The sequence below is a fragment of the Amblyomma maculatum genome, chromosome 1, assembly GCF_055883805.1.
Source record: "Amblyomma maculatum isolate TAMU_Amacu chromosome 1, ASM5588380v1, whole genome shotgun sequence".
In the NCBI taxonomy this organism is placed as follows: Eukaryota; Metazoa; Arthropoda; class Arachnida; order Ixodida; family Ixodidae; genus Amblyomma; species Amblyomma maculatum.
In genome coordinates, this window is record NC_139344.1 from 322,274,037 (window position 1) to 322,416,629 (window position 142,593).

Consider the following 142,593-nt stretch of genomic DNA (forward strand, 5'->3'; position numbering starts at 1 on the left):
CCGGCAACGCGAGCGGTCGTCTCCCGCCGCCTTTCCCGGCAAATGCCGGGGGATAGCGGGCACGGAGTACGCTGCGCACACGGGAGGACCCGTCGTGCACGGTTTTGGAATTTGACGGATCTAGTAGGTGGTCTCCATGGAGTGCCGCGCGTGACGTTATGCCATGCCTCACTCCGCATGCGCGGTGCTCTTCAGCTGCTGCGCTGAAGCGGGGGATAAAGCCGTGGAGCAGCCGCTCGCTTGTGCCATGCCAAGGATGAGGCTACAACGCTTAGTGCAAGCGCTTGCTACGCTCACCTGTAAGCCGAATCCACTCATCGAAACAGAGAGCTAAACGAGCAATAGAAACTCCCAAAGAGCGAGACTGCAAGAGCGAGAAAGCGACAATGCAAGACGGCGGAGTGCCCACCTGGGTGGCGCAGTGGTTAGGGCGCTCGATTACTGCACCCAAGGATGCGGGATCGGATCCCGGCCACTACTGCCGCTTTTCGATGGAGGCGAAAAGCAAGGCGCCTGTGTGTATTTGTGCAATGTCAGTGCACGTTAAAGAACCACTCGTGGGCAAAACTTCCGGAGTTCTCCACTACGGCGTCACTCATATCCTGAGTCGCTTTGGGACGTTAAACCCCACAAACCAGCAAGGCGGCGGAGAAGAAGGTGAGACAACAACAGAGAAACGATTCAGTCTCATCCACAACTACTGCTGCTTCCACTTAGTATATCCTGGCTTAGCTGAGTTAAGCCACTGCCATTTTTTTTCCTGCACCCGAGCGGGGTTCGATCTCGCGGCCACGGTGGCTGCATTTCGATGGAGGTAAAATTCTCGTATGCTTAATTGAACCACGTCTCTCTTTGTTCGCATTGGCGCAGTGTTTAGGACACTCGACTGTTGTACCGAAGAATGCGGGACCGAATTCCGGCCGCAAAGCAAGGCGCCCTGCGATGTCAATGTTAAAGAGTCTCAGGTGGTCGAAATTTCCAGAGCCCTCCACTAGAGCTTGGGACGTTAAACGTCATAAACCAAACCATCAATCCTTTGTTGCCGCTCTTTACAAAGCCACTGAGCTGCTTAGCGTGAGTCATCATCAAGATTCGCTTCAAGGTGCAAGATCTTGTACTCTCACGCAGGCCAGTCGCGTGTGGCGCTGACAAGTCACGTGCGAAGGTCTTGACTCTCTCGTGTTTGCATCGAAGCGCTCTTCGGCTGTTGTTTTGAGGATGTCGAATCATTGTCGTTATGTCACTGCAAGCCTGGATTTGTGTATCTTCTGCCGCTCCGTCGGGTGACCCGCATAGCTGGGAGGGCGGCGCGAACGTTATCTCGGTTCTGCCATTGTCTGCGGTGATAAGCCCGCGGTTCGTTGCTTGGCGCCCGGTTCCTGTCGGTGCTTTGGAAACGCAGCTGTCTCTCGCCGCGCTGCTCGAGATTCGCGCGCTTAACTGCGCAGTTGTGCGTACATAGGCGGTTTGAATGGACTTAGAGATGCTGGAGATTAGAGGCCGCCAATATTTCAGGACACGACATGCCCATAGCAGCCTTGCGACAGTTAAACGTGGTTTCACGCTATAGTGAATTCCATTGGTGTGCATATTCTCTAGTACGATTCATTAGGGAACGGCGGCCTTTGATAGCCTGCAATGAAAATTCAACTGTAAAGCATGTTCCCCACTTTCGTATGCAATTGGTTCAAATTCCAACCCATTGTGCAGTGAATTGCACTGCTTATTATTTTTTCTTTAAATGTCGCATTCTGCAGAAAATCTCAATAGGCGTTGTAAGCAAGAAATCACGAGCGTGGCAGATGACATGGCCGAACACTGATTAGGCGATGGCTTATGTGACGTCACTGTATCACGTATGCACGTACTACATATATTACCGAGTTGGCACAAGTTGCTGACTCAAGTAGCTCATTTGAAATGGGAAGGTAAGATAAGGAATCAAGCCACCGGATCTGCAGTCATACGATGGCCTACATGTATGCACGTTACAAAATCGGAAGAGGTTTGGATTGGAAAACATTTATTGTCAGTAGTTCAGATATGGGGGCACTACACTTAGATGGCCTCGAGTCCGTAGCTCTCAGTGGCCCGAACTTGCGTCAACGAGTACCGCTCTAGAGAAGGGACTGGTAGTAGGCCCGCCGGGTGTGGCGGCGCTCTTTTGCAGCTCCATATTATGTGATCTAAAAAGTTACGAGGGACTTTAGCGACTGAAGTATTGAAAGGCGAAAGCCTGAGAAGCCTCATCTTGTCTAGCGTTCCATGCCGTCTGCAATCCCACACTTGAACGCACCTCAAGGAACGCCACGCGACAGAAGCGATGGCGCACCATCCAAACGTACACTTGTCAGAGAAAGTGTGACAGGTACTGCGGCATATTTTTTTTCCTCCAGAATTCTCACCTTGTCTAGCGTTCCTGCCATCTGCAATCCCACACTTGAACGCGCACCAAGGAACGTCACGCGACAGCAGCCGCAAAAGCGGGACACACTTTGTCCACGACAGTATGAGCCGGCTTTCGCTTTAAAATTATATATGGTCTCTGAAAGCGTACCCTGCTTATCCTATAATTTGCCTCCCATCGTTAGCCTCTTGTCGGCATTCGTTGCAGTGCTACATATAATGATAATTGGTTTACAGGAAAGGAAAGGCGCAGTATCTATCACACTTTCTCCGGCAAGTGTGAATTTGGACAGTACACTATAGGTCTATTCACACTTGCGACTAGATGAAGTCGCGCGACTGGTAGTCGCGCGACCAGAGGAGAGGAGCTATGTTCACACTTGCGACTGTCGCCTTCTCGAAAAACGAGTTGGAAGTAGGAAAGCTGCAGGGCGATGACAGCGAACGTCGGTAGCAGCCGCTTGCCAGACACTTCAGCTTTTTCAGACGAGAACGCCGACGACGAATAGACGGTGTCAATATAAAATGTTGCGCCTGCGTGAAAAACCCATTTCTCAAAAGTTCATAGTGCTTACCGGATAGTCCGAATATCTTTCCAATCTCCTCCCAGGCCATATCCTTCTCCCTGCCTTTGAATTCCGGATGCCGTTTGTTGAAAAGGTAGGGGTATTCTTTAATTGCATTGAGAAGGTGCTCGATCTAGTACTCCGGGACCTCGCTGATTGGAGAAATGGTTTGCGACTAGTAGTCGCGCGACTAGAAATTCGAGCAGTGACCGATCGGCCCGCGGCAGTCGCTTTTCGACCGATGCGACCATTTGCGACTGTCGCTTTTCGACCAAAACGGTCGCGCGACCGCTGCTAGTCGCAAGTGTGAACGGGCCTTATCGCTCCTGTCGGGTGGCGTTCCTTGGCGCGCGTTCAAGTGGGGCATTGCAGATGGCAGGGACGCATCCCGCCTCGGCCAATCAGAACGCCGCAAAAGCGGCACACTTTGTCCACGACAGCATGAGCCATTAAAGGCTTTCGCCTTAATAAGGGAGTAATTACTCATTGACATCCACCCAATTGCGCAGCCATACGGCTACAAAGGAAAGCTATACAGCTTTCTCAGAAGAAAAATTCGTCCTGATCCGGGGATTGAACCCGGCACCACCGCCTTTCCGATGCAGTCGCTCTACCGACTGAGCTAACCAGGACGGTTAGCAGATCAAATAGGGCGAAAGCGAATTGGTCTCTAACTCGAAGTGGAAATGGTGTTGGTCAAATATTTAGGGGAATCCTCTATGCGCTTGGGTGGTTGTCAATGAGTAATTACTCCCTTATTAGAAATCTACTCCACCTTGAGGGATTCCCCTAAATATTTGACCATATTATGGTATCGTGTCCGGCTATCTCGCCGCATTCTTTATGGGATTGTATTGTGTGGGGTACATGTGTGCTAATTTAGACGAGCTAATGGAGGCTGGCGTCTGGAGCCGACGCTGCAGATTACGTCCTGCCTTTTGTCAAGTTTCTTGTCTGGTGGAGGATATATCCGCCTTTCTAGCTTAAAGTGATAGTATAGTCGTGAACTGATATGATTGCATCTCTCGAGAAATTGGGGGAATCAATCTGGCTCACTGCTCGGCTGACGTAGCCTCGAGCTATACTGTGAGCCAACTCATTTCCTCTGTTCCCGAATGTGCCGGCACCCATATTATTTCCATCTCTTTTTGGTTCCAGTCTTGATATCTTAAAATTCGCTGTCTCCTTGGAGGTCATGCCCCTCGCAAAATTGTTTATAGCGGCTTTGGAGTCGCTAAGTATGGTAACAGCTTTGGTGCTAACCATCGCCATGGCGATAGCCGCCTCCTCCGCCGTCACTGACCCCTCCCGCGCGACCCCCTGCCCCTTTTGCGATTGCACTCTGCGCCGTGGGGGAAGGCAGGCCTCCCCACGCTCTGCTGAACAACTTGAGCAGGAGGAAAAAGCGCGCTTGTCTCAGCTCTTGAACGAGTACGACGCAGTATTCACTGAGCGGACTGGCTGTACTACACTAGTAAGGCACAAAATTGAGACAGGCGACGCCGTTCCGTGGAAGTGCAATCCCCGGCCAGTCAGCTTGGCTAAGAGGAAACCGTTTAATGACGCTCTGGATGAACTTGTCGATACAGGTGTCGTGGAACGTTCAAACAGCCCCTGGGGTTTTGCAGTGCCCAAAAAAGGACGGAACTACCCGCCTTTGTGTGGACTATCGCCGCCTGAACGAGGTGACACGGAATGATACCTATCTACTTCCGAGTATTACCTCGATCGTGTCCAATGTTGACGGAGTGAAGTACTTTACTACGCTCGATGCCAGTAGAGGATACTTTCAGGTGGAGATGGATCCCAGTGACAGAGAGAAGACCGCATTCACCTGTCACGTGCGGTCTTTTCCAGTTTACCCGAATGCCATTTGGCCTGGTAGGAGCTCCGGAGACGTACCAGCGTCTTATGGACCGTGTCCTAGCTGTTGCAAGGTGGCACTACGCTCTTGCCTACCTAGATGACATTGTGGTGCATTCTGCAACCTTTGATGAGCACTTACGCCATCTCAGGGACGTACTCACTTAGGTCTGCGGGAATCACTCTGAACCCGAATAATACTCAGATAGCGGCGACCTGAATAACCTTGTTAGGGTTCACGCTAGACAATGGACGCCTTCTGCCGTGCGAGGAAAAGCTCCGGGCGATTCGGAAGTTCCCCTCGTCGGCAGATGTAGGCGGACTGAGACACTTTCTGTGGATGGTGAACTTGTATCGCCAGTTTATCCCAGATTGCGCAGCTCTGCAAGACCCCTTAACGACGTTGTCAAGGAAAGGTGTTAAGTGGCATTGGGGTCCCGAGCAAGAGGCTGCACTGCGAGGCCTCACTAATGCGCTCGCGGAAACCACTGAGCTGAGGCTGTCTGGCCTGAACAGGGAATTTGTGATCCACACGGATGCATGTGACCTGGGCTTAGGAACAGTTCTGCTTCAATAGCACGAAGGTAGCCTGAGGCCGGTGGCGTTCGCCAGCCGCTCATTAACTCCCGCAGAGAATTACTCCGTGACAGAGAAAGAATGTTACGACTTTACCGTGCGCCAGGAGAAGTAAATAACAACGTGGTGGCGGACGCACTTTCGCGCGTGCCCGTTGGCGGCGGGGGCCATCAAGGTGGTGATTCCACGTACGCTGAGAAAGGCGTTGTTACGCTTCTTTCATGACACGTGCATCGCTAGACATGCGAGCGGCCCTAAGACTTTTCTTAAGTTTTGTCGCTTCGCTACCTGGACTGGCATGAAGCGGGAGGTGATTCGCTACACTCGCTCGTGCGACATGTGCCAAAGGGTCAAGCCACGTGGTGGACGCACACCTGGGCATATGCAGACGATCAGTAGCCAGGCTCCCTGGCAGATTGCGGCTTGTGGTGTCATGGGACCCTATCCCAGGACCCCAAGCGGGAACCACTTTCTGCTCGTTGTCGCAGACCATTTCAGCAAATGGGTGGAGCTTTTCCCACTGCGAAAGCTGACGGCATGCGTAATCATGGGGAAGCTGATTGAGGTGTTTACACGATTTGGCTACCCCGAGCAGTTGATAACGGAAAATGCGTCGCGCTTCACTGCTAAGCTCTTCGTGGACTACTGTGTTGCCCTCGGCATTAAGCACAAGAGAACAACATCCCACGGAACGCGTGAACCGCAACATCAAGCACATGCTATAGTTGCATTTGCGGAGACGCACAGTGACTGGGATACCCGTCTCCCCGAGATTGGGTTTGCTCTCAGATCAACCGTGAATCGCTCAACTGGGTACACACCTGCCGCCCTCAACCTCGGCAGGGAGCTGTCGAATCCCGTGACAGTATTTACAGGTTCGTAGCAACAACCCGAATGCTCGATCGGTACGCGCCGACTAATCGCTCAACTGGGTACACACCTGCCGCCCTCAACCTCGGCAGGGAGCTGTCGAATCCCGTGACAGTATTTACAGGTTCGTAGCAACAACCCGAATGCTCGATCGGTACGCGCCGACTACGCGACCAGGCTGCGCGCGAAGATGACGGAGGCTTTGGACAAAGCACGACGGAATCTGAGCACTGCTCGTGCCGAGCAGAAAGCGCAGTATGACCGCTCTCACCAAGAAATTCACTACAAACCAGGTGATCTCGTGTTGAGGCGCAGTCATGTACTGAGCGACACCAGTAAGAAGTTATCCGCTTCTCTGGCGCCAAAATAGTCAGGACCGTACCGAGTTTGGCAGAAGGTCTCTTCGCTCGTGTACAAGCTGGCGGACTTGAAGTTGAGACCGACCAGCGGACCGGTGCATGTCTGTGATCTCAAACCATATATGTTGACAGAGGGAATGAGTGGCCCGAGGAGGACACACTCCCCCGCCAGCAGGCAACTGTAACGGAAGGCCGTGCTCGTCGTTCGGGCATCGCGCCTCGTTACAACTTGCGCCCACGGCAGACGTAACTCTGACCAATGCGCAGGGAGCAATTTCTCGTGCTGGCTGAATGCGGACGGGACGCCCTGTCGATATTCAGTACATTTTGCTTCCAGAGCAAGCACGCGCTTTCTCTTTGGAAAAGACCGAGTGGGGGTAGATTAAAAAAATGGCAAAAAAAAATGTAACTAGGGAAAATACAGCATTGCAGCCAGCCAGGAGGGGAGCCGGCGGAGGCCACGACGACCGTTGCAGCATCGAGGGGCAAGCCGTCCAAGGAGTGGCCACGTTCCTGCACCCAGAGCCTGTTGTCACCGTCAACCAGGCCAAGACAAACGGTTTCCGATCGGCTACGGAGCGAGCGAGCCAGAGTTCGTGGAACGGGCCCCACGTCTACCACGGCGAAAACTGCAGCAAAGGGGCCGCCTTGGCGCCGTTCGGTGCTTGCGGCCGTGGCTTCACCAGCGGGAGCAGCTTGGCATCCCGCTGCGCTCGCCATCGGCGGTGTGGACGGACGAAGGGAAAAGAGGCAGGCCAGGAGCGAGCTGTCGGCCCGCTGAGGGGGGCCTGCAACCCGCTACACAACGCGAAGACGCAGTTCCTGCCCGTCCCCTGGCAAGCTCCCCTGGCTGACCGACGATTAATGCAGTAGCGCCTGCGGCCATCGAAACGTCCACGTCTGGCCGACTGAGGGTGAAGGAGCGGGATCTGCGGTTGCTGCGGCCGCCGCACGTGCGCCCCCAGCTCCAAAGTCGTCTCCTGTGGTCGTCGGCCTTGCCTCCCCCTCCGACACCTGTGGCTGCGAGCTGTCTGCAACTTTTTATATTTTGGCACTTTGAGTTTAAAAACGGCATCTAGCCGGCCCCACTCGGTATCTTCCTCGGTGAACGCGGCTACTTTTAGCCGTACGGCGGTTTTAAGGAGGGGGAGATGTGGGGATTCACAATCCCCTGCCTCCATTATAACGGCCGCGCGTAGTTAACGCGTAATTACGCGCGCTAGTAGAGAGGTCGGCGGAGGAGAGGGCACGCTGGCCGCCCCCCGCCGCTTCCCGGTGTCCCGGTCTCCTGGCGGCGACGCTGCCGCGGGCCTCCCTCTTTCCTCGCGGCGTAACCCAGAGACCTCCTCTCCCTTTCCGTGTCGAGGAGCGCGAATGTAGCAACTCGCTCGAGGGTCTTTCGGCGGTTGAGCGCGCATGGTACAGCATTTTCCCTCGGGGAGGCCACCGCCTTCACCCTCTGCTCCCGATTCACTTACCGCCGCAGGCCGCGAGCACGAAGCCGCGCAGGTGGCCGCTGTGACTACCTCTCACTCCTTGCGCGTGCTTCCTTTAGGTGGTTTGATTTCACCCCCGTATGCGGCGTTCGCTCGCTACAGGGTGGTTGTACTTGAGTGCATTTTCCCTGCCGTTACTCGAGCATAATAAACTGTTCGAGTACGTAACTCGGTGTCTGTCTTCTCTGGCTCGAACCCGCCGCAGTAGCGACTTCTCGCACCGCGGGTTGGGGGTCACAGCTCTGTCTGTTAAGGCTGCACGTCGGAGCTAGACAGCGACTGTAGCCTCTCGGGTTACTGACATTCTAGTGGAAATCAAGAAGAAGAAATGGGCATGGGCAGGACATGTAGTGCGTAGAGAGGATAACCGATGGTCGCTTAGAGTAACAAACTGGATTCCAAGGGAAGGAAAGCGTAGCCGGGGGCGACGGAAAGTTCGATGGGCGGATGAGGTTAAGAAGTTTGCAGGGGTCAAGTGGATGCAGCTAGCACAGAACCGGGTTAATTGGAGAAATATGGGAGAGGCCTTCGCTGGGCAGTGGGTATAGTCAGGCTGATGATGATGATGAACGACGAAGTGTCACTTGCGCGTTTGCGTCTGTGCTGCTCGCTGCCGTTGTGTCTGGGCTAACCCCTTGCTATCCTGAGTATCCTGAGTCAGCGTGTAAGTGACAATATTGTCAACGTCTTTCTTTAGATCAAGACCCGGTACAGTTTTTGTTCCCCCTTTATTTGGTGGGTCGATGATATCTGCTTTAAGTTGAATCAGTACGTCGTGCATGGACAACTTGCTCCTGAAACCTAGCATTGTTTCGGAAAATACCTCGCTTTCCTCTGCGGTTAATATTACATGCTCCATCAGCTTCCCCAGGCACTACGTAGCGATATCGGCCTGAGCTTGTCTAGGTACTTCAAGTTTCTTCCCGTGGAGGTTTTGGAATGGAGATCGCTTTAGCATGTTCCCACTCCATATCCCATTTAGGGAGTCTGTGAGTGCCGACTGATACTAAATATATGTTCCTCAGCATTTTATTGGTGACCCCATCTGCTCCCGCCGCCGATGTGGTTCTTAGCTGACTCATTGCTCTCCATACCTCCGCTATTGAGATGTCCCTATCAAGCTCTGTGTTCTTTGGTCCTTGATATGCTGTAGATGAACCCCCTTTGTCCGTGTTAAGGTATCTGTTCTTCAGTTCCTGTATGAGATCTTCAGCCGTGCCTTGGTATTTGTGAACCAATCTTTTCAGTTGTCATTGTGTTGCCGTCTTAGTTTGTCCTGGATCTAGCAAGTGACGAAGAAGTTGCCACCAAAGCTTAATTCCCATTAATTTTATCGCAAATCTGCCCTCAGTGCTGACTCTGAAGTTTGTTCGCATCTGTAGTTCAAGCGTCGATACCCTTTTCTTTTTAGCCCTCTCGTGGGCTTCTCACATGTGAGTCAACCTCGAATCTGTAACATCATCATTTCCGGTGGTTGGGGGTCTTTGTGTGCGTGTTTGCATCACTTTTGAGTCTTTTAACCCATTGATTTGGATTAAAGATCTCCCTCAGAGCCTCTTCGTCGTATGCTTTGTGCCTTTATGAAACGTGCTTTGTCAACTCCGTTGCAGGTCGTGCATAAGAAATCCATCTTTCTGAAATTCGGCCCTCGTTCGATCAAAGTAGCCGGAGTAGACAATTTAACAACTCCCTGCGCAAGCGTGTTTGAGCAGCATAGTCCCGGCTCGCGAGTCGGCGTCGCGCATGTGGCCGTCTAATCTTCGCTGAGCCGGCGTGCTGCGTCGTTCACTTCTGACTGGTCAGGGCATAGCCGGGGCCCACTGTTGCGGAGGTTATGACTCAACTTCATGCTCCTCAGCTACAGCCGACAACGACAGTATACGCTCTCGGAATGTATCGCCACGATCTACGTTCATCCATTTTCTCTGCCATTTGTGTCCACGGTTTTCGCTCTGCTCGTTGTTTTTGGCCAGGCTTCACTCAAATGTTGGATCGCGCCTCTAGTGTCTGAAAACATTTGCCGGAAGCGGGTGATGACGTCACTGCCACTAACCTTCTGAACCAGCCGTCCTTTTCTGCTGGTTTTATGAAGCGGCAAGCACCCGAACGTAGATACTTGAAAGGATATTCGGGCAAGCGTAAAATAAGAATTAATGGAAAAATCGTCGGATAAAATAGCGTTCAGCTTATTAAGATTCGCCGAAGGCTGTCACTGCAGGTCACAAATCGTGTGCGTATATGATTACGAAAAGCCTCCAGTGACACCTGGCGCATCGGGGCCCTGAATTTGGGTCCCGTACGTATGACGGGTACGTCCATTCCCTAGAGTGTCTGTGGTGTACTTTCAGTTGAGAGGGTCTCAAACTAGGGGACTGACCTATCCCTGCGCACAACGGATTTGTTGGCGCCATTTGCGCACATGGCGTTATAGCGCTGCTCTCCGCGTGAAATGAACTCTTATTCAAGCTCTTGTGTTATTATTTTCCCAGAGCATCACTTGTTGTGAAGGCCGTCCATTCATCGCAAGCTGCGCACTGTCACTATCTTTCCTTCTTAGCTTTCTTTTCTTTTTTTTTTGGTTACAGGCGCAATGGGTAACATTTATTGTATTGAACTTGTTGGCAAGGCGACTAAATTGGAGCTGCAAAGGCGCAGTTTCTTCAGTCGTCTGCATGTAAGAACGCGGTGCTCTTGACAACGTTTTTTCCGGTCCGCCCGCGTGTTACTTTTATAGCAGCTGGCTGTATCTCCTCTGCAAATGCGCAATAACTACTTATCAGCTGCCGGCAAAGAAAATGAAGAAAAAAAGAGCAGTAGCGCACGTGTTTGGGGGATCGCCCTCTTGACAATGGGCATGTCAGAACGTCTGGTTTTCTGCTGGAATACATTCAGACGCGTCGTTATCGTTGTCAAGTGCCTCTCCTTCGGGGAACAAAAATAAAGCGTAGGCCCCGTCTAATCTAGCCGGCGCGCGCGCGCGTCTGGCTGCCCTCGTGTCCAAATAGGGACAGCCAGCGACCTCCGCTCATGAATGACTTCTGCAAACTCGCGCACACACACACACACACGCACGCACACACGCTAGCGCGCGCGCGCGCGATCCATGATTGGGGCGGCAGCTGTGAATACGCACTTAGCAGCCACGCAACAGATCGCCTCAGAAACGTCAGACAACATGCATGCTTTGTTTTTGCCACAACATATGCTGCGGCAGCCACTCCGAGCTCCGCCCCTCGCACCGCAATACGTGCGAGAAGGAGGCTGCCAGCTGAAGAAGCGCACCCAAGGCTCGAAAACGAGCCACGCGCGAACTAACGGTCGAGGAGCTAACGGCGGCGGCTGGCTACAGCCCTCCGCGGTGGTGCAGAGGTGGCTCCACCTGTCGCTGCAGTGCGAGCGAAGGGCGGACGGGCGCGCGCGCACGCACGCACGCAGGCCGCCGAGGCAGGTGCACGCGACCGCACTTCATGCTTCTGCCGCCGCTGAGAGGGAGAAGGCGGTCGCGCCGCTGTTTCCGTTCGCCGGCGCACGCAGCGGGTCGCGTGAGGCGTTGACGTCAGCGCTGGCACGTGAGCGGCGGCGTGACGCGCCGCGTGACCGGCGCCGCAGCAGACCTCGTCGCCTCGGCAGAGCGCAGGTTAGCTATCGTGGCACACGGTGCGGCGCAAGCAGCGCAGCAGCTATGGACGCCGGCTGGGAGCAAGCACTGCGGCTCAAAATGGAACAGCGGTGAGACTCGCGCTGCGGCTCGTGTCGCCAGCGGCCTATTTGAGTGGCGACGATCGCGCAGGAGCCTCAACTTCTGCGCTCTGGAGCGACGGAGAGGGCCCCCGGTGGCGGCGGCAGCGGCGGCGGCAGGCGACCTGCTCGAGGACGCCGAGGAGCTGGGCCGCAAGAAGGCCGCCCGGGTGAGTGTGCCCAGCAGGAGGGCCTGGACAAGCCTCTGCGGGAGACGTGGTGCCCGGGATTGCAGTCCAAGCTGCGGACGCCCCCGCCCAGGAGCCCGCCGCTTGGACTGGGATCGAGGGCACCACCGCTTCGGCAGAGTGAGTGCTGCGACCACAGCCGCGCCCTGCTGCTGGGCATTCTCTTTTATCACTTCCTCCACTTGTTTACCGCCCGGTCGCGCCAAGGACGTCGCGCCGAAGGCCGTCGCACTTGACTCTGCCGCCGTCACGTGGCGGCTCGCGCGAGAGCCATCGGCGCCCGCGACCGGCTCTCCTTGGCGCTTCTTCCGGGACGGTCAGACGAATCGATCCTGCGCGGACCGCCCAAGGTCGCGCGCTGCCGCTCACGTGGCCGAAACCCGACACCGCGGCTCGGAATGGGCGCGCCCCGAAAATAGGGGCACCTTATTCTGGGTCGCACGTGCGTGCCGGGCGGCCACTGTTAACGCTGCTGCGGCTGCTCAACGCAGGACCCCATGTCTCACCGGATCATCGAAAAGCGCCGCCGCGACCGCATGAACAACTGCCTGGCCGACCTGAGCCGCCTCATTCCAGCCGTCTACCTCAAGAAGGTAGAGCCTGCCGCTCTCGCGCACCCACGGGCTACCCCGCCACAGGCCCACATGGAGCGCCCCCTCGCGCATTGGCCGCCGCTTGTCGCTTCGTGTGTGTCTCGCTCAGTGCAGTCCGGCAGCTGTGTGCTGTCACAGTATTCGTGTGAAACAGGTGCGGCGGGAGAGGAGCAGCCCTTCTTGCAGCGCTCCCCGTAGGCCGCCGCCAAACGTAAATGTCCGTCCCGTCACTATAACCTTTTGTCCGGATAACAGCTGTCCGCCAAAGCACCGAGAGAGCGCCGCATGTGGGCCGTCCCTAGCCGCCATCGAGCCTTCTTCACCCGCGCTGCTGTCCCCGTTTGCAGGGCAGAGGCCGCATTGAGAAGACAGAGATCATAGAGATGGCCATCAAACACCTGAGGCACCTACAGGCGCACTCCTGCAAGGACCCCAGTAAGTGCGCTCGTGTGGTTGTGTCCAACCCCTTTCCCTTCTGCAGCGTCGGCTTTCCCCCTCACCGCAGCCACCTGCGAGGTCGTCCAGAGGGTCGACACCGACCACAGGCTGCAGTACCGGCTGGGCTTCCAGGAGTGCCTCTCAGAGACCGCGCGCTTCCTCGTGGACCGGGACGGTGCGGGGGACGACATCTGCCTACGGCTCATTGCCCACCTCCAGAAGCACTTCGACAAGATCTCCGGAACTGGTGAGCATCTGGACAAAACAGAAAAAAAAAAAAAATGGTGCTGTTCTAACAAGCAATCGCTTCCATCAGGTGCTGCACAACACTAGACAGAACTTAGATTTCACATCTGGCATTCATAGTTTACTGGCAAAAAACATCTCTCTATATATATATATATATCTGTTAGCTGTGTTTGTAACACGAGGTCAATCATACATATCAGAACCACACAAAGAGCTCGAGACAGTGAATTTTGTCAACAAATATATTTGTCTGGTGTGCTATTTCAAATCTGTTTGCACTCAAAATGCTGTTTGATGCTGCATTGATCCTTAGTTTAGCTCTTTCAGTGCTGAAATGAGTTGCATGTAGTGCTGACAGAGAGGAGTGTCTTTTGAACAATTCAATTGCAAAGAGTGCAGTTAACTGACTTGCTTGACTTTGCACAGGGCCTTGCTTCCAGTCTGGCCTGATGCTTTCTGATGAGGATACACACACAGAGCCAGAGCCCCTCCTGGAAAGGCTAAGAAACAACCCAGACTGTCAACCCAAGCAAGAACCATCTGCTCCGCACCCAGACAATTCGTGTTCATCATCATCGTCCTGCTCTTCTGTTAGCCAGTTGAGGGAAATGCTGCAGAATCCGGGTCTCAGCGTACAAGAGGTCATGCGGCGCTCAGACTACCTCCTCGCAAAGCCCATGCCTGTGACTCCAGCTCCCAGCGAGGAGACGTACAAGTTCAAGAATGACATCAAAGACCGCTTCCACAAGGATGCCCAGTGGGGTACGGCAATAGAACGCAATGCTAGCCCAGCTGAAGAACAGCGGCGTCACTCTCACACCCAGGGACCACTTGCCCCCACCTCACCAAGTCCAACCAGACTGAGTGTCTCAGCGCCACCTCCTGAAGTTCCACCCGAGCCACCCAACAGCCCAGTACCTCCTGGTGTAGCTGCGTTTGCGCTGCATCCTCGAGGTGCATATTACATTCCTGTGACCCTTGACCCTGCTATTGTTGGACCTGCCTTTGCGTGTATGGGTGACAGCCCCAGCCCCCTGCATCCTGTCAGTATCTCAGTGCACTTCGGACGGCAGCGTGTGCTTGGTCTTGGTCCACCTCCGTGGTCGCAGTGCCCTTGGCGCCTTCGCTCGGGCGAGCCCAATGGCTACGCCTGATGGACAGCTCTTTCTCACTTGGGTGATGCGTTGAGTACAGAGTGCACTTTCTAGTTTACATACTGTCATTGTGGTGCTGCATTGTGCTACACCATTGTTTCAGTCTGGCCATCGAGACTTCACACCTGTGCTGCATTTTCATCCAGGTGCAGCATTGATTGTACAGCTTTACAAACATTCACCGTAGGGCACAAGGTAATTGCGGTGCCAGGCAACTACACTTGGGAGGGCAGGAAAGCTGTTTCTAATTTTCAGCTCCTCACTTCAATATGGCAGTGTGCTTTAGAGCATATTTTGTTGCCTTGATCAGCACTGCGAGGCAGGCAGTCCTCGCACTCTGTACAAAATGCAGAAGCTAGTCCAGTTCATAGTCTTGTGCCTTCCCGTTCCCACATTTTATTTTCTGTCTTTGGACAGGCAACCAGTTTAACTTATTGCTCCCTATTTATGCCATTGTTGAGTTTTCCAAGTTTATTGTTTGCGAGTGCATGTCCACAAATAAAGGCAGCCCCCTGTTGGATTCATTTTCTCTCGCTGCTTGGAAAATAGATGTTGCTAACAATTCCAAATGTTGGCTTAAAGTTATAAGCACCTAAATAAGAACTGCAAAATTTTGCATCAAGACCAGCATTGTGGTGGATGTAAGGGTTTTGTTGCGTGCACCTAGGATAATGGAAATGGCACAGCTGAAGGTATTGCAAAGGAATGCTTTCCCCCCCAAATTTCGTAAAGTTGCAGACCACTGAATTTTTGCATGCAGTCCATACAATTTCCTCCTAAATATTGCTTAAGCAATTTCAAATGAATATATTGAACTCTTAAGACAGGCATAAACTGACTTTGGGCTCGCTTTCAATAAAGTGCTGAGTACTTTGAGAACAGGAATATTTTAAACGGTGTAGGTGCAGTTAAAAGAAAGGAAAGAAATGTGGAAAAAAAAGGTAAGTTGACAAAAGGAGCATGGTGTTGATAGATTCACTTGCAATGACAGAGAAACTGCGTCTGTTGAGAACAAGCTTTTCTAACGTCCCAACCAATTTCGAAAGTAAACCTATTCATTGTAGGTCTCCAAAGGCTATGCTGCACTGAATACTGCTTCGAAGCACCTGCTTCAACACACCGATATGTGCGTGCGTGCGCGGAATGTTTAAAATATTAGAAAAACATATTGGTCCATATGTAGTAAAGCCATATACATGCAGACTTGTCACACGGACAGTTTCGATCCTCATTGTTGTCACACGGCAACTTTAAAGTGCAATCGAGTTCGATCCCGCTTGACTTCAAGCTGCTTCCTCATGCAATCTTGTGATTTCAAGCACACTCGAAAGCGGTCGTCGACACCCTCGTCATCAGTGAGCTCTAAAGCGCACACGAGGAAAATTTCGCAATGCTCATTGAAAACGCCCGTGTAGCATATGGGACGCTTCAGTCCTTGAAAACCTCAATAAGGATCGAAAGTGACCGCGTGACAGAGGTATATTATATAGCTAGTGTGTTTGCTAATTTCACACATGCTGCCGGGCATAAACAGTCATAAAAACGGAGCCTGGCCGGCCTAGCATTTTCGCTGTTGAAGTCATGGGCATATGCCCCGTGTAAGAGAAGCGTGCACAACGCCCAGTCAGTGCAGCAGCCCGTGCCTGCCGGTTCCGCCATGGCCGAAGTGGCACAAGTTTGACATGAGGTCACCACGAAGGCTCGTTCGTTCGGCTATGTGCATGCGGCTTACGGCTGCATGCGTTTATACGAGTATTGGCTTGGTTTGTGGGGTTTAACGTCCCAAAGCGACTCAGGCTATGAGAGACGCCGTAATGGAGGACTTCGGAAATTTCGACCACCTGGATTCTTACAAGTATGTTAGTACAAATTAATTACTGAGCGAACAGAAAAGGGCATGCATGCAAAAGATGATCCTCAAGGTCCCTGCAGCCATGCATGTTATCAAGTCTAAACGCCGTGCGGCTATTGGCCCCGCAAAGTATTGACCTCCTCTGTGGTATTGATACGCTGCCAAATCTGCCTAAGTCATTGCTATTTGGCGCGCTGCCAAGGTCCGTCGCTGTTCTGTATTGTGGAAAGCGCCGAAAACTGAGAGGTAAAATAAGTGACTGCGTTAAAATAGCAAATAAAGAAACCCGATAAGGCGCGTATCTGGGCTTGGTTTGATGATGCGCTGCCGAAAGCCGTTATCGCCACGGGCTGCATGGCAGCGAAGCTCAGAAAACGAAACTACGCGGCGGCGGCACGCCTCCCCTCCAAGGTAGGTTGTGTGCCATTCGAAACCCGACGCGTATGGCTCGAGTTAACCGTGTAGTCGATGGTTTGACAGCATACCGTCTGGTCAAGAATCATGGTTGAAATTCAATGGTCACTGAACAAGGTCAAAAAACGAAAGACGTTTCGGGAACGCTACGGCTTCCTTGTTCACAGATTGTGAACAAGGGAGCCGTAGCGTTCCCGAAACGTCTCGTTTTTTGACCTTGGTCAGTGACCATTGAATTTCTGGAGGTTAATTCTCGCAAGAATGCGCCACGGGGGGGCTAGACGCTACAGTCGCCTTCTAGCCCCGACGTGCCAGCCCTAGCAGACAGAGCTGTGACCCCCAACCCGCGGTGCGAGAAATCGCTACTGCGGCGAGTTCGGGTCAGAGGGGACAAACACGAGTTGCGCACTCGAACGAGCTTTAATCTGTCCGAGCAATTATACACGGCAAATCAACAAAACACAAATACAACCGCCGTGTAGCGAGCGAACGCCGCGTACGGGGGTGAAATAAAAACCACCTAATGTGGAAGCGCGCCAAGGAGGTCAGATGAAGAGTCTTCTCACCTGACACGGCTTCGCGCTCACATCCTGTTGCGGTAAGTGCCTACATTCAGTGGGCGATTCTCGGTGACGGCAGTGGTCTCCTCGGCGGAAATCATGAACCGCGCGCGTGCGCGCCCAACCGCCGAAGAACCCGAGCGAGTTGCTACAGTCGCGCGTGTCGCGTTCTAGTTCCTAGAAGGAGAGCATTAGCTCCAAAACGGGAGCTCTTCTCTTGAGTTTATTTTCCCTTTGCTATTGGAGATGGGAGAAGCGCCCCTTTTGCCTCGTCTCGGACCTCATTAGCGCGGTCTCCCGCTGTGCCGTCGCACGAGTGGGAGCGACCGGAGGCCATAAAACCCGCGAAGGGGGGTCAGGCTTTCGTCGCGCTGCACTGCGATGTGTAGCGCGCATCTGGTGCGCTTTGCGAAGGTTGCCGAGGAGACAGTTTGCAGTAATGTGTTTTTATTTTTCATTTTTTGACTTGTGGGAGGGGGCATGCTCTCGGCTCATCTCAGGAGCGCGGAACTCCGCCCGGGGGCTCTTTGGCTAGAGCTACTCCTTGCGTTAGGACGCTCGCGCTGGCGAGCGCTGGGAGTAGCGGTTGCTTTGGAGCTGGGGCAAGACTGCGGGGACGCGGAGTCCCTTGTTGCTCTGTTTAGCGGTCAGCGCGGCCGACCGCGGCTAGTTTTCCTTTGTGAATATAAATCTTGTACCACCTCTTGTTCCTTTGTATAAAGTTATTCGGTTCATCAAGAAGCTGCTCCACCAAGTGTCATTTATCTCGGACGGATCCAGCGCGGGAGAAGGGAAGCCCGACATATCTTTACTCCCCCCTTCTTAAAACCGCCGTACGGCTAAAAGCAGCCGCGTTCACCGAGGAAGATACCGAGTGGGGCCGACTAGATGCCGTTTAACTTTTAAACCCAAAGTGCCAAAATATAAAAAGTTGCAGACAGCTCATAGCCACGGGTGTCGGAGGGGGAGGCAAGGCCGACGACCACACCTTGGAACCCGGGGCACACGTGCGGCGGCCGCAGCAACCGCTGGTCCCGCTCCTTCACCCTCAGTCGGCCAGACGTGGAAGTTTCGATGGCCGCAGGCGCTACTGCATTCATCGTCGGTCAGCCAGGGGAGCTTGCTGGGGGACGGGCAGGAACTGCGTCTTCGCGTTGTGTAGCGGGTTGCAGGCCCCCCTCAGCGGGTCGACCGCTCGCTCCTGGCCTGCCTCTTTTCCCTCCGTCGTCGACGCCGCCGATGGCGAGTGCAACGGGATGCCAAGCTGCTCCCGCTGGTGGCCACGGCCACGAGCACCGGACGGCGGCAAGTGGCCCCTTTGCTGCAGTTTTCGCCGTGGTAGACGTGGGGCCCGTTCCACGAACTCCGGCTCGCTCGCTCCGTAGGTAGCCGATCGGAAACCGTTTGTCTTAGCCTGGTTGACGGTGACAGCAGGCTCTGGGTGCAGGAACGTGGCCACTCCTTGAACGGCTTGTCCCTGCGATGCCGCAACGGTCGTCGTGGCCTCCGCCGGCTCCCCTCCTTGTTGGCTGCAATGCTGTTTTTCGCTAGTTACTGTTATCTTTTACAAATCTACCCCCACTCGATCTTTTCCAAGAGAAAGCGCGTGCTTGCTCTGGAAGTAAAATGCGCTGAATATCGACTGAGCGTCCCATCTATATTCAGCACAAGAAATATACTCCCTGCGCATTGGTCACAGTTACGTCTGCCGTGGGCGCAAGTCGTAACGAGGCGCGATGCTCGAAATCCCAAGCCTTACGTCTCGCTGCAGCTGCCTGCTGGTGGGGTCCTCCTCGGGCCACGCAGCGGGGCTCGTAATGCGGTGCGCTAGTCTAGCTGCGCCATCTAGCTCTGTCGCGCGACGGCGCGTGCCCAACGCAGCAACCGTAGCGTTGTTGCGAACTTATAGAGCAAGTTCTACCCATTCGACAATGTCACCATGGACATCAAGCGAAATAACACAACTTGAAGAAAAGTCTTAGGGCCGCTCGCATGCTCAGCCATGCACATGTGCGATATAGCTCGTCTCAGCGTGGCGGAACCAACCTTGGACTCACGTGCATCCTTCGCGTGGGGAAAGGATTGCGCAAGGTGCAATAGGAGTACTGACGGCAGGGATCCAACGCGCTCACAGCAGTACAAGCTGTGTAGCGCCCGCACAGGCAGCAATACCAGCGTGCCCTTATGTGCGCCGCGGCCGCGCCGCTCGGCTCCCAGAGCCCGTCGAATATTAGTCGACAAAAATAAAAAGGATCCTACCGCTTCCTTCCTAAAGCTCCCTTAAGGCTGACTAGGCTCCCCACTGCACTGATGCACTTAAAATGGTCACCACTCAGAGCAGCCGGGTAGCCCGCCTCTTTGAGGCTGCGAGCTATCGCCACGAACTGGCTAACGGGCGCGGCAGAAAGGATAGTAATAACACTTCTCATGCCTTCAACGTACGCGCGCAGAAGTACATACGCTACAACGTTGACCGTCCTCCCGTATAGCATGGCAAGTCAAAACACTACGAGAGAATGCCCATCACACCAGCATCCGCACGTCACCCAGCTGCAGAGCGGTGGAGTCGTGTGACCTAGTGCTCACGCAAAAAATTACAAGATCACAGTGGCTAGCGTCAGCTCCTGAGCTCTCGCGGTAATAAAAGGTTATGGTGGTTTTGCTTTCTTGCCGTTGTGCAATCACCACTGCAGTATTAGAAAAGACTGAAAGGTCAGTCCTGTTCAATGGCTAGTCTATGTGTCGGCGTCGTACTCACACAGACACTCGATTTGTCAACACCTCTGGCACCACGTTCGGGCGCCAAGAATATGGGGGGTTCATTCTCGCAAGAATGCGCCACGGGGGGCTAGACGCTACAGTCGTCTTCTAGCCCCGACGAGCCAGCCCTAGCAGACAGAGCTGTGACTCCCAACCCGCGGCGCGAGAAATCGTCACTGCGGAGGGTTTGGGCCAGAGGGGACAAACACGAGTTGCGCACTCGAACGAGCTTTAATCTGTCCGAGTAATTATACACGGCAAATCAACAACACACAAATACAACCGCCGTGTAGCGAGCGAACGCCGCGTACGGGGGTGAAATAAAAACCACCTAATGGGGAAGCGCGCCAAGGAGGTCAGAGGAAGTCTTCTCACCTGTCACGGCTTCGCGCTCACATCCTGTTGCGATAAGTGCCTACGGTCAGTGGGCGATTCTCGGTGATGGCAGTGGTGCCGTTGTCAGATGGGAGGAGGTTTGGCACCAGAAGGCGTCACACCTCAAGGTCTCACATAACCTATCTGCCCGTCATCATTCATACATATCATCCCCGGCACTCCCCCCCCCCCCCCCCCTCCCGGATGTCCGGGGGGGGGGGGGGGGGCGGAAGTATTTGTTTCGGGATGACGGCCGTACCCTGGCAAGGGGGCAGTCGTGTGGTGACAGCGCAGTGGTCTCCTCGGCAGAAATCATGAACCGCGGGCGTGCGCGCCCAACCGCCGAAGAACCCGAGCGATTTGCTACAGTTGCTACAGTCGCGCTCCTCGACACGGAACGGGAGAGGAGGTCTCCCGGTTACGCCGGCAGGAAAGAGGCAGCGTCGCCGCATGGCCCGGGAGGCGGCGGGGGGTGGCCAGCATGCCCTCTCCTCCGCCAACCTCTCTGCCAGTGCGCGTAATCATGCGTGTTAATTACGCGCGGGCGTTATAATAGAGGAAGGGGATTGTGAATCCCCACAAATTTCAATCGCGTTAACCGTTTGGAGGGGCCGAATTCAAAGCTCGCGTGTCGCCGCTACTCTGCTGTATCCGCTATCGACTCCCGCTCTTGTGCGTACCAGAGCAGTGGAACATAACTGAAACTGCTGTATAAATGAAGCAGTTTTATAATTCACTGAAAACATGGCCAGCCAACTAAGGTTTGCTTGAAATAACCTAAATTTGGAATTAGCCTAGTTTGAATTGCCGCGAGTTACTGAAATAGATTTTTACTAACAGACAAAACATTTGGAGAGACTTCTCAATGATAAATTGAAATTGGCATCTATCGATACACTTGATAACCTCGCGAGAAAAGGAGACTGATCTCGCCAAAAGCAGAGTATAAAAGCTATAAGAGACAAGCAAAAAAAAAAAAAAAAAAAAGATGGGTATATCCATTGCTGGCAGATTTCATCAGTAAAGTGCATTTGTCGACATTTAATTTCAGGCACAGATATCCCTGACTAGCCAGCTACACCTGTTCCATTCGCTTCCTTTCAAAACATCAGGAATATGACCTTTCCGCACCAGACAGTCTCATTTAGTGCCTGACAAATGTTAATATAGAGAAAGCCTCAAGGCTTTTAAACTAGATGCAATGTACTCGGTAGAACAGATGCTCATAGCACTTATTATTCTACATGAGACGACTGTGATCACAAAACTCTAACATTTCCGAGGCAACAAGAAAGGCCTTGAACATCGCAATAAGGGTACAGGTTTAGTGCGCGAGTTACCATGCACACGTTTTTAATAATTTTGGGGGAGTTTTGCCGCTGCCAGGCATCAAGTAAAAAATGGTACAGTAGGTGTACTGTGTCTGTCCGAGAGATTAGTAATGAGTACGAGAAAATGCACTGATCACACTGTATGGCCTAGAGGAGGTGAAAAGTAGGCTTGCAAAGGGCAAAAACCTGTTGAAAGGTGCAATTTATATTGATTCACTGTGAAGCACCTTGCCGAAACAGTACTGCTTGATCTAACTTTCATCATCACTTAAGCAGTGGTATACAGTCGTGCTTAGTTAATATGGGCACCAGTTAATATGTATAAGTGCATATGTAATGACCCATCCACTTTTTTCTGTGATTTCATGTTTTACACATACCAGCAATGCGTGGGGTGTGGAAAATTGTAGGAGGAGATACACCATGAACTGCCATCACGCATCTTCTATACGATTAGGCTGGTCCAGACTGCAGGGAGTGCACTTTGAGCTCCTAAGAAATTGTCCAGTTCCCACTCCACCTGCAACCAGTACACGCAGAAGCAGCTCCTAATAAAGTGTTAGAAAGTGTTGGTTCCCATTAGCTTGTTCCTCAGTTTTCTGTCATTGTTGGTGCCAGCAGTGCCACTTGCCTCAGCGGCAGGCAGCAAAGTGCAGAGAAGGAAGACCCTTTCATCACTTGAGTGGCTTAGTGACTCCGATGTCCTCAGTTGCAGTAGGTGGTTAGACCAAAGCCTGCCACCTGACGAGGATGCATACAAACGTCCCCGGACTGAGGGACCGGCTTTCTTGGGACCTGTGCATGTAGAGGGTCCCAGACCCCACTGCACCCTTCCAGGTGCAATCCTAGGTTTGAACATCTCTGCTTGCAAAAGCGGCTCACGATTGTTCAAGTCTGTATGCTTGAACCAGCATGTCTAAATAGATGGACAGGTTGACTGTCACTGCATTAAGTAGTCTTTCGAAAGAAGTTCACTTCAGATGTCCCCTCTGGTCATCAGTATTTTTAGAAAAAAAAAGAACAGACCATGTATGACAAACTCTTTGCTGTCACACCATAGATAAAGCTAAAATGTTTGCTTTACACACTTGTTACTGCCCCAATTGTCCTCAGATTTTCTTTAAAGATCCTTTCTTCTGTTCATTAATACGGAACCAGTTTTGTCCTAGTATTACAAAGTGTATTAACGAAATTTTCTGCAGAAAGAGTCCCAGCAAAATGGTCACCTTGCCTAAGTTTCAAGTAAATTTTGCTCCATTAACGAAATCTTGATGAACCTCACTCTCATGCCACTCGAATGAGGTTTGAGAAACTGCACTTCGGCTGGGCGTCAACGTCCATGATCCAATGAAACAGCACAAGAAAGACATGAACAAATAGAACATGATGACACGAGCACTGTTATTGTGTCCTTTTCTTTGTCAAAAGTATTTCTGTGCTGTTTTATCCAAATGTGGACACCCAACAAGGCATCCATTTTAATCTATGCCCATCCCAGTCCAATGGTCTGCCCGAGTTGAAGAATCAGTTCTTATTATAAACTTGTAACATTTTAGACAGGACAAATGAGAGCAGGGACAGCAGTTTTAATTCAGCCAGTTGACAGTATGAAATACGAAAATACAGGGCTCAAAATCTAGGCAGCGAACGAGGCCATTTGCAGTTGCAAGGCTACCAGCTGCGCGCTGTTCTGGCCGTGACAAATTATTTGCTGCCCCTCATTTCTATCAGAAATTATAAATCCAAATTTCTATCAGAAATTATAAATCCAAAAAGTGAACAAGCTTGGCTCGACATCTACTTTTATTCCATATATTCAACATTCCTTTTATTGCAACAGTAATCAATGCCACCCAATATGAAATACTTTGCAAATTCATATATGCGAAAGTTATTCCAAGAAACAAACACTTCAGACATACTCCACAATAACTGGGAGTAATGAGTAATGGAACAGAGCAAAAATAACATCTGAAGCTTAATTCTTGTACCAAATAATGCATAGATTCAGTTCTTCCCCAAGCGTAAGAGAAGTAAGAACAGTTTCTTTTTGTTTGAAAAAGCCTCTCAGATGGCAGCTGAAACAAGCAAAGCTTTGTTCAGTCTGAGTCGTTCCATTCTGTGTCCGTGGTGCTGGCCTCCTCTGACTCCACTTTGGGTGGTGGGATCATTTCAAGCACCCTGTCCAATGGTGATGTCACCTCAGCAGATGGCGCAGGCCGACTGGCACGGTCTGTCTCGCCAGAGATACCCTTGCGTCGCAACTGCAGCTTGCTCTTCAGGTCAGACATCAGGTCACCGCCAGGTGGTGCTGCCTGCAGACAAGGCCTCATTGTTATCTTAATAAGGAACAGAACATGAAAAGACACCGGGCACACAATCAAATTCATCCTGACTCAACAAACTTCGCACGCCGTGGCCTCATGAAACAAGAGATCCCTGCAAGCACCATGGAGCAGACATTATCAGTCCTAATTCCACCGACTTCAATTCATCAGGGCAATTGCTGCTTGTAGCAGCATGCAGGCTTTGTACTGGCCCACTTGCATAGTAGCCTAGCAGAACTTAGCTCTGTGCATATATTTCTTCTTCGCATCCAACTTGTTCCGTACAACCACAAGTTTCATGCCTCCATGAATTGTGGTTCTGCCTCTCAACTAGTTCCCTACTGCAAGAAGGATGGTCATACGGCACTCCGAATAAGAAGTCTCGGATGAGATGAGCAATAAGGGACTACTGGTTGGTTTTCCATATCACTCAAAATTAATTAAAATGAAATTTCACAGTAACTGCAAACCACAGTGAAACAACACCAAAAGGGCGTCCACCATGGCAAGGTGAATGAAAAGAAACTGATAGGGGTACTTAGGTTTGCTTGCGTGCTGTGGATGCATAAGCATTAAGTGCTACTGTATCGCTTGTGCTGAGGGCTTTTTTTTTTTTTTAAGCGAGCTTAGCTTAGTTTTACATAGAATTTGTGTGATTTACCGTCATTACTGAAGAGCCCCCAATCTATATCTATGCCAAGAGCCTGGGTTTCGTTTATAATTCAGACTGTCAGTCTGAATAATAGACGACAGACAGTCTGCATCAATGTCTGATGAAAAGTAACCACAGGCACAAGATGGTAGTATGCCGTATGTGATGCCACCCTTTGTCTGCAATAGAACTTTTAGTACACAGTTTTGCCCATTTTAATGTTCAACAACTACAAAGTGTAGCACAGAATAAATTTAAGATAGCAGCTTTCTGCACAGCTTTTATGCGAGATGAAGACTGTGCAGACAGGGGTATGATGATCATAATACATACACATTGCATAAGCTGAGCGCACAAACACACTCACAGTCAGAAGTCAACTTGAATGACACTACATCAAAACAGCACAGCAGAAAACAGAAATACTCATGGTAAAATAACATGCCCGAAGCACAAGCGAGAGTGTCTGAAATGACCCACAAACACTAGTGCCTTCAATACCAAAACTTCAAAATAAGTTTAAGCAAGGGCCCCTACTGGTTGTTTGAACTGGCACAGAGCCTAGCATTGCTCCAGCCTGGCCATGCACATCTAACCAATCATGTGCTGCTACAGCACAGACAAGTTTCAGTGGCAATAACCACCAAGCCACAATGCAAAGTGGCAGCCACATATGCATAGTCATGATCAACGGTTCCCAAGCTGCATGGTTATTTTCCGAGCTGTGTAATGGAACATTTGTAGCTCTCTCGCAGTTCCTTTTTTTTTTTAGAAGACCTCGCTAGCCTTTACCTGTCCATATCTTCAACGGTGCCATTATTGGCATCAACAGAAGTTATGTGGCATCAGTAAGTGGGATAAACAAAACTAATAAAAGAACAACAAATGGTTGCTGAGCACGAAATGTGTACTGGATTTATGTCGACCTTAGATATTTTCATGTCGCTCAATCTCGCAAATTGAGCTAGTGCTTTCAGTTGCAAAAGACCTTTTAAAGTCTTGCTAAAGTCTTAATTTGTCCCACTCTTACAACACTGTGAAGAACAATGTCATCCAACAGGTGCACCAACGGCAATAGTGGAAGTGCTACATCAACTGCTCCAGTGTCAAGCAGGCAATTTAACAACAAATTGCGCCAGAGCTGCACCAAGCCGAGGCTCAACAATAACTACAAAAAGGCTAACAACCATTTCATTCTTTAAAAGAGCATGGCATTTTGCTGTGAACAAAACTACCATGACTACTCTCATAATTATAGAATCATAGCAGCTAACAGGATTGAACTGAATTCAGCCACTGCTGTGGCTGCAAGCGCCTTGAGTGGTTGTTCCCCGTTGAGCACTGGCCGTGATGGATTAGTTGTAAGGTGTTTCTTGGGGTACCAAGACCGTAAGCAACGTCCGCAAACCAAGGCGACGAGGGTAGCGTTCGAATCAACGGTGCAGTGCTAACAAGGCTCCGGCTCCACTTCGTCTACCTCTTCGGGTTGGCGCGCGAGCTGATGGCGATCGGGATTACTACAATACCCCCCGGTGGAAAAGGAGCCATCCTGGAGACTCATGGTGAGGAAAGGGTAGGGGGATCATAATACGGCTTGAGGCGGTCGACATGTACAGTTTCTCGGCCGCGGCGGCGATGATCTGGAGATGGGTTCAAGGGCTCTACTACGTAATTGACGGGAGAAGATTGTTCGAGAATGCGGTAAGGTCCATGATAGCGCGATAAGAGTTTGGATGAGAGGCCGGGTGCAGAGGAAGGCACCCAGAGCCAAACGAGGGCACCTGAGGGATATGAAGGCGCTGGATTTGTAGGGTCCCGGTTATGCTTTTGTTGAGCCTGGTTCTCCATTGTGAAGGAGCGCGCCAATTGTCGGCATTCTTCGGCAAATGTGTGCGCTTCAGACAGTAGAGTGGTCTCTGAAGCGTCGGGGTGGTAGGGCAGGATGGTATCCATGGTGGACGTGGGTTCACGACCATATAAAAGAAAGAAGCGGGAGAACCCAGTCGTAGTCTGCGTAGCCGTATTGTAGGCGTACGTTACGAAAGGCAGCACTTGGTCCCAATTAGAGTGAGCGCTATCAACGTACATAGCTAGCATGTCACTGAGAGTGCGATTAAATCGCTCAGTCATGCCGTTCGTTTGGGGGTGATACGCTGTGGTGCTCCGGTGAATGATCTGGCACTGTTTGAGGAGGGCAATGGCTGCAACGGAGCGGCTGGCTTAGGGGATGGATTCTTGCGACGTTGGCAGGCGGTACAGGATCGGATGTACTGACGAATGAAGCGGTACATGCCGCGCCAGTAATATCTCATACGCAGTCGAGAATAGGCTTTCATGACACCTGCATGGCCGCATTGGGGATCGGCGTGGAAAGAGGCGCAGATTTCAGCACGGAGATGTCGCGGAATCACGAGAAGCCACTTTCGCCCTGTAGGATGGTAATTGCGGCGGTATAAAAGTCCATCACGAGTGGCGAAGTGGTGGGCCTGACGACGAAGTGCACGTGACGTGACGGAGACAGCTCTGCGGGCGTAGACAGGTATGTTAAGAGGGAGGATATCCATGGATCCTTCTGCTGCTCAGATTTCATGTTGGTAATGTTGAGCGGCGACATATCGTAGGCACAAACGAAGCCAGCCGTCGAGTCGTTAGGAAGCGGTGAACGGGAAAGGGCATCAGCGTCGGTGTGCTTGCGTCCAGATCGATAGATGACGTGGATATCGTACTCCTGAAGACGTAACGCCCAGCGGGCGAGGCGGCCGGAGGGGTCTTTGAGGGAGGATAGCCAACAGAGCGCGTGGTGGTCGGTAACAACGTAGAATGGGCGACCGTAAATATAAGGACGAAACTTGGTAATGGCCCATATGATGGCCAGACACTCTTTTTCGGTCACAGAATAGTTCGATTCCGCTTTCGTGAGGGTACGGCTAGCGTACGCGACGACATACTCGGTATATCCAGGTTTCCGTTGAGCAAGAACAGCGCCCAGACCTACGCAGCTTGCATCAGTGTGTATTTCGGTCGAGCAGGCAGGGTCAAAATGGCGGAGTATAGGGGGAGAGACCAGTAGACGGCGTAGTGTACTGAACGCAGCATCACAGGCTGGTGACCAAGAGGAGAGGTTCGGGCCTCCGGCGAGAAGTTGCGTTAAAGGGGCGATGATACTGGCGAAGTTGCGGATAAAACGGCGAAAATACGAACATAGACCGATAAAACTGCGAAGTTCTTTCAAGGTTGTGGGCTTGGGGAAGTCTGCGACGGCACAAAGTTTGGTAGGATCCGGTAGAACGCCATCCTTGGATATGACATGACCAAGTATTGTGAGCTTGGTAGCGGCAAAGTGACATTTCTTCAAGTTGAGCTGTAGGCCGGCTTCAGTAAGGCACGTAAGCACACGCTGAAGGCGCAGAAGGTGGGAAGGGAAATCTTTCGAGAAAACGACAATGTCGTCTAGATAACAAAGACACGTTTCCCATTTGAGCCCACTGAGAATGTTATCCATCATTCTCTCGAAGGTGGCGGGGGCGTTGCACAGTCCGAACGGCATCACATTGAATTCATACAAGCCATCGGGAGTGATGAAGGCTGTTTTCGGGCGGTCAGCAGAAGCCATCGGTACTTGCCAATAGCCAGAACGCAAATCTAGCGACGAAAAGAACTCCGCTCCTTGCAAACAATCTAGCGCGTCATCAATTCGTGGTAGTGGGTAAACATCTTTGCGGGTTATCTTATTCAGACGCCGGTAGTCCACACAGAAGTGGATCGTGCCATCTTTCTTCGTCACCAACACTACGGGGGAGGCCCAAGGGCTATGAGATGGTCGTATGATGCCCCGTTGAAGCATATCGGCGACATTGTCACGAATGACGCGGCGCTCAGTGGGCGACACGCGATATGGTCGCTGCCGCATGGGAGCATGAGGACCAGTGTCAATTGCATGAGAAACGGTCAAGGCGCGGCCCAAGGAAGGCTGGGACACATCAAAAGATGCACTGAAGCGCTGAAGGAGGGCGACTATTTGGTCCCGTTGGGCGGACGGAAGGTCGGTCGCGATAGCTCGATGAAGGGCGTCGACAGGAAGCTCATCACTCGTAGCAGCACAAGACGTCAGGGCAGCGACGTGAGGAAAAACTTCAGGTTCGGAGAACATGTAAGTGCGATCAGGGCCCAGCTCTTCAATGTAGCCGAGGCACTCCCCGCGAAGAAGAGCCGTTGGGCAGGAAAAAGGGTTGGAAGCATAGATGACACAGCTGCCATCAGAAATCGTTAGAACGGCGAAAGGAAGAAGGAGGCGGTTATGGTGGGCGGAGGCGACTTTGGGCGTAAAGAGAACAGGACTAGGGAGGGCAGATGTCGAAATAAGGGGAACGAGAACAGAAGAAAAGGGAGGAATGTCGGTGTCTGCAGCTACAAGGAGTTTAGCAGGGCGCACAGGCGGGTCACACAGGGAAACATTACACACAGGGGAAAGCTCAACTTCAGCACGGGCACAATCAATCACAGCACTGTGAGTCGACAGAAAGTCGTAGCCGAGGATGATGTCGTGGGAGCAGTCGTAAAGCACCACCATCTCGACGAGATACGTAATGTCTTTGATGCAAACTCGTACCGTGCACGCTGCCACAGGGGTGATGCGCTCTGTCATAGTTCGCACTTGTGTCAACTGAATCACCGCACCATGTTCTATATGCCTTTATATCCACAATGCGAGTGACAAAGCTGACATCCAAAGAGGCTTCTGCGGAAATCACCACGTGCACAGCAATCACGGTAACCCGTGCGTATAAAACAATCGCTTATGCACCCTGAAGGATTTTTCCAAGTGATACGGTTAAAATGCATCTGCAGTTTCATTCAAGCAGGGTTTATTAAGGTTGTCAAATGTTCGTACAGCACGGAGTAATCAAAGAAGAGAGTCTTCAAACGGAAATAGAGTCAGCAAAAAACAAGCTTCACGTGTTGAGGCCCTCACTGCTGAAGCAATAAAAGCAAAAATATTCACAGCTTTTGGCTCTTCAGAATCCCACAAATATAAAAAAGAGCTAGCCCAGCATATGAAAAACTAGGACACAGGATTGCAGCAGAAATATGCATTTGACGCAAGGAGGAAAGAATGTGGCTCTCTGACCAAAAGCGGTTGACTTGCAATGTAAATCCCTATTAACATTGGCACCAGTTACACCATCTACAGGTTATAGGGATGGCTTGGAATTTTTGGTTTTTATTTTTCAAGAACTCAACATGCTTTTTCGGCATTAATTTCAGGATGCCATCTTCATCTTTTTTTTTCCGCCAATATTAAATTTTAGGTAAGAATTTTCAGTTTTTGTCGGTAAAATATATCATGTCTTTTGGGTTGAGTTGGGTTGTTGGGTTTAACGTCCCAAAGCAACTCAGGCTATGAGAGATGCCGTAGTGGAGGACTCCGGAAATTTCGACCACCAGGGGTCCTTTAATGTGCACTGACATCGCACAGCACACGGGCGCCTTGCTTTTCACCTCCATCGAAAAGCCGCCGCCCAAGGACGCGGGATTTTCTTTTCAAAGTAACAAAAAGTAACAATTCCGAAAGTAAATGATTGGGCCCATGAGCCAAAAACGAAAATATACATGGAGGTCTAAAAATTGATTATATTCTGGTTGTACTCTGACCTAGCCTATAGGACAGTGCACCATACAGCTCATGTGGTGACACAGTGATGGAACTCCTGCTTACCCTAGTGGAAGCCAGAATTTTAACCAAGCTAGAATCAAATCTTGTAATAAGTCTGACCAAATAGTACTACGATAGCTGATAATTGTTGGATAAGCAATGAAGCCTTAGTTTATAGAGCAATTCCTCAAAATTCACAATCACAGTACCGAATATGTCTCACCCTAGTCTTACTGCGTTTCTGATTCCAAAAATCCATCTTCTACCCAGACTCACTGTAACTGGTACCGAATATTTACGTAGTGTGATTTTCAATCCTAAAATGCTGACCTTTTTCAATCAAAACGACATTTCAAAAAGTGAATTTGGAGTAATTTGTGTTCTTCAGACTAAGGCAGAAAGTCCAACCTCTAGATATAAGTGAGGTCACAGAAATATAACTAAGTCCAACTTCCTTTCACCTAAGTTAGGGCCTTAAGATGTGCCAGTGCATGTTGAGGAAATAATGGCTGAAGCAATGCTGTTGGCGCCCGATAGTCTTTCTACAGTACAGCTGTTATGTGCCCATTCCTTTGGTTCAGAGTCAGTGTTGAGGGCTGGTTTAAAAGGGGGATGGTTACCGTCCTCGGAAGGTTGCCACATAGAGACAATGCTGTGGCACCCACCAGTCGCCATGCATAGCATGCATGGCCAGTCATTACTTGACCAACGATAAGAAAGCAGCGTGCATGCCCTATCTCTCTAGTGCTCTGCCCGGTGGCTCAAACCAGAGCAGGTAAAAAAGGAATAGTCTCACAGACAGCTCTTTCTGCACAATGAGCAATACAACCCGCAAAAGTGCTTTGTCTGCTTCCTTCCGTCGCAACTCGTCCTACCGCTGCAACCGCCTCCGAAACACACGCACAGCTCTCGTATCACAGGATATGGCCATGGTCAAATATCTCTAACATGCATCTTGACACTTGTGAGAAGACAATGCGTTCTTTGCGACTATCTACAACTGGGTGAGAGGTGCTCCTTGAATAAAGTCCGGTCTGTAACTGTGCATACATAATGTTGGTCACAAATACTTTACTTCAATGTGCAGTCGAGCCAACATTTAACAGCCAGAGACTTAACAGAATGTGAACTTGATACAAATTAGTGAGGTGCTACTGTTGACATATGCATTATGGCAATGGCGATTCATCTAAGATACAATAAACAACTGTGTCCACACCACTCGGTTATACCGAAGAAAGAGACACCGTAAACCTGACCCTGAAGTTGAAGAACTAGGTCTTTCAGCAGGGATTGAAAAACGTCTCAAAGTCCCCATAACAAAGCCATGGAAAGAACATGCCGATAAAAAAAAAAAAAAAAAAAAAAAAAAAAAAAAAAAAAAAAAAAAAAAAAAAAAAAAAAGGATACAGGCTGCATTGAAACTGCATGTAACTTTCAGACGAGCGCGTGCCAATGGCCACATGGTCAACCATTTCCAGCATGTGAGCTAGCTGGGCAAAGCATCCCAAATTGAAGCAGAAGGATGGTGGGCACAAGAACCTGAAGCACTGAAAGTAAAACTAGTGCGCATGGTCATGAATCAACTAACAAAAGTTGGACTGCCTTGCTAGATGCACTGGCTACATGGCGCGAGTTGCCTGCCCAATCAACCTTACTTATATTGGTGCAAGCCTGCGCGAGTAGCACCATTTAGTGAGCAGTGCACCTGAAACACAAAAATATCTCAATAACTTGCAACCCTACTTGCACCTTCCCTCCTCACAGCTGGCTCTGTTCCACAGGTGGAGAGCCATCGCAGGGTGCTACAAATGAGCACAAAATATTGTCAGCTCATGTTGCGCTTACAAGAAATAATATAAGAGCCACTGTTGATAACGTACAATCTTTATCATGCACTGCATTCATGTAGTACTACATTTCCCAACTGGCACATTCCTTTTCCATAGTCCCAAGATAAGAAACTAACGCAGGATTGATTAGTTTTGAGGCATATTTAAATGTTTCATTGGTAAATCTACTATTACCACACCTGCTCTGAATGCATCAGTAGCTGCACCAGAATAACATTTTTGTCTAATCCAAGGACCACTCCGAATGGGGAAATATTACTTCCGTCATTGCAGTGGTCATAAGATGATAAAGCAGCGAAAACCGAGCACCACATCTCAGTTTTTGGGCAACATTTCGCTATGTTCACCATCAGTGTGTGAGCACTGAGTACAGTCAATTCATCACACACTAGCTTTTCCAGTGAACGGCATAAACAAAGGTTCAAAAACAATAACAAGTGATAAACCTTGACTGTAATGAAAAGCCGTCTGTGCATTTGTATAACTATTTATTGCTAGGTTCAACTTGTGGCCCACAGGCATGCACATAATGCACATTTCTCCCACCTGCTTGCGCTGCTGCTGTGGCCGGCGCACGCTTCTGAGGCCTGCCTTGCCACCGGCCTGCCGGATGGACTCCAGCAGGCTGGCGCGGGCACTGCCATCCTCCGTCACGGGCATTGACAACTCTCCACGTGGCTCTTGCTCGCTGGACCTGCACAGCAATTCAGCTGAGCTTCAGGTTCACCCAAAAGAAAAATACATAAATTGCAATTTTATGAGAAATATCCTTAGAGCTCAATGGTTTTGTTCCTACAAAACCTGCTGCTACAGTCGACATGGACATGCCGCATATACCAGCTGGAGAAGGAATGCGGCATTTTCCAGCAGCGGATTGTGGCCGACACCGCGACCAGGTGGGCGGTTGAAGTGCGTGAGCGTGTTCAGCTAGCTGAGCGATGGGTGTGGGCTTCAAACATGGAGAAGTCCCCACTGGCTCTCTACCGCTTGAACAAGACCGACATTGAGCCTGTGCCACCATACGAAAACAGTGGTGATAGCGGCCTCCTATTCGAGGCCTGGGCTGGAGCAGTGTCGTGCATGATGTGTCGGGTGTACGAGGCAGAAACAGAAACGGTGGAGCACCTCGCCCTCAGTTGCAGCGAACTAGTGACACCGCCCTATGAGGGCGCTACGCTGTCGGAGGCACTCGGATTTGGCCAGGTGAAACCGTTAGCAGTGGCAGCCTGCAAGCGCCGCCTGGCTGAGTGGTGGGCCGTGGTGCGAGCATACGACTGATAGGACCCTATGTGCTGAACACTGTGTTTTCGTTTATGTTGTTAGACTTTTTGATTTTGGTCGGACTCGTGAAAACCGACGTCCACCCGTTGCAAAGGGCATGACCCCGACGACATCATCATCATCAACCCGTTGCGGTTGGTGACGGCGTGTGCATGCTCAACCAAGATGGGCCTAGGCTCAACCGCTGAAGAACCCCGAGCAAGTTGCGACAGACGCGCCCCTCAACTCGGACCGAAGAGAAAAGGTGTCTCGTTTATGCCGGCAGGAAGGAGGGAAGCCCTCGGCAGCGTCTCTGCAGGAGACTGGGAGGCAGTGGGGGGGTTGGTCAGTGTGCCCTCTCCTCGCAGTCCTCCTAACAGCCCGCGTAATCTCGCGTGTTAATTCCGCTGCCGTTATAATGGGGGCAGGGGATTTTGAATCCCCACAACGTTAACCCCTTAAATGTCTCATTTTTGTTTAAATTTTTCGGACCAAAAGTGCCTATCTTTTTTTTGTTACTGATTTCGAATTATATTGCAGTAAAAATCAACTACTCGGTGTCGCCACAGCAACTGCACCACATACTAAGTCAGATTAGCACAATGAACTTTACTTGACAATGCTGCAATCAAAACCAGCTGCTTGCCGGTAATAAACAATAAAAAATACTTCATAAATACAAAATAAATATCAGTATCTGAATCTTCTTCACTAGAAGAAGATGACGAAAAAAACTTTTTCGGGCTGACGAAGGACCAGCCGAGCATGTGTCGCCGCCACCGGATGCCATATTTTCACTCAACAACCACGCGCCTCGCGAAGAAGAAAACAAAATCATCAAGCAGATGCTTCCATCTGGTGGCAGAAACCAAAAATAAGCTGTGGACGAGTGCTCCTTGCCTTGGACACTAAAGAGGAGAAAATGTTCAGGAAAGACGAACTGGGCTCGTCCAAAACACTTTGGGGACGGCTTTGCTTGGACGAGCTAAGCTTGTCCAAAACATTTAAGGGGTTAAAGAACCCCAGGTGGTCGAAATTTCCGGAGTCCTCCACTATGGCATCTCTCATAGCCTGAGTCGCTTTGGGACATTAAACCCCTCAAACCAAACCAAACCAAACTGGAATGTTAACTGCATTGCTTACTCTTCAAGGGCAGGTATCAATCTATACGCCAATGCAAAATCAGCTGCAGATAGCACTGAAAACTCCCAGACAAGTTCAGCATGTCTGCATTAGTTCTGTGACTTGGACATTAAACCCCTCAAACCAAACCAAACCAAACCGGAATGTTAACTGCATTGCTTACTCTTCAAGGGCAGGTATCAATCTATACGCCAATGTAAAATCAGTTGCAGATAGCACTGAAAACTCCCAGACAAGTTCAGCATGTCTGCATTAGTTCTGTGACTTATAACGGCCGCGGAATTAACATGCGAGATTACGCGGGCTGTTAGGAGGACTGCGAGGAGAGGGCACACTGACCAACCCCCCCACTGCCTCCCAGTCTCCTGCAGAGACGCTGCCAAGGGCTTCCCTCCTTCCTGCCGGCATAAACGGGACACCTTTTCTCTTCGGTCCGAGTTGAGGAGCGCTTCTGTCGCAACTTGCTCGGGGTTCTTCGGCGGTTGAGCCAAGGCCCATCTTGATTGAGCACGCATGCGCCGTCACCAACCGCAACGGGTTGATGATGATGATGTCGTCGGGGTCATGCCCTTTGCAACGGGTGGACGTCGGTTTTCACGAGTCCGACCAAAATCAAAAATTCTAACATAAAAGAAAACACAGTGCTCAGCATATATGTAAGAGCGAAGTCGTGCCAGGTGAGCAGACTCTTCCTCTCACCTCCTTGCGTATGTTTCCCATAGGTGGTCCATTGCACCCCCGTACGCGAGTGGGACATTCGCTCGCTACGGCGGTAGTATTTGAGTGTTGTGCCTTGCCGTGTACTCGAGCACAGTGAACTCTGTTCGAGTATGTAACTCGGTGTTTGTCCCCTCTGGCCCGAACCCGCCACAGTGGCAACTTCTTGCACCGCTGGTTGGAGATAACAGCTCTGTCTACTATCTGCTAGGGCTGCATGTCGGGACTAGAAAGCGACTGTAGCGTCGAGCTTCCCCCCGTGGCACATTCTTGCGAGAATAACCCCCATACCATGAACACCCTACCAACACTCTGCATACCATGGGAACCTGAGCCACGTCCATGTTCAGCAGTCAGTAGCATATGACAAACGCAGACACCCATATGAACACTGGAGTGACAGACCACCTACTGTACTGCAACAGGTGCGCAGCAGATGTGAAAGACAACCTGTTACAGAGCCTTAAGATGCCTGTTCCTAGTTTAGTTGGAGTTCGTTCGTGAAGTCGTGCTGGAGAGGCACTTTCTGTACCCCATTTCTGTTTTGTCCTTTCTAGCACCACTCCCAACCACGAATGCCATCCCCTCCCTCATCACAAGCCTCCTGCTCCTACTTCAACCATGGGGACTTCCTCTTCCACGCCCCCAGCATATCTGTCAACCTCACATTTCCAAGAGCGCCTGCCGGGATAAAGCCTGTGTGCCAAAATCAGGGGTGGAAGTAGGCTTGAGCATTTTGGAGCAGCTTTGGAAGTAGTAAAGCCATTTTGGAGCAGCTTTGCAGCAACGAAACAAGAGTTTTGGAGCATATTTCTAAGGTCAAACGCCTTTGGTAATTGCAGTTTTCTTTTTCTGACATACAAAATCTCCGATCTGATTCCTTTTTATACAAGTTCAATGCCTTTCCAACTTCGCACTCATCTCTGACCAGACAAACGAAAAAAGCATGTAAAGATATATAACACAGGCCAACCATAACAAAAACTTGGAACAGACTAGCAGCAAATGTAACACTTGCTGGTTCGCTTCATAACTGAGTGTTTACCTATTTTGACTTGGTAGATTCAAATGTCGAGTCTACCACATTGATGCGCTCTAGCAGCGTATCTAATTTGGAGTTCAGATTTATGAGAATGACATTTCCGCTCTATATCTTCTGCATATCTATTTTATTTTATTTATTTAGAATACATCTCACAGAACCCAGATATGGGGTATTACATGAACATCTTTGATCTTATGCCTGGGCTGATAAATTCCTAAACACATGGATATTTCGCCTGCCAAGGAAGCGCCTTCAGACCACAATAATGTGCCTTGACTTTGCCCATGCTTTTTGCTTAGCCTGGTATGGCAGACAACTGCAGCATGACCTCAATCGTCATGTCCACTTGTGAATATGGCGGAGGTCTACAGGGGTGGAAGTAGACTTGAGCATTTTAAAGCAGCTTTGGGATATAGACAGACAGCATTGAAGGGTATCCTTTCCATCCTACAGCTTTTTTGCTTCACTCCTTCCTGCCAATTGTTCATCGTTCCTTGCTTGAGCAATGCTGGGGCTAATGTTTAATATTTTGGCGATTCGCCGCAAGATCGACCTAGAGGTGGCGCCACCGTCAGTCCGGTAGTGTGGATCGGCAGCTGGCGGCGCTCGTAGAAACGCACGCTGCGTAGGTCTGCTTCCGAGTTTACGGCGGGTTTGTTGGCGATGAAAACGTGTCTTCTGCAGTATTTCTGCAATATTGCAGAAAAATATCCAAGGATTTCGCCAATGCAGCAGAAGAAGAGCGGATTTTAGGAAAACAAAGCACGCAACCACCAGATCTTCCAGATTTACTTTGCCCGTTTCTTGCGCTGTACCGCGCTCACGCGCCTAATGCTTGGGCCTGCCTAATGACAGCTTTGTTTTTCTTATCGACTTTTAAACAGTTTGTGCGTGTCTCATGCGAGTGAGACCGGCGAATTTAGTCGCAAGCCCACGCAGATACCTGCAATACTTTAGATTGAATCGAGAAAGCCTGGTTCATTATATCGTACTTGACTCGAGGATTAAGCAGGTTAAATGTAGCACTGGCAGCGCACTGCATGGCGAGTTGCTTTATACTGAGTGCACATCAACTCTGGCCAAGACAACCACGCACAAGTATTCCCAAAAAATGAGATCACGCCGACACTATACAGGAAGCCTCGCCGCACAGGAAAGCTGATTGTTCACGTATACAGCGCTGAGTGGATTGAATTTGCCGAGATGCTTTTTGCAGCCACTGTCATAGAATGTGATAGTGTATTACTGCATGCGCCACTAACTGTAAATGATTTCCTGAAACCGAGGAAAGTATAAGGGATTTCTGATGTGTGTGATGTTAATATATAACGGTAAATTAGTAGTTTAATTATTTTGTTTTGCAATGCCAATAAATTTCACCGCGTGAGATAACTTTTACACACTTGACAGAATTTACAATAATCAGCGATTAATTTTCAGTAACGTTAAAGTGCAAGCTACGAATTACTCGCTGCGAAGACATCGTTATAAACTGCGCATGGGCACTGTCATGTTCTGGGAAGCAATTTTACAGGCTGAAAATTTCTTTATTAATAATTTAGCAGTGACTAAATCTTATGCGAAGTGAAATATTAGGGTTGCTTCCAAAACAGATGCCGGATATAAAACTATTCCGAAAGAAATGGAGGTCATCTTATCATGCGACTATAAATATGTATTTATTCCCGAACTAAACACTGATATTTGAGCCCGCATGAAGCTGTTTTACTCCCCTTGTCAGTAACGACGAGTTTGCTCGGAAGACCGCACTTGGACCAAAAGGGATGATAATGATTATAATAAGCTACCAGTAAAGTACATTAATCTAGGTGTATTATGTAATATTTAGGGTAACAATTAGGTGCAGGGAATATGTTTCTCAAACATTCGAGCATTTCTCTAATGTGCTCACTAAAACTTTTACGGATGCAAGCCTTCGACAATAAAAAAAAAATAAAGAAAAGAAATGCATATATTGGCCCGGGTTTAACGCATGAAAGCGGCATCGGTTATGACGGATGATTGCAGAGGCTGGTTTTGGTGTCGTTTTTTTTTTTTTTTTCATTATTAACACCACATTTACCACGTGGGATTGTTTATTGTGCAGTCAAATCCCACAGCAGAGGAGCGCCTTTCGAAACGGTTGTGATTGAATCCCCCGTTCTCGAAACCAGCAGTCGAGCGCCCTTACCATTGAGACACCGCGACAGAGGTTTAAAAGTAAAAAGAAAAAAAAACACGTACTCACACAACTCTATCGTGAATACAGAAGGCATAGTAGGCATAGAGGGGTCTGTTCAAACTGCATTCTGCTATATGAAGCAGTCCGCGGTGGCATATGTTTCAGTAGCTGCGGTATTCCAAACAGAAACGGGAATAGGCGATTTCTGAGCGTTTGCATTAACTTTTATTGACGGCAGTGACCTGTTTTGCTTTGACACGGCGGTAACGGCAGTACCATTTCGTTTGAGACATTGCATGTCAAAGGATCTCAAGCGCCGAATTCCCCGATGGATGACGTCCTTATCCAAGCATGACATGCTCGATACGGACAAGTATATTTTTTAATGAAGCGTGGGGTTATAGACTGTTCATATTGATTTTGCAAGAGGCATATAGGTAAGCAAAAGCTCACAGGAACCGCGAAACAAACAAAAACACTCCTGTACACGCCGCACGCGCGCGTAAATTACTGCAGGCTGGCACGCGACGCGAAAACGCATCCACACTGAGTAGGTTTCGCCGCTGAGCCGCAAGGTGGCGACTCTGCTCGATCTCGAGGCCAATAGACCCCATAAGGAAAAGCTTCCTAGTGATTGACAACTTTGGCATATCGCTTTTTTAGTCCTTTTTTAGTCCGTAATATTTCTGAGGTATACTAAGGATATTTGAGAGGGATTTAATAAAAATCGAATATGATGTTATTTTTTTTAATCTGGGAACTGGAAACTGGAAGTTGCCCCTTTTTTGCTGTTTTTAAATTTCGGATGATTTTGATGCCTTGTGAGAAATACACCTAACAATCTAGAGCTCCAAATTTTGTGTGAAATTAGGAATGTAGCCCGCATAATAAAGATAAAAAGTTTTAGTGCAAACAACTTAGGTCATCATGCCAGTATGCAAGTTTTCTAAATGCGAAATTTTTTGCAGTGCGTCACTCCTGAAGCAAAGTTTTACTAAATCAACAACAACAACAAAACGGGTTTCTAATAGCTTTTGTGAAAGTAAAAGCTGCATAGATTTAGTGAGTAAAAAGTAACAGATGACAAGATCATAGTGCAGAAGCAGCAAGTCTCCAAGCTTGTAACCTTTTTAAAATGGCAAAAATGGCGTTTTCCACCTCTAGTGGCATACAACTTTTTTCCGAGATAACTATGCCGTATCTTGCAAAACTAAGGTTCGATTCTTTGTGTCGAGACATTTGCCCACCAAATGTAAAAATTTCATTGCAAACAAAAAATGGTCATGGGATCTCGATTAAGTTCATATCTGAACACATCCATATTTATACGTATAACAATTGCATGCAATCTTACCCTACTCAACGCAAATACAGCCGAAGGTTAAGAAAAAGTGAAGACAGTACCAAAAAGACTCTGACAGTACCAAAAAATGCGGGAGCAACAGATATGTTGATATCATGTTCGCAGGTACAGTCGTGAGCAAAAGTGGAGAGACCGCCACTTCGTTGGCGAGAGCAGCTGTGGGGTTGCCCCGCAGCACTGCTATCTCGCCGCGCTCGCTCGCTTCGAGAGTGCCCCGAGTGACAACAAACTTTCCCCTCGCTCTCGCACGGGTGTTTATCACGCCTGATACATTCCTAGTGCGGATTTCAGCTACTCTGCTGGTAAACGGTCGCGTCAAAGAGGAGTGTGAAAAAAAAAAAAGTGTAGTTCCTGAATAGAAAGTAGCGGCAGCTGCTCCCACTCTCAGCGCGCTTCAGCGGTAACGCCGTCAGTGGCTTGCCCGCCTAATCAGTCGGCGACTGGCACACCAAAAAAAAAAAAAAAAAATGCACAGAAAGCTTTGCTCGAGCCTTGAGAAGTCACTTTGCAGGCCTGATTTTTTTTCTTCAATCAGTAAATAGCTATTGAGAGTGCATGTGAAATGCAAGCAGAGCCTTGATGTTGCGCCTTAAGTGTTCCAAGTTAGCTTAGTTTCAAGCCTTCACTGAGTGAAATGGGAAATGGACTTAGACTGTCGTTACTGAAGTTATTCGTTATGCATGTGAATAGTGATGGCCTTCTGATACCAGTTCTCTGTAACAGAGCTCGCTGTGCACGCAGTGATGTCGCAAATTTGTGAGCCTGATGCGCGCGATTTGCGATGTCCATGAGCGACTGGTCTTTTTTGTAAGCTTTGAAGGTACTACAGAGAAACACGCACAGAGCATTACCTGTTATATTCTTAGCACATATGATAAGCGTTTTTTGGGTACAGTGTAAATGAATGGGACACGACCGCAGAGATGGCTGACAAAACAGGAGAATTCCTCAAAAGTATAGCTGTTTCTTGAAATGCTAATTGTATTTCTTTAGGCTGCGGGCGTGTGAAATGATTCGCATTGAAGGCAGGTTTCTTTTGCGAAGTGGCACACAATTTATTAGGGTGCTATGAGACGTGAGATTTTTTAAACTCTATTCAAGATACCTGCAAGCTCAACACACTTTTCTTTTCACACTCCTCTTTGACGCGACCGTTTGCCAGCAGAGTAGCTGAAATCCGCACAAAGAATTTATCAGGCGTGATAAACACCCAGCGAGAGCGAGGGGGAAGTTTCTCGTCACTCTGGGCACTCTCGCAGCGAGCGAGCGCGGCGAAATAGCCGCGTCGTGGGGCGGCCCCGCAACTGCTCCCGCCGCCAGCGGTCTCTCCATTTTTGCTCACGACTGTACATGCAACCATAGGTCGGCGGACTCACTCAGGCTCACACTCAGATCATGATCCGAGTCGTGAGTGAGTCCGGACTCACACTCAGATCGTGATCTGAGTTGTGAGTGAGTCCGGACTCGCACTCAAATTATGATCTGAGTTTGAGTGAATCCGGACTCACATTCAGATCATGATCTGAGTCGTGAGTGAGTATGGACTAATACTCAGATCATGATCTGAGTCGTGAGAGAGTCCGGATTCGCATTCAGATTATGATCTGAGTCTTGCCGAGTACGACCTAGAAATTTCTTATGAAATCAAATGAATTCTTGCTCAGAGGTTGAAGCATCATGATCTGAAGTGATCGAGTGAATAACTGGCACAAGTCGCTAATTAGATACTAGTGGACTCGAATTGCCTGTGTAATTCTAATAATAAATAAGCTTCTTGGTGAGCTGATGATGTAGAGCAATTTTTTTTACGCAATTATTTTGACTGTGGCGATTAATGCAAGTTAATTGAACATTTGTTCTCGTTGGCGTGTTGTATTGTGGTGGCTATATAGTTCTTCCTTTGCTGTTTATTTACTCCGGAATATCTCGCAAATGATTTCACGGGTTAGCTGCTCATTGGTGCACAGCGATGCGAACAAGCCAGGCTAGCCGTGCATAGCTAACAATATCAGGCTAATGAAGCTCGAAGAAACCATTGTGTAACCACATTTTTAATGTTCTTTCTTATTGTGAAAGAAGTCACAGGCTCACCACCACAGACCAAGAATCTTGTCCGATATTTCTTTTTGTGTGTCATTGCTCTATTTAGGTAGGCTGTTTGAGGTCACAAATACAGTAGAACCTCGGTGATACTCGGCTGATACAAAATTCGGTGTCATACGAACTCATAAAATTTCCCGGCCGAATTGCATTGCGTTCAGTGGGCAAAAAATCGGATGTTCCGAACACCTTTTCTTTTCGCTACGGGTGATACGAACTTCGGTATCACGACCGGTCGAGGCCCACGCACACACTCACAGCGAGAAAAGCGTGCGCAGCACTGATAGCACGGATCACGCACACGCGCGCGAAAGAAGAAAAAAAATATAGCGGGAAAAAACCGGCTTGGCAACCCGCGGCAGCAGCGAAGTTGGCGATGTCTTGCCCCCCTCACCCCTCCCGCTCTCTCTCTCTCCCCTCTCCCCCGCATTTTGTTTTTTTTTTTATCTCGTTGTTGCTTTCTGCAATTGGTGTTGTGTGCACAGCCTTGCGGCCCTCTCCACTATTCTCCGCCGCTCCATACCGCCCCGCAGGCCACGCTCTTCCGCTTTCCGGAGTCTCCGCTGCAGCGGCAACACGTTGCTTCGTTTTCTCGTTTGTTGAGGCTGACAACGCGTTGATAGCGCGTCGTTTTGTGATCATCTCGGCAACGCGAAAAGATACAGCATACTGCAATGTCACGCAAGAGAAAGGCACTGACCTTTAAAGACAAATTGGAAATTTTAAATAAGGTGAACAAAGAGCCCAAGAAAAGGCGCACTGACATGGCCAAGGAGCTAGGCCTGCCGCTGTCAACGTTGTCAACGATCGTTGGTCAGAGCGACCAAATTATGCAGAATGTGCAGCACTTCGCGATGAATTCTAAAGAAGCCAAAACTGCCCACCATGTGAAGTTGGAAGAGGTTCTTCTAACGTGGTTCAGAGAGGTCACGGCGGCCGGCATCAACATCGACGAAAAAGTGCTTCGTGAGAAGGCAGCGGACATAGCACCCACACTTGGAATCGATGACTTTCAGGCCTCCGGTGGATGGATTCACTGGTTCAAGGTGCGTCAATCTTTCATACAAGACTGTTTGCGGCGAAGGAAAAAAGGTCGACGCCTCCGCCGTGGAAGACTGGATGACAACCACACTGCCGTCTAACATAGCGGGATATGAGGCACGTGATGTTTTTAATGTAGATGAAGCAGGGCTGTTTTACAATCTCCAGCCCGAAAAAAGTTTGTGCTTTAAAGGCGATGCCTGCCGGGGCGGACAAAAGAGCAAACAGCGCATTACAGTTTTGTTTTGTTGCAACGCCGACGGATCGGAAAAGATGCCACTGACAGTCATTGGCAAATACCAAAAGCCCTGATGCTTTAAGGCAGCCGGTCGATTGCCCTGCGTCTACAAGGCGAACAAAAAAGCATGGATGAAGTCTTCTTTGTTTATGGAATTCGTCATGTACTTCAACCGCAAGGTGTCTTGCCACAACAGAAAAATAGTTTTGCTGCTGGACCAGTGCACCGCCCATCCAAAACAAATGACACTACAGAGTGTTAAGGTGGTGTTCCTGCCCCCGAACGCAACAAGTCATTTGCAACCACTGGATGCTGGGATTATAAGGAATGTTAAGCACCATTTTAAAGCTTTGTTGGTGCGCCGCCTCCTCACGAAGATTGAAAGGAAGGCCGCGAATCTCCAGATCACTCTTCTGGACGCTGTGCATTTTCTTGCAATTGCCTGGAATCGCGTCGTTCCTACGACCATCGCCAATTGTTCCGCTAAGTGTGGGGTTTTCAAATCCGCTGTGGCTACTGCCTCGCAAGTGCCCGACCCGATTCCCATCGATGTCTGGAATCAACTTGACGTCGACTGTTGCGCCGACGATTTCGTCACCGCGGACGACGACCTCGCCACCTGTGGTCTCCGCACGGTTGAAGATATTGCAGAGGAAGCGTCATCACAGCCTGTCATTCCATGCAGTGACGAAGATGACGACGACCAAAGCGTTGACCCACCACCGACGGCAGCAGAAACGATGCACGCCATCGATGTTCTGCGGCGCGCCGTGACCTCAGAGTCTGTGCGGGAGAAGACAGCGGCCCAATTTTTCAGTTTTCAAAACTCTGTTATCAGATCTCGCGGAAAAAAAGGTGCAGAAAGATATACGCGATTTCCTTCAACGAAAATAAATATTTCGTACCTGTTGGAAGGCTTGAAAACGGATTTTGCTCGTTTTTTGGTGATACGAAAATTTTCGTCTGCCTTTGAATTTCGTATCACCGAGATTCTACTGTATGTGGCTACGTACGCGGGTAATTTAAACGCATTCCGGCATAGCTGAAATTTTGCTTTGGTCAATTTGGTACAAACCCTGTCCTACGGCGACCACAATGGTGACCTCCAGGGTCCCACTGGAGGTCACCATTTTCCCACTAACCGCCGAAACTTGACCTCGACTAATTTGGGCAAAAATCTGTACAATGTAATATGACTATGGCGAATGAGATGGTGACCTCCAAATTTGACCAGGCCCACCCTCAAATTTGGTCCACTCACCCCAGTAGATTGACCTCGGCCGAATTTGGACCAAAATGAACGTACAACATAATTCGATTATGACGAACACGATGGTGACCTCCAAATTTTGGTTTGGGTCACACACGATTTATCAACCCTCGAAATTTGATTTTGGCCAATTTGCATCAAAAGCGATCAGTTTCTAATTGCATTGACTATCCTCGACACTATGGCTACCTATAAAGTTGAGCATGACCATTTCCAGAATTTGGACCAGGCCACCTTCGAAGTTTCACCTTTACAATTTGTATTATTGACTGTGCCCGACAAGACGGCAACCACCAAATCGGCCATAGCCATTTCCAAAATTTGGCCCGTGCTATAGCTAAAAGGATCGTGCTTTCGTACTGTAATCAGCCTAAAAGAGATAATCTCTACCATATTTTTTCCTTTTCCTGTAACCTTTCAACTCGTTCATTACTGAAGAAAACAGTTTAATCATGTAATGTTACTTTTTTTTTTCTTTTTTTTTTCCCCGCGTTTTTCTCGGTACTATCTTCTGCCTACCTATACAAGCGTTAGGACCGTCTCTCGTTGCTTGTCGAGTGGAAATGAGTGATTCCATAATGAGTGAGTCCCGATGAGTCAAAATGAGTGAGCTCAAATGGGTCACGAGTTGAAATGAGTGAGTCCAAATGAGTCGTGAGTCGAAGTGAGTGAGCGCAGATGAGTCGTGAGTCAAAAATGAGTGAGTACATATGAGTCGCGAGTTGAAATGAGTGAGTCCATGATGAGTCTGAGTTTAGATGAGTCGCGAGTCGAAGTGAGTGAGTGCAGATGAGTTGTGAGTCAAAAATGAGTGAGTTGAGATGAGTGCGTTCAAATGAGTCGAGAGTTGAAATGAGAGTTCAAATGAGTCGTGAGTTGAATGAGTGAGTGAGCCCAGATTAGTTATAAGTCTGAGTGAGTCAGAGTGAGTGGTCATCTTGCGTGAGTTTGAGTTCATGAGTCTGAGTGAGCCCGAGTGAGTCGCCAGCTTGCGTGAGTTCATGAGTGTGAGTGAGTCCGGGCCTTGCGAGTCTGAGTGAGAGTGAGCCCGCAGATGGCCCAAATTTTTATGAGTGAGCCTGAGTGAGCACACAGGATTTTGCCAACCTATGCATGCAACATCGTAGAGCACAGCAAAGCCTCAGGCTTGTTAACCCCTATATCCTACAAGTGCATCGTGTTCGCCCAGTTCTGGGGTCCATTTGCACTTCTTTCTTTTCTCTAATCCACTGAGTCTTTCATTCCAGTTTTCACCTCAATGGCTACAGTCGCTATCTTTCGAAGATCGGTGACACCCTCTTTTTTTGTCGATGTGCACCGTGATGCCCCAAGGCTGCTGACAAGTTGGCCTCTCTTAGTCGCTCCCAAGCCTAGTGGCAAAGCTACCAGTAGATATCTGGAGCAGTATGAAAAAAAAATCGTGCTGTATTAGTACCTTGGTTCCGATAATCAACGCGAAATAAATTCCGAAACCGATGGATAACGGGAAAAAAGAGCACATTATATTTGTGTAAATATGGCATTACCACCAGCTGCCTGTAGGCAGTATAGAATTATGAAAGAGAAATTGAAACACCTGGATTTACCGGCAGTCTAATGTGGCTAGCGAAACAGTCCGGCCACTCTGCAAGTGAGAAGCATGATCAATATTGTCTTGCCATAAGAAGACACAGCTACCCAAAGTGAGCAAAAGAAAAGCAGATGTGCACCATGCAAAGGGTTGATGTTTCACTGCCACATACCCTGTGCTTGTCTCAAAGGCCGTGTCATGAGTGGACATGGGCTCCTGGGACTGAGCCACTTCAACCTGGTCCAGGGGAGGGGGACACTCGACAACCAGCTCGGGTGTGGAGTCCAGGGGTGGCAAGTCAGTAGCGCCCACCTCAGGTAGGGATGGTGGAACTGAGGAGTCAGAAGACACCTCGGGCAGCTCAGGAAGCCAAGAAGGTGCAATGGATGGCCCCAAGTCTTCCGAATAAGACAGGTCATCAGCTATGCCTGCAAAAAGACATCGCTCACAATAAGAGTTCTCAAGCTGAGTTCTGTGAAACTTTTGCACTCTGTGGAGTTGCTTTTTAGGTTCTCAGAGCAGCCAGACAAAACCTTTCCTTTCAATCCCCTTCATTTTGAAACGAATTGTAATGTAGCTGCTTACAGCAAACTGTTTTTCTCTAGCAATTGGGTCATTATTATTATTAAATTTAACCACTTTTCTAAGGCTTGTGTAAACTTTGGCAGACACTGATAAAAGCTCTGAAACATGCAAGGCTCTTTGGCATCTTTTGAATATCCCTAGTCCATGAGAACATGCCCATTAAAGACATGTGCTTTACAATGCATCATATGCTCGCAGGAAAAGTTCATACCTAACCACACCATCCAACATGATGGCAATGACAGCATGTTATTTCTTTGCTGCAGGCTTATCCGAATACCTTCATCACGCAATGCAAGCGCTAGCCGCCACTTCATTAGCCACTATTCTAGCTGTTTAGCTAAGATGCGTGGGGTAACTGACAACCTTAAGTACCTCTGCCACTGGTGTCAGATTACTTGTTCCCCATGCCACAGCTATCCAATCCTTAACCTCATAACCCTGCCTGACTCCATTCAAACCACAACTAGCCGCAACTAGTATGTTTCCCTTGCACTGGCATCAAGCGACTATTGTTCCGCTATTGACCATTGGTTATCTCCTCTACACATGCCCAGACAGTCCACTTTTCTCTGATCGGAAGAATGGACAAAGCAAGGTCACACGTTTCTGGGATGCTCCCAAACTGAGCTAGCTACCAGTGTTTCCTGCAACTGTTGCGGTTGTTCAGTACCTAACTTAAGACCTCAAGGAAAAAGTCTGGCCAGTGGCTACAGTACTGTCTGCAGGGCAGTATGGTGCAGCTAATCAACACTGCAGCCCATACCACAGCAACTGTCATGGTCAATCTGAGTTCCTACTTGCAGTGGCAGTGCAGGGAGTCTTCTCAGGATGCACTCACCCGGCAGGTCGGGCAGGGCAGCAGGCACGTCCATTTGTGGCACCTGGCCCATGCCGGGGCTGTACAAGAAGCCTTCCTGGGTAGTGCCACGCTGTTCAGTGCCACTCATGGAGGCTGGGGCTGCACCCAGGAGATTAGGCCCTGTTAAGGCCTCTTCCGCCCGAGACACTGTCCGCTTGGCACTAACCAAGGGATCACGCTGCACATATCTCGTGTACCTGCAAACATGGAGAGTGAGACTGTGACTGGCAGAGAAGAGGAATCACCTAGTTGGTGGTACACAGCATTCATGCTGTTGGAACCGTGACAAAATGTGATCGAAATGTAGGAGAAAAAGCTCTATCTATGAGTGAAGCTTTTAAGAACAGGTCTGTCCAAAGAGTGCCTACGATTAAAAAGTTAATTTTCTTTTTTCTTGCATGCCCTGCCAACAATATGAAATGACCCAACATTATAGCAAGGGATTCGCAGCTACAGCCATCAAGCTGCACAAGCCACCAATTCAGAAGTTGTGCTTATTACTCGTCCCTGGCTGCATTCCCTAACAAAGCCTTGCAGCAAGAGTCCAAAGAAAAGAACACAGTACTATGAACACACAAGCATGGCACGAATAGTAAATACTCTTATTCTCAACCTGCAAGTGTTCGTGACACATGCTGCAAAACACTGAAGAAAAAAAAAAAAAAAGCTCGCAAGCGGGAAACTTGTATTTACACACAATAACTTGGCACACACTTGCACAATGCAACGGCTATGCGAACTATGCCTCAGATCAACTCATTTTCATAAGCACATCACCGAACAAATTATTTACATAATTTCATTTGTCAAAATATCAAATAATACTACTAATACCACCACCACCAACCACCACCACCATTACCACGACTACTACTACTACTACTACTACTACTACTACTACTACTACTACTACTACTACTACTACTACTACTACTACTACTAATACTACTACTACTATTAGCCATTCCTACATAAGCTAACGCTCTGATGACCCCAGTTAAATGTGTTTGAATAGCACATCAACTCAGTCCCAGTCACACTGCTTCCAAAGTATTATACAGCCAAGCATTGCAACTACTAGCACTGCACTGAAAAACTGTTGGCAAGGTGAGTAAGGTCCAAATTTTAATTTTGCTTAAAAATTTAATTGCAACAAAAAAAAAAAGCAAATGGCTGATAAAGTTAAATTACACAAATTATGGTGTAATTGGAGTAATAAAAAAATAACCAATATGCTCCTTACATAAACAATTCCTTGCATGCACTGCACAAGATGGACATGCTTCACTTCAAAGATAAACAAGACAAAAGAGGCTGATTGCAATTTCCTACATCACACCTAGTTATTTATGCTAGTATAAGCATGTTCCTTAGGCCTTTTCATATTTCTTGCATGCCAGCAGAGGTGTCAACATTATGTAAATTGATTCATCATCATCAGCCAAACTATACAGACTGCAGGGTGAAGGCCTCTCCCATATTTCTCCAATTAACCCGGTCTTGTGATAGATGCATCCGCTTGACCCCCGCAAACTTCTTAACCTTAATCGCCCACCTTTCTGCTGCCTCCTGCTATGCTTTACTTCCCTTGAAATCAAATTTGTTACCCTAAGCAACCATCGGTTGTCCTTTCTACGCACTACATGCACTGCCCATTTTTTCTTCTTGATTTCCACTTGAACGTCATTAACTCGAGTTATTTCTCTGACCCACTCTGCGCACTTCCAATCTCTTAACGTTACACCTACCATTTTTTGCTCCATAGCCCTCTGCATTGTCCTCAACTTAAGTAAAACACTTTTCGTTATCCTCCACATTTTAGCCCCATATGTGAATACAGGTAATATGCAACTGTTGTTATACTTTCCTCTTGAGCATACCAGTAAGGTGGCAGTCATAATCTGCAAATACTTGCCAAATGTGCTCCATCCCAATCTTATTCTCCTATTTATTTCCCTTTCATGGTCTGGATCTGCTGTTACTACCCATCCTAAGTAGATATATTCGTCTACCACTTCCAGTGCTTTGCTGCCTATTGTGAACTGCTGTTCCTTCCCGGGGCTGTTGAGCCTTACCTTAGTCTTCTGCATATTGATTTTAAAGCCTACTTTTCAGCTACTCCAGTCTAGGTCATCAATCATTCATTGTAGTTCATCCCCTGAGTTACTTAGCAAGACAATGTTATCAGCCAATCGCAGATTACTGAGGTATTCTCCATTAACCCTTATCTCTAACTGCTCCCATTCCAAGTCTCTGAACACATCCTCTAAGCAAGCTGTGAATATTACTGGGGAGATCGTGTCTCCTTGCCTAACACTTTTCTGTATGGGAATTTTGTTACTTTCTTTATGCAGAACTATGGTTGCTGTGCAGCCACTACAGATATATTACAGCACTTTCACATACGGCTCGTCTATACCCTAATTTTGCAATGCCTGAACGACTGCCGAGGTTTCTACCGAGTCAAACGATTTTCGTAATCTGAATGCTATGTATAAAGGCTCGTCATATTCCGAGCATTTTTCTACCGCCTGGTTGATGGTATGAATATGATCGATAGTATAGTACCCTTTCAAAAACCTGCTTGATCTTTTGCTTGATTGAAGTCTAAGACTGTCCTGATTCAGCTAATTCTGCTAATGATTACATTAGTAAATGCCTCATATGTAACAGATAGCAAGCTGATTGGCCTGTAATTTTTCAAGTCCTCAGCATCCCCTTTCTTAGGAATTAAGATAATGTTAGCGTTCTTCTACGACTTTGGTTACCGTCGATGACATCAGGCATTGCGTATATAAGGTGACCAGTTTTTTCCAGCACGATATTCCCCCCGTCTTTCAACAAATCTGCAGTTACCTGATCCTCCCCAGCTGTTTTACCCCTTCTCGTAGCTTCTAAAGCTTTCTTAACCTCGTCCTTCATCACTGGCGGAACGTCTGACTGCTTTTCACTATTGCCTATCTCATTATTGTCCTGACTACTTCGGCTACTATATAGATCAGCATAGAACTCCTCGGCTACTTTGACTAAGTTCAAGACAATTGAAATAGAATGCAAAAATTCAACGCTTGCGTGAGGGCATGAGTATTGGCTCATCTAATAATACATGCAATGAATCGCATAATAACCATCGTACATTAATGCACAATGCCAATGCTAAATTTTACTGTTCCGGATTTTAGCACTCCTTAAGTGCCCTCTACAGACTTTGTTCATATTAACCATACAAAAGAAACTCAACACAAGCATGCGTTCACCCTTAAAGATTTATAGCGTTGCAATATTACCTTCCGACGTCATTTTTTTCCACAAGCAGTCAGAGATTGGAATCAATTACATCCATCAATTACAACTCAGCCAGCAGTGGCAAGCTGGCTTCTGTTCATAAATTGCTCTCGAAATGACTGTGCTAATCTTATTTTACTCCAGTGTTTTCTCGCACTGTATTTGTTAGATGCAAGTTTGGTTTGTTTGGATTGTGGTGTTTATCGTCCCAAAACGACTCAGGCTATGGGAGACGCCTTCAACCACCTGGGGTACTTTAACGTGCACTGACATCGCACAGCACAATGGTGCCTTGTTTTTCGCTCTCATCAAAAAGTGGCCGCCAAGGCTGGGATTTGATCCCGCATCCTTAACAGTAGTCAAGCGCCGTAACCACTGTGCCGCCTCGGCGGGGCCTGTTAGATGCAAGTGTCATTCTTGATGTATTTACACAATGCCCTTCTTGTTTATGCCACATGTGCTGCATGTTCTTCCCAATGTATTGCTGACCCCTCAAACTGAAGCCAGTGAATTTGCACTCGAGTATATCTTTCTTATGGCAATCCCCAAAATGGGATTGGCAGTATTCCGAAACAAATTATACACCACACGTGATGCTGGAGCAAGTACTAACACGTGCACCCCACTGAGCCGGCTGCATTAATTCTAGGTAGCTTAGCAATGCAAATCTAGGTGGTTATGTTCATCTGTCCTGAGCAGTAGAGAGGAGCAACCAGACTGCTTGGGTCATCTCCACATGAAGCAACGCATAAACAAGCTGTCACACAATTTTGCTTACGGGTTCTCCCCAGTGTTGAACAAGAGTAGGCTTCCAACACTCTCTGTGCTCTCCGGCAGCCTGCCAAGCCCTTCTTCATTTTGCCAAGCAGATTTGGTGGTAGATGGATTTGCCTTTGCTGGTGGACGGACATTGAAGAACTGCAACTTTTCTTTGAGCATCCGTTCGTCAGGGGTCAGGTGCTGGCTTCGAATGTGGATGCGACTATGCTCAAGAGGCACAGGTGTCAAAGATACAGTAAGTTCTCGGGCAGGTTCAGGATCACCCGCAGGAAACTTGTAACTTGAAAAAACCTGCTCAAGGCATCAAGAACAAAAGAGTATACATGGATAGCTCAAGAGCGATGAATTTTTCTATACTTGCAAATGTTAGCTAGAGAAGGAAAAATGTCAGTAAAAAAGGGAAATATAACCTGAAAACGTTTACTAAAAGTAACAAGACTCAATGTGCACTGAGAAATTGGTTAAATTTGATCCGGTGTGCCACAGCAACACAATGTGTTATGAGACAGAGTACATTTGTGCATTCTGGATTACTTTCCAACCACCTGAGTGGTTGCGGCATATGGGGTATTCATGTCCCAAATAGTCTTTGTGGGCTACAAATAATGCTGTAGTGGCAGACTCCATATTAATTAGTATCCCCTGGGGCTCTATAAAGTGCACTGACACAGCACAGTACATGCCTTTTTGGCTCCATCTGCAGAAGCGGCACCTTTCTACCTTTGGCATGCTTATCGTACAGCTGTTGACTACATCAGCACACGACAAATTGTCACGAGCTACGCAGCAAAAGCTCAGGTTCTGTACTTCCTATGCAGATTAGAATAAACCTCTGCTTGGTTCAAAAAGATGTTTGGCATATGCCTGACTCTCGCCTTCAGTCTGCATCACAATGTGGCTGCTGTGGCCAGAATGTGATCCCTCAGATTCATGCTTAGCATTAGAACATTTTAAGGCACCGTGCAGCTCCAGTGAGTTTTGACAACTTGACTGATAAGAAAAGCAGATGCGAAATAAATATTAGGATATTAGGGAAGGGTGTACACGAATCATACTGAAAATCCATACTGGGTTTCCAGGTGCAGTGCTATGCATCAATGTAGTAAATAAAAACTGAAGGCACTATTGTGCTAAGATTCGATTTTTTGCGCCCTCAGTGGTACCTCTGTGGAGGTCCACGTACTGAGACTGAATGCACGCACCCCGGTTGGGTTTCAAGTGTGGACATATAAGTTGCAATTTACTGTCAGCATGTATACAAGTAGATTGCCTAGTAAATCCTGCAATGGCACGTAAGTAGAACAAAGTAAATAAGGCATGGATTTTTTTTTTTTTTAGCTTTGCAGATGCTCTGCACAAATTAGACGAGGGGAGTAGAACACTGAAGAGTATAATCGACCGGAAACCAGACGACTGCGGCAGTCCGTGTAACTCGAAGCAGTTTGGCCTTGTTATAGTCTTTAGAATCCTCACCTTAGTTGCTTTGCTGCTGCCACGTATAGCAGAGATTTTTGTCCTTGCCATGTTGGCGCGAGCCTGAATGCTTTGGAGGCGGCCCTTATACTCATTCAATCGTTCCTGCAGGCCATCCAGAATAGCATTGGCGATTTTGCCCAGATGATCAAGGCTGTCCGCCACCTGCAGTATACACTCATCGTGTCGAAGGTCCGACGGTATCAAATGTGCTTCGTACGGCTGAAACTTCATATCTTGAAACTCGACAGTACAAATCGTACAAGCTTATTCGCGCGCGGATAAATCCCACCCCCCAGATTGTACCCGGACGCGTTTCCTAACTTTGCAGGTTGACCGCTGACGCGTGTCTGTGGGCAGCCAGCAAGACTGCTTTCCGGCAAAGGTAGCACAGGATATCACATGCTGCCCGCAAGCATTTGCAGCGTGCACCGCTACACACCAGTCACCGAGTCCACCGAAAGTGCCAAAAGCCCCTCCTCCATCCACCAAACACCAGGTCAGAGGGGCTTTTTTGCTTTGCATCCCCCGACCGCCCTCCTCCTAAACGCAGGACCATGTGACTCAATTGCACCGCAATCAAAAATTTTAAATGTCGCTTTTATGCGCTCAGATATACGTCGTAGATCAAATCAAATATAAAGTTTGGTTTTCTTATACAGCAAAATAATTTTGCTTTTTGATACGAAACCATACGAAACTATCAGTTTGGTGTCTGGTTCGGTCGTTCGGTCTCGAGGGAGAGAGCGCGCGCTCTCCCTCGAGACCGGCTGTGGTGCAACAGCAGGCGTTGGGTGGTTCGAACTTCGCACGAAAGTAGTCGGTTTATCGTCGTGCGGCTGGTGACTCGCGAACTCGGCGGAGCGGTCGCGCGCCACTTTCTTCTGTACCGTGTGATGAGCGCGTCATGACTCGGGCGAAAAAGTGATGGGGCCGCTCTTTGTGCATCACTATGAGCGAAGGCGCGAATTGTACACAACACCTCATTGAACGCCTGCGCGAGCTGCAAGAGAGAGCAGCGGAGAAAACCAAACTCATACAAGCCGACTGTCTTAGGATTCAGGAGCTACAGAGCAGAGTGAGACTACTTGAACAGGAAAAAGCAGCGGTGTTATGCGACATAGAGGACGTTTGTGCACAGCTTGGATATCCGGACCTGGAGACTCTCGAGGATGAAAGGTGACACATCTCGGAACCCTCTCTTCTGTTAAATTGTGCTTTCGCTTATTCCGTTGTGTTCATTTCTCCCAGTCCCGGCTATGAGTTTTCGCTCCAGCGTTGCTACATGCGGCCGTTTACACGAAGCAGCCGCGTCATGGGATGCATGCATAGCTGTGATATGACAGAGCGCAGTTGCTCTGGGGCGTCCTTTTACCTAGTTTAACTAAGGTATCATAGGCCTAGCAGCTTGGTACGTACTATTTTAATGCCCCTCTGTAGGCTTCAATAAGTGTTTAAATGGTCCCGAAAGCGCCTCTGTCTCAATCGGGAAGTCCTGCGATGGTCTTCGTAGTACGCAGAAAATCCGTCGCTTATGCATGAGAGTTGCACCTAATTTAATCTAGAAGGAGTGTATCGCTACAAGTGCTCGGAGCCGTGTGTCTTTAATCTCATTAACCTTTGCATCGCTCGGCGGCGAGCACATTGTATGGCTGCAAACGATCACGATGCGAACGAGTGCAGTTGTGCAGCATAACAACAAGTAGGGGGAGCAGAATGCCTTGCCCATCAGCAGAATGGAATGGCGCAACGGCGCAGCAGCTGCCAGGAGCGAATGTCATCCTATACGCGTTTGGTGGCAGGAGTGGAAACGCGCCATTCCGTGTCGTTTGGCTGATGTAAAGATGCAAACGAAAACTATCGAGACGCCTGCGGGTCCCGAAGGTCCATTAGTTTAGCATTTAGATCGCCTGCCCACTGGGCGTTTAGGGGGGTGGGAGTTGAGGCTATTCCCTGTGTAACGGGCGAGGGTGTACCGTAACGCGCCGCCAAGGAGACCGCCGTTGAAGGCACGCAGCTGTGCAGGGGAGCAGGTGCGTGTAACGGTGGAGAGAAGGAGAAACTGGCTGGCACGCGACCAACGCGACAGCTGTCCTGCGGCGGCGCGCTTCAAGGCTTGACCCGGGGTGGAGGAGGGAAGCGCTTTCATTTAGCTACCGACTGGCCGCGCGCGCGGTTTTCCTCAAAGGATCGCCGCCGCAAGACGTCAAGGCGAGACGATAACGGCTCGCGAAATAACGGTGGACTGTGCGCGAGCGTTTGAGTGGTAATGTGTGCGTGACGGTGGCTCGTATGGAGGTACCCGGCACGCAGAGTCGTCTGCATTTTGGCTCTTGAGATGGACGCTCCGGTGCTCCGGTGGCCATGGCTGGCCATGGGTTCTCCGTAGCGGCCGGAAGCTGCCAGGCGTAGCCGCGGGCCTCGCGGAGCGCAGAGGGCGCTGCGGGGCCACCGCCGAGGACGCGAGCGGACCTGGGGCAGCGACGGCTGGCAGCAGCGGTGGGCGGCCGTGTCATGTTCGGCGTCGGCGAGCCCCCGCTCGTCTGTCAGGAGGCGGTATTCACCCGGGACCGCGGTCCGCGAGCGTTCCTGCACCCGTTCAGCCCGTACGGCCGTGCCGTGCTTCGCGTCACCCAGCACAGGTAGGCTGCTGCTGGCCGCCTGACCCAGATCGCGGTCGCCATTGCGCGCTGCTCGTCGGGAGGAATCAGCTTTAGCGGCGGTGTGGCGCGTGGCGAGGCGCGCGAGCCATGCGCGCCATGTGGCCGGCCTGGCAATGTGGATGCCCCCCGCGAGCCGTTGCGACGAGTTGCTGTTGCTGTGGCGCTGCCTGGCCCTTCAGGCGGGCCTGGCGGGGCCTGGCCCGCCGCTTCGTGTCTGCCGGGAGCGCCCGTCTTTTCGCCGCTATCCCGCAGTTGACCGGTGAGCCGCCGAGCATCGCTCAGCGAGGCTGTCGCGACCCCCACGGTCTGCGCCCCTAGCCCGCGCCGTCGGCCTGCTGTTCGAAGCGCGCGTTGGAAAGGGGAACACGTCGCGTATTAATGGGCAACCGGTCCAAGATAAAAACGAAACTGCCGATCTCCGCCAACGCTACGTTGCGTGTGCCAGCGCGGTGGGGAAGAAGAGAAAAAAACTAATCGTTCCTAGCGCACGCACTGCGTCTTCGGTTTCGCTCTGTCATTATTTGTGTGTATAGGGCGGTTCAGAAGCGCTTGAGGTACTGGTCCGCGGTTTCGTTTACCGCTCACTCAGCTTCTCTTGGCGTTTAAATGCTTTTTACTCTGTGTTCATTGATGCATTTCAAGTGCCCACGTTCGCCTCCCCTCTTCTCTGGCCTAAAATTTGTGAGGTGTGTATTCGAAACCGCGTTGCGGAGTGCTGCAGGACACCAGGAGAGTATGTGCAGGTTTTATGTTTTTCGTGCGTAGGCATTTCAAGTTGAAACCTGCCTCCGTTTTGGTCTACTTCTGAAGAGCGGCACTGATTTGTTTACTATATTATTTACTGTAGGCATCAATGTATGAACTTGCAGAGGCTGGAAGATATTCATTGCTTTTCCTTGTGTTCTAAACAGCAAGCCCTAAGAAATGGCGATTTTTCCGATTTATGGTGAGCTAGGTATTGCAAGCTGCATTCACTGAGCACAATACAAGGATTGAGAGTTCCATATACATTGCTGTATGTATTACATATTGCCTCTGCATAATTGTTTACTGATTTAAAAAGTGAGGTTTGTGCATGTAGACAACTATATTGGCGCACATGCAACTGTGGACACTTGATAAACTCTTATAGATGTCGTGCATTGTATGCTCAGCTTTTACCTAACGACCTTGCAATATTTCATCTTGCCTTACTTAATTCAGAGGGCTGCGGTAGTACAAAATTGCAATAATGCCACTTGGTTAATCCATATATGACCAGTGTCGACACATAAGACACTACTATTTTGAGCAGTGACTGTAAAAGATCACCATGTAAAATTTTTCTGCACCAGCTTAGGTTCAAGAGGCTGCAAACTTTTCCTGTGCAAGACATATGTTGTGTGCATTGAGAAACTGCAGTCACTCTTTAAACTGGAAGCTGTCAGCAGATTCAATGTACAGCATTAGGATCATTCTCAAACTTTTGAAACTTCACATGTAATGGGGAGCATATGTGCACAGTATTCTACATGGTAAAACTGCGCAAAAGTGTGTGTTGTGGGATAAACACATTATGCAAAAGAATATATTTTAAATATATCCGAATGTCTGGGTTATATGGGCTAATTGGTGACCATTTTTATCAGGCTAAAGAATCCTTTTTTTGACAGCATCACCATGTAATGGTTTCAGTGGGCTTGCTGGCCACTAACCTTCATTATTTTCCTTTAATTCTTTTCATTACACAAGATGTAAACATGCACTTGACTTAAATTGTGTTGTATTGAAGACAGTTCTGGCCTTTTGTCTGGTACCAAGTATTTGAAGTATCGTAAAGTGGAATCTGATGACACAAAAGGGAGCACTGAGTGAAGGCCAGAATTTCCACTCTGGTGATTCCAGCTATCAGGTGGCCTCTTTGGGGCATGTTACATTTGTCAGCATCTGGTTCGTTGTTGTGGGAGAGCAGCCAGGGTCATTCTGCTACCTCATATTTTTGTGTAGTATCATCTATGTTTTTCTGTTTGAGAATGCGGTTTTTATGTTCACCTTTTCTGGGTTTGAAAGGAGGAGGCAGTCATCCTTTAGATCAATTGGTACAGTTTCATCCCATTTCTTAACTGCAAGAGACGTGTACCCACATACTCTCCCTATAGCATGAGACAAGAATAAAATGTGCTTGCTAGCTGTTCAAGTGTGGTAGCAAGATCTTGTTAGCAGTGTGTGGCTTGCGATTGAAATGCTAGCAGTGATTGTGTACCTGAACTCCACCCAGATTTTAGAATAGGATTGTTTAAGTTCTCCCCCCATGCCCGCCGCTTTGTCAAAAGCATACAGCTGAAGTGGATTTGCTTCTGAGCTCTCCAGCATGCCTCATTTTGCATCCTCGGAACCAACCATAATCTCTCGACAGTGGAAGGGCCTTATGTTCCCAAGCCTCTGAAGTTTTGGACTGCCAATTTTGCTAGTCCCACCAAACAGCTTAGAAGCTAACCCCTTGGGTTGTGTACTTCTTATGAGACCTTTGTCTCCCCCATTTGCAATCCATATTGTTTGCCTGGTGGCTCTTTCTTGCCCTACTTTTGTCCCATTCTTTGTGTGTGTGTGTGTGTGTGTGTGTGCGTGTGTTGCCACCTTGTTCAGTATTCTCCTTATAAGCATTGGGTTGCAACATATTGACCTTGACATTCCTCTAATCTGAAAACTGATGAGACGCCACAGTACTCGGATTTATCATTAAGAGCAACAGAATGTAGTGTTGTGCTGTGTAAAATTGTAAAACTTGTCATTTTCATAACAACAGACATAACAAATACACAACAGTTAGTGCATTTGCTAGAGAATGGCAGTGCGATGGAGACAATGCCTCTCACACGTCGTCTGCGTCGAGTCACCATTTCTAGCAAAATTGTGTTCTTTTTTTAATCTGGCTACTTCCAAGGAATAAGAAATAAGTACTTCTATTGGTAGCATTGGTGGATGACATTGCAGCCCACGGTTATACAGGCTAATCCCACATGGTTCGATTAGCTCTCGTCTTGTTCAGTCTTTCCTTTGTGAAATGGCTATTTCTAATTATTGGGGAATTCAATCAATGTCATGGTAGTCAATGTTTTATTAGTCCCTTTTAGACAACCAATTATTATTCAACAATTTTTTGCCTAATAGCGTGTCCAGGCTTCAAAATAGTCAGTTGTTTTTTCAGTTAAAAAAGGGACGGTTAATTTTTTTCAATCACATGCGGAATTTATGAGACTCAAAATTGTTGGAAATCAATATTAATGCATCAATATCTGTGAAGTAGATCTTATGGGGATCGCATAATCTGGATTCACATGATGCGAGAAGTCCAGAAAAAGATAAGAAATTGGTACTAGTGAAAAATCTGCAATAAAATTGCAGAAGGCTTGCTACCTGGCTCTCTATTTTGCGAAGTATCTTTTGATGGGCTTGCTATTAGGCATGAAACAATCCAATTAAATAATGCTAAATGCACCTGAAAAGGAGACAACAGAACTAGCTGGAGCACACTCTAGAGGAACCTGTCAGTTTGCAATATACTCAGTTGTGCATAAAGTCCTGAAAAAGGGGCTACACCTTGTTTATGCATTTATCTGTTTGACCAGTGTAGACATATACAGAGGTGCAGGGTAAAATAAGTTACTTATTGCTATGTGAGACTAACATTTTAGTGTTTTGTAAGGCTGCACATTTTTTTCCTGATTTTTCCTTCTACTCGAATGTTCGCATAGTCAGGCTAAGCTACAAAACAGTCGCCACGACACATGTTTGTGTTATTCATTTTGTCGGCAATTCTCAGGAATAAGTTACTTATTGCTATGTGAGACTAACATTTTAGTGTTTTGTAAGGCTGCACATTTTTTTCCTGATTTTTCCTTCTACTCGAATGTTTGCATAGTCAGGCTAAGCTACAAAACAGTCGCCACGACACATGTCTGTGTTATTCATTTTGTCGGCAATTCTCAGGATGGTTGAAATACAGTGAAGGCATTGAATCACTGAAACTTTGTCTTTTTCGTGGATCCTTTGACAGTGTCCTTTTGCAGCTGTTGTTTCCCCCACTAAGCCTTCTTGGCAGTTATGATCAGGTTTGTGGGGAAAGGTAATTCTCACTATATTCTGAGACATGAATCATGGTGTATGGATCTGGCCGATTTGATAAGGCACATGCAGCAAAAGCTAAACTATAAACTGATATTTCTGCCCACTGGTGGCATCTGTTAATTGGGAGATCTTTTAAACAAACTGCCCGAACCTTGTTGGTTGGTTGAGTGTTTTAGCACCCAATCTTTATTTTGAGGAAGTGAAAAAACTGACATGCTGTTCCAGGTTATGGAGGATTTTATTTTATGCAACAATGTTTGCTTGCTAAATGCCAGTGAGCCTATTCACTGCTCCCCAAGCACATAGAAAATGAGCTGCATAGGTTTGTCTTTTAGCTCACCCAATGTCTAGCTATTTTAATTGGAATGCATTGGTCAACCTCTATGGAAATGACCACTTACCTAAAGTACAGGGGAACAGGCAGATATACTAGGGGAACTTTCAGTTCTTCAAACTACTTGGAATCTTTCAAGGTTGAAATACATTATGAAATGCTTGAACATATATCTGAACCCTCAGTACAAGCACTTTTAAAATTCTTCAACATAAGTTTCCTGAAACCTGGAAAACCACGAGCCTCCCCTGATTGTTAGACCCATAGCTCTCACTAGCTGTGCGACAGAATCTTGTAAAACCATTTTAAATATCGGACTAGCCTTCGTTTTAGAATATCGCCAGCTTCTCAATATTCATCAGTGCAGTTTTAAAAAAGCATGCTCAAATACAAACCATTTAGTTCCACTTGAAAATACAATCAGAGTTGCATTCATATGTAAACAGCACTGATTTGCTATATTCGACCTGCTACGTTAACACCGATGATAACACTGCAGCACAGGGAAATATGCTCTCAACTACTGTCACTGCAAACTGCCAGAAAAGGTTCTGCATCTTCCTAGCATTCTTCTTACGAAATTGTGATGTTGATAAAATTGGTTTACATGTTATCCTGGAAGCAGTTAGGGTGGGAACCAATCTCTATTGATCTTTGCTTTCCAAATTTGGGGACAGCTACACAGGCGGGTATTGGATGGCACAATTGGTGGACATAACCTATTGGTGCATTTCTTGAACTTCTTGTTCAAGAAATATTGAGCCCACCAAAATAAGTTACTATCTCAACACTGTGAAAGACCTAGCGACACTGCTGTAGGGTTGCCCTAAATTTTGTGCAGGCATCCACGGCCTTGGCAGCCCAAGGCCGCTAATTGATTGGGTGACATTTGGTATGGTGCGCTGTGCCGTGGCAGCTGATTTCCATAATTTGCCTGGTAAGATAAATGGTAAAATAACCGCGAGTCAATTCCTGCTGTGGTACTTGAGAATGTCGCATACACACCACTTGGTAGTATGCTTGGCCCACCTTCTGTCAACAGCCTTGTCGGTAGAGGCAGGAACAGAGACTTGGGTATATGTTCTTTTTCTGCGTCCTGCTGTGTAAACGTTTGGGTTGTTTTACCAATTGATGCTCCTTTTCCTTCTCGCCACAGCCAACCACCTGAGCTGCGGCCAAGCCCCCCCCAGAAGCAGGCACGGCCCGAAGATGGGGCTAATGGTAGTGACCAGGGGGGCCTCACTACCCGCAGCAACACACCTCCCCGCAAGGCACCCCCACTGCGGCGACTGGATGACGAAGCACTCAAGCGGTCCCGTCTACACACGAACCAGTGAGGATGAATTTCTGGCTTTGGGACACGGAGGCCTCTTGAAGTATATAGTAATATTGGTTCAGATAGCTGTGGGAGCAGTTTGCCTCGCAGCTGCTGCTACCTTTTTAGGTTATTGCATTGGTCGGCTAAGCTGCTGCTTTTTTCATGCTCAGATCACTCATAAAGGTAGGTGGCATACTGCATTTATGGTCGGTTCGTGCCCGATTCGATTAGAGATAGTCGGGCGTCTATTCATGTGTGGTTATGTTGGACGAAAGAAAATTGAAAAATGAGCAGTGCTTTCGCAAGAGCTGTGCTGGCAGCAACAATTGTTATTGGTGGGAGAATGACCAAAGCAGTTAAATCTGCAACACAAGACAGAAGCTCCTCCACAGCTATCCAGGGATGAGAGATAGCATTTCCAGAACAGCTTGTAGCATTAGCATCTTTTCTTTAGTATAGAATCAGCATAATTCTGACAAAATTGAACAAGTGCCCAGCATAAATATACTACACAACAGTTATGCACTGAGTGCCAGAGTTGCATGTGTGCACGTACACGCACGCACACACACCAGCAAAAAAATTGATATCTGAAAATTCCAATGAAAACAAAAATCTGTTTGCAGGAGCAATAGGCCTTTACCTGTCACTCACGCATTCACGCAGACCTGTTTATTACTGAAGAGATTTATTTGTGGGGATTGTGCGGCACTGCAGCTTGAACTTGTCCCTGCGCATGCAGCTACTACAAATTGCTTGTCACTCAAGTTCACTCTGCACAACTAGAGATTGCGGAGTGAGTGGAGTGAACTGTGTGCTAGTCATGCGTTACTGCGAACTGCTCCCTATTGCGTGATGTGACTGATGATTGTGACGTCATGATTTGTAGGCAGCACGCTGTCACAAACTTCCCACGGCGCATGCAACGCGACTGGAAGTTGTGGCGTCAGTGATCCAAAACTGCTGCTTGCACATACGTCACAGGCAATCACGACTTAGTTAACGTCTAGGCTGTTTACTGCCACAAACTGCACATGGTGCGTGCAGTGTGACTAGCGATCATGAAATGATAAGCGGGCACTGCAAAGTGATCAAGGCTGCTGATTCATATCATCCGTAGTGGTGCCGAAGAATGTCTGGAACATAAGAAATTCTGCCCATTGTACACATTGCACTCTGGCCGGAAATTTTTATAGGTTCGTTTCATCCCAAAATTGTATCTTTCGGTGTTCATGTCACCTAGGTTCTGCTTGGGCGTGTGTGTGTATGGGAGGGTTAGTTTGCATGTAAATTAAGTGCTGCCATGGCATTAAAATATTGACCACCTTGTGATGCTTGTAAGGCACAATATAATGTAAATTAGTCTCGTTACTGTTAGTGCTCCAGCTGGTGCCATTTTGACTAAAGGACTTGTTACACTGTTGGCCCTGCTCTGAGCCGTGGCCTCCTTGTGGCATTTTAGCTTGTTTAGGGATTTTGTGCACCTCAGCTGCTCCCCTTTGTGTGCAGGTATGAGCTGTCCCAAGACCTACTGGACAAGCAGGTGGAGATGCTGGAGCGCAAGTACGGGGGTGTACGGGCGCGCACTGCAGCGCTGACCATCCAGCGGGCCTTCCGCAGCCACTGCATGCAGAAGCGCTTCCTGGACTTGGCCAGTGCCTCCAAGGGTGAACGGAGACTGTCAAGACGCATCCATGCACTGGACCTGCTAGCCCCATCCAGCCCACCATCAGAGGCACCCTGGCCCACCCACCGCACGCCCACCAAGGGGGCCCTGGCAGAAGCTGCAGCTGCGGCTGCAGCGGCCAGCAGGCGGGCGCCCCCGCAGGTGCCTCGACGATCTTCATCTATTCCTGGTACCCCAACGCCTGCTGCCAAAGAGGGCTCTGGGAGCTGGAAACACAGTGCTGTGAGTCTGCCGTTGATTGCTCTCTTGCAGGCATTTAAGGGTTCCCCCACTATAGGTGCAGTGTTTCACCAATGGTGGCCTCTAATAGCATACCTGCCAACTCTTCCGATTTTTCCGTAAAATGTGCGAAGTTTGACCAGTCTTACAATTTTACGAATCTTGCAGGAAATTTTACGGGAAATGTTTTATTTTCGGAAAAAAAAAAAAAAAAGTGCGGACATCTATTAATATTATGGCCTCCGAGATAACACCACACGCGCAGAAGGGTAATCTCGTAGGCCATGTTAACACTATTATGGTATCTTTGGCGGCCACGAGAGGGCAACACATATTTGTGATATCATCAGCAGCTGCAAACGTTGTAGTTACTTCTATCATCTACTCGGGGGAACACGAATCCATATCCAAAAATCGATACCGCCTCCGCCAGGCTAGTGGCTGTTCCTTTGTTCTCGTGTTTGGACAACTTTGATGTTGGCCTCTGTTTTTGCGTGATCTGCGGCCGCGTCCGACTCGGTGTGACTTTGAAGTTTTAGTAGTAGCGGTTTCGCAGTGCAATGGTGGGCTCAAAGCCGCGACAGTACTTCCAAGTATTTTTGATGTCGTACGCGGCAGAATTTTCGTGCTTCGTGCCGTCTAAGAAAGGAGAGAAGATCGGATTTTGCACCACGTGTGCCTGTGATGTTAACATTTCACGTGGTGGCAAGTCCGACATAAAGATCCACATCGCTTCGAAAAAGTACCAAGGATACGTGCGAGCCGTGGACAGCCAGCCGAGCCTGACAAGTTTTGTTCGCAGTGACAGCGGCCTCGGTGAGATTCGTGCAGAATTCCATTTCACAACGTTTTTAGTTGAACACAACATACCGCTCAGTGTCAGTGATCACGCTGGACCACTTTTCGAGAAAATGTTCCCCAAGTGCGAGGAAGCCAAACGCTACGCCTGTGGACGGACGAAGACGACAGCAATTGTTCGTGAAATGGCCGCGAACGCAGAGACTCCTTTGCTGGATGCCCTAAAAAAGCAGGTATTTTCGATTGCTGTGTACGGAAGTAACAATAGGGATACGCAGCTTTATCCTATTGTTGTGACATACTTTGTTAAAGAGACCAGTAGAGTTGAAAGCCGCCTCCTTTGCCTCGGTACAATCCAAGGGGAAGCGACGGGTCAGAAAATTGGAAATCTGATTCTGGACGAAATGAAGTCCCGAAGTTTGCCTCTTGAAAACCTGTTGGCATTGTCTTCGGACAATGCCCATGTCATGATTGGCAAAAAGAAACAGCGTTTCGACTGTATTGAGGGAGGCCCAACCAGCTTTGATCGGGGTTGGTTGCCCATGCCACCTCATCAACTTGGCCGCCCAAAAAGGAGCTGCATGTCTTCCTGTAAAGGTTGATGAGGCCTTGGTTGACATTTTTTTTTCACTTAGAGAAAAGCTCAAAGCAGAAAGATCGACAGAGAGACATTCAAAGATTGCACGACGTCGACGTCGGGAAGATGCTGAAGCATTCGCCGACACGTTGGCTGTCTTTGGGGAAGTGTTTGAAGAGGCTGCTGGACCAGTGGAAACCACTACTTAGCTTTTTCTTGAATGAAACAAAACAGTGCAATAAGCAGAGCTTGTTTTTGGAGTCTTACCAGATTCCCAAGACTTCTCTACAGATCGCCAAGAACCCTGCGCCGGCCTCAAATACTGCTGCACACCTCCCAAGGCTGCTGCAGGTGTTGGAAAAAAAAGCACCGACTGTGATGGACCTTCACTAAAAAGAAAAGGAGTTCATTCTGCACCACAAGCAAAGAAACTGAAACTTCAATGCGAGGCATCTGCAGAAGCTAGCCACGTGACCTGTGAAGGGTGCCTATTTCTTTTTTTGTCATCGGAGCCTAGCAGGGCATGCTGTCTTTTTCTCCAAAATGTTGTACCTCTTTTTGAGAAGACAAACTGCCTACTTCAGTCACAGGCTCCTCAGATTCATGTGCTCAGGGGCCTCTTGAACCGCCCTCTCGAGGATCTCTTGACTCGATTTGTGCGGCCAGGTGTTCTCAAGGGATGCCATTCATTGCCTGAAGTTGCCTATGGAGCTGTAGAGAATCAAAAAGATGATAAAGACATCGTCATTGGCATGACAACCTTCTCTGTGGTTGAGACGCTGACCTCAAATGAGAAAGAGCAGTTCTTCTCGGCTGTACGTCTCTACTTCACTGCAGCATGTGGTTATATTCGCCGCAAGTTCCCGCTGGAAGATGTCAGCCTGAAGATGGCTGAAGTTGCCCAAGTGCAGGCTCTAGAAACTGCTTCATTCAGCAGTGTACTTCATTTCATTATGGCGTTTCCTGCTATTCTGCCCCAGCAGAGTGGGGAAACAAGAGAAGAAAGAATTGACGCACTCGAAGTGGAGTTTGCCAACTTACAAGCTTACCAGATTCCAGCAGACATACTGAATGAGCCAAGGTGCGACATGCAGTGGTCGCAATTGGGAAGCATTCGAGGTGTCGACGGATCGCCCAGATTCCGCAGAATCTCAATGGTTATGCTGGGCATACTCTCCATCCCCCACAGTAACACTGAATGTGAGAGAATATTCAGCTCTGTCAACAAAACTCGGAGTTTCGCTCATCTGTTTCCGAGAAAACTCTGGAAAGTCTGCTGATGGTGAAAGGACACCAGAGTGGCACCTGCTTTGAGCAAGCTTACACAGAGAAGTTTTTGAAGCAGGCGAAGTCAGCAACTGCAAAAGTTTTGCAAAAATAAATCGTGACACAATGGAGTTTTCGCTCATTACGGACACGGATTTTGCTTGTGGGTGAGTGAGCAAGGGTGTCGCTAAAGATAGTCTTGGGAAAAAAAAAAAAAACTGCCCCCCCCCCCCCCCCCCCCCCCCCCCCTTAGTCGTGGAGGTTTTACGAATTTTGAAATCTTCAGGTTGGCAGGTGTGCTAATAGGTCCTCTATTCATTACCAGGACTGGATGTAATTGTTCGCTAGAGATTATGTTGCTGTCTGGAAAGTGATAAATTTAAGCATCAGAGAAATGCCTGACTTTAATTACAGTTGAACCCCGCAATAACGAAATTACTGGGGGCGAGAAAATTTTTCGTTCTCGCGAGAATTTCGTTATCGCGAAAACGGGACTGTACAGATGAATAAGTACGAACCTGAACCTGCGGAAGCGCAACTTTATTTAAAAAAGTCTGTAATCGACGTTTGCCTCTTCTTGCTTTGCAGCAGCTTCAAAACTCTGCTCTCGCAACTGAGCAGGCTTTCCATTGCAATATCGTCATCGTGAGCACCGATGAACGAACGTAAGGTGTTGAGAGCATCGAGCACATCCCGCGGACTTGCCTCCTTTTTCTCGAGCTGATCGTCGTCGCCTTCGTCGTCACTCTCCTCAGTTATGCTGCACACATTCTTGATGATGGTGTCATCTGTCAATTCCTCATGGATTATTACATCTTCATCCACAAAGAGGAAGTCGTCCAACGCCTCCGGCACAGTCTCGTCGACACCGCGCAGCTCCTGCCATGCGCTAACCAGTGCGGCCCTTTCTTCTGGCAGCTGCGACCCTGGCGATGCGGCGGGTGCGAGCTGCTCAGTAGCGAACCCCGCGTGCTGGAACGAGTTAACGAGTTATGAACAATAGTTGCTCTTGTTGCCGTCCACGCCGCGGCCACCATTTCCAGGGCCATGAACAAATCAACTTCCAACGGGCGCTTCATCTCAATGTTCAAGAGCAGCCGTTGAGAAGCCTCCCTCGGTACGCGCACTTAACACTTCGTATCACACCTTGGTCCAAGGGCTGAATCACGAAGGTACAGTTCGGGGGAAAAAATATCAGGCGGATGTTGGTCAAAGCTGTGTCATCAACGTGATGTGCACTGCAATTATCCAAGAACAGGCACACAAACCTTCCTGCCTTTCGCATATCTCCATCGAAGGCAGCCAGCCAACTCACAAAGATGGCGCGGGTCATCCAGGATTTATGGTTGGCTGTGTATTGCACGTGCAGCCTGCGACCCCCCTTAAAGCAACGTGGCTTTTTACTGCGGCCGATGACGAGGAGCAGACGCTTATCGGAGCCGTCCATGTTGGAACACAACAAAATCGTGATGCGTTTCTTGCTCTGCATTCCACCATGGCATCGCTGCCCTTTTAGTTCCAGTGTTTTTGACGGCAGCGGCGTTGTAAATGTCGCAGGGCTTGTATTCGGCTTCGATGTCTTCGTACGTCTTTCGCATCCAAGTTGATGCCGATTCCGCATCGACGCTTGCAGATTCACCCGAAAGTACTTTGGCAACAATATTATGCCTCACCTTAAAACAGCTCAGCCAACCGGCACTCGCCTTGAAATTGTCGGGCCCTAATAGGCAAGCGAAGCCGAGGGCTTTTTGCTGCACTAAGGCCCCGGACAGCGGCACCTTGTTAGCTCTCTGTTCTAAAAACCAGGCCTACACAGCCTTGTCTACATCTTCAAAAGTCGCTGTTGTCACCGTCTTGTGCTGCGCACGTGCTCCATTCTTCAGGGCAGCCAAGATGCTGTCTTTGCACTTCAGTATTGTCGACAGCGAACTGCACGGAATTCCAAACTCTTCCGCAATATCCATCTTCTTCCTTCCTTTGGCAGCTTGTGCGATGAGTTCAGCCTTCTTCTGAAGCGTCAAGAACTTCCGCCTTTTGGTCAGAGGAGGCATCTTGTCAGCACGTCGGTACGGCAACGTCGGCTCGCCAGACAAAGAAACAGTGAATGCGTGGCCTGCTGGCATGGAGAAAACAACAAACATCCATGATGGCGATACGATGATGGTGATGGTGGCGCTGCCCTCTGGCGCAGCAAAGCCACAAGTTAAACATAAGAGAATAAAAAATTTAAAGAAACAAAAACCATTGCCCGTCATCGCACTGTACAGAAAAATTTTGGCAACAAAAAAATAACTCATCACGGACATGCCCATTTGAACTGGTTGCCAACAAATCATAGCCCGCCAGATTAGTTTTTTATTTTTTATTTTTTTTTTCTAACGACAAGCGCGCAGTCGTCATCATCAGCAACTTGTAAACAAACATGGCCGCGTGCGTAAATGTGCTTGTTGGTAGCATGGAAGCGCCAAAAATGTTAAAACTGGTGTACTAGAACGCATTCCAGTGATTTAATTTCCTGCAATGGCTTACGCACGAAAAAAATGTGTGGACTGCTACTTGAGAAACCTTCGTTGTTGCGGGATTGAAGTCTGAAAGCGTTTCGTCGTTGTTGAGAGAGATGAAATGCATTGAATCTTATGAACGTTGGCCGGGGCCACTAAACTATTTCATTCCATCGAGAAATTTGTACTTGCGGTTTTCGTTATTGCAGGGTTCAACTGTAGTACAAGGTAATGAAGGAATAACAGGTGTAGATTGGCTACACTAGCCTTCAGGCCGGATATATGTAGGGTATGTGTAACCTACTATGAATGGCAAATGAAATGCAGTTAGGATAACCAATATGTGAAATCAAGGACACAAATATCTGCTGCTCCAATAGAAAAACAGGTAGAGTTCATTTTTCAAACTGCGGTTTATTTTGGAGAAGTGAAGACCGAAAACCAAGTAGGCTTATAATCAGTCCCTCTTACGCAGTGCTGTCATTTTGATATTCACATTCCAGTTGTCTTCACATCTCATTTGATGATGAGAGTACCTACCATACTTTCTTCCCGCTTTTGTCGTTGAGAATTACATTAGATTGCATCATAGATCATGCGAAATCGGTTCAAGGAGAATTTTCGGCATGCGTTATAATAAATTATTGTATTTACTTAAGTCTAACATCCTCCCGATTATAATGCGCACCAATCTACATGACCGAAAGAAGAAAAAAAATGGAGCCCTGATTCTGACGCGCATATGGAGGATTGCCGTGAGCAAGAAAAAACTGCAAGCTCCAGTTATAACGGGTACATGAGTCTGCGAATGAAATAAAGCGCGTAAGCATTTTCATATTTCAAGGTAGAAACTGCCTGTTTATTCACGTGAACTTAATCACTTGAGCTCTTACTAGCTTAGCTCAAGGGCCTTCACGTGAACTTCAGCACCTCGGTAGCGACATGCATGTGATCCACTCACAGCTGCCTTGTGAAATCAGCCAGATCGCGTTCAATGCCTGCAAATCTCCCCGCTTGCGGACCGTGGCGGCCTTTACTTGATATCTTGCTCTCAAAGATTGACTTCGCCAGTCACAGACAGAAGTCGCAGGCATGCCAAAATGATGGGCTGCTTCTTTATGGTCGCTCTCTTTTGCACGTGGAATAATGTTACGCTTAAAACTGTTCTCGTGGCGGACACGACGCATATTCGCCATCGGTTCGACATTCATTCTCGGACAAGAGAGCCTACGGATCGGACTACAACTTCAGACAGGTCGAAAATGGCTCCTGCGACCCGATAACGAAGGGCAAACGTGCTGCTATGGTTGCCAATCACATGTGACTTGCGGCACCCACATTGTGGTGGCCGTGGGCACCTATAGGCCAGTTTCAATTTGTACTTGAATCTAATGCGCATGCAATTTTAGCACCTATTTTCACGGAAAAAAGGTGCGCGTTGGAATTGGGTGAATTCAACACTTACGAATAGCATCCACGGAGCACGTTTGCTTTGGGTGCTCGAAGTATTGTCACGTGTGACAGCTTCATTGACATGACATCAGTCATGGCCAAGATATGTCAGAGCAAGCCACGAAACTAGAAGCATTCCCCTAAATGCTAGAGTTCCCGGTTACCTAGAGAGAAAGGTGGTGACATTCCACTTAATCCAGGCCTGTGTGTCTCTTTGTGCAGGACAGTCGGATATTTTTGAGCTCTTAGAGTGGCTTTATTGAGCTGCCTTGTTTTAAAATACCGTTTCTTCCTCGGCGCTTATATACACTGACATAATGTTTCACTGGGGAGCACATACATGTCTTGCTCTTGGGGGTCTGTGTTGAGAATTTCTCAGTTGCGGAACAGGAAAATGTGGTTTGTTACTGAAAGTCTGTAGTTGATTTCTGAACTGTTATTGAAATGTTTCATTTCAACCTGGGTCAGAAAAGGTTGCATGCATCAGTGGCTGCAGTAGTCGTTGATGACGCATGAAGCAAAATATACTTTGAGAAATGCAAGGCAACATTGACAAGTGACAGTTGTGTTACTTAAAAATTCTGAAACCAGATAGTGGCTGCACATTGCATGCAGAGGTGGCTTCATGAATTCATTCACATTTTGCACTTGTCAGCATGAGCACGACTCTGACTCGCCTGTTGTGAGATGGGCTGCAAAATTCATATGCGCACGACCATAGCCTCATTTATACTCTGTGCCTGTCGACACGCCGCGCGAACAATAGAGCGGCGCCGTCGAGTAAAGTTGCGCGACGCTGCCGCTCTTCTCGTTGAGGGCGCCACTGACGTAGGGGTCGAGGCGCACGGTTAGCACGGGTACGAACGTCGGCGCGGGGCGGGAGCGCTGGTATTTGCTAGCGGGATAACTGTTCCTAAGCATGAATCGTGCATATTCAGCATATTTACTTGTAAGGCCGACATCCACTAAGCATATCAAGTGATCATATGATACTTGTTAGGCAATAACACCAATGCTATATGACATTTTATGTCGGGCAGTTTTAAGAAATTGCGCATGGCTCGAAAAACTGCATGACTACTCCGCTAGCGCTAATAGTAATAGAAAAATTGCAATGCTAGTCTACACTGCAATAAAACAAAGCTTAAGAAGTAAGGCACCAGCATTTATTTGCACATTTCACAACAGCAATTGTGCTACAAGAGTACCATGCAGAAGTGGTGTGATTGATAGTTCCCACAAGTAGGGAAAAATGTTCACAGTGACTGCTATCACTTATAGCTCTTCACAAGCCAGCTTGATTTACAGATGATTGGAACAATGCCATTGAGATCTGTAAGAACAATTTTGGTATCGGCTGTTACTTTCAATGATTCAGCGCATCATACAAACATTTTTTTTTTTCTTTTTTTAACTTGAAAAACAAGGAAAGACAATATACACGTTGCATCTTTCTGTTTCGATCACTCCAAAATAATTGTCACATTAGGCAAAGCTTGTGTTTTTATTTTTTCACAGAAATGCGCAGTTAGCGAAACAAAAAATACTGAGCTGGAGCACATGTAACATACCACACAGGCGAGCTAACCAGGGAGGAAGTTAGGATCGCAGTCCAGAAAATACACGTGCACATTTAATATTATTATGACCTTGCTGACGCGTAATAAACACACTTCTGGTGCTGTCATTATTTTTCACAGGCCTTAATGCGGTTGAGTACGAGTTTTGCGCGGTTTCCAATACTAGAGAGGGACAGCGATTTAGTCGCCAAAAAAAAAACTAATATAGGCTTTGCACAATTTGGTTTAACTCACTTTAAAGTAGTCATCTTCACAATAGGTAAATCTTGTGTTTCTATTTTATCGCAAAATTTCGTAATTAGCATATACTGCAAAAAAAAAAAAAAAACTTCGCAGGAGCACATCTAACACTACGCAGATGAGCTAGGCAGAGAAACAATTAGTATTGCAGTCCAGAAAGCACAGGTGCACATCTAACATTACTATTGCAGTATTGACGCTTAATAAACAGTGCTTGGTGCTGTCACTATATTTTATAAGCCTCAAAGCAGCTGAACACTACGCAGCGATTGCCGGAAGGACAATTAAAGCAAAGCTGGCACTTACCAGTTAGTGCAATGCTGTATTCCTGCAGCACCCAAAGGCAGAGAAAAGTAGAAGCATGACTTTGCACACTGCAAAACAGTCCACGAAACAGCGAGAAAGCGGCAGCGCGTGGCTATCTGAATCGCTTTGCAACACGGCGCACCCGGCACTCGCCTGGCGAGGGTGACCCTACATCGCTGTCGCCATCTCTCGGCAGCCAGCGGCGTAACTTGTCAACGGAGGAGGAGCGGCGGCGGCGGAGCGCGGAGTTGCCAGGCACAGAGTGTATAAAGGAGGCTATGGCACGACACCAGGACATGATGAGAGCTGCCACTTTTGAACACAGATGAGCACCAGGCAACGCCATTGGAATCTTTGGTTACCGCAATGCTGACAAAGAAAACCTCGTCAGTGCTTGAGGGATAATGTTTAAAAGAAATGTAGTCAACGAAGAGCGGATATCATGAAGACGAGGAAGAGAACGACGAAGTGCCGCTGCACTGCTCGAGCTCGCTGGTTTGTGCCTAGACGGACTGTGTTCTTGTGCTGTTCGCTGTGCAGCTTACAGAGAGCTATATTTCCTGTTGAACCCTCAGTAAAACCTCTTTCACTTGATGGAGATGAGAATTTCCGTCCGCCGTGGAGCTCCTTAGCCGTACACTACCGTCAACAGCCATGACCGACGCTACCACTCCTAGTCCAAACGGCTCCTCGTCCCCAGTCTTCTGCGCTGGAGCTTTGCGCCAACGGGACCCTCCTATCTTCAGCGAAACCGGCGACCATGACATGGAAGATTGGCTGTCCTCATATGAGCGGGTCAGTACTCACAACAAATGGGACGACGGCCTCAAATTAAATAGTCATATTCTACCTAACAGATGTTGCCAACCTGTGGTTGGCAACCACGAGGCCGATATCTCATCGTGGTCTGCTTTCAAGACTAGTTTTGCCGATATTCATCGTTGACGTAATCAATGCATGCCAAAACTTGGAGGAATTACGCAAGCGCCGTAAAATCACTTGTTCTTCGCTCTCTTCGCTTTGCAGCTTTAACACCTGACGCAAAAAGTCCTCCTTGTTGCCACAAATAAAGCACTTTGTTCGAGAAGTTGCCCGTCAACTGTCCCTCGTTCCCCATCGTCCTGACGCTCCCTCTCTTTTGGTGCCAAAGTTTGAAGCGAACAAGTCGCAGAAGCACTTCCCACGCTTCCTGAAGCTTCTGTTCCAGCCCTTTTGACCTACACTGCACCGGCTGCGCGACCTCCGCCTGAGCCGTTACCGCCCATGCAGCCTGTCCCACGCCATGCACTGCTTCCTCAAACGGCTCCGCGCTATTACAACCCATGGCGCACTTCAAACGCCCATTTTGCTACTACTGTGGTTGCCCTGGACATGTGGCCCGTCGGTGCCGTCGTCTCATGGCTGCGCCTCCCGAGCCTGCGTTTTTGGAGTACTCCCCACCGCTGCTTCGTTCTGCTCCTTCTTCGCCTGCATACGCTGCCTAACAGCGTTCATATATGACCCATCGTCCTCCTTCTCCACGTCGCCGGTCTTTGTCACCAATGCGCCGGCGACCACCCCCTGCTGACGAGGGAAACTAAGTTCCGCGGTTCCTGAGGCGAGAACTGCGTGCTCGGCGAAAAGCTCAAGGCCTCATATTTTGCCCACGAACGTTATAGTGATCTCTCAATGGTCTGTCTGTATATGCTCTGGTCGATACGGGTGCTGCAGTATCTGCGATTCTTGAGCGACTTTGCCGACGATTACAAAAAGTTGCGTCATTTAACGGTTTGTCGCTCCGCACTGCCAGTGAAGAGAGGATTGCACCTTTAGCAGCATGTACAGAGTGTGTCGTCATTGAAGGTCTTTTTGTACAGTGTCGAGTTCGTAGTTTTGTCATCTTGTTCCCACGACGTGATCCTCGGATGGGACTTCGTGTCTAAAAATAATGCCGTGATCGATTGCACACTGTGCGACGCACTGCTCGACAACAACCGTTCAGTGTGTCCTCAAAAGCTCACCATCGCTGAAGTTGTTGACGTACAGTTGATCCTGGATATAACGAAGTTGACAAAAGTTTGCAATTTTTCGTTACATGCAGGTTTTGTATGAGGCTCGCATGAATGATGCAGAAACAAAACTGAAAGGCTTCAGATATCAGTGAAGGTGAACTCACCCTTCAGGCATTTATTTTACAGTAAAGAACTGCGTAATCTCTGCTTGTTTCCGCACGAGCGAAGGCACAACACGGCGCTCCAATGAATCTAAATCATGCAATGCTCCGTCATCGTACGAGCCGACGAAACGGCGCAATTCATCGATTGCGTTCGTCACCTCCTTCGCTGTGGGCACATCACACGGATCTGGCTCCCAGGAACCATCATCACAGACATTGGGATTTTGAACACTTTCGTCAAGTGCCTCATCATTCATTTCTTCCGCAGCTACGGCGGCGTCAGCAAACAAAAAGGCTCTCAGGTCAACGTCGTCGGGACACCACCTTTGCTGCGTAGCTCATCCCACACTTCGGCCACATCAGATGAAGCTGAAGTCTCCTCTTCCTCGTCGCCGGCACCAGCCTGTGCGTTTTTTTGTAATACCTGCCTTTATAATGCACGTCTTAATAACTTCTGCCCTCACTTCTTGCCAGGAGGCAGCAAGCATTTCAACTTACTGATTAATATCGATCTTCAGCTCCCGTTTCAGACGGATGTTCAGAAGAAGCTTCTGTATCAGTCGGCGCCGGTAACAGCATTTAAAACTGTTGATTATTCCTTTGTTCAGCGGCTGTATTAGTGATGTGCAGTTAGCCGGGAAGTAGTGCAGTTCGATGTGAGACAGCTGCAGGCCTTCAACGTGGTGCGCAGCGCAATTGTCCAGAAGCAGGCAAACTTGACGGCCTTGCCGCTTGACATCCTGGTTGAAGTCTTTCAGCCATTCAGAAATATTGCCTGAGTCATCCACGCTTTAGAGTTTGCCATGTATTTCACAGGCATACGCTTCGTCCCCTTAAAGCGCCTGGGACGGCCACTTTTTCCAACAACTAGCAGGACTCTCTTGTCAGTGCCGTCGAGGTTGATGCACAGTAGAACTGTTAAGCAGAGTTTGCTCTGCTTTCCGCCGCGGCATTCATCTCCTTTAAGTGCTAGCGTGCGGCCCAGAAGCATCTGATAAAAGAGAGCAATCTCGTCGGCTTTATAGATTTCAGCCGCTTCGAAACGACTCAGTATTCCAAGAAGCGTGTCAGCCACCCATGAAGCAGCAGCATCGCTGTCTGCAGAGGCAGATTCGCCGCAGATTACTTTCCCGATGACATTGAGTCGGCTCTTGAAACCTTGTAGCCACCCGTTGCTTGCCTTGAAGTTATCATGGCCCAAGATGCACGCAAAATCCTTCGCCTTCTGTTGTAATATCGCTCCGCTTATGGGCACATTCCTGGCTCACGTGTCCAAAAACCACGTGAACACTGCCTTGTCCACATCATCATATTTTGAGTTTTAATCTTTTCGTAGCCTTTGTTCCAGATTCTACTGCACTTCTAATCTTCTCTTCCGCACTCAAAATTGTTGACAGAGTGCTCGCTAGGATGTTGAAACAATCGGCGACGTCCTTCTTCTCGCCCACGGAGACCGCATTTAAAATGGCAAGTTTGTCTTGAAATGACAAAACTTTTCGTTTTCTGGCCGTTGAACTCATCACGACGAACTGACGCCGCAGATACAAGCGGAGCCCCACGAATACAGTCAGAAAGGCTGGCCTAGCACTTCCGAAACACGTCGGGCGAACCAACACCGCAAATCCGCTGACACGAGACGTTCACGAGACGCAGAACAACAGACAAGATGGCGAATGCACAATGTGCGCAAAAATTGCAAGTGCTGGCGAATGCACAACGTGCGCAAAAATTGCATGTGCTACACGCACATACAGTACCAACAAAGAAATCAACTGCAGCTACTAATGCCACCTGGTGTTGCACTACACTACCAACGCCTAAGGAAGCTGCTGCGTTAGCCACGAAGCGGCACTAGAAGATAATACTATTGAGATGTGGATTTAATAGTTCGTTTGAACGTCTAGCGCTGCCAGTAATTCGGGCAGAGCAGGGTCGAATTGCCAGCCGCAGGGTACAGCTTCAGCACGAGAGATGGGCGCCGGAGCCAAGCGATGGTGATGGCGATGCCGCAGCATTTTCCGTTCTTTGTCTTCTTTACACTATCATCATCATCGCCAATTTTGTTTGATATCTGCGATTACAGGCGTTCACGTAGCTGCTGGCTTCTTAGAGTTCGAATATTCACTAAATTAATGCATTTCTTTGGCCAAATTTTCAGTAAAAGCTCAAGTTCATTACACCAAGGTTGACCGCCGCAACTCCTTCGTTACGTAGAGGTCGAAAATACATTGGCTTCAATGGGTGTGGCATTGGGGAATTTAAAAACTTCGTTAAATTCAGGAATTCATTACATAGATGTTCCAGAGATTCCAGGTTCAACTGTAGCACCAGAGGCTTGTGCCCTTGTGCCTCTTTCGTATCCTGCCGTGTCAGCCGTTAGTGTTTTATTTATGCCGTCTGCATCCTTCATCCATCACAAGCACCTGCCACTGCCATCTGCTGTTCTCGACGTTCATGGTGGCTTCACGAAGCTACTCATCTACGATCCGTCTCCGCGCCCAATTACTCTGCTGCGTGGGGAATCTCCCGATTCTATTCAACCAGCCCACCTTCTCTCTGACCTGGACGCCTCCAAGACTAACTGTAGTAACTACATCGATGCTCTGCAGTCCGATCCGACGCCTGATTCAATGCCAGACGACTTCTTCCGAACCACCGTCGATGACGCTCTTGCTTCCACCTACCGGGCGCAGCTTGTGGCCCATTTACAGACGTTTCGCTGCGCGTTCGACGCCGCCCACACACCTCTTGGTCGCACTTCCGCAGTCGCGCTTCACATTCAGACCGGCTCTAACTCTCCTTTTCGACAGCGCCCCTATCGTGTGTCAGCGGCAGAGCGTCGCGTGATCAATGAGCAAGTTGAAGACATGCTACAACGTGGTGTAATCCGTCCATCTCAAAGCCCCTGGTCTTCACCAGTGGTGCTAGTAAAGAAGAAAGATGGTTCGTTTCGCTTTTGTATCGACTACCAGCGCCTCAACAAAATTACCCACAAGGACAATTATTACCCCCTTCCTCGTATAGACGACGCTCTTGATTGCCTCCAAGGTGCCGAGTACTTTTCATCTCTTGATTTACGTTCCAGTTACTGGAAAATGCCAATGGCTGCCTGTGACAGAAAGAAGACCGCATTTGTGACGCCGGATGGCCGCTATGAATTTAATAGGGTGCCCTTCGGTCTGTGCAATATGCCCGCCACATTTGAGAGGATGATGGATAACATCTTGCGGAAGTTCAAGTGGCACATCTGCCTCTGCTACTTGGATGACATTGTTGTCTTTTCCACCGACTTCGCTACGCACTTAGAGCACTTGCGGCAAGTTTTGGTTTGTGTTACTGACGCTAGCCTACAACTGAATCTTCAGAAATGTCACTTCGGTGCCCAGCAGTTGACAATTTCGGGTCACATCGTCTCTAAGGAAGCTGTTCGCCCTGATCTGACCAAGCTGAGCGCAGTGGCGCAGTTTCCTAAACCGGTCTCACTCAAGCAACTTAGAAGCTTCATAGGTCTGTGCTCGTATTTTCAGTGCTTTGTGCAGAATTTTGCTTCTATTATTGCACCCCTGACGAAGCTACTCGGGGGAAACAGTGACTTAACTGCCTGGCGGCCGAGTGCGACCGCATTGCGCCATCTTTTGACATCGCCGCCAATCCTTCGCCACTACAACCCGACAGCACCCACCAAGGTCCATACTGATGCGAGTGGCGTTGGCCTCGGAGCTGTCTTGGCTCAACGGAAAAACGGCTTTCACGAATACGTTGTCGCGTACGCTAGTCGTGTCCTCTCTAAAGCTGAATGCAACTACTCAGTTACGGAAAAGGAGTGTTTGGCAATTCTGTGGGCACTAACGAAATTCCGACCCTACCCGTACGGTCGCCAGTTTGACGTCACAAGCCACCACATGTTATGTTGGCCGTCTCTCTTAAAGACCCGTCCGGCCGCCTCGCACGATGGGCTCTCCGCCTTCAGGAATTTGACATCCGTGTTGTATATCGCTGTGGCCGTAAACACATGGACGCCGACGCTCTGTCTCATCCTCCCCTATCCAGTGAACCTGCTTGCTCTATGATGCTGATCCCGTCCTCTCGTCTCTAACCATCGCTGATATGCCTGCGGAGCAGCGCAGAGACCCGTGGCTCGCATCTCTTATCGACATTGTGTCCACTTCTCCCAACGCTGTGCCTTCTCAGACTTAACGCCGTCAAGCACCACACTTCGCCCTACGAGACGGTCTTCTCTACTGCCGCAATTATATGCCTGATGGCCGACGGGGGCTTCTCGTCATTCCCCACCATTTACGACATGAAATTTGTGCCTCCTTCCATGCCGACCCTCAGTGTGTTCATCCTGGTGCAGTCAAGACGTTTGAAAGAATTTCTGAACGCTACTATTGGCGCGGCATGTACGGCTATATTCGCAAATACGTCCGCTCCTGCATCGCCTGTCAGCGCCGCAAGTCATTCACACCTCATGCTTCTGGCCCCTTACAACCCCTTCCATGCCCGGCCAGTCCTTTTGGTCGCGCTGGCGTTGATCTTTACGGGCCACTTCCCTGCACGGTCTCTGGGAACCGCTGGATTATCGTCGGCATCGACCACCTCGCCCAATCTGCGGAGACCGCCACCCTACCTGACGCTACTGCCCGTGAAGTTGCCCCGTTTTTGCTTCATGATTTTGTTCTTCGCCATGGCGCGCCGCGTGAGCTGCTGAGTGACAGAGGCAGTGTCTTCCTTTCCAACGTCGTTGAAGCTCTACTGGCCGAATGTCGTCGGACCACCACAGCCTATCACCTTCAAACTAACGGGCTGACTGAGCGCTTCAGTCGTACTCGGAAATATGCTCACAATGTATGTTGCCGCCGATCAGGCTAACTGGGATGCTGTTCTTCCTTTCGTGACGTACGCTTACAACACCGCCACGCAGTCAACCACCGGATTTAGCCCTTTCTTCCTCCTTTATGGGCGTGAGGCATAGTCCACGATGGACACTATATCACCATATCGTCCAGACTCCTCCGAATGGACTCCCCTTTCCGACGCTGCAAAGCATGTGGAGGAATGTCGCCAGCTGGCCCGCAGTTTAACATTGGGATCTCAAGGCCGCCAAAAGCATCGTCACGACAAAGAACAGACACCACATGTTTTCCTTACAGGATCCCTTGTTTGGCTCTGGGTTCCTGGCACCCCACCAGGATTGTCATCGAAATTTCGAACTGAGTACCACGGCCCCTACCGCATCGTTCACCAAACCTCCCCTGTAAATTATATCATGAAGCCACTCACTCCTTCTTTGGACATGCGTCATCGCGGCCGCGAAACTGCGCACGTGAGCCGCCTCAAAAGTACTACGACCCGCTCGTCTTACCCTCACCATAGGTCGCCAGGATGGCTCCTCTTCGCTCCCGGGGAAATTGTAGTGAACAAAGAGCAGATATCACGAAGACGAGGAAGAGAACGATGAAGTGCCGCTGCGCTGCTCGAGCTCACTGGTTTGTGCCTAGACGGACTGTGTTCTTGTGCTGTTCGCCGTGCAGCTTAGAGGGCTATATTCCCTGTTGAATCCTCAGTAAAACCCCTTTCAGAAAAAACAAAATATTTGATCTGAAAAGCATGCCTATTGTGCAAAACATTTGTTTCGACAATGTGTTGGGAAATAAAAGCCATCCCTCATTTTAGGCAAATTTCGTGCTTGCTTACCCTTAATGCATTTTGCTCGTGACTCTTGCAGCCACCTCTAAGCTCTTCTCATTCTGTTCATTTTGTTTTGAGCCATCCTAAACACTTTTTTTCTTTTTGAAGGCTGCCCAAGTAAAGCACCGCAGTTCAGATATGTGCATTAGTGAAAAAGAATTCATGTTTATCCATTCAAATCAGCCTGGAACAAAAAGGATAGGGCACATTTTTTTGCTGTAGTCTGCTGTACTCTCACTGCTTTTAATAACTCCAAAAAACTTTCCAATATGCTTTTTTGGCAGCCTGTGGTTGAGTCTGCAGTCTAGTACTAACAATGAACTTAGTCACCTAGTATAGGGATATTTAACAATTCTCAATAACATGCAATGAAACTGAAGTAGTTAGTGTGTGAAATACTAGTAATTTAGGATAAGGGCTTTTTTTTTTTTTTTCAATCTTTTTGTTTAAAGTGTGTTGAAAGCTTTATTTTCTGTCTAACGCACTATACTGGAGCACTGCATGGGCTCGGGCCTGCTCGCGGAAAATTTGCCATTCCGCCGGGCCCAGATCAGACTCGGGCTTGACGTTACAGGCCTGGGCTGGGCCCAGGCCAGGCTGGGGCTAGCTCTGTACGGCTTCTTTCAGAAATGAAGGAATCCCGCCGCTAAATTCGGTCCAGTGGCTTATGAATAAACCACTGTTAGTACTTTGGTTCATGTTGAATGAGAGAAAGCTCATTTGTAGATCAGCACCACCCGGTGGTCTGTTTGAGTAACTTCGGGTGCGCACGCCTGTCGCTGTTCAGCGACACAAGCCAATGAAGTTCAAAAAAGAAGGCAAAAAACCCAGCAGCAGCACGCTGTGCTACAGTGAGGGCTCCGTAACGCATGACATGCGGTTCGTTTGCACAAGCACGAATCTAGGAGAAGGTGCTCCATCTTGTTGTTTTTGCATTACTGCTAAGAACTGCACATTTGAAGCCTCATTAGAGCTGCCTGAAGACCTTCAATTGATTCCTCGGCAGGCAGCCGTCTGCTCAAAGATTGCCTTTGATTGTCTGCATTTGTCTCCCCCCCCCCCCCCTCCCCCAAAAAAAAAAGTTTATAATTTGAGAAAGGGCATTAAATAAAAGCATATTGCTTTAGGAATAAGAACTTGGACCACTAGCTAATTTTTAATAAGGAGTCATATTTAAAATGCCTGTAATTCACAGCTTTTAAATGTACATTGTGCACGATAACTTTAAATAAAATGTCTTCCCAATTTCTTGACCTAATCTGCTTCTGTGTGTACTATAACTGTACCCTTCTCTGCTGAGAATATTTTGTAAGGCTGTTTTCTCATTTTGATTTATTCTTAAGTACTGGTTAAGCAGTAAATGTTTAAGGTGTCTGTGCAGCCTAACTTTGCCGGGCCTGGTCCACGTGAGCCTGGGACCAACCCTAGCTTGGAGCCATGGGCCCCGGCTGGGCTGAGCTGGGCTTCAAACTGTGGGCTATAAGATCTGTGCAGTGCTCTACACTAAACACATTGCTTGACATTCTTGAATTTACTGTCAGGACCTTAAAAATTATGAAAAAAAAAATTTTTTTTTTCTTGTGAAATTGGTATGAAACTAGAATATGGCAGAGATAATTTCTGCTGGTTGCCCTTCCTTTAACAGGCATCCAGTGGCAGTCAGGTGGTCTCGTCAGCAGCCCCAGCCAATGGTAGTGGCCAGCCTGCCCTGCCCTCATCCCGACCAGAGGACAAACGGTTGAGCAACATCTCGGAAAACAGCGAGGACAGCGTGGACTGCCCTGCCTACTCGTGCTCGCCGCCAGCCTCTGATGTGCTCCTGCTCTACCCACACCAGGGGCCCGGCAGTCCCAAGGACTCTCTGGGCACCAAGGTGGTTTTTTGTAAACGCAGAAGTTCTGTGCTGTAGTTTTATTTTTTATTTATTTTTATTTTATTTTTTCGTTTTTGTGGCACAATATGTGGCTTTTTTCTTCGAAGGAAATGTCAAAGGGAGGAGAGATGGTGGGGAGATGAACTTGTTACTGCACACTTAAGCTGTTTTTGTGTTGCCAGTAAACATTGAACAGCAGAAAGTTTATTCTCCTTAAAATACTTGCATTGTAGCTGTGATATTTTAACGAGATAGCATTAAAGGCCCCGTTCACCAAAAATCTGCTGTCGGCATTGTGGGCACAAACCCATGAGCATGGCACTGACAGGAGGTACTGGCAGCTGACAAGGCTGAGCACTGACGTAGGGCTGCCTGACATTACATTTCGCAGCAGCTGCAACTCGGGCCTCTCCTTTTACATGTGATGTCAGAATCAGCATGCCAAGACCCCTGCAGTCAGGTTACCCCTAGACCATGCGTGTATACTGCTTGGTCAAACTGGTGCTTTATATATGTGCTCGTAGCCTATGCTATCGTGTCATACCTGTAGTAATCCCGATCGCCATCAGCTCGCGCGCCAACCCGAAGAGGTACACGAAGTGGAGCCGGAGCCTTGTTGGCACTGCCCTGTTGATTAGAACGCTACCCCCGTCGCTTTGGTTTGTGGACGTTGCTTGCGGTCTTGGTGCTCCTATAAACACCTTACACTTGGTGGAGGTTCGGTCGTTGCCCCAGTCCTCCTCGCAAATTTCACCCTGGAACTTCGGAACCGCACGCTACCGCCTTCGGTCACAACCATGCAGGACGCTCCCAGCCAACCATCGACGCCCATTCCTGCCACTCCTGCCACCATCATCTGTCCCGGGGCACAACGCCCCCGTGACCCACCTTTCTTCAGTGGTACCGACGACCACGACGTTGACGACTGGCTGGCCTCTTTCGAGCGCGTCAGCACTTACAACCGCTGGGACGATTCCATCAAACTGAGCAACGTCCTCTTCTACCTCACGGACGTGGTGAATCTGTGGTTTCGAAACCGATCTTCCGACGTGGTCTGTCTTCAAGAAGAACTTCGCGGATGTCTTCGGCCGTCCTGCGGTACGTAAACTCCGCGCCGAACAACGCCTCCATGCACGGCTTCAATGTCCCGAAGAAACGTTTACTAGCTACATTGAGGACATGGTTGACCTCTGCAAGCGGGTCAATCCGTCCATGCCCGAGCCCGAAAGAGTCACACATGTTCTAAAAGGTCTCACTGATGATGCGTACTATATGATGTCGGCCAGAGACCCTACTTCCGTATCCGACATTATAACACTGTGCCAGAGGTTTGACGAGCTACGAAAGCAACGCGCTTCTACGCGGCGGGCTGCCACACCTGCCGGCATTGCTGGCTTGGCACTGGCTACGCCGTCTGCGGAACAGTCTCAATTTATGCAGAATATCCAAGACTTCATCCGCGAAGAAGTTGCTTGCCAGCTGTCCCTCCTCCACCCAGTTCAGCCGACCGTCTGCACTTCGCAATTAGCGCTGGCCAACGCGCCATCCATCTCGCCGGCTGTCCGCCAAGTTATCGAGGAGAAAGTCGCCGAAGCGCTGCCTTCTAGTGTTCCCATCGCTCCTGTGCAAGCACTACTCACTTACGCTCAAGTAACCGCTGGAACGCGCGGTCCGCTTCCAACATCGTCGTACCAGAACGGCCCTACATTTTATGCTCCACCTCGTTTCATGGCCCCTCAGTCTCAGATCCCTCGACCGCGACGCCGCATTACGAACCCATGGCGAACTGCCGACAATCGCCCAATTTGCTATGCTTGCGGGCTCCCGGGTCACGTTGCTCGCCTTTGCCGTCAGCGCCCGCTTCATCCTGAGAACACAGTCCGTCAGTACCACTACGATCCCGAGCCGCCCTTGAGCAACGTCTCTTCTGGATCGTCTCCACTTCGGGCTCAGTACTCGACACGCCGTTCGCCTTCGCCTCGCCGACATTCCATTTCGCCAATGGTCCGGCGACAGGACCCTACGCAAGGGGAAAACTGAATGCCGCAGTTCCGGAGGCAAGAACTGCGCGTTTGACGAACTCGTTAAGTCCTCCGCTTTCTCCCGCCAACGTCATTGAAGTGTTCGTAGAAGGCTTTCCCGTTCTTGCGCTGGTGGATACAGGTGCTGCCGTTTCCGTAATTAGTGATGCCCTTCGCCGCAAAATTCGCAAGGTCACGACGCCGCTTTCTGCCTTTTCGCTTCGTATGGCCAGTTCAGAGCGCATCACCCCTGTGGCAGCGTGCACGGTACGAGTTTGCATCAAAGACATTACGTATCTCGTCGAGATGGTGGTGCTTTACGACTGCTCCCACGACATCATCCTCGGCTACGACTTTCTGTCAACTCACAGTGCTGTGATTGTGCCCGTGCTGAAGTTGAGCTTTCCCCTGTGTGTAATGTTTCCCTGTGTGACCCGCCTGTGCGCCCTGCTAAACTCCTTGTAGCTGCAGACACCGACATTCCTCCCTTTTCTTCTGTTCTCGTTCCCCTTATCTCGACATCTGCCCTCCCTAGTCCTGTTCTCTTTACGCCCAAACTCGCCTCCGCCCACCATAACCGCCTCCTTCTTCCTTTCGCCATTCTAACAATTTCTGATGGCAGCTGTGTCATCTATGCTTCCAACCCTTTTCCCTGCCCAACGGCTGTTCTTCGCGGGGAGTGCCTCGGCTACATTGAAGAGCTGGACCCTGATCGCACTTACATGTTCTCCGAACCTGAAGTTTTTCCTCACGTCGCTGCCCTGACGTCTTGTGCTGCTACGAGTGATGAGCTTCCTGTCGACGCCCTTCATCGAGCTATCGCGACCGACCTTCCGTCCGCCCAACGGGACCAAATAGTCGCCCTCCTTCAGCGCTTCAGTGCATCTTTTGACGTGTCCCAGCCTTCCTTGGGCCGTGCCTTGACCGTTTCTCATGCAATCGACACTGGTCCTCATGCTCCCCTGCGGCAGCGACCATATCGCGTGTCGTCCACTGAGCGCCGCGCCATTTGTGACAATGTCGCCGATATGCTTCAACGAGGCATCATACGACCATCTCATAGCCCTTGGGCCTCCCCAATAGTGTTGGTGACGAAGAAAGATGGCACGATCCGCTTCTGTGTGGACTACCGGCGTCTGAATAAGATAACCCGCAAAGATGTTTACCCACTACCACGAATTGACGACACGCTAGATTGTTTGCAAGGAGCGGAGTTCTTTTCGTCGCTAGATTTGCGCTCTGGCTATTGGCAAGTACCGATGGCTTCCGCTGACCGCCCGAAAACAGCCTTCATCACTCCCGATGGATTGTATGAATTCAATGTGATGCCGTTCGGACTGTGCAACGCCCCCGCCACCTTCGAGAGAATGATGGATAACGTTCTCAGTGGGCTCAAATGGGAAACGTGTCTTTGTTATCTAGATGACATTGTCGTTTTCTCGAAAGATTTCCCTTCCCACCTTCTGCGCCTTCAGCGTGTCCTTATGTGCCTTACTGAAGCCGGCCTACAGCTCAACTTGAAGAAATGTCACTTTGCCGCTACCAAGCTCACAATACTTGGTCATGTCATATCCAAGGATGGCGTTCTATCGGATCCTACCAAACTTCGTGCCATCTCAGACTTCCCCAAGCCCACAACCTTGAAAGAACTTCGCAGTTTTGTCGGTCTATGTTCGTATTTCCGCCGTTTTATCCGCAACTTCGCCAGTATCATCGCCCCTTTAACGCAACTTCTCGCCGGAGGCCCGAACCTCTCCTCTTGGTCACCAGCCTGTGATGCTGTGTTCAGTACACTACGCCGTCTACTGGTCTCTCCCCCTATACTCCGCCATTTTGACCCTGCCTGCTCGACCGAAATACACACTGATGCAAGCGGCGTAGGTCTGGGCGCTGATCTTGCTCAACGGAAACCTGGATATTCCGAGTATGTCGTCGCGTACGCTAGTCGTACCCTCACGAAAGCGGAATCGAACTATTCTGTGACTGAAAAGGAGTGTCTGGCCATCATATGGGCCATTACCAAGTTTCGTCCTCATATTTACGGTCGCCCATTCTACGTTGTTACCGACCACCACGCGCTCTGTTGGCTATCCTCCCTCAAAGACCCCTCCGGCCGCCTCGCCCGCTGGGCGCTACGTCTTCAGGAGTACGATATCCACGTCATCTATCGATCTGGACGCAGGCACACCGACGCTGATGCCCTTTCCCGTTCACTGCTTCCTAATGACTCGACGGCTGGCTTCGTTTGTGCCTACGATATGTCGCCGCTCAACATTGCTAACATGAAATCTGAGCAGCAGAAGGATCCATGGATATCCTCCCTCTTAACATTCCTGTCTACGCCCGCAGAGCTGTCTCCGTCACGTGCACTTCGTCGTCAGGCCCACCACTTCGCCACTCGTGATGGACTTTTATACCGCCGCAATTACCATCCTACAGGGCGAAAGTGGCTTCTCGTGATTCCGCGACATCTCCATGCTGAAATCTGCGCCTCTTTCCACGCCGATCCCCAATGCGGCCATGCAGGTGTCATGAAAACCTATTCTCGACTGCGTATGAGATATTACTGGCGCGGCATGTACCGCTTCATTCGTCAGTATATCCGATCCTGTACCGCCTGCCAACGTTGCAAGAATCCATCCCCTCAGCCAGCCGCTCCGTTGCAGCCATTGCCTTGCCCTAGCCGCCCTTTTGACCGTGCCGGTATCGATCTGTATGGCCCGCTTCCGACCACGTCGGCTAACAACCGCTGGGTCATCGTAGCCGTTGACCACCTAACCCGTTACGTGGAAACATCGGCCTTGCAGTCTGCCACCGCACGGGATGTTGCTTCGTTCATTCTGCATCGCCTCGTTCTTCGTCACGACGCACCGAAAGAATTGATCAGTGACCGCGGACGTGCGTTTCTGTCCGACACTGTCGAAGCCCTCCTCAAACAGTGCCAGATCATTCACCGGAGCACCACAGCGTATCACCCCCAAACGAACGGCATGACTGAGCGATTTAATCGCACTCTTAGTGACATGCTAGCCATGTACGTTGATAGCGCTCACTCTAATTGGGACCAAGTGCTGCCTTTCGTAACGTACGCCTACAATACGGCTACTCAGACTACGACTGGGTTCTCCCCCTTCTTTCTTTTATATGGTCATGAACCCACGTCCACCATGGATACTATCTTGCCCTACCAACCCGACGCTTCAGAGACCACTCTACTGTCTGAAGCGCACACATTTGCCGAAGAATGCCGACAATTGGCGCGCTCCTTCACAACGGGGAACCAGGCTCAACAAAAGCATAACCGGGACCCTACACATCCAGCGCCTTCATATCCCTCAGGTGCCCTCGTTTGGCTCTGGGTGCCTTCCTCTGCACCTGGCCTCTCATCCAAACTCCTATCGCGCTATCATGGACCTTACCGCATTCTTGAACAATCTTCTCCCGTCAATTACGTAGTAGAGCCCTTGAACCCATCTCCAGATCATCGCCGCCGCGGCCGAGAAACTGTACATGTCGACCGCCTCAAGCCGTATTATGATCCCCCTACCCTTTCCTCACCATGAGTCGCCAGGATGGCTCCTTTTCCGCCGGGGGGTATTGTAGTAATCCCGATCGCCATCAGCTCGCGCGCCAACCCGAAGAGGTAGACGAAGTGGAGCCGGAGCCTTGTTGGCACTGCCCTGTTGATTAGAACGCTACCCCCGTCGCTTTGGTTTGCGGACGTTGCTTGCGGTCTTGGTGCTCCTATAAACACCTTACATACCCAATAATATTTACTATTCTGTTGTACAGTTTCTGTAAATTTTGATCATCTAAGCTCTACCTTTATAATTGTTTGCAGAATTGAACAGCTATGCATGCATTTCTTGCAGCTTTGCGGGCAACTCACCTTGTTCCCCCGAGCCATATGCAACATCTGTGCACACATGTTCTGTAGGTCAGTGTGTGCAGATTGTGTTTGGCGCATGATAGCTACAGTCGCTTATGCGCCATAAAACCCATATAACTGGTGTATGATGCTCTAAGGGACTGTGGCATGCTTGAGAATGGTGCATCCTGTTGCAGGGGAGTGAGGCACAGCGCAAGCGCCAATACCGGGTGGGGCTGAACCTGTTCAACAAACGGCCCGAGAAGGGCATTCGCTACCTGGTCGATCGCAGCTTCCTCGACCCCTGTCCTCAGGCAGTGGCCCGCTTCCTCATCTCACGCAAGGGCCTGAGCAAGATGCGTATTGGCGAGTATCTAGGCGACCTGCAGGGGGCCTTCAATGCCCGCGTGCTCGAGTGCTTCGTCGAGGAACTGGACTTTGCTGGCATGCAGGTACCCACCCCGCCTTGCCATTCATTGTAGTAGCCCAGTCAGGGGCACATAAATTTCTTTGGGCTTTAGCAGCGCAGATTCTTCTGACCCCCCTCCACCATGGCAACCTAAGAGATGCCCTCGAATTCTCAAAATAGCCAGAAAGTCTCCAATCTTATACCTATTTTTCACTCTGTCTGGTCTCATTCTTGTTTGTACGAGCTCACACTTCTCTTCACTCCATTATGTTTCAACACGTTCTCCAGCCTGAACCGGAATACTGCCTGAATAGTCAACTTTTGAAGTTCTTACTCAGCTTTGTTTGTACTTAAACTTTAAGACACATATTACCTAATTTTCCAACAGTGTATTCATTCTGGTTCAAGTTGTGCTCCTATAGGGGAATGTGACTTAGGAAACTATCTCTTTGTAACAACAGATAAATTTTTGTTCTGTGTTATCATATTTGAAATACCTGCAGTAAGAGGGCTGTGCAGTCACATTCCCATATTTCATGGTTTATGCAGAAAGAACATTGTGTTAAACATGGGTGTCACTCCCTGTTTCCGTACTCCCAGTGGTCGCTGGAATTTTGAAAATTTTGTGGTGAAGAATGACAACTGCAGTAAAAACATATTTAATTTGAACTTCACGGAACTAGAAAAAAAGTTTGGGATGACCTCGAAAAAATTGAAAAGGACCATTCGTAGCATGGTAAATTTATTTAGTGAAAGACTGGGCAATGGTCGTCTGCTTTTTAGATGAAAGCTAGGGAATGGAACAAAGACTATTTTTGCATTCCCATCAATACTTTATGCGAGCATACTATCATTAATGTCAAAGCATAGCTGCTTGAAAGTGTTAATGGCCTCCCTATCATCTTTGACAGTGCGATGCAGTGCTGATGGGTGTACCCTCGCAAGCAGCTTGTGTCGAACGTGAGGTGGCTTCATTGCATGATGCGCAAATGACTACGAGCACCACGTTGTGGCACAGTGAAAGAATCATGCGGCTGGAAGTGAGGGAAACGTGCAGTGTGACCAGTGAACATCTGAAATGCCACACAGTTATGATGTGTACTGCCAGCTACCGTATTTACTCGCATAATTCTTGCACTTCTTTTTGCAGAAAATTGATGCTAAGTTGGGGGATGCAATAATTAATGCGGGAAAAATTTTCAAGCAAATGTTTTGGAGCGCTAAAAGCAAATTTAGATAGGTGCGAATCAGGATTCTTAAGTCAGCTATTGTAAATATAACCAAAACATTACTTTCAAGCAGAACTTACCCTTGTTATCGTCATCACTTCCCGCGTCCCGTGGTTTAATGCTCACAGCAGACCATACAGTTCTACTCTTGATCAAAGACTTGATCCGAGTCCGTATCGGCACTGCAATTACTGTCTCCAGTAGCGCACTACGCAGAACTCGACATCGAAGTGCCTGCTGACAGCGCGGTTGGTATGCTGTAGCCCATTCTTGAAAGCTTTCAACTTAAAAGCAGCTGTATAACTTGCGTACCGCTCCACCACGATGCGACACCAAGAACGCGGTGGATGGTGGAACAACGCAAGTAACACGGACGGAACGAAGGAACAATGACAACGAGACGTGGAGACACCTCGCAAAATAACAATGACTATGAGCATCATGGCAAAAAAAAAAAAAAAAGCGACGAGCATAATCGATGATGATGATGATGATCTACTTGAGCACGCTACCACCGCCTGGCAGCGCGTGCACACAACAAGGCCAGCTAGGTTCAGTAGCGCTCCAAAGATGGCGCTTGTTACTACTAGCAGACGACTCTCGCGGTGGTAACATTGGTGGCGCGATGATTATGAGAGGAAGAAAAAAATTTGATTTTTGACGCCCAATGTTGGGGGTGCGAGCATTATGCGAGTAAATATGATATATTCGTTTGGCTGGTTGATTCATAGCCAATAGCTGCCATTGCCACAGGCTGGCACAAAGCTTGTAAAAGCGAAAATAAATAGTGCTTGGCCTGTTCTCGTAGATTAGGCCGGCCGTGTTTTTGCTGCTGAGTTTACGTTACAGCCACTTTCCAGGAGCACGCTTTCTTGCCAGTATGGAAAAGGCTGGTCATCATCATGCCTGTGCTGTTGCAAAGTTCTGAAGGGGTATGATTTTAGCATCGTGTGTGTCACATTGCCTCCCACAGACAAAGTATTGCATGTATTAAATGCACCAGCTTATTAACTTTCTGCTTAATAACTTAAAAACATGCATAATCATGGTTCAGAGATGGCCAGATATTGGCACCACATGCATTTCCTACTGCGTACACAAAGGCTTATGGTGTGCCTGCTCGTTAAAGTAAAAGCAGGCATGTGTGGTCACACTGCTGAGCAGCTTAGGAAGCAAAAATTGCTGAGAAAATAAAAAATTGCCGCTGTGGAATACAGGGAGAAAAAGAAAAGAGAGAAATGTGATATTGTAGCACCACATAGCTCGTTGGTCTTAACTGACTTCTCGCATAATGCAATAAATGCTCTACTGATAGTACCTCCCCTGCCGGCAAGACTATTTTATGGTTGCTTTTTTGTGATGTGTATTTGGACATACCTACCAGGCTCATACATCTTTTAACCCGCCGCGGTGCCGCAGGGGTTAGGGCGATCGAGTACGGTGGCCAAGGATGCTAGCTCGAATCTCTGCTGCCACAGCAGCGGCTTTGATGGAGGCGAAGAACAAGGCGCCCGTGTACTGCGCAATGTCAGTGCAAGTTCAGGAACCCCATGTGGTCAAAATTTCTAGACCTGCACTACGGCGTCTCTCATTGCCCGAGTCGCTTTGGGACGTTCATCATCATCATCAGCCTGACTATACCCACTGCAAGGCGAAGGCCTCTCCCATATTTCTCCACTTAACCCGGTTCTGTGCTAGCTGCATCCACTTGACCCCTGCGAACTTCTTAACCTCATCCGCCCACCTAACTTTCTGCCGCCCCCTGCTACGCTTTCCTTCCCTTGGAATCCAGTTGTTACCCTAAGCGACCATCGGTTATCCTCTCTTCGCACTACATGTCCTGCCCATGCCCATTTCTTCTTCTTAATTTCCACTAGAATGTCAGTAACTTAAGTTACTTCTCTGACCCACTCTGCATGCTTCCTATCTCTTAATGTTATTCCTACCATTTTTCGTTCCATAGCCCTCTGGGTTGTCCTCAACTTAAGTAGAACTCTCTTGGTTAGCCTCCACGTTTCAGCCCCATAGGTGAGTACAGGTAAGATGCAACTGTTGTATACTTTCCTCTTGTGCGATACCGGTAAGCTACTAGTCATAATCTGCGAGTGCTTGCCAAATGCGCTCCATCCCAATCTCATTCTTCTTGTTATTTCCTTTTCATGGTCCGGATCTGCGGTTACTACCTGTCCTAAGTAGACATATTCGCCTACTACTTCCAATACTTCGCTGCCTAATGTAAACTGCTGTTCCTTCCCGAGGCTGTTGAACATTACCTTAGTCTTCTGCATATTGATTTTCAAGCCTACCTTTCTACTTTTCCTGTCTAGGTCATCAATCATTATTTGCAGTTCATCCCCCGAGTTGCTTAGCAAGGCAATGTCATCAGCAAATCGCAGATTACTGAGGTATTCTCCATCTACCCTTATCCCTAACTGCTCCCATTCCAAGTCTCTGAATACTTCCTCTAAGCAAGCTGTGAATAGTACTGGGTAGATTGTGTCTCCTTGCCTAACACCTTTCTTTATGGGAATTTTGTTGCTTTCTTTATGCAGAACTATGGTTGCTGTGCAGCCACTATATACAGTCGAACCCGGATATATCGAATTTTGGTTATATCGAACTCACGGAATATCCCCTTGAAAATCCCATGTAAAAGTATAAGAAAGCAGCGTCATATATCGAACTCAATTTCACCGGTCGTTCGATATATCGAACTCCGCACTGGAAAGTGCCTTCCCTAAAGACGATCGATCGCATCACCCTTGGCCGTTTGCCGCGTGACGTTTTCAAGCCACGCGCGGAAGGAATGAGAGCGGACAGTTCGGCGACGGCTGGCCCGGGCAGCGCCGCGCGCGCATCTGCAGTTATCATTTCCCGCGCGCCAACACATGGCGTTTGCAAGCCATGTGCGTGGGTGTGCCCATTCTTTTGCCGAGCTATCTCTCCTTCAGCACGCGCAACGCATACGCCAAGCCAGCTCAGCCAGTTTTCAGAGAGACGTCGGACGCTTTCTCCAGCGTGTGTTGCGAACCCTCTGCGCGCGGCGGCGCTGGCGGCTGACAAGGCTATGGAGCCTGCGGATGTTAAGAAGTGGCAGCTCTCTCTCTCTCTCTCTCTTTATTTTTTTTTTGCGAGTCATTCTTTCTTATCGTTGTGCTGTACGCGCGTTTTCTTTGCGTGCACTCAAAAGAACGCAGACCCCGCAGGGGGAACCTGTTAAAGCAGGTGTTTGTGTGTACTGTGCGACACCACGGACCCCAGCACCCACACTTAGCCGTGCGTGGCATCGCCGTGTCTGGGGAAAAGGGGATCCTGGTGGTTGAGCCGATGCCGAGTGTTTGGACCTTTATGGCCCCTCGGCGGAGGCAACACACCACTTTGGCCCACGCTTCCCATAGACGGTACCCCCGGGCTGACCCACCCGAGGGAAGTCGGCAGTCGCCTTTTCCTGTCCTCCACTTCATCTTTCACTTTCCTATCTCTTTTCTCAGCACTGTCCTGTCTCCTCCTCACTTCTTGTTTTTCCTTTTTTCTTGGCGGCGAGGGTTAACCTTGTGTGGAGTAGCTACCCTGAGTTGCCCATATTTGGTTATAGTAGCGGTGTACTGCTGGCGTGGGCAGGACTTCTTGCAAGTTCCTGTCCCGTCCCCTCGTTGGGCTCCATGGTGGGTGGCAGGCACAGCTACCGAAAACACGAACCCTTTCATGGATTCTTTCTCCCAAACAAATGATCGCCCTCCAAACAAACGAGGGCGGACCGATGCTACAAGCCATTTCTTTGTGAAAACAAAAGAAACTTTCCCAAAGTTCCATGTCATACATAGCGAGGAGCTACAAAAACCCGCTCGAAAAATCTCCCCTTTCATAGTGTCAAAGTGTCTCACTAAAGACCTGGGCCCTGGATATAAAGTATCAAAACTTGCAAATGGTGACCTCTTGATAGAAGTACAAACCAAGTGCCAGTCCTCCAACCTGAAAAACATTGTGTCGCTTGGGGACATCCCTGTCGTCATCACTCCCCACCGATAGCAAATATGTAGTTATCTGATCCTCTCCAGCTGATTTCCCCCTTTTCATAGTTTCTAATGCTTTCTTGACCTCGTCCTTCGTCACTGGTGGAACGTCTGACTGTTTTTCCCTGCCGCCAATCTCGTTACGGTCCCGACTACTTTGGCTGCTGTAGAGATCTGTATAGAACTCCTCGGCTACTTTGACTATCTTGTTCATATACGTGATGACGTTGCCCGCCTTGTCCCTTATCGCATACATCTGGTTTTTGCCTATGCCCAATTTCTTCTTCATCGCCTTAAGGTTTCCCTCGTTTTTTACAGCATGCTTTGGGACGTTAAACCTTCATAAACCAACCAACCATACGTTTCTTTTAAGGACACTTCTGTTAAAACTACCTTTTAAAAAAAACGAGATTCCCTGGCACTTTCAAGTTTGTCTTTAAGAAAGTCTACTGATTGCGATGTGGTAGAGTTTTTTGGTGTGTGGATCTGGAATGTTCTCTTGCACTTTTTGTGTTTATTTTGGTGCACATTGTTTTATTAATTCATGCATGATACTGGGACAGTGAACGCTCCTTTTTGCATACTGTTTTGGGTGGGTGATGGAGGCTTAGTTGTTCCACTTGCCTCTGCAGGTGGATCTGGCCTTGCGGCGCTTCCAGAGCCACTTTCTCTTGCCTGGGGAGGCTCAGAAGATAGAGCGGCTAGTCGAGGTGTTCAGCCAGCGATATGCACGCTGCAATCCGGACGTCGTGGCCAAACTGGCCAGTCCTGACACACTGTTCGTGCTTGCCTTCTCTGTGGTGCTGCTCAACACTGATCTGCATACGCCCTCTGTGAAAGCTGACAAGCGCATGAAACTTGAGGACTATATTCGCAACCTGCGTGGGGTGGACGAGGGTCGTGACCTTGACCGGGACATGCTCGCAGGCATCTACGAACGCATCAAGGCTCATCCATTTCGCCCCGGTTCGGACCATGTCAGCCAGGTGCTTAAAGTGCAACAGTCCATCGTTGGGAAACGACCCGTAAGTGATGCTCTCCCTCTTGTCCAGTTTTCCTTTTTTGATACAACACTATATCAAGGTAGTTAACCTTGGTATAGGTAAACTCTTTCAGGACCAGTTTGTTGTAACAAGCATCAGAGGTCTTGTAAAAAAGAAAATTTAACAAATGATTTAAATAACCATAGTGTAGCGTGTGCCTAAATATGGCTATATGAATGCTTTTTTGTGCACATACATAGTATTGGAGCTTAAGCTATGCTAATCAGGGTGCAACTTATTTTCCTCGAAGGGTCGGAATGACCTTGCCCCGTACGGTAGAACGCCGCTATAGATAATTCGGATATAGTAAATACACTGGTATAGCAAAGTGAAACTGAAGTCCCAGTTCATCTTCCATAGTTGTTTGTACATTTTCCCATTTGTAGTAAAGACTTTTTTGATAAAAATTTGTTATAGTAAAGTGTCTGCCTATGGCGACATACTTTCCATGAACTGACATCACCGCAGGTGTGTTACCTAGGATCGCTAGGCAAATGTTTCTTTATTGAAAAAAAATGTATAGTCGAACTCCGCTATAACGAACACAAATATAGCGAATTATCGGATAAAACGAACTAAAATCAAAGTCTGGTTGGTCTATGGTTTATTTTCTTTGGGAGTTCTTTCTGTATAACAAAGAAAAAATTTCAAAATTTGATGCTAGATCAGTAATAATGAAGCGGTTCTTTTGCATTAAAACAGCAAAAGAAAATGCGTAAAGAAGCCGGAAAAAAATCAAACGCAATTTTTCAGTCAATTGAATTGCCTGCCACAGAAGTGACATCTAGCGGCAGCTACAAAAACTAGCACAATAGCCCATGGCCTCTGAAATCACACCTCTGTGCGCGGTGATCTCGGAGGTCATGAATGACAGTGGTGAAACTGCTGCGCCAATTGCGCCAAACTGCACCAAATCAGAAATCCTGCTACATGCTGCTACAAAATTGATTTTTTGCCTACTTCCGCACCACGCCTGCGCCAAAAGGCGCTGATTAACTCGGTAGACAGCGAAACAGAACTGTCGCGAAACCAAACTGACCTCTGCTGGCAACACTGTGCAGGGTGGAAGAACATTTTTACAGGTCCTGTGCGGATAATCACGTGACACAAAATAAACGTTTGTCGAAGTTACTTATCCCGCCAGTGTTTTTTCCCTCTTTGGTCTACTGGGAGGGAATGAGAGGGAGCTGCAAGATATCTCGCAAGTCCATTGCGCGGGAAGGGTGAAAGGAGGAGCTGGCAGGCTGGCCGTCGAAGGGTCAAAGCACGTTCAAACGTTTGGAGGCTTCTAGCTGCCCTGGGCGTGTGCGTGAGTGTGTGTGTGTGCAAAGGATGTGCAAACAGGCTAGCCAACGCAGACGGCACCGTTTCAAACGAGCAACGGTTTGCACAGCTGGAGCAGTATGCACGCTTGCTCACCTTTTTTTTTCCTTTCTTGTACCAGTGAGGTATGGGCTGCGATGGCAGCTGAGTAGCAGGCTGCCGAGGGAGCGCTAAGGATTTCACTGCTTCTGTGTGCGCACTAGACTCTGTTGGCCGCTTTTGTGCCTTAAGTTCAACCCCTTATATGAAACACCTTGTATAATTTCACAGCTTAATTCCAAACGTCAACATTTACGCTCCCTTTAGAAGATTATCTGTCTTGACAGTTATTTCTTTTCCGTCACTACAAAACAGCATGTGTGTGGGTGCGCGTGTGCAAATAGCTCTTGCGTAGGTACATAATCAGAGTCGGGGTTGCCCTCGCCCCTGCTGCAACACGATCATGGCCTCAATATCGATATTTATATCAACGTTCAGGATGTCCTGTTTGCAAGTCACAAAAGCATGAGGCAGATATTCACCACTTGTGGGTTTGCCCGGCTTTGAAGCCGGCGAGATTTCGGCACCTGACGGCAGTGGGTCTTTCGCCGAACAACTCATCTTCGTACATTGCTTGGATGCAAGGGCCTTATCATCGCTCTCTCTTGAACTTTATTAGAACAGCCAACCTTTTTTCATTTAATACTCCTTTCAATTTTTTTACATATTTCGTTATGCCCTGAGGCAATAAACAACGTTATTAAAAAAAAAAGGGGGTCCTCAATATATTTGCAGCTCCATATACGGTCAGTAAGTACCCTTGGACGTTTTCATTGCAATGAGGAAAGCATACGCACAATCCTGCAGTGTGCTGCAACAAAGCAGACTCACAATTCGGAGTCCCTGCGTCGCTTTGATTAACCAGCCACCCAGCCAAACCACCGAAATCAAAAATTGTGAACGCACAGAACCAGCACTCACTCTACATCCCCGCGCATCGTGCCTTTTGACTGAGCAGCGCCAGCAGTGCGCCTCTCTCGAGGAAAAAAAATAAAATCTCCACCCAGGACCTGCAAAAGTATCATACTTCCCTCTTTCCATTCCGCCGGGGTGGCGCAGTGGTTACGGCGCTTGACTTCTGTTCCCAAGGACGTGGGATCGAATCCCGGCCTCGGCAGCAGCTTTTCGATGGAGGTGAAAAGCAAGACGCCGTGTGCTGTGCAATGTCAGTGCACGTTAAAGAACCCCAGGTGGTCGAAATTTCTGGAGTCCTCCACTAAGGCGTCTCTCATAGCCTGAGTCGCTTTGGGACGTTAAACTCCACAAACCAAACCAAACCTTCCCTCTTTCCCTCCAATCAGCACGGATCTTGATAGAAAAGGCGCCTCGACGTTACCCTGATGTACAGCATAAGAACAACCAGAAAAGAGGTCAGAATCAGGAAAAGGTACAGGAAGAGATCAGACTGGCCATGATTATGAGCACCAATGCTGAGCTGCTTTTCTCAAAAGGCGTCAAGTCTAAAAATTTTGCAGACGTTGAGAGTGGAGAAGCCCTTCCGAAGAATGGACAGGAAAGGCTCGCAGCGGCACTGTCCAAGCTGGAGTCATCAAGGCAAGAGAAGAAATAGGGCTTTAAAGTTGCAGGTTTTAGAAGTGGCAGTTCTGAATTTCTACAGAGTTTTTATACTAAGACAACTAGTTACCTTTTTTCAAGACTACAGTGTTTATAGTGTAGTTGCATGTCTTGTTATGCCTTCCCTCTGAATAAAACCTGCTTTGTTTTTAGCAAAACCTCCTGTTTGCTTAATTTGGAGCTTTTTAAGGAAAGAACAGCACTTTAGACAGTAATTGAGCTTGAAGCTTGTTTTTGCATGGATATGGTCGTTATAAACATCTGAGCAATTGGGTTCCAGAAATAAAACAAGCCCTCTTTAACTGTCTCAAGATTTGAACAAAACATTTTTATTTCTGCTACAAAAGCTCAAATATTAGCTACAAAATGCCATTTTTCCTGCTACAAAACTTGAACTTTCTGCAACAAACTGCGATTTCTGCTGCTACAAAAGCTGCTACCAGAAGCCAGTTGCCAGTTCCACCATTGTGAACGGCCTTGGCCGGACTCTAGCGTCGCCATCGCCGCTGCTAGAGTCCGGCCATGCAACGGCTGACAGGCATGTGAATGGCATGTCATCACTATTGCCTCGTCATGGCGTGAGCCCCTGCCGTGCCCCTGCCACTATGACCGACCAGTGTGCGCCGGCTACGCTCCCCGAGTCCGCTGGCTCCATCGCTCAAATTGTGCGCGGAGGCAACATCCCTTCTTAGTGTTTGCTTTTCCTCTCCAACATGGAATGAAAAGCGAGATTTCATGTTTATACCAAACTTTAATTAAATATTGTCCATATTAGTGCGCATTTTGTATCGTTTTATTAGTAAGCTTATTTACAGGAATTTGGGCACGCACTTTTATAGTGAATAATGGAAATAACGAACAAATTTTCGTGCCTCATACTACTTCGTTATAACGAGATTCGACTTCTATATATTAAACACAGAATGCTTTCTTTAATGGCTTTGCCACTATGCTCACCTGCACTGAGGAGAAGCCAACTTTACGTAAGCTTTGAAGCTGTGAGGGAAAGCATGCAACTCGTATGGGAAAAAAATATGGAAAGAATGCAGCACGGTTCGTTCAGAAAGTAAGAGAATAAAAGTGCACCAAGGAATAAGAGGGGTGAAACGGTCGAACATTCACAACACGAGGCGGCAGTGTCAGGAAGTGGAGGCGTGGCATGTGCGGCTTTGCGGGGCTTGAATGTCGCTGCTTTTTCACTGTATATATTTTTTTTGTGCTGTACTTTTGCGTTGCAAATAGTCTGTAGCGATTCTGTAAGCATAGAGCACGATGTTAGAAGCCCAAAATTGCATTAATTTATTGTCGTATTATTAGTATGCAGCAGTTTTGGTTTCATGTCGTAGTTGCCAGGTTTTTAACGCCAAAAACTCGTGACATCAAGGAGCAGGCGCGTCGTCTACTCTGTTTACAGTGTAACTCCGCCACATGCTCTCATGGCGCAGTCACACAGCGGAAAGAATTGGTCAACTATATCTAGTTCACTATAGTCAACTGCATCCGTAAACATGTTTGCGTCGTTTTGGCAATCTTTTCACGCCGCGCCAACACGAAATATTTGGAAACATGCCATTGTCGCCAACTTGCTGTCCGACGACAATTGTTGCTCGTAGCAGTGCCGATGTCGGTCTCTCGCTTAGCTACAATATTGCTCAAATTCCTATTCTATGCGAGAGGCTGGGAAAAATTTTAAAGCGGGAGAAGCTTTGACTATAAAGCAGCACGCGTAAATGCTCGCAAGTATGTAGTTTGAATCGCACTGATCGAGGCACCCCTTTCATGCTCCGGTTTGAGCGCTGCTTCATGTGTGCGAATCTGGTGATAGTTTAGAGAAAATTCACAAATTTTAGCAGATAAAAACAATGATCGAGTATAGTTTGGCAACAGTGAACTGAAATTGACAATTGCTTACATCGTAGGACGCACGTAAAATCACCGCGAAGCGCCAGTGTGACCCCGATGCGCTGAGCAATGCTGTAAGCGGCCTGGAACAGTCGTCGCCGCTACTTGTGGAGGGAAAATTAGGCTGATTGAGGATAGTCTCCATACACACGTTTTATCGAGCTTATTTTATTATGAGATAGGCTTCCTATAGTAAAGCGGTGACTAAACCTTTATTACAGCGTTGAATCGCCGGCTCGTTCTGAGTGCCGTCTGGCGAAACCAACTAGGCCTAGCGACGAGTAGGGCAGGCAGAGAGCAGTGCAGGCATGCTACTGTTGACCGAGTGCTACTCTGCCTCACTGCTGCACCGTCGGCCACTCCGGTCTCTGCTACGGCGACCGACAACAACGCCGTCCGCCGACCATTGTCACGCGGTTACAGCCTTCGAAAATTTTAGTGAAATAATATTTCATTAAGCATAATTTTGCCTACAGTGAGCTGTCGTGCTGTCTGTGCGTTAGAACTGTTGGAACGAGCTGACCAGCAGCATAGTTTCTTGCATCAGAAAACTGTGCAATGACGTCACAAATACTTGATTGTGGTTTTTTTCAGTGAACCTACATCACAGTCAATGCGATAGCAATAGGTCCGGCATGAAAGAGCGACCACTTCCACAAATTTTAAAAAGGAATTAAAATATTTTCTACACTTCCCTCAAGTCTGACCTTTGAATGTGATGGTCTTCAAACACAAAGGAAGGGCATGACAAGCTTTGCACAACCTTGTGATATGGTGTGTCTAAACATTTAAAAGGCAGAAACAGTGGAAGATGATGCAGTGTTCACGCAAGGCTTTGGTTTTCACATGAAATCAATTTCAGCTGTGTTTGTTGCCACGTTGCATTCATGCTTAAGAAGTCCTTCCACAAGATGCAAGCAAACTAATCTTATAACTGAGAAGAAAGGGGGAGGGGGGGGGGGGGGATATTACTAAGAGACTATAAAAGAAGAGTGAAAGTTTTTTTTTTTTTTTTTTTTTTTACTTAAATAACGCAACAAAACGCGTTATTTGAGTAGCAATTTAATTAGCAGACAGCATCTTGGGGGGGCCATGTCATAACCAACACCTGATATTGTAAAGGCCCTGATATAGTAAACATTTTTGCTGGTCTGGGGGACTTTACTACAAAGGGGTTATACTGTGTAATGTCTAACCAAAGGTGAAATAGATGCTGTGCCTTCCTTTCTCCTGAAACCAACTTAAACAAAAAATGTTCTTAAAATCATGGAGTGAAAAGGCATGTTAAAAGTGCTATCTCAGAAGCAGAAGGATCTGCCTATTTCAGGCAGTGTACAGCGTTGATAAACGGTGCAAAACCATGCTTAACAGACCTTCTGCTCATATAAACCCCACCTCATATTCATTTATGCGATATAGATAACATGAAAATTTTGATTTCTTTTGAACTTCTGAGAATAAAGAATTAAGGGTTGAAAAGGGCATGAATATAAAAGTAAGACTCCATCAGAAAAAAAATTTCAGAATATACGTAGTACAAGGTTCTTTCCTTGCATTTAAAAATGGCTTGTGTATCTGTATTTTCTTTTTACGCTGTTAACATCTTCAGAACCACGGGGAAAAGGAGACTGGGATGTCTGGAAAATGAGTTATTTATTGAATGAAATACTTGCAGGATCCTGATATAACACATGCTAAATGTAGTTAGACTCTCTCATGCATGTACAAAATGTGGCTTAAACAGTGTAGGCAACGTAAAGGAAGAATTTCTCTACAAACTTTCTCAAAGAACAGTCTAAAAAGACATAAGTATCAAAAGAAAAGCCACAAAGATGAGCGAAAGCTGTACAGGAATAGCCTCTGTAACAGCGCCTTTTCAATCCTTAATTTTTTTCATAATTTTTTATAATAATTGGTTCATAGGAAAGGCGCAGTATCTGTCACACTTGTTCTGTGGTCACCTAAATTGTGCTGTAAGGAAAGGGAAGAAGATGGGAGTAAAAGTGGAAAGAGAGAAAGGGATACCATAATGGAAGGCTCCAGTAATTTCGATGTGTGTGCTGACATAGCACAGCACATGGGACCCCTATTCTATTGGGTGGACACAGTGAAATTTGGACACCGACACCTAACCTGTTCAAGGTCATGCTTTCATATTTTTCTTGCAAATTGTTATTGGCTTATAAGAAAGAAAAGGCACGATACCTGTCAGGCTTGAGGGAAAGGAAGTTGTAAATTAGTTTATAAGAAAGAAAAAATGCAGTATCTATCGGGACTTAAAGGAAGGCAGGAGTGAAGGTGGAAAGAGGTCCTGTAGTGGAGGACTATGGGGTCCTTTAATGTGCCTAGACATCTCACAACACAAGGCTGCCTCTTCCTTTAAGTTAGTTTCTGGGGAAAAGAAGTGCAGTATAATTTGGGGTGGACACCTACACCTAATTAGGTCAAGGGCACTTTAGTGTCATGCAAAGACTATATCTACCTAGTGTAGTGAAGCTGTTTCTTTAATTGTAAATTGGTTTATGAAAAAGGAAAGGCGCAGTATCTGTCAAAGTCACTTGAATGTCAAACTGGGGCTTGGGCGACGATTGCTTTACCAACCCCAGTGAAGCTTTCGCTTCAAAAAATGTGCTACACTGCCTTCTTTCTTAATGAAACACGCAGCAGAATAGATGACAACACAGAAGAAGCGCACAGACACATAAACAAGGACGATGTGTGTGTCTGTATGCCTCTTCTATGTGTTTTCATCTATTCTGCCGAGTGTTTCATCATGTCCGACTAGCTAGCTCGACGTTCTACTGTAATATTGTTCCTCCTTTCTTAGTTGTGAAAATTTGACATGCTAATATGAAAGTTTCTTTCTTTATTTCTGTTTGGAAGCAGTGGTCATCCAGTTCCAGGGCGGTTGTTGCGATTTTGATGTACCTATTCTCCTTATAACACTAGCAGAGAGCAGTGGAGCCTAGTTACCAAAAAAACAGCATTATGTTATGTGGTGAGGTCGACTCTGAGGGTGTGTAGATTTCTATAACGACATTGCTAAATGACATTTTCACTTGGATCATCTGCTTATAGCACAGCGTACAGGTACTGTTTTTGAACTTTTTGTGGTTATTGTCTGTACATCTTGCGGAGGGTGCCGAATTGCAATCTGACTTGCCATCAAAGTGTTAAATCGGCTCAAGGAGCTCTTCTTTGAAGTCTACGAGAGGAAGCCCAAAAAACACAGTAAACTCAGTGATCACACACAACTGCTCAAGATCTAAATTAAATTGGAAGTATGCTTACTTCGGAAGTTCCAGGCTGGTCAAGCTTATGGACTAATCCTCACTCTTTTTCTAACACTGTAAAAAAAAAAAAATATATATATATATATATATATATATATATATACACACACCATAGTAGATGCAGCGGATTAGAGTTAATGACGCCGAATTCGTAGCACATCCTGACGAGATTTGGACGCATGTTTTTTTTTTTACATTTCAGACCTACCTGTTCTCAACAATTATTTCTACATCACTGTCTACTGGGGGAAAAAAAAAAAAGGAATGAACTGCATGGGAACCGAACCTATAGTTGTCATAATATCTGCTTAGATGAGTCTACGGGAAAACCATGGATCATATGTGGTTCATGGCATATGAAGTGGTCCTAACAGAATAAATGTGGTCCACTTCCACTAACATATACAACAGAGCTGTTGATAGCTCTTCGAAATGGAAATGGAAAGGGATGGAAAGGGAAAACCACTCCTCCCAAAAAGATGCTGGGCTTCCTCAAAACACCTGCATGCATACATGTCATTCATAGTGACAAGCTTTTCATGAAGTTTGTGCATCCAGTCATTGCACATAGAGCTGTTTCTTGTTCCAGGAATTAACGCCCGTAGCTTTGAGCATTTACCATGATACCACGTTTCCTTTAATTTTTCACACTTGGAGCTTTGGTCATTTGACATCACAGAAAATGCATGAACGGCAAACATTTCTTTGTGGATAATGCTGTCTGGCCTCGGGGTCGCTGTTCTGAATGGAACTTTTCCTTCCTTAAGGATGACTAAACATGAACGCAGAGCTCTAGTACTCGAGAGTTGTAGCTCAATAGACGAAATGCTGTTTTTCCACTTTTCACTTTTTTTAGATCAGTAATGCACTGGGGGGTTTATGAATACAGTGAAACCACATTAGTCAGGACCTCTAGGTGCGATAAGAAATGGTGAAGTATCCGAATGCCGAATCTTCGAATAGCTTCAACAGAGCTTTGCTAAAACCTTTTCTCGTCACAGCAGATTTAATTGAAGGAATCGCATTTTGCTTTTCACTGGAAACTGCACTGAAGTCATTTTTTCAGCTTCGTCGAGCCGTATTGTGAGCCCTAAAGTAGAGAATGTCAAGCAGTGCTCCTCCAAATTATTAAGCAGCCTCCTAGATAAGTGTGATGGTGCAATAGCAGTTGAGCCTTGTCATCAGTGGGTATACGCACACATCAGGAGGCTTCACCAAAACAACAATGATTAGCTCGTGATAAATGTACATTTTCATCCCAGTGAGCACACATTTCCCCCAGAGCAGTGAAATGCCTTTAAAGAACCCACAGGATGGTTACCAGTGTGTGACGCAAACATTCGAGTGTTAGCTATGATGCCAGGCAAGTCGTCACAATTTGGGGTCCTACTAAGGTTAGTCATTGTAGCAGCTGGTCTGTGCAGTGGGAATTTCTGGAAACTGAGGAGCAGTTAAAAAAGGTGCTTTCAACTAAAGAAGCAAAAATTTAGAAAGAAAGAAAAAACATGTGCACAAGTCATCATTCAAATTTGTACGTAGCTTGGCTTGGACCATTGCTGCACAGCCGATAGCTTTGCCGCAAGCTCGTGGCGAAGCTCTGAAAACAAAATACTATGCAGCAATAGGGTGCTTGGAGTACCGTTGGGACTTTGATACTGCTTCACTCTGGACTATGTCCAAGTTAACTATTTGGAGGGGTTGAATTATTGGCTCACATGCTGCCATGAGCCTGATATATCTGACTTCACCTGCCATACTTTCGTGCACCACGAGTTTTGTAGCAGGACAAAAGTTATTAACCGAAACCTTGGCGTTAATTAAGCAGCCTTAAAGTGCACTGAAGATATCGCCAGCCTACTAAAACTGAAATTTATGTGAATTAAATGAAACTTAGAATGATCAGAGTTTGAATTATTGCAAGTCTACTGTATGAATAGCTTCTCAAGTGTTCCACAGGTGGCAGCTAGTTTCCACTATTGACTTTGTGTAATGTGAAGGGTGGATGCACTGTTAGACTGAGCCCTAATTTTGTGTCTGGCTGTGAGTTATACTAAACCTTGTTTTAGTTCACAAAACATGTTTGGCACATGTAGTCTGAAACACTCTTTTGTTTGTTTGATGTGAGTATAGAGCAGCCAAGGAAGTATATATTTTGTTCCTTTTCATAGGTTTGCTTAAATGTTCATTGTAATGCCCTCAAAGAGATTGGTGTTGCTTAGTATAGTACTACATATTTTACATTTCTGTGAAGATAGAGGAAGTTTGTCATCATTGAACATGCTAAGGAAATTGAGGGGAAATGAATGTTGCAAAAGAACGGAGAGTTGGGCTAGTTGGATGCAATTCATTTTGGAAATAATCAGTGCACACAAACGAGGACAAAGATCAGTGGACACACGTGTATCCACTGATCTTAATTCTTGTCTGTGTGCGCTGATTATTTCCAAAATGAAATGAATGTAAGTGTGTATCATGTCTTGTTATATAACATGCTGATCTTTCTTATTTCACGGTGCATGAACACTGCTGCCATTATGCTTTCATGTGGTGGGAGGTTACTTCCTTTGGTAACTTTGAGGCTATGATATTTGGCTGCTACTGAGGGGCCGCATTATGGTGTAGGAGAGAAATGCAAGGTCCCAGGTGGTTTAAAATAAATCATTAAAGTGAAGGGCACATGGATACTTGCTCTGTCCTGTAATGCAATGAATAGTGAGAAAATCTTCTATATTAAATAAATTCTGATGGCTGGAAAGGCCTCACTATATCGCATACCGCGTGCAGCCTCAGTGGCGCGCACTTGTGCGGCCTTGTGATGGCCTTTTTCAGCCTTCATTCTGGTTCATTCGCAACTGAGGTGTGCTGTGTGGCTACATTTGCAGAACCTGGCTCTGGCCCACCGTCGTCTTGTGTGTTACTGCCGTCTGTACGAGGTCTATGATGTGCATAAAAAAGAGCGTCCCGGTGTGCACCAGCGTGAAGTGTTCCTTTTCAACGACCTTCTCCTGGTGAGTGCTTGGCATCATGCATGCTACAGCCTTTCTCTGCTCATAAAAGCAGTTTTGGACTGTCGTCAGCTCTCTGCTTTCCATCTCGTGAAGTGCGTTGCTAGTAGCATCACATACCAATAGGCATAGCCTCTGGGGCTGTTTGCAGCTTTAGTAGCACAACAGGATTCAGTGCCACCTTTTTGCAATAAATTTACACACCAGCATACTTGGGTTGACTTTTCTGTCTGACGCAACAGCTGTTAATGGCAATGGTAATGTGCCTGATGCCTGTTAATGTAGATGTGTACTCGTGCGCACATAACTACGTAAAGCTTGTCATTGTGTTTTGGTACTTGGGGAGAAGTTTCAAGAGTTGTGCACTTCATGCAGGTGACAAAAATATTCAGCAAGAAGAAAAACAGTGTCCAGTATGCCTTCCGACAGTCACTGCCCTTGTGTGGAATGAACGTGGCACTATTTGAGGCACCCTGTGAGTACAGCTCCAGCGTACTGAGTGCAGCGGGCTAACATGGGTTCTTTATACCGTGGCCTAGTTCTGGTAGTGAAGGATATTAATTAGCAATGTGGTTAGCTGTGGTTGGCCTCTTCTTTTGCAGACTACCCACACGGAATCAGCCTGACGCAGCGTGTGGATGACAGAGCTCTGATGACCCTGAACGCTCGGAACGAGCATGACCGGTGCAAGTTTGTTGACGACCTGAGGGAGTCCATCCTTGAGGCAAGCAGGCTTCAGATAGAGCAGTCTTGCAGGAAGGTTATGGAGAAACATGTGCCTTCTTGAGGTCAGGTTTGTAGGCTTGCGGGCCAGCGGCACCTGTGGCTGCGCACAATCGAGGTGAGACTCAGCACTGATTCCATGCCACCACTCGGTGAACAGGGTCCACTGGAACATGCACAATGGATGGAGAGTGCACACGTGGTCATATCAGTTAATATGGGGACTCAAATGAAAGATTGCCCTCCGGCAGTAGTGTTAGCTGAGCTGCTGCAGACTGTCTCTCACTGTGAAATTAGCTTAGTACACTTGCTGGAACCAGCTGTGGCAGTACGAGGATAAACTTGCTGAGGGAGGGAGGGTAAGTTACGAGCAGCGAACAAACAAACAAAAAATCGGGCTCCAGTATAAAATTGTGCGAGTCTGCCTTGGGAACAAAGAGCTGCTGGAATGTAACGAACCTTGTGACAAAAAGAGGTGTAGGAGGCCTGTTTAACCCGCACACCTCTCATGTTAGGGAACAAGATGGTAAGCAACATTGGTACAGTAAAATCCCTCGATTAAAATGACAGAAGGGGCAGGAACATGAACATAGACAGAACAGGACATACACTGTGCTCTGTGTGCCCTCTTGTGTTTACATTCTGTTTTAATCGAGTATGATCAACCGAATAGTCCGCACTTGCACCCTGCTCGCATGTTCGTGTTAACATAGTGGCATGGAAAGAGTGCTTGGAAGACCTGCACTCTCCAAGTAGGAAATTATTATTCCAAAGTTATCAGTGGTGATATATCATTGTCCTACTGTCTATCTCAAAGCTGTTGTATATAAGCTGTTGTATATAAACAGCAAAGATTTCACCTTTAGTGGTCAGAAAAATAATGAACTTTGCTTGCCGTAACATACCAAACCTTTTGCTTTAACCATTATTGTGCATGCACAAGCTGTACTCAGTAGCAATGTCGAGATAGATGTGAAAACAAATTTGTGTTACCAAAGCCGGTAGCACTGTGAGGCTCCTCTGGCTTTTGTCAACCATTAGGTGAAGGGGAGAGGGTTCATATATATGAATGAAATGAAAAAAAAAATCTATCCTTGCAGTTGCAAATGGCTCTTGCCGGGCTGAGGTAGAACTGAGCGATCACTGGTCTTACGTGAAAGCAGAAAATTCTGCATTAGCAAAACACACATTTGTGAAGTTTTCTTGCCACATTATCATTTTTTTTAACCTGCAAACCTGTTGATGCTGACATGGGCTTGCTAATTATCAAGCTGCTAATGAGTTAAACTAATATGTACCAGCATAGATGCCACCTTGTACAGCAGAGCAAAAACATGTTCAGTCACCTTGTGAAGGCATGAGCTTGATCAAACAGCCTGTTAGGTTTCCACAAAGCGCAAGTGCTTACATGGGAAGAAATACAGTCAGCGTCAATCTGGTATGGTGCAATAATAGTGGTGGTGAAAAGTGGCAGAATCAAGACGCCAGCTTTGCTCAAAGACGCCAGCTTTGCTCACTCATTTCTTGTTCGGCTGTCTTGCAAATGTGAACTCCAGCTTAGCATTTTATTAGAGTATCATTTTTTTGACAAAGCTGGAATGGGTAGCTGGGAGGAAAATGCTGTGAATGCCAGACTAGAAACCAGTTTCTTTGTGCGCAGATGGACGAGATGGAAAGCCTGCGCATTGAAGGTGAGCTGGAGAAACAGCAGGCACTCCGCAGCCCGTGGGAACAGCGGGACTCTGGGCTAGCAGACATGGAAGCCACAGGAGAGGGGGCGGGCGGTGGCGGCAGTACCCTGCTGGCGCAGAGCCCCTGCCTCAAGCGGTCGGCCCTCTCCAACTCACTGCTGGACCTGCATGACCAGCGTGAGTGGCACTGATCATGAAATCTCTGCCCAGCCTTTTAATGCTTGTTCCGTTTCAGAAACCACCCATATCATTGTGAGTGGTGGCTCTCACTGCTATCATACCTGCCAACTCTTGCGAATTTTCCGTAAAATGTACAAATTTTGACCAGTCTTACGATTTTATGAATCTTGTGGGAAATTTTACAGGAAATGTTTTATTTTCAGGAAAAAAAAAAAGTGTGGACATCTATTAACATCATGGCCTCCGAGATAACACCACACGCGCGGAAGGGTAATCTCGGAGGCCATGTTAACACTATTATGGTTTGGCGGCCACGAGAGGGCAACACATATTTGTAATATCATCATCAGCAGCTGCAAACGTTGTAGTGACTTCTTTCGTCTACTCAGGGAACACGAATCCATATCCAAAACTCGATACCGCCTCTGCCTGGCTAGTGGCTGTTCCTTTGTTCACGTGTTTAGACAACTTCGGTGTTGGCCTCTGTTTTTGCGTGATCTGCGGCCGCGTCCGACTCGGTGTGACTTTGAAGTTTTAGTAGTAGCGGTTCGCAGTGCAATGGCGGGCTCAAAGCCGCGACAGTACTTCCAAGTATTTTTGATGTCGTACGCGGCAGAATTTTCATGCTTCGTGCCGTCTAAGAAAGAAGTTTGGATTTTGCACCACGTGTGCCTGTGATGTTAACATTTCACATGGTGGCAAGTCTGACATAAAGATCCACATCGCTTCGAAAAAGCACCAAAGATACGTGCAAGCCGCGGACAGCCAGCCGAGCCTGACAAGTTTTGTTCGCAGCGACAGCGACCTCGGTGTGATTCGTGCAAAATGCCATTTCACGGCGTTTTTAATATTCTGCCCCAGCAGAGTGGAGAAACAAGAGAAGAAACAATTGATGCACTCGAAGTGGAGTTTGCCAACATACAAGCTTACCAGATTCTAGCAGACATACTGAATGAGCCAAGGTGCGACATGCAGTGGTCGCAATTGGGAAGCATTCGAGATGTCGACGGATCGCCCAGATCCCGCAGAATCTCAATGGTTGTGCTGGGCATACTCTCCATTCCCCACAGTAACGCTGAATGTGAGAGAATATTCAGCTCTGTCAACAAAACGCGGAGTTTCTCTCATCTGTTTCCGAGAAAACTCCTCCTCCTCCTCCCCCCCCCCCCCCCCCCCCCCCCCCCCCTCCCCCCCGGTCGCAGAGGTTTTACGAATTTTGAAATCTTCAGGTTGGCAGGTATGCTACTATACATATTATTACTATACTCTAGTTTACTGCCAGAACCTTGTTTCATCCTCAACCTGAGTGCACTCAGCATATGGCAGCCAGTGGCAGTATCTGAGGTTGTGACCTGGAATTGTTGCATCTTGTGATGATCTGGAGTAATTGTGGTGCCATTACAGTCGTGTCCACTTATAACGATACCGGTTTTAACAATATATCGGTTACAACAATGAAAACCTGCTGTACCGTCTACTTTTGTATGTTTTCTATGGTAAAATAACCCGCTTACTACAATGCCCCCTTGCCACATTATCGGTTATAACAATGAAGTCTCGCTCATGAGTTCTCGTGCCAAAAGGTAGTTGAATGCGAAATCCTTGAAAAGAAAAAAAAGGAAGAAATTCCAGCTACTGCACCCTCCCCGCCGCGCGCTCATACAATAGAACCTGTTTTCTGGCCTTCTCCGCATTGTAAGCCCGCGTGCCTTTCTCCCGCTGTCCTTCCACCCCTCGGAACACAAATAGACTGCGCCCAGAGCTCTGCGCTGCGCCACCTTACGAAACACAAATGGACTTCGCCAACGCACTGATCCGCTGATCTGCTCACTCACCCGCTCGTCCCTCATTTTGCGCAGTTCTGCAAACGGATTTGGCTGTCTGTGCAAGTTGATTGCGTCGAAGTCGTTCCTGGCCACGCGGTTTCTTCGTCTCATTTGAATCGCCGCCGAACGTAAGATGGCTGATCCATCCACTGATAATCGGATAACGTTGCCGGTGAAAAGAAAGCGCACGGCACGGCTGTCAATTTGGAGACAAGTGCAGTATCGCGAAGGAGTACGCACTATCGTAACCGACGTTGTCGACGATCATCCGCTCCTCTGAGAAGTTCGACAAAGAAAAGTCCTCGCTTGACAGTGGGCGCAAACGCGTTCGACAAGGCGCCTGACGACGACAGCGACGATGACGCGGTAGGGCAGGCTGCCTCAACGTTGTTCTCGCAAGAGGCCCTGCAGTTTATTCAGTCCCTCTGGGGCTTTGTTTTCGCGAGGGACCTTCCGCTGCACTACGTGGTGTACCTAGATGCCATGGAGAAGGATGTCGACACGCTTCGCGTGAGGCAAGCAAGGTTAACGGACATGGGGTTTTCTTGTGCAAGCCAGTGAGATGTACGTGTGCGAGATGCTTGCGGCGATTTCACCCCAGGGGCCTGCGTGCTCCAGTCTCCTCTACTTTTAAATAAAAGTTTCGTCTTTCTCTCTCTCTCTCTTCACCCCAGCGTTACTTAGGGATTTCTCAAGCTGAGGGCCGCGGCAACCTTCTCATATTTTTTACAAGACCCCTTTCAGGGCCACCAAAACGATGTCTCTGTGCAGCTCGCATGTCACTTGCCGTCCGTGACCCCTCTCTGCAGTTGTTATGCTTTTTTCGTGCAAACCATTTATAACAATTATCGGTTATAACAATGGAGATTTTGTGGCACTTGAATATTGTTATAAGTGGACTCTACTGTACTTTAACCAGTTGCCACAGACCATTCGAGTCTTTGATGTTGTGTCCTTGCGTGCTGTCATGTGCGCAGCAATCTCTAAATGGTGCTGTTCATGACCTTGCAGAAACAGCGGCACGACCTGTTCGTCGAGGCAGCGCGGGTTCTCTGGACAGTGGCATGGTGAGCTGGCAGCAGACAGAGCGGCTGGCAACAGGCCCCGCCTCCAGTCAGTCTCCTTCCAGTCCTCGGCGGCCAGCTCGGTGAGCCGGGAGTCGTCACCACACACGGTCCAGCAGCAGCAGCATGTGGATGGCATGGCAGCTACCGCGGGTGACGGGACCCGGCACGGTTTCCTGGGGAACCTCTTTGGCAAGCGTGGACGACACACAGGGGCGACCAGTGCCCCCATCACAACTACTGCCGCCGCAACAATACCATCGGAGACGCCAGCAGTGACGGAGCCACCAGGATAGGCTTTCCGCCTGTCCTCCCAACCTTCCCTTGCCCTCTCCACCCTTCCCTTCTTTTCCCAGTGTACATACGCGATAGGCCATTTTATTTGCAAATTGACTCTGTCTCCCCTTAATGTACAGTACAACAGATGCGCATTTTAATATATATCACCTACCCGTTCCCTGACCCATTTTTCCTCCCCGTTTTGTATGAAAGCGTCTTTCTGCTCCCTTACAACTCCTGCACTCCAAATAAAGGCCCCACTCCTCTTGCTCATTCAGCACAAGTGTCACGATGCAGTTGCAGCGCACTCCAAGCATCTAAACAGCTCTGGCCCAAGGCCACAGCAGCGTGCCTCGCCTACACAGATGTGGTTTTATTTCTTCTTGCATATTTATGCCATCCTTTTGCTGCACTTATCTGTCTGCTCAAGGAATGGCAATGCTGTAGTAACTGCATGTCTGCATGTATAAAGTAAACAAAAGTGAATACTATGCAAATGATGTAGTGGAGTGAATGCTGCTTAACAGTACCAGAATGTTGCGCATTGACTCACTGCAGCAGTCAGATAAATAAGTGAAAAACTGGTCACGAGTTTTCAGGAGCCTGTGCACAGCAGGACACCACTGCCGTTTGCAAATGGGGACATCAGATCTGATTCCAATCATGTCATTAAAACCTACTGGTAGTAGTAGTAGTAGAAGACTGGTATGCATACGGTACTCATGCAGAGGTCCCCAGTGAAGCTGGGCACCTTCTAGCTCATGACACTGTGTTGCTGCCCATGTACATTTGGTAGTCGGATAGATCTCAAAAAAATCCGTTATGGTTTGACACTGTACAGGCCTCATTGGAACATAAAGGAGCACTTCAAATGGATTAATGTGGGGCTGCTGAGAAATTGATAGTACACGTCCACTTATACCCCTTTCTGCATCATAAATTCACAATCCGTCTGGAATTATTGAAAGCACCAGTAAGGTACTAGGCAGTGCTCCAACTGCTTTGATGTGCTTGAAAACACTAGCTAATGCAGTCTGCAATGCTTGCAGCTAGCAGATTTGGCTATTTTGCATGACCAGGCCTTCTGACCTGAAAACTTGTCGTGAGGGGTGCAAGTATGTATATTTTGCCAGAAAGAATGCAAAAGAAAATGTGCTTGTAAATAAAGATGCTATCTGCTATTAAAACAGCCCTTGGGCCCAAACCATAATGCTTTCCTGCTCTGTCAGTGCAACTGAGTCTTGTGCATGGACATGTGAAAAAATAGCAGCTGTGGTGCTGTTGTCACTGGTTGTATTGGAATGAGAAGTCTTCATGCTGGTACCTTTTTGCATTGCATGGGATTTGCCAGCTACAAACATATTTCTGTTGGTGACAAAAAATTGTTTCTCACTATTTTCAAACTCTGCCATTGCATTGCAGCATTGTCAAAATATATATCTAGTGTGTGCAACATAACATGAAAACGTTAAAGCAACCGTGCATGAGCTGTGGACCCACCACTCGTGATTGTACAGATCCTGATCCCTTTGCAGGGGTCAATGATGAGTGCCACTGAAGCTCCTCATTAGAACACAACATGGAACTCCTGCAAAGTGGGATCCTTTTTTATACAGCTGCACAAGACAGGTGCCTGTTTTGTACAGCTTACATAAGGATTTCACTATGAATGTATGAACCAAATAGCCCTTAAATGGCCACTGTCCACGGTATCACCTTTTAAGCAAAGGAGCCCAGTGCTTCGATCAGGTACCGGAGATAGTCTGTGCAAAATGCTACAGGGATACGCGCGCTGCAAAGCAGCAAAAATACTAATCAAAGCTCTCATCCTCCCCTTCTGGAAACCAGCTTCCCCGTTCTCTGCGAGCCGCTAGGCTGACGTCGGGGTAGCAAACTAGCTAACGACTGACGGGTGAAAGATGGGCTTTGTGTCCACTGCTCGCTACCCCTTCGCGCTTTTCTCTCGCCACGGCCGGACTGAATAGTCTAGGTGGCTTTGACTGAATGCAATGGCGCGCTGCCCCCCCCCCCCCCCCCCCTCTTTTTTTTTTTTTTTTTTTCGCACGGAGAGTGCCATGCCCCACCTGCTGCCAAACGCGAAGAAGGAAGGGGAATTTGGCTTGCGGAAGCTAGACGACCGGGTAGGAAAGTGAAAAACCGTTGCGAGGGAGAGGAGAGAAACACTACCGAATCGGGTGATTGCGGTGGCTGTAACTGCGTCATTACTCTTTTCAAAACACATTTTGCAATCTTGCGTTCTTGGGGCGAAGTCTTGCAGTCACCGGGGAAGAATATTTTCGACCGGAAGGTGGACAGTGGCCCTTAAATGTTGGTCAAGCTTTTCATATCCACCACTGAGGCGTACCCCTAAATGAAAGTGGCAAATGGTATAATGAGCAAATCTTTTAACAAAATGGGATTTTGCTGAAAAAAAAAAATTCCTTTTTCGTAACCCACCCTCTTCTATACCCTTGGAAATTGGCCCACGGTACGGCTGTAGCCCCCATACCCATACAAGGGTGCGACAGGCACCGTTCCTTTAAAAAAAAAAAAAAAAAAAAAAAAAAAAAAAAAAAAGAGTAAGACTAAGTTTAGCCACGGCCGGTCTCGAGGGAGAGAGCGCGCGCTCTTTAGAGAAGCGCTCTCTCCCTCGAGACCGGCCGTTGTTTAGCAAGCCTGCTGGCAGTGTTGAAAACTTGTCAGATAAACTTAACTATTAGTCTGAAGATATCACAGAAGGATGGAACATCATATATAAAGAAAAGCTTGAACAGCTGGAGTTTAAAATGTCTTATTCATCGGCACCCTTACGAATTGGTCTCGAGCTGTTATTGTGATGGAGACATGTTCGAAAAAAATGTTTCTCGTGAGCCAGTAGCCGGGAAATGGCAAATTTAAAATATAAATTAAAATCGTAACAATAAAAAAAAAAAGTTGAAAATATATAGGGGTGGAAGTGCTCCTTCATTTTGCCAAACTGCTTTCCCTGCTCCATCCTGTTCCAAAATGCAATATTGCTCCAAACTGGCTGTTTTGATGTTCTGCCATCAAATTTAGTAGACATTGTCATTGCACCAGTGGCAAAGATATATAACGCATATCTTGCACTCGGCTTAATACAAATGAAACTTTTATAAGAGAAAGAAGCATGGAGCATATATATCAATATTTGTTGGCTATTATATTTAGTATGAGCCACCGGCGATTGGAGATAACTGCGAAAAAACAAATGCACTGTGCATGTAACGTACAGCACCTCCTCTCAGCCTTTTGAATCGCGCGCATGCAGACAAACAGATCAACAGGCAAAACAGGTAGCGCAACTACTGTGAGCCGTTAGGAAAAAAACTTGTCCGACTGCAAAAACTGCATAGCAAGCGGAATGCGAACATACCAGTGGAACATACGCGTTCGACGTGCATATAGCCATGAGCCGGTATATCGACGTCCGCCGTATCTTTACGAGAATCGAATGGTTACGTCAGACGTACCTTTAGACACTTCGTTATTTCTATGACTTCCAAGGAGTTCCTGTCGTCAGAAACTCTACCCTTTATGAAATCGGGACAGCTGTCTTGAAAGGTGATGAAAAGAAATAACCAGGTTATTTTGCTGCAATGCCAAATTATGCATTGAAGAAGAAGCTTGTAAAAAGAAAAATGAGAGTGAAATGACAGGATTTTTGAAACATTGAAATAAACAAAAAACTACACTTTGTCAAACCTGTCATCGAGGAATGGAAATCATGCAGTCATCAAAAACACAAATGGAGGCGATATTTTAGGTTTTCACAAAAGACACACCCACACCTGACACCTTCATACTTATGAAAATGACAAATCAATATATATGCAAGGAGGGTGGAGATGGACTAATAATAAACCATATATCTTACTTATACGTGCGCCAGACTCGAGAAAATAAGAGGAAAACATTCTGTACAATTTTGCAACAGATCCCTTTCCATCTCGGCATGATCCTAGGAGAGACGTGCGAATTCCTTGCATTTTTGGTTTTCTAAAATATTCCTAAACAAGCTACATCCTAAAGAACATTTTAGTCATTACACACAAAATAAATACATTAAACCTTGTTCATGTGCATGACAGCACCATAAAAATCAACACAATTCGCGCTAATAAGCTTTTAGTCTGGTGTGGCCCTTATTCATGTGACAGCGCTGTCATGAGGGTCTATGTCCCAGCGATCTGAAAGTGACCTATTTCAATAATTTTAAAAACTGAAGGTGATTCTACAGATATCTAAAGACGCGCGGGTGTTCGGTACCGAACACCCGCGCGTCTTTAGATATCTGTAGAATCACCTTCAGTTTTTCGAACACCCGCGCGTCTTTAGATATCTGTAGAATCACCTTCAGTTTTTAAAATTATTGAAATAGGTCACTTTCAGATCGCTGGGACATAGACCCTCATGACAGCGCTGTCACATGAATAAGGGCCACACTTCGACTGGAGTGCTCAACTGTTTTATCAGCTCAACTGTTTTATCAATGTCCGCCTGATTTGACAGCCATGGAGTGAAACTGTTAAAGAGAGTACATTTTTGAACATTTAACGCGTTTCTGAAGGCGGTGCTTTCAATTACGGGGCCCACAAAAAGCAGCTGAATGTCAAACGCCGCCTAGGTAGGCTTTCTAGCAAGGCAGCAGTGTAGCGTGGAAAATCGCTCCGCCGGTCCATCGCTGGCGCCGCTGACTTGAAGCTGTTCAAACTTATAGCTACTGACCACACCTGAAACACTGAATTGTGCATGGCCAAAGCAGAATTTCTCTAACACTGAGCACTGGTAGCTATATCGATTTCGCGCCCAATATTATGAAAATCCGTCCTCTATCCGATCATTGATACGTCCGCGGTTGAACATATTTATGCGCCTCGGGGTAGGCCAGCCGTGGGAACATGGATGCGTGGTTGTAGCAACGATCACTAGCATGGCACACTCTGCAAAAGTCAGCTTCTGCAACGAAATGTGCAGCGCACATTTTCTACCGCGTACCTAAATCCGGCGACAACTGCATATCTCCCGCTCGTTTCAAAGCTGCAGCCGTCCAATCGGGTTACGCTAACATATGCGGGGGTTTATTAAACTACATGTACGCAAAATTCAACGACAAGAAAAAGATGCAGGCTGAGCACTTGTCTAGTCTTCCCTTAAATACCAAACAAATTGCTGTTCGTAGGGAATTAATCGGATCATTCGCGCTTCCGGCTTTCCTGTTGTGCACTCATGTATTGCGGTGCAGCAGGTCTTTGCCTCGAAGAGTCGACGTGTAGCTCGCCGCAGTAGCAGCGAAGACGTCTATCGGCAAGTCTTTTACCACGACTCTGAGGTAGAATTTAAACGAAGAATTTAACAAGAAACATCCTGTTTCCTCTGTCTGCATGTCAGGAACGAGCATATTGCCATTTCACATACAGCGTATAATATATATTACATACTTTGGACGGCCGAAGTTCTGCACAGCGAGGTATGTGTTAATTGTGCCGGCACTCGATCTTCGGAGGTCGATGCAGGACCTAAGACAGCGTAAATGCTAGGAATAGCTCGCTTCCATTACGGGCAGATCGAGGTGCGAAGCGAAAGCTGCCCGTGAATGTGCGTATCTCGATGCCAGCTGGCGGAGCTGGTGCAGTACGTCGCATCGCCTGCAGCTATGTGCGTGACAAAGCGATGCTTGCCGTACACAATCCTGGGTAAAGAGCGTGATCTATGTTAGAATGGATGAACTCTTCGTACCACCTCATCGGGAGTCGCGCGCGGCTAACTGATATCATATAGCTACATCATAGCTGCATATATCCATGAGCCTGTATATCGACGTCCGCCGTATCTTTACGAGAATCGAATGGTCTTTCGTCGGACGTACAGTCGTGAGCAAACGTAGTATATACAACACTCAGCCGGGGATGGAGCTCGGGAAAACTTCATCAAAATGCCATTTAGTGGCAGTGACAAGGACAGCGACAGTGGCACATGCATCTGGATAAAATGGGGCACCACCACTATGTCTCGATTCCAAATAGTTATTACTAGATGGCCTTTCAATGCAGTTTTCCCGAGTTCCACCACCAGCTGAGTGTTGTGTACCACTTTTGCTCACGACTGTACCAGTAAACGTCAGGTTCTTCCTGTCTCCTTCAAATCTTCCGCAACTCTCCAAGGTGCTCCTCGATTCGGCAGGCGACGTGCAGTTCACACACAAACTCACAGTGAGACGTAGGACGACGAACTTACAGTAACAAAACGAAAATTAACTTTATATGACATTAAGAACACGAAGCATAGGGTACAGAAAACTTATCCACACGAGGCAGTGAGACATCACACTTTACAAAAGAGACTCTGCGAAAGACTAACTGCAAACTGAGCGAATCGCTCTTTTTACGACTTCTCAGTCGCGGGTCTGCCTGCTGTCTTCTCCGAGCGAGAATCAAACCAAAACCAGAACCAGAACCGTCGATGGCTACGCGGTGCGCTCTTAATAGCCAGCGCAAAAGCTTCTAGGCGCGGAGGAGGAACGGAAAAGAGCTTAGCGCTGCCAAAGCTATGCCTCCCCCCCCCCCCCCCCCCCCCCCCTCGGCCCTCTGGAGAGGTCTCGAATTTACTAGAACAGGGTCAGCACGCGCGGCGTTCCCGCGCGAAGCGAGGACGACGGCCGGGACCGTGCAGGGGAATGCACGCGTGACTCCGCCCACGACGACGAGGGCGATGAGGCGCAGCGCGGTGGCCGAGATTACGTAATCGGTCGCTTTTTTCTTAAGAACAGCGCGACTTAGACAAGGACGGAAGGAAGACAACACGGACGGTCGCGTCGCGTTCTCGTAGCTTGTAGAACATTCCATCGCCGTTTTCTGCGGCGCGCGCGCCGAAAAAGGAAGGGGGACCCAAGGCTTGGGGCCCTCAAGGAAATAGCGCGCGGCAGCGCACCGTACTGGGTTTTCCCGACGCAGCCACGACCAGTCTCGGGAGCGCGCACGCAGGCGCAGCGGAGCCGGGCTTGCGTTCGTCGATTGCAGCGCCACGACGGTAGCCAAGGAAAAGAATTTGAATATATAAAAGCCAACAACGCTATTTTATTCGTCAAAAAGTACTATTATTATGCAAAATCTAGACTACCGGTTATATAAACCGTTTTCGTCAGACAAAACGAAATCGGCCAATTGTCAATCCAGGCCGAGACCGGGAAACCTCATTTGAACCCGCCGCTACGGTGTCTAGATGGGTAGGTGTGCCCACCGGCGGGGGTAACGCGTGCCTTTTCTTCATGACGCCGCAGTGGCGCCACCAGCGAAAGCCCGGTTCATGACCGTTTCCTCCGGCCGTCGCCACGCACGACAGAAAGCGACTCGCTTCACTTTTTTCGAAGTGCAAATGAGTTTATTGCAAACAAGCTGTCTTACGGGAATAGGGAAGGGATGTAAACATATTACAAAGGCAGGGGAGCCGAGTTTAAGGCTGTTTTTTTACGTACAGCGTGTTTGCTGCGTTCCCGATTTTTCAGGCAAGCAACTCCAAACACTGTTATGTCACTTCCTCGTTCTTAATTTTTTTTTTCATTAAATGTTCCACGCCATCACAAGGCAACGCGAATATATATTAACACAGTGCTCAGCTGTGATTTATGCGTGTGCATGGGCGTAAGCAGACCTTGCGAATAAATAAAATAAAACGAGTGCATAAGCTTGTATTGCAAAACGGTATCTTCTAGCTGAACTTTTGAAAGTGCAATAAATGACATGCACACATTAGTGTTTTTGAGTCAGTGAAGTAACACACCCCAAAATCATGCCTATATATGCGTTCAAAGCACGCGTCTCAATTTCAGGTGTTTTCTTTTTTTTTTTTTTCGCGCGTTTTCACGGGCCAGGTTCTTGCTCTTGACCAAGAAGTGGAGGCGCATGATAGAGTAAAACTTGACGACGCTGTTTGTGATCTCAATTTTATGCTCCTCACAACCGATCGTAGGCGGAAGTTTGAGCTGCAGAAAAGAGGCGAAGTCTGCGAGACTTTCTCGCCTCATTTCAGTGACTGTGAAGCAGTGACTGAAGGATCTCCTCGAGAGATGTCATAATGCCGCCATGACGTTGCTGCTCCGTCATGCATATGCATTTTTCCTTCAATTAAGGCAGCAAACACCCGTTTGTTGAAGCCGAATCCGCTTCGAAATCCGCGCAGGTACCGTTGGAGACACGTTCTGCCGGGCAGCAGCATGATCTTCTCCTTGCGCAGGTGCTCATAAAGCCGTTTGCTCCTCATCCGCATTATCAAGCATTCGAGCAGCCACTCGCGCTGGTAGTTAAAACACTTAAAACCCTTCGTGTTTTTCCGCTTTGAAGCATTTGAACAGGCCATGACTTGTGACTGTTGTCTTACTGGCAAATTTTCTATTCTTGACATGAGCGCGCAGCTTTCTAGTTTTGAGTTCTTCCTCCTCATCTCTTCCAGTTTTGTCTCAAGAGTAAACATATTTCGCTTCAGTCTCTTGAACTTTGCGGTTACAAGCTTTCTCTTCTTTTCGCGCTCCCTCGACCTCCAGTCCTTTGTTTAGGACGACAGCTGATTTAGGAGCAACTTTTTTGCGTATCGGCAATGCAAACAGGAGTCTCCTTGACATTGCGTTTGGAGCTGAATGTTGTGTTTCCGTGGATTCTTATATTCTTGGATTTCGCGAGGACGGTGTCAAGTTGGTCATTGCATTTTATGCCCTGACATGGAATCATGGCATCCACGTCAGCCAAAAGGTCCCCAACCTGTTCACGAGTTTCCAAATCCAGCTTCTGTGTTACGGCGCCTTGCACGGACACGGTGGCTCGCAGTTTTGACTCACAGTGCTCCAGGAGTATTACTTTCACCAGAACGATGCTCTGTCCGCTTTTTCTGCAAGTCGAGAACGCAGAGGCTCCAGAATCTTCAATAGAGTGATGTGTCCAGCCGCTGTGGGATACCGTGCAGGTAGTGATCGTCAATGTCAACCGGACGAGGTGACACTTCGGTTACAGACGCGTAGAGGTACCTTCACTGGAGCTTGAAGGTACTGGATCGTCCGGCACCGTCTCAAGGTCGTGGCTGTCATTTCTGGCAGCCTTGGTTGGGCGGCAGCCTGTGGAATTCATCGTCTTTCGTTTTGCGGTCACCTTTCTTGACAGGTAAGCAGGGGCATCGGGCAGGGCAGAAGGCACGGCATCTTTCGTCAATCGTGGGTGAGAACGTGGGAGGCTAACAACGTTGCCTTCTATCATATATTTGTAATCCCGTTCGATACACTCTTGGTCAACATGCCGCTCACACACAACGGAGTGTGGCTGCAACCTCTTGTCGGCACGATGAAGAGCAAGCTCCCACCTTTTGAACAGTTCTGGATCCCGCGGCGCCGAAAACAGCGAGACTTTCAGTCCTTTTCTCGATTACTTGTAGCCGGATTTGCAGAAGGGTGCGAAACAAGTTGTGTCCTTATTGGTCTTCATTCCGATCACTTCTCACAAAAAGCGCAGCGCCTGCTCCGCTACGGCGCTTGCATGTGGACGATGACAGACAGCAAACAGACGAGAAAACAGGTAGCTAGTGTCGTCTGTTTATTGTTTCAATGCCAGACCGCAAAAGTTTTAGTTTCAGCTACTATTTTCACTGATAACGCAAGTAATAAGTAATGTTTTTAAACAAAAATGAGGTTAACAAAACGCGCGATGCGATTGCGACAAGTAGCAGACGATCCGCCGGTGAGCACCGGGCGGAGAACAGCAGCGCCAGTTTCGTCGTCATGAAGCGGAGGCACGCGGAACTACGCTTTGTGCCCTGCCGGTCGGCACACCTACCCATCTAGCCACCGTACCGCCGCTACCGCCGCGCAGTCGCGCTTTCCGCCGTCTGGTCCCCATGGCAACCAAAGGAGGCGAACTCGCTAAGCCTAGCAGAGCAGCTCGGTAAATCCAGAATACCGGAAGCAATCTGAAAATATAGTGCGTTTTATCGCTAAAATTTGGTTGTGCGGGCATCCTCAGATATAGCATAAGCTTCGTTGGCCTTTCGTTTTCCATGAACGCGTGACACCATGGAACGGTGACGACGAATGTGTGCCGAGGCGAGCGCCTGCCGCTTGGCCGAACGCCGCCATGTTGCCGTAACCTAAGCGACCCAGACCCAACGGCGGCTTGGGGAAATAGGGGCAGGGGCCGCCCCTAGCGTTAACCCACGTTTCCTTCCTCCATGTCCAAGACCCCAAGCGCGCCTTATGTTCTGCGCATGCGCATTTCGACGCCCCAAGCTCCTTGGGGGCCCCAAAGCTTGGGGCCCCCTGTCACACGGGCACAGCTGAACTCCTTTTAACTCCCTTCAACCAAGGTGGTCTTTATCTCAATGGAGATACGCGCCGTGTCACACGGCAGTCCTTTAGGAAAGGAAGTTTAAGGAAGTTCCTAGCTTAAGGAGTCCTGATCATCTCCCTCGAGCAAGTAAAGGCAGTAAAGGGAGTACTCTGGTTCCCTGTGAGCTTCATTGCAGGTGTTAAAAAAACGCATATGCATTAATTTTGAGTTTATAACTAATTTTAATACTGTAGCACAACGCAAAGCATGGAAAAAAGTAAATGTGCAAATATCCAAGCATGCACGCAAGAATTTCGCAAGCACATTGTGGCCAGTAGAACAGACAAACCCGATATGCTAGTAAAAGTAACAGCGCATTCTTTTCACATGAATAAAGATACATTTATATTTTAAAGTCAGTTCAAACTGTTGAAAAGAAAGCAGCCAAAAATTATTTCACATGTTTTTAACTTGATTATTTTATATGCATACACAAAACGAACAGCGCCTAATGGGACCCCGACGGCGTCTCGGAGAAGCTGGTTCTTAGCCGTGTGACACGGCGACAACTCCTTTAGGGCTGAACTCCCTCCGTGGTCCTTTATGGAAAAGAAGTTCGAAGGAGTTGGGACTTGCCCTTGTGACAGAAGAACCTTTCTTCTGTCACACGGGCAAGTCCCAACAGTACCTTTAGACACTTCGTTGAATTATTCCGGCGAACCTATAACTGCCTTTTCCTTTCAGTAAATCCATCTATCTCTATTAAAGTTAGCAATAAAAGTAGCACCTTTGGCTTTTTCCAGCAATCAAAGAAAAAAAACTGCGCGTGTGATCAAAAGATACTGGCTTCAAGTTCAAGATAACTTTATTGCCGTCGATGTAGGCCCATCCGCTCCCTCAGGAGGACCGCCCTCCAAGGGAGAGGAAGCCCCGCAGGGGGACGTCTTTCGCTAAGCGTCCCGTGTCAGACGAATTACTCGATCGAGCTTGCTGCTCCGGAGTCCATGGCTTCTTTCTCTCTGGTTCCATCATTATGACCGGGAGAATCGGGGCATTCCCAAATGAGATGACCCTGGTTGGCTATTATCCCGCATTTAGTGCAGAACTTTTGAGGTTCCTCTCCCTCGCCGTATAGATAAGATGGACATAATCGGGGTGTTTGTAATTTTTTCCAATCTCTGCAGTCGTTAGGTGCGAGAGACCGATCTGGAGGTGGGAGGTCTAATATCTTTCATTCCTGTGTGCAGCATTTCCGTGTACCTGAAGAGCGGATCCTTCGAGCCGGATAAGGGTGACTTCATATTTCTGGCCACCGTCGATTCAAAATAATATGACGTCTCGTTTTTTTTTTTTTAATTTTTTTTTTTTACATACGGCAAATACATAAAAACATTTTCTGATGATGGTGATCTAATGACTGTTCCCTTTTTAACAGGTGAGCACCGTACTGGTAGGGTACGTGGCTAGAGTGTTGGTGCCCCGGCCAGTCACAGGGAAGAAAGAAGGGAAATACACAGTGACAGACTGCACCATCTGGCGACCTACAAGGCCCGTTCCCGTCCAGAAAGAGGTCCAGACTGAGACATTGGTTGCATCTAGTGGAGTGAGATGGTGTTGCCTGTCAATTGGCTGTTCTTTTTTTGCCTCGACGAAACTTTCTGCTACAGACGACCAAAGTTTTACCGTTTTGCGCCGATTCCTGAAAATGCAGACAAGTTCAGATGTTAAAGGAATATATACATCATTTTTTTGCGGCATTTTTCTTCTTTAGTAATGATACGTATAGGCCATTCTCCATGATCGGTCCTCACGCAGTTTTCGCCAAGAAACGCTAAATAATTTAAAATTGAATTTTGTTTTCTCACTAGTTTCGGTTTCGACAGGCGAGAGATAGCTGTGACGTCAAATTCATGTCTTGATGCTTGGCATGAAAAGCAGTGATATAATCGCTCATTCTTCACTTGTAGTGGTCCCTGTTCTTGAGGCAGGCTGGCTTTATCATTGTAGGTAATTCAAATGACACAGCAATGATTATATAGCTGTATTTTCATCTCTTGCGTGACCCAGGCCTTGACCCAGGCTTGACTGTGAGGTCACAGCTACCGTTCGACTGTTGAAACCGAAACCGAAACAGGTGAGAAAAGAAATTCTATTATATATTATTCAGCGGTCGTAGACGCATGCGACGCGGTGGTCCGTGTACAGTAATGTCATAGGCATCATTACAAATGATAAAACACGAGCCCAAAAATAGGTGGCTATAGTCCTTCAAACTACTTACCAAACCATCAAAGATCATAAGCTATCTTGTGGTCAGTGTGTCAGTGTTTGAGCCCAAATAGTCCAGTGTTTAGTTTAATCAAATCGTGATATTAGAATTCCTTATTGAATCGCCACGAATTAAAAGAATTGAATCCACGATAATTTTCAGAGTGGAGACCTCCGCTATACGTACGGCGTCTCGTTAGCGTGTGCGGGGGTGCAGGTTCGACAAAACGAAGCCGATTTATTAGTAATTTTAAAAACATATATGTTAGAGGATCTTAGAAAATATTATTTGTTTTGGGGACCACCAATTTGACATGATTCGGTAAATTTGGAATTCTGGAAGACGACATTTTCAACTTTCCTTTTTTTTTTTTTTTTTATCAGCGGAGAATACTTGGGAGAATACCTGCAGCTCTCCTTTGCAGCAGTATGGTTGAACTAAGTTTGAGATTAAGTTTACCATCTTCTTGTCTGAAAAACCTCAGAATGGTTAAACATTTCAATTGACTGTTTTGACTGATTCGCGCATAAGTCGCAGCTGCTACGGCTTTTGATGAGTGCTTTGTCTGCGGCTTTTTTTTTTATCTGTTTACCGTTTAAAGGGAGAATTTTTTTCTCTTTATTTCCTTTTATTAATTAGAATTCACTAATCTGTGTGTTATGTTCAATGTAGAACCCGTACTGCCCGTACAACTCGCCAGTGCAGGGTAACGTCGCATTACATCACAGCTAGGTTTCGCGGAGGACATTAGCATTTCGTATGCAGTTCTTCAGCATGTTGTGAACTTGGTCTTTGAAATGACAAAGCAATACTCAAGTTTCACCGCGCGCGTGATCAATACTTCGAATTTGAGTGGCGAGCTTGCAGGTATTCGGAAAAGGTTGACGGTCTATCTTGAACCAAGCGGCAATAAATTTGATTTTTTTTTTTTAAACATAAATTAATGACAGTCCGACAGCGTTGCCGAAGCAATTTGGCTGTCAGCTAAATCTTTCTCCGTGGCTAAAACCGAGGCTAACGAAACGCTAAAGCTACAGACATGAACGAAACTGCGATTGCTTGGACGGCAAAAGTAGCGTCGTTGCTCGCTGCTTCCATAGTAGCGGGGCGGCATCGGAAGTGATGTGACAGTTACGCTAAAGAGCAACACGCTTTTAAAACCCGCGTGGGTGTTGACTCCAGTTTGGTATCCGACAACAGAGCTGAACTGCAGGCACATAGGCCAGCAGGAACAAAGGAAGCCAGTAATAGCGATATGCCAGTGAAGCATGGTAGCAGTGGTAGTGGTGGTAGCGTCATGTAGCGTCTCTAGCTACGGCTAGCTTGCCCGCTCCCCTCAAAATCGCCAATCAAAACAAGGATGGCGCCTTTTCTGGGGGAGCGCCCCTTTGCGCAACGAAAAGTAGTGCCTCAAACAATAGCCCTTTTTTATTGCATAGAAAGAAGATATTTTGCAGTTGTGAATGCTTATCTAATCAAAATCATAAACTGAATCTGACATGAAAGATAAAACATATAATGGAGTACTTTAACTTGCGAGTCGAAGGACGGCGTGGCCCTTTGGATTACTTTGGCCGCCCCGTGCATGTGTCACTCACGTTGTTGCCCATTCCCATTAGGTTGGGACTGGGACAAATTTTGTCCCCTCTTATCGGCATCTAATTTTTTCTCGCAGCAGTGATCGGCTTCCAAAGTGAGTACGAGAAATTTTTCTACCCATTCTTCATGCCGATCAATGGGTCGCCGGCTGCTTGAAATGCTAACCGCGCTGTCGAGACGGACGCCTACCGAGCCGTGCCGGTCTAGTCCTACGCCGGCCCTTTGTTTTGCCTACCCTTGCGCGCATTTCACAGAATGTGAATGACGGAGCTGTTGCGGGATCCGTGCTCTCGCTGCCAAGCCGAGCGAGAGAAGTGGCGGCGGCATGCAGCGGAGCCGAGCCCAGACACAGTGGCAACGATAGCTAGCGTGCGCGGCGCGCGAGGCCTAATTTGGCAGTTCGCCGCTTTGACTAGCGCCATGGCGGGATAGACGCCGGTGCAGTTCGTTAGCGTGCGTCGAATGGTGTGCCTGGCGGCGGCGTTTTGTGAAGCTGGGTTCTGTGCTCTGCTGTCGATTCGGGGCGCAGTGGAGACGTCGTCTGTGCGCGTCACTAGCATCCTTTCTGTTTCTTGACGCAGAAAACGATGGCCGAGGGTAACGGGGACGCGGCAACGGTGGAGCCCATGGACGAGTCGAGCGCAACGGCGGAACACAGCGCCGACTACGCCAAACTGGTGGGACACGGGCTACAGGAGAAAGTGGCCGCTCAACTGGACGCCATCTTCCAGACGGGCAAGTTGGCCTACGCCGACCTAGACGAGCGCGCGCTCGACGCGCTCAAGGAGTTCCCGGCCGATGGAGCCTTGGCCGTGCTGAAGCAGTTTTTAGACAGCAGCCTGGAGCACGTGTCTAATAAGTCCGCCTACCTGTGCGGCGTGATGAAGACATACCGGCAAAAAAGCAAGTTGCCGGGAGCATCGGGATCGGGTTCCAACAAGGGCCCGGACGAAGACAAAATCCGCGCCATTCTCGAACGCACGGGCTACTCGCTGGACGTGACGACCGGCCAGCGCAAGTACGGTGGGCCTCCGCCCGGTTGGACAGGACCGCAGCCGAGTAGCGGCTGCGAAGTGTTTGTCGGGAAGATCCCCAAAGACATGTTCGAAGACGAGCTCATTCCCCTGTTCGAAAAGTGTGGCAAGATCTGGGACCTCCGGCTCATGATGGACCCGCTGTCGGGCCTCAACCGGGGCTACGCCTTCATCACATTTTGCAACCGCGAGGGCGCCCTCAACTCTGTGCGCGAGGTGAGTTTCCCGCCTCTTTTTCTGACCATTCTCTGCTCGGCACACACACCCCCGCGTCAGCTCAGCGTCACGCGCTCACTTACCGTGCTCTTTGCTTGCCCTGCAGCTGGACAACCACGAAATCCGTAAGGGCAAATACATTGGGGTCACCATCTCAATCAACAATCATCGGCTTTTCGTGGGCAACATCCCAAAGAACAGGGGCAAGGAGGAGCTGTTTGAAGAGTTCTCCAAACATGCACGTGAGTGGGCAAAATAATTCTGCTCCTTGTTCTGCCACAGTTCGTTACTGTGCATGCGCAGAAGTCCCTGTTGCCATCAGTTTTGAATAGAGGCACAAATGTCATTGGCTATTGCTGTGCTTCGTTTTGTTTTCAATGGAACGAGTGACGTCAGTGTTGCAGAATGCATTTACGAGACTAGAAAAAGTATTTGTTGGCTGTCTTCCAGAGCAGTTTTAAAAGGAATGGTCAGGGTGGTACTTAGTATCAAAAGAAACAGTGTGGCAGAGACAGGAACATCTCGCGAACTCTGGTAGTAGTGGTCATACGTTGGTGGTGCCAGGGTTGCATGGCTCATTACTAGCAGTGTACGATTCCCTTGCATTGAGCCATTCTGCATCACTGGTGCCATGAGGCGTGGCATAGGCTGCCAGTTCATCTGCATGACTAGTATAGAAATGACTGTTCTTGGTATGCATATATGCAGCGTATCTTTAGTAATTGTGATAGTCCATGCAGTCAAATTATAGCGGGGCAAATTTTCGTGTCACTGACAAATTTTGACAGACCGACAAGTACAACTCAAGAATGATGAAGCAAAAGTTCTTGAAATGAACTCTCATATGATGGCATTGACCATTTGTCACGGTGCAGGGATCGATTCCTTTCTCCTTGCCTGCCTGCTGTGATGTATGCAAGGGGATTAATAGCAGAGCCATGGTACTCGGATATTTGCCATTAGCTGCAAATGCTGTCATTGAGGAGTATTTGCTGCTTCATTCAGAGTTCTCTCCAACCATAGCGCTACAGTTTTCCCTCATGTGGTCACTTTTGCAATAAACAAACGCAGCACAGCAACAAAAAATGATGTGCAAATACACTCTTGGCAGTCAACAGCTCTTCTGTACCCTTTGTTCTTCGCGTCTTCAGTCAAAAGTTGCCAGCATGCAGGTGCTTCACTGAAAAAATGCATGCTAAACAGAAAAAGGCTTCCTTGTAGCTTGTTAACAGGAAGCATTACCATTGCACCCACTTTTTCACCCTGGCATCGGAGCAAGCAACATTGGGAGACACGCGACGCTCACTTTGCTCTTAGAAGTTTCATGGTTTGTATGCAAGTTTGCAGAGTAAATGTTGGTTACAGAGTTCTACTTTGCTTCGAAATTTGGGAGTGTTGCATTGTCTTCTGTGGCTTATGTTAAGGGGTTAGTCTTGGGTCATATTGCTGCTGGCTGACATATATGGTGAGGCAGCTAGCCACCTGTGTGTCTGTTTTGCAAGGTGAGGCCAAGTGTGATTTGCTGATGACGGAAAAAGCTTCATTATATGTACAGCATGTCAAAATTGTCTAGCCCTGCAGCAAGGGCTGTTTCTGTTAGTGCATACTGGGCTTCAACTAATAGTACTGCTGTGCCAATGTGTGCGAAGCACGTACGTTGAGATTTAGTGTGCACTTGTATTTTTGTGCACTCTGTGCAATGTTTGTAGGAAGCCCTTGTGCTTTTGAGGGGCTTTTGCCACCGTCTGGGCTATATATGTTCACTTATCCGAGGTGGGATCTCTGTTGTGACCACGAATAGCAGAATTGGGTGAGTAAAGGTGTGCTTAAATTAGGTGATGGTAGACATTCATATTCGAAAAATTTCTGGGAGTGCACTTTTACATTCGTTCTATAAGGCAAGGTAGTTTGCTCTTGGAAATTGTCTTGGTTTTGCATTTAAGTGTACAATTTTCTTTTCATTTATGTTTGCCAGTAGTTTTCATAGTGCAAAGAACATGTGAAAGTGTGATGTATGGCAAGGGAAGATTTCGAGCACATAGTAGTCGTAGCAGTGTGCAGATGAGCTGTTTTGACTTGGCCAAAAAAAATGCAGGCTGGTCTGCTGCGTGTTTTGTTCATGGTGTCAAGGGCAAATTCGGGGATGCCAGTGACAGTTGATAAGGGCACGGTGTAACAGCATTAATGGCTCCTGTCTACGTGTCCTTGTTTACATGCACTTCACTGCTCGCTTGATTACTAAGTTCTTAATTTGTGCCTATTATTTCTCGCATACTTGTCACCATACAGTCATAAGCTACCACGTTATGCGAGATATCACCTCACACAGGTGCAAAGCCCTGCTTTAACCAAGCCGTGAAAATGTGCCTGCATGGTCTAGGGATTGCATGTTTGTTTCAGGATCCAAAAGTTCCAGAGAGCTCGATTACCTCTTGCCCTCTCATCCCAAAGGATAAGTCAGAGTTGACAGCACCTGTGAACTTGGCCACGTCACACAACTAGCTGACCAATCAATACCCCAGAGACATGTCCGGGACTCTTCGGTCACTATGCTGCTGTCAGGTTTTCCGGACAGTGAGGCTTTTTAACAGCACTGCACAAGTTTTTGCATTATTTCTTTTATTACCTAATGTCCCCTGCATTGCCTCACTGGTAAGCATTTTCTACAACTGTAATGGCATGGTAAAGAGTTCTGCATAGGAAGAAGCATGCAGTAGGCTTCAAGAAAATAGGCTAAATATGTTACATTGCTAATATGCTAAGCACACTTATTGTGAACCTCACTCCCTTGCCTCGATTTGACACTGCAGTTCCACTCCGCTGAGTGGAGAAAAACAGCCGCCCCTCCACTTGTGGGGCAATTGGGATAGTTTCCTTTGACAAGATCTTGAGAAATCCCCCTTCTTCGCAGCTTGTGTGAGTGGCATATGGAAACGATTTACGGACTGTAGACACATAATTTAGTTTGCATGTTCTCGTCTTTCAAATGATGCTTTGGACATAATAATTGGATCATTACGTGGTGTTTGCCTGTGATTGCAAATTAATTTATAATAGAATATCTTCCTTGATGCTGTTTTAGTTTTGATTCCGTAAGTAATGACTGTTATATCTAAATATATAGGTCACATGAGCCACGAAAAAAAGCTGAAGCGTAATGGATGATACATATTTTTAACGAGCCAACCTGCATCTTGAGCTGCAATGACAGCAAATGGCGAATCAGCAGTATCTCATTTTTCTTCATGACCTTAACGTCAATGAATTTAGCGGTCATAGGCAGTGATCACATGGCACACCATGTTACTAATGTCTGATGCATCATTTTAAAAAGGAAAAGGAAATTTTGTGTCCGTACTTCTGTAAAGGCCAAACACTAGCCCAAAACTTGCTCTTGCTCTCCCAGTGACTAAGACTAGATCTCTGTCCTGTGGGCAGAGTGAACTTATGTGCTCCCTCTGCAGCGGTCTGTTACGTCTGAAGATGTATGCATTGATATGATGGGCAAGCCGTTGATGCATTCAGCACATATGTTTCCATACCTTGGTCGTGCCTTTGGAGCCCTGCAGCTTCTTATATACTGTTAATAAGCTATTTCCTACAAGTGCACAACTATCTGCGACATTGTCATCGAAGTGTCTGAAGACAGCAAGGAAGCCTTCGTGGTAAATAGCTGTTTTATTGGAGAAAGCCATGGTTGGAACAAAATGTTTTGAGTGTGCAGAATCTGCTGTACGAGCGAATCTACTTATGCCACAACTTATTTCTTAGCGTCATGTTGAGCAGGTCAGCTTGTTGAATGTCAGTATAGACTGGAAGCTTTCAACTAGTGTTAAAAACACGACGGTCGCTTTGTTACTCGGTGCTTTCTTTCAAACTTCACGCATATGAGCAGAAACAGGACAACAAAGCAGGCACTCACTAGGCGACACACTCAGACACACACAATAACAATGCAGTGAACGAAACATGCCAAAAGAAGGGCACGCAATGCTACACGTGAAGGCGCCCGCGTGGAGCAAAGCTGACTTCATTCCACATAGCTAGCGACACGAGCAGACCATGTCGACAGACTGAGCAATGATAAAGCAAAAAGGCGCAAAAACAATCCCTGTCTGCTACCGTCGGGCTAAATAAGGTGCTCGCCTTTTCCATCCGGTCTGCGACCTGGGCCGAGGAAGATCCACGTTGCCCGCTCAAGGTCTCTCAAAACAGGGACATTCAGGTTATGTGGTACTGCAACCGCGCTAACGATCACGGACCCCATCCGTGATTCGGTTCGCTCATCTGAACTCACCTTTAGGGATTTCAAATTCGCCTGTGTTGTAGAAGCGTAGTGTGATGATCAGTGGCAACATTGACCATGGTCATCTATGCTTGGCACCAGGTGTGCATGTCGGGAGGCTAGCCATGGTCTCACTCATAACATGCCAGAAGATCAAGGTCTGACTGATCGAGGCAGTCACTAAGCGGACATTTTGGTGCATTTTTCTTCATTGCATCCGAAGAAAGATTGGTCTTCGGGTAGGATTAAGTTTACACAGCTAGTGAACAATGGGACATTCACCATGTATACAAACGGAGTGGCTGTATAGGATACCTCATGTTAGTGTCTATGCAACCTCGAGTTTCTCGAGCAGCAGTTACGATGGGTACAACCAAGGTGGCTGACTTAGCGCATTAATCCATGAAAACTTTCATTTTTCTACTTAGTGCAAGGCAAAAGCTTTGCGATGGCTAAAGTGAGTTGGGATCCCATTTTGCGCTTTATTCCTTGCTATGCTCCCATTTCTTATTACCGTGGTATATCAACCTTCCCCTGTAGGTGCATGCTGCCTTGTTCCCGTGGTAACCAAATCTGAATTGCACATCCATCTGGCTGCATCTAAACCTCTTCTGTTCGCTCTAACCAGATGGTGGCTAGAGGTTTCTTTCCATGGCAGGGCAACCTTTTGGCATCTCCTCTGAAAACTTGTTGAAAAACAGTCATAGTGTAAAAAGAGCCACAGATATCAAAATACTGCAATAAAATAATTGGGCATATAAAAATATATGCTACACTGTCTCTTTTCTTAGTTGTAAGATTTAGTATGCCTATCTATAACTTTTTTTTTTTAATTGTTTGAAAGCAGTGATCAATCGCTGTTCTGTTCTCGTGGTGGTTGTTGAGAATCCACTGAAATGAAAAGATTTCCACTGAGGGTAAGGAAAGCCAGTAGTGCTGGTTTGGTTTGTGGGGTTTAACGTCCCAAAGAGACTCTGGCTATGAGAGGCGCCGTAGTGGAGGACTCTGGAAATTTCAACAGCCTGCGTAACATGCGCTGACATCGCACAGCACACGGAAAAATGTATATAGATCAACATATGCAGTATTTCTGGAAAAGTGGCCACCTTGGGAACAGTAGTCCAGCGCCGTAACCAATAATACTGTTAGATATGGAATTGCCTCTCATACTTCCTCAAGAATTTTCTATCCAGCATAGGTGTCATCAGAGATATCATAAATTGGAAACAGCCTTCACATTTTTTTCTCTCAACTCGCGCATTCTGGTCTGAGCGAGAAAAATAAACTCGCTCTGCCAATCAATGCGTTGCCAAGCCAATTTGGCTCAGTTCTGCACTTTTTTTTATGCTTGCTGCCACCACGGCTTTAACTCTGCAGGAGTGAGGGGAAAGAGAGCCTGAAAGAAATGTTTTGCTAAGTATCGGTTCACTTCTGAGGAGCTGTAAGAGCATTCACGCTCAGTGGCATTTAATCCTCCCAATGCAGCCATTGATAAATACTTTTTGAACTTTCATTCATACTGCTTTAAAGAAGTAGAGGTGCCAACATGTTTTATGCTTTTTTTTCTCGCTTGAATTAGGCTGAGACAACAGTGTATATGACCGGTGACTTGGGATTTGTCTATGCCAGCCATATCATTTACAATTGCAAATTTTCTCAAGGATTTTGTTTCTTTGGTCTCAACTGCCAAATGATGGCTGCGATGTCACGGACAAGTTGTGGCTTTGTGATTCAGGGAAAATGATATAATTACTGCTTATTCATTTTAAATGATTCCAAATCTTGGGCAGGCTTATCAAGCATGGTTTGATCAAAACGGGGACCATACTGCAGTCTCCTTTAACCCTTCTCAACACGTCTCTGAGGTCACAGCTTTGTCCGGCATTTGAAGCAAACGAGAAAAAAATCAGTTATGAAATATTTACCACCTCAGCGGCCGCTTTTCAATGGAGGTGAAAAGCTAGGTAATCGTGTGCTCTGCGATGTCAGTGCACGTGCCCCAGGTGGTCGAAATTTCCAGAGCCCTCCACTATGGTATCTCTCATAGCCTGAGCTGCTTTGGGACGTTCAAACCCCCCAAACCTAAAATATAACCAAATATTTACTAGTTCTTACGCTTTCATGTTATATAATTTGTTGCAAGTCATTCCTAAGACGGAACGCTCAACTAAAATTGGTATTTGTACTCTTTCAACATGAAAGCATTCTGCAGCGAGTGTGGCTGTACATGATTTGCCATCATAAGCTGCACAAATAACATTGCAGGAAAGTGCGGCTTAATTTGTCTGTGTTGCCACGGTCTCATTTGGCTCTCATTTTTTCTGCTGCAGCGGGCCTGACAGAGGTGATTATCTACAGTTCACCTGATGACAAGAAAAAGAACAGGGGTTTCTGCTTCCTGGAATACGAGTCACATAAAGCCGCCTCGTTGGCCAAGCGGCGCTTGAGCACAGGCCGTATTAAGGTGTGGAGCTGCGACATCATTGTGGACTGGGCTGACCCACAGGAGGAGCCTGATGAGGAAACAATGGCCAAGGTGAAGGTACTGTACGTGCGCAACCTGACGGCCGACGTGACGGAGGAGAAGCTCAAAGAGCTGTTTGAAGCTCATGGCCGAGTGGAGCGGGTCAAGAAGATCAAGGACTACGCATTTGTGCACTTTGAGGAGAGGGATCATGCTGTGCGTGCCATGGAGCAACTTCAAGGCAAGGACTTGTGTGGGGCCCCCATGGAAGTGTCGCTGGCCAAGCCCCCGTCGGACAAGAAGAAGAAGGAGGAGGTGCTGCGGAACCGGGAGCGCCGCATGATGCAGATGATGCAGCAACGCATAGTGTGAGCACACTTGCTTGCTTTCCGGGGCAAGCATGTCTGCACCCTGTGCTAAATGCCCTCCAAGACAAACCTCTGTTGCCGTTCTTTGTGTGTGCGTGCGTGTGTGTGTGTGCACGCGTGCGCGTGTGTCCTGCATGACAAGCTTACTAGTGGTAATTGCCTACCTTGTCAGTAGCAGAGTAGTTTTGTAGTGCTTCAACCTGGCATGCTAACTTCATTGCCAGGACATCGTGTTGCAGTGTTCTTATCATGGGCACAGGCGATGTAAACAAACATTATTTTGGAATGGGCACAGAATAGGTAACTCGCAATCCTACATGCATAAATGACCCATTTGTGGCCACATAACACGTCTTAAAGACTGCCCGCCATATTGAGCTGACGCACAAGTGCAGTGCTGTGGTCGTCCAGCCCCGGGTAATTTTTTCTGGTGCCTGCTGTTGGACACGCAGTGAATGCTTCCAAGTGTGGCCCGTTTGTGGGCGGTGGGGTTGCTGACAGGGTACTGCGTTGCCCTTCTCTTTACAGGGACGTGTCGGACTACCGCATGATGGGCTGCATGCCCCCGCCGCCGCCCCTTCGGGGGCCCCGGGGCGGCGGGGGCGGCCGGGGCCCCCCCGTGGGTCCCAGGAGCTACGGTGAGTGCGGGGGTACCAGGGGGCACGGGGGTGTGCGTTTTCCCGGCTGGCTCAACCCTGATCCTTGTTGGTCTCTGTGCTGCTCCGTAGATTACGACTATGACTACTATGGGTATAGCGACTACCGGGGCGGCTATGCGGATCCGTACTATGAGGACTATTACGGCCGCTATGATGACTATTATGACTACGGCTACCCAGCTGCGGCACCCCCCCGTGGCCGGCCTGCTCCAGAGCGGGTGGGTGGTTCCTCTTTTCCTTCCTTCTCCTCCTCCTCTATGCCGACGGTTAGCATATCCGAGCGGCCGGGAAAGCGGGCGCCCCCGCGGTGGTTGAGGTGCTCGCTCTCGGATATGGTAGCCCGGCGCGCGCCCGCCGCCCGTGGCCGGGGCTTCGACGAGCAGCGGCAGCCAGCGGGTCCTGACCCCTGTCCCTTCGCGGCGTTCGCGCCCTCCTCCTCCTTGTGTGCAGGCTCGTGGTGGCCAGCGTGGGGTGACGCGTGGGGGGCGCGGCCGTGGGCGGGCCCCCCGCGCTCGCGCTGGCCGGGGGGCGGGCCCTGCCAGCCGTGGGGGCCGTGGGGGCGCCCTCCCCCGGGGAAGCCTGGCCGGTAAGCGCAAGTTCGACGGGGGCCACCAGAACCAGGGCGACTCGAAGCGCCGCTTCCACAACAGCAGCCAGCAGCAGGACGACGGACAGCAGTGGTACCAGGACTCCTTCAAGGAAACCTGGGGCTGACCGCCGCTGCTCGTGTGTGTGTCTTCCCGCCGCCAAGCACTCCTCCTTCTCGCGGGGGGGCCGGACTGTGATGGACAGGCGACGTGTAACCTGACAATTGTGTGGAAATAAAAGTGGCCGTTTTAAAAACCCCGCGCCTTTCCCTCACTTGTGACCGTGAGCCCCCTCCCGCTCTCTTCCAGCGGTCGTGTACCACCTGCGGCCTGGAGAGGCGTGCGGTGTCGGAGCGCTGCAGAATGCTTTCTTGCTACGGTAAACGGGATCAAGACTTGATACCTTTGTTTTATACTGATAACGCATGTAGTGAAGGGGGTATGTGCTGACTTTTTATGGGAGGTGCGACTGAATAAACGAAAAGCCGCCCTGAAATTCAGCCATTGAGAAGCGGCCGAATGCCGGTGCGCCGATGGAGAGAGATGTAGGTGGCGCAAATTGACTTTTTTTTTTTTGTTGTTGAAACGCGAGGAGAGGTGAAAGTACCTCGAGCGAAGGTTTTCCTCGTTTTCCTGCCGTGTCCGCAATGGCGGTACTCAGCAAGTTGTTGGAAACGAGTCTGCCGTTCCGCTGCTATGAAATCGCACATCCATGGGAACCTTCGTGCACAGCGAGCTGGGTGGCAATGTTCTTCGACACCTTCTCCAACTCCGTCAAGCTCTACAGTGTCCTTTATCTGGTCAGTGGGCATTGTTTCTTACGTGGCCGGTCGTTTGCTTGCAGCTAAAGTATCTTAAAACAACCCGTCTGAACAGCCAATGAAGATGTGTGTGTCGGTGTGGCTATTAAGAATTGTTCACGACTTCTTTCTGTACATATACTGCATGCTCTGTTTAATCGGCTGATTTTAACGCCACGCGTTTTCCTCCCTGGGTGCGTCGTCGCGGGAGTTCGGATCAGCTGACCGCGCATACGCATTACGTGCCCGAGCAGGCCGTGCGAAAGTTAGCTGCGTGCACACTCACACGTGGACACGCGTAAGCTTTTTCAGGCAGCGCGTATTCTATCGGCTCATCGATTGACTTGCTAGCAGTAAGAGCTGAGCGACAAGTTTTCAGAGGCCGATTTGCTAGGTTACGTTATTAGGGGCTGGTAGAGGCGGCGAGTTTTCATTGCAGTCTGCGTGTTTTGGCGCCTCTGCGGCCTCGGGGTTTGAATTAAGCCGTTGCACGCCCGAACGGATGTCGGTACTCTGTGGCGTTGGAGGCAGTGGCTGCAGTTCTGGGGCAACGCAGGGTGGCGGCAGGTGCGCTGCACTGCAAGGTTGCTGATAACGGCCTTTTTGTTCGGGACTGCGTGACTGCGCTTAGCCTTCGACGGCTTATTCAATATTGCCGACTTTTTCGAATGCGCGCGATGCGTATCACGTCCTAGATTAGCGACATCATGAATTAACGGTTTATGGGTATCCGGCGGCGTGTAATAATTCCAGTAACACTTCTGTAGATTGCTTGGATTGATAATGTGCTACTCGTCATAACTGTTGCATCTGCAGTTCTTTTGATCGATGATGCCTAACATTACATTGATTACATAGCGACATCTTCTTCACCGAAGGAACAACTAGCCTTGGTACAACAGGCAGCCGACCTGTTGGACGCTTAATTTGAGTCCTGAATAAAGTGCATTACTACTACTACTACTAGCCGACAGGTTAGCTATTTGGCTTTGACCGCACTAATTTAAGGGGCTTTTTTTCGTTGGCTGCTATTTGGGTTTCATAAACATCTCAAGTTCAGATTGATTCAAGGCGGAATCGGATTGAAGTAGACATGAATTCGGAGCCGCACTATCAAGAGGGTAGCTGTAATGTTTTTGACATGCCGTCTGTGGTTCTAAAGTATGTTAGATTTCACAGATCAGTTCCGTTTGCTTAATATTTCCCTTGGTAGCACCAAAATTGCTTTTTTTTTTTTTTTTCGGTGGGAGGGGGGGGGGGGTTGCACATGAGAGGTAATCGTAAATAATAGCTGTTTCCATCTTTAGAAGTTAAAGCGAGGAAGGTGAAAAGAAACAATACTAAATGTGGGCAGTTGTCATGTCCCTCGTGAACATGTGCAGCATAGTTGAAGCCATGACTGATGATCCATGGCCTAGACCCGAGGACATGCTAGCCATGAAGACGTGAGGTTCCTTTTCTCCTCTGATTAATGAACCTGTACCTGTAATAACTAGCCAGGTTTCTTCTGGTTAGTAACTGGCATCCAGAGCTGGGTAGGCCATGTGGCAGCTAGAAAGTCTATGCAGGTGGCACAGCTTATTAGCCGGAGAACCTCTGGGAAGGCGTTTCTGGAAACTGTGCTGAGCAGCATCCGGTCAGCATCATTCCTCAGCTACAATGTGATGCTTTTCATGTTCTTCATCTGCACCTTGAGGTAAGTGACAGGAGCAGTGGCAGTGGTGCACACTGCCCTCTTCCCTCAGGTGGGGCTTTGGTCGCCTCTATCTGCAGAACTCTACCTTTGTGGCTGGGCTTGCCTCCGGCCTTCTCGCCATTTTCGTCGAGCATCCTAGCAGGTGATAGTCTCTCCTATCCTGTTGGATCCATGATGTCTTCGATTGTAACTGACAATGCGTTAGCTGCTTACGTTGACTGCACTCTTCGTTTGTGTTTAAACGTATGCGTGTTTGTGTTTGTGCCCACACATGCACATGCAAGCAGGAGGTATCTGCCACTTTTTCAATTCTTAAATAGTAATTAGTAGTGCAGTGAGCTGGGCTAGTTGGTTGATGTTCTTTGTACGAATAGGACAACTGCACTAAAGAAATGCACTGACAACAGAAAATGAAAAACAGGATGCACACACTCGCAACTGAATTTACTAAATGAGAGATGACATATACACTGAGCTCAAGGCTATCAATTTGCCTCCGTCATAGCCTTGTGTCCAGAAACTGCACCTCATAATCACCAAGCATAATCGAAGGATCGTTAATACACACACGTCGTTCTTAACATATGCCTCGTACACCTCTTGTGTACGATGGTTTTTATGCCTGTACAAATCTGTGCCTTACTTTAGAAGCGGAAGGCACTTCTTTCTTCGAAATTGCAAATTTTATCAATTTGCAACAATTTTGCAATTTACCTGCTGTACCTGGAATTGCACCTTTGCCTCAGAGAAGTGTGCTGTGTTTTGCACTCTTCATTATAAAGGAAACAGTTTTGCATATACCCACCTTTGCCTTGTGTGGATTGATGGTTGTAAGAAATTCCAAGGGTAGGCCATGTTTCAGCACAGCTCCTCCTTAATAGACATCACATTGACAAGAGGTTGTCACTTGATGACTAGTGCAAAGAGTCCTCATCGTCTCAGTGCTCCACTGGCATTTCTTCCAAATGTAGTCTCAGCAGACTTTTGAAAAATATTTTTAGGAAATGGCAATACGTTTCATTCAGACAAGTCTTGCCTAAAGTATTCTTGAAATAAATAAGCTTAGAGAGTGCCTAATGCCCCTTGCTGCAACTTGAGATGGAGAAAATTTTCGCTTAGATGTGGCATAATCAATATGCTGGTAGAAAAAGAATCATTCAACTGGGATTCACTGCTGCTAATGCAAAAACAATTTTTACTTGCTCTACTGGCACTGCTCATATGGACTTTATGTCATGATTTTTTTTCTTCTTATTTTTCAACTCGTTTCTTGTCCTTGCCACAGTTAATTTGAACACGTTCAACCCCACGTGCCAGTGCTCGCCACAAATAAATTCTTGAGCCAGCTTCATATCCACAGCATTGAACTCGTGTGGCATGTTGACCAGTCTGTATGGTATATTTTAGTTCTGGGATACAAGTACGAACACATCACTCATATCCACAACATTGAACACATTTGGAGTCCTTGCAGGATATTTTAGTTTTGGGGTACACGTCCAAACATCACTCCAAAACTGCAACGCCCACACAGATTGGAACAAATTTTGGGCAGCCAGAGCAGCAGCAACCACAACCCTCTGTACTAATGCAATGGATGAATGACATATGGAAGGAATACCAATAAAGCAGGCAATGAAGAATGCCCCTCTTGGAAGTCCCAACTGCCATCTCACCAGACTGCACCAATGCAGGCATTGCCTATCTCGCATCCTGCAGGAGCCTCCGCAGGGGGCACCTGTTAAAGCAGGTGTTTGTGTGTTTTGTGCGACACCACAGACCCCGAGCACCCACGCTTAGCCGTGCCTGGGGAAATGGGGATCCCGGTGATTGAGCCGATGCCGAGTGTTTGGACCTTTAAGGCCCCTTGGCAGAGGCAACACACCACTTTGGCCCACGCTTCCTATAGACGGCACCTCCGGCCTGACCCGACCGGGGGAAACCGGCAGTCGCCCTTTCCTATCCTCCCCTACATCTTTCGCTTTCCTATCTTCTGTCTTACAACTGTCCTGTCTCCTCTTCCTTTCCTGCTTTTCCCATTTTTCCTGGCGGCTAGGGTTAACCCTGTGTGGCTAACTACCCTGTGTTACGCTATATTTGGTTATAGTCTGTGTGTACGGCTGACGTGGGCAGGACTGCCTTGCACGATCGTGTCCCGTCCCCTCGTTGGGCTCGGTGGTGGGTGGCTGCCACCCTGGCCGAACAACAAACTTACCTTTATGGCTTCCAAGTCCTCTAAACCTGATCGCCCCGACACACGGAGGCGGACCGAAGTTACAGCAGAATTCCTTGGAAAACCAAAGAAAAGCTATGCTAAGTTCTATGTCATTCACTCTGAACTTGAAGAAAAACTAACCCGAACATTGTCCCCATTCTTAGTATCAAAATGTTTAACAAATGCCTTAGGCCCAAAGTATAAAGTGTCTTAAACAGCAAATGGAGACCTGCTTCTAGAGCTATGCCATGAAGATCAACTAGGGAAACTAACCAACATCCAATCTCTTGGGGATGTCCCGGTGACCGTGACCCCATATAGATCCCTAAACACCGTTCGAAGAGTAATATCTGATTCTGACTTCCTTCACATAACTGAAGAAGAAATGCTAGATGGTTTCACTGACCAAAATGTCGTGAATGTTCATAGAATCAAAATTCGAAAGGACGACAGAGAAATCTGAACAAAGCATCTGATCTTGAACTTCAATTTCAGCTTACTGCCAGAGACAATTGAAGTAGGATACCTTAAAGTCGAGGTTCTTCCATACATACTGAATCCTTGAAGGTGCTTCAACTGCCAGAAATGTGGTCATGGATCACAAATTTGTTGTGGACAAAAAACTTGTGCTAAATGTGCTTCTAGAGAACACCTTGCAGAAGAATGTGATGCTCCAGTGCCACACTGCACCAACTGTGAAGGAAAACATTCATCATATTCACTATCTTGTCCAGCCTGGAAGAAAGAAAAAGAAATTATCACGATAAAGACAAAGGAAAACATATCGTTCACTGAGGCAAGAAAACGGCTAGAAAAAAACAATCCATTCATCTTCACCGCAAAGACACACTATGCGGACATGGCGCGCAGGGGCAGAGCGCCAGACCGCAACCTGGTACCTACCAAGGCGTCTTTGGACCCTATGGAAGGGCCATCCATGTCGCCCCAGACAGATGCAGGCAAGGCTCCTCTGCCAGCTCTGAAAGAGGGTCTGCCAACCTCTGAGTCGGGAACCCACATGGTTTCCCAATCCAGAGGGAGGCCCCTAGCTAGTTCGTCCGTGGCATCGCCGCGGGCCTCCAGTGAGGCGATGGACGTCACCCCCAACATGGTTGTGTTGCAGGGGAGGCGGAACTCGTTGGAAAAAAAAGGGAAAACCGAGGGTAGCTCCACCCGAACCTAAGTAACTTTTATTCCTCAACACACCACAATATGGCCTACATAGTACAATGGAATTGTAGTGGTTTACTCCGAAATTATACAGACATCACAGATATACTTACATTAATGGCACCTACAGCTTTGTGCCTCCAAGAGACAAACCTTGGCCCAAAGAACACAAATATCCTTAAGAAATATAAGACCTTCCGAAGAGACCGAGAACAGGCAAACAGACTCTCAGGAGGCGTTGCAATCATAGCACAAAGCGACGTCCCTGCCACAGGCGTACCACTGAAAACTAAGTTTGAAGCAGTGACAGTTAACATAATCAGCCACAAAACAATAACAATATGTTCTGTATACTTACCGCCACACCTAACCTTTACAGTAAATGACCTAGAAGGACTCATTCAATAGCTATCGAAGTCATTTGTGGCAGTTGGGGATTTTAATGGGTACTCTTCCTTTTGGGGGAGTGAACGAACCGACATGAGAGGGCAAATTATAGATTTTATTTTGTCTAACAACATATGTCTATTGAACACTGGAAAGCCGACATATTGCTGCCCCAGCTCAGGCAACATGAGCTGCCTTGATTTAGCTATTTCATCATCATCCATTTTTAATGATTTTAACTGGGATGTTTTAGATGACCCTAGAGGGAGTGACCATTTACCCCTAATTTTAAAACTATCATCCTCTATACCCATCATCCCATCAAGGTCACGGCGTTGGAAGCTTCACCTCACTGATTGGTCAGTTTTTAAATCAAATTCTACATTAGAAAAGCAGTACTCTGAAGAATTAACTACAGATGAAATAAATTAAAGGTTCTCCATATGCATAATATCAGCAGAGTTATTAGCAATCCCGCAAACATACGAATACGCAAGGAGAAAGCAACAAAATATGGTGGACGGAGGAATGCAAAGCAAAAGAAAAAGAGAACAAAGCTTGGGGCATCCTCTGTCGATACCCAGCTACAGAGAACTTGATAACCTTTAAAAAGGCAAGAGCCAGAGCGCGATACGTCCGGCGAAATGCCGAGAAAACCTCTTGGCATAATTATGTATCATCCATGAATAGCTCAATCCCTGCAAAGAAAATGTGGGAACAGGTTCGAAAGTTCACCGGCGATTATACCCTATTTACTCTTCCAATGTTGACGTCACCTGGAACACAACACTCGAAGAACAGGCGAACATTTCGAGCTCTTAAAACTATATAGACACATTTCAGAAACACAAGGCAATAACAGAAACAAAAACTTCCCTTTCGTACAGGCACAAATGAAGAATATAACAGGCCAATCACATTACAAGAACTGAATACAGTTTTATCCCGCGGTAAAAAAACAGCACCAGGCCGACAGCATACATTATGCTATGCTTGCGCACCTCTATGATGCTGCCATAGAGGCCCTGCTGAAATTTTTTAATAAAATTTTGGACACTGGAATAATACCTGAGGCGTGGAAAAAA

General features: G+C 47.9%; 5 protein-coding genes across 20 annotated transcripts in view; 4 read left to right on the forward strand and 1 right to left on the reverse strand.

Moving 5' to 3' along the window:
• Nucleotides 1–11,605: 11,605 nt before the first annotated feature.
• Nucleotides 11,606–15,016, forward strand: LOC146207271 (uncharacterized). 7 transcript variants are annotated; one of them, XM_084579925.1, is made up of 6 exons: nt 11,606–11,865; nt 11,927–12,182; nt 12,554–12,655; nt 13,003–13,090; nt 13,137–13,340; nt 13,769–15,016. In XM_084579925.1, the coding sequence occupies exons 1-6, from the start codon at nt 11,819–11,821 to the stop codon at nt 14,494–14,496; spliced, it is 1,425 nt and encodes a 474-aa protein (XP_084436051.1). In that variant the 5' UTR covers nt 11,606–11,818; the 3' UTR covers nt 14,497–15,016. The 7 variants fall into 7 exon arrangements, with proteins under 7 accessions (XP_084436051.1, XP_084436140.1, XP_084436250.1 ...); XM_084580124.1 differs by having other exon boundaries at nt 11,612–11,865; nt 11,927–12,044; XM_084579956.1 differs by having other exon boundaries at nt 11,613–11,865; nt 13,161–13,340.
• Nucleotides 15,017–23,357: 8,341 nt separating this feature from the next.
• LOC146207272 (WASH complex subunit 1-like) lies at nt 23,358–53,735 on the reverse strand. The gene is made up of 6 exons (XM_084580394.1): nt 53,188–53,735; nt 51,713–52,005; nt 47,629–47,846; nt 46,375–46,630; nt 32,820–32,967; nt 23,358–24,103 (listed from the first exon to the last, which is right to left on the reverse strand). The coding sequence occupies exons 1-6, from the start codon at nt 53,419–53,421 to the stop codon at nt 23,888–23,890; spliced, it is 1,365 nt and encodes a 454-aa protein (XP_084436520.1). The 5' UTR covers nt 53,422–53,735; the 3' UTR covers nt 23,358–23,887.
• Nucleotides 53,736–53,917: 182 nt separating this feature from the next.
• On the forward strand, nt 53,918–112,647 carry siz (Brefeldin-resistant Arf-GEF family protein schizo). 4 transcript variants are annotated; one of them, XM_084580309.1, is made up of 12 exons: nt 53,918–54,366; nt 61,448–61,624; nt 63,119–63,518; nt 81,727–81,954; nt 88,041–88,295; nt 94,127–94,519; nt 105,552–105,677; nt 106,050–106,149; nt 106,277–106,398; nt 108,058–108,265; nt 111,106–111,161; nt 111,209–112,647. In XM_084580309.1, exons 1-12 carry the CDS (start codon nt 54,140–54,142, stop codon nt 111,452–111,454), a joined length of 2,538 nt encoding a protein of 845 aa, XP_084436435.1. In that variant the 5' UTR covers nt 53,918–54,139; the 3' UTR covers nt 111,455–112,647. The 4 variants fall into 4 exon arrangements, with proteins under 4 accessions (XP_084436435.1, XP_084436499.1, XP_084436463.1 ...); XM_084580373.1 differs by lacking the exon at nt 53,918–54,366 and adding an exon at nt 55,326–55,829; XM_084580337.1 differs by lacking the exon at nt 53,918–54,366 and adding an exon at nt 55,883–56,109.
• A 12,900-nt stretch (nt 112,648–125,547) lies between these two features.
• Syp (synaptotagmin binding cytoplasmic RNA interacting protein) lies at nt 125,548–135,497 on the forward strand. 2 transcript variants are annotated; one of them, XM_084580404.1, is made up of 7 exons: nt 125,548–125,721; nt 126,209–126,877; nt 126,984–127,119; nt 133,493–133,994; nt 134,523–134,632; nt 134,723–134,871; nt 135,104–135,497. In XM_084580404.1, exons 2-7 carry the CDS (start codon nt 126,215–126,217, stop codon nt 135,365–135,367), a joined length of 1,824 nt encoding a protein of 607 aa, XP_084436530.1. In that variant the 5' UTR covers nt 125,548–125,721; nt 126,209–126,214; the 3' UTR covers nt 135,368–135,497. The 2 variants fall into 2 exon arrangements, with proteins under 2 accessions (XP_084436530.1, XP_084436588.1); XM_084580462.1 differs by lacking the exon at nt 134,723–134,871 and having other exon boundaries at nt 125,549–125,721.
• A 124-nt stretch (nt 135,498–135,621) lies between these two features.
• The window catches only part of LOC146207275 (transmembrane protein 135-like), a 38,493-nt gene continuing 31,521 nt past the window's right edge, over nt 135,622–142,593 (forward strand). For 2 of the 6 annotated variants that reach the window (XM_084580685.1, XM_084580765.1), the window contains exons 1-3: nt 135,622–136,040; nt 137,609–137,736; nt 137,786–137,878. In XM_084580685.1, coding sequence (XP_084436811.1) covers nt 135,888–136,040; nt 137,609–137,736; nt 137,786–137,878 — 374 coding nt within the window. In that variant the 5' untranslated portion in view covers nt 135,622–135,887. The other 4 variants (XM_084580865.1, XM_084580923.1, XM_084580806.1 and 1 more) reach the window with 4 other exon arrangements.

Coding starts and splice junctions, on each gene's coding strand:
- LOC146207271 (XM_084579925.1), top strand. CDS start 11,819: ATGGACGCCGGCTGGGAGCAAGCACTGCGGCTCAAAATGGAACAGCG. Junction 12,183..12,553: donor GGCACCACCGCTTCGGCAGA/GTGAGTGCTGCG, acceptor TGCTCAACGCAG/GACCCCATGTCTCACCGGAT. Junction 12,656..13,002: donor CAGCCGTCTACCTCAAGAAG/GTAGAGCCTGCC, acceptor CCCCGTTTGCAG/GGCAGAGGCCGCATTGAGAA.
- LOC146207272 (XM_084580394.1), bottom strand. CDS start 53,421: ATGAAGTTTCAGCCGTACGAAGCACATTTGATACCGTCGGACCTTCGA. Junction 47,847..51,712: donor TTCAACACTGGGGAGAACCC/GTAAGCAAAATT, acceptor CCATGTTTGCAG/GTACACGAGATATGTGCAGC. Junction 24,104..32,819: donor CACAGCAGCAGCGCAAGCAG/GTGGGAGAAATG, acceptor CCTTGTCTGCAG/GCAGCACCACCTGGCGGTGA.
- siz (XM_084580309.1), top strand. CDS start 54,140: ATGAGCGAAGGCGCGAATTGTACACAACACCTCATTGAACGCCTGCGC. Junction 54,367..61,447: donor GAGACTCTCGAGGATGAAAG/GTGACACATCTC, acceptor TTCTCGCCACAG/CCAACCACCTGAGCTGCGGC. Junction 63,519..81,726: donor GGAGCTGGAAACACAGTGCT/GTGAGTCTGCCG, acceptor TTCCTTTAACAG/GCATCCAGTGGCAGTCAGGT.
- Syp (XM_084580404.1), top strand. CDS start 126,215: ATGGCCGAGGGTAACGGGGACGCGGCAACGGTGGAGCCCATGGACGAG. Junction 127,120..133,492: donor AGAGTTCTCCAAACATGCAC/GTGAGTGGGCAA, acceptor TTTCTGCTGCAG/CGGGCCTGACAGAGGTGATT. Junction 134,633..134,722: donor CGTGGGTCCCAGGAGCTACG/GTGAGTGCGGGG, acceptor GCTGCTCCGTAG/ATTACGACTATGACTACTAT.